The 144,179-nt window shown below is 37.5% G+C and overlaps 1 protein-coding gene across 5 annotated transcripts; it reads right to left on the bottom strand.

Moving 5' to 3' along the window:
- Nucleotides 1–32,569: 32,569 nt before the first annotated feature.
- TMLHE (trimethyllysine hydroxylase, epsilon) lies at nucleotides 32,570–100,981 on the bottom strand. 5 transcript variants are annotated; one of them, XM_033849663.2, is made up of 8 exons: nucleotides 100,831–100,981; nucleotides 80,623–80,804; nucleotides 66,465–66,641; nucleotides 65,688–65,967; nucleotides 63,967–64,086; nucleotides 60,609–60,845; nucleotides 35,914–36,079; nucleotides 32,570–35,191 (listed from the first exon to the last, which is right to left on the bottom strand). In XM_033849663.2, exons 2-8 carry the CDS (start codon nucleotides 80,801–80,803, stop codon nucleotides 35,060–35,062), a joined length of 1,293 nt encoding a protein of 430 aa, XP_033705554.1. In that variant the 5' UTR covers nucleotide 80,804; nucleotides 100,831–100,981; the 3' UTR covers nucleotides 32,570–35,059. The 5 variants fall into 5 exon arrangements, with proteins under 5 accessions (XP_033705554.1, XP_004326125.1, XP_033705556.1 ...); XM_004326077.4 differs by having other exon boundaries at nucleotides 35,941–36,079; XM_033849664.2 differs by having other exon boundaries at nucleotides 34,992–35,191; nucleotides 35,866–36,079.
- Between the last annotated feature and the right edge of the window lie 43,198 nt (nucleotides 100,982–144,179).

The raw sequence follows: 144,179 nt of genomic DNA, 5'->3' as shown, positions 1-144,179 counted from the left end.
CACACAGCAGATGAAGGAGCAAGATAAAAACCCACCAGACCTAACAAATGAAGAGGAAATAGGCAGTCTACCTGAAAAAGAATTCAGAATAATGATAGTAAAGATGATCCAAAATCTTGGAAGTAGAATAGACAAAATGCAAGAAACGTTTAACAAGGACCTAGAAGAACTAAAGATGAAACAAGCAATGATGAACAACACAATAAATGAAATTAAAAATACTCTAGATGGGATCAATAGCAGAATAACTGAGGCAGAAGAACAGATAAGTGACCTGGAAGATAAAATAGTGGGAATAACTACTGCAGAGCAGAATACAGAAAAAAGAATGAAAAGAACTGAGAACAGTCTCAGAGACCTCTGGGACAACATTAAACACACCAACATTCGAATTATAGGGGTTCCAGAAGAAGAAGAGAAAAAGAAAGGGGCTGAGAAAATATTTGAAGAGATTATAGTTGAAAAGTTCCCTAATATGGGAAAGGAAATAGTTAATCAAGTCCAGGAAGCACAGAGAGTCCCATACAGGATAAATCCAAGGAGAAATACGCCAAGACACATATTAATCAAACAGTCAAAAATTAAATACAAAGAAAACATATTAAAAGCAGCAAGGGAAAAACAACAAATAACACACAAGGGAATCCCCATAAGGTTAACAGCTGATCTTTGAGCAGAAACTCTGCAAGCCAGAAGGGAGTGGCAGGACATATTTAAAGTGATGAAGGAGAAAAACCTGCAACCAAGATTACTCTACCCAGCAAGGATCTCATTCAGATTTGATGGAGAAATTAAAACCTTTACAGACAAGCAAAAGCTGAGAGAGTTCAGCAACACCAAACCACCTTTACAACAAATGCTAAAGGAACTTCTCTAAGCAAGAAACACAAGAGAAGGAAAAGACCTATAATAACAAACCCAAAACAATTAAGAAAATGGGAATAGGAACATACATATCGATAATTACCTTAAATGTAAATGGACTAAATGCTCCCACCAAAAGACGCAGATTGGCCGAATGGATACAAAAACAAGACCCATATATTTGCTGTCTACAAGAGACCCACTTCAGACCTAGAGACACATACAGACTGAAAGTAAGGGGATGGGAAAAGATATTCCATGCAAATGGAAACCAAAAGAAAGCTGGAGTAGCAATTCTCATATCAGACAAAATAGACTTTAAAATAAAGACTATTAGAATAGACAAAGAAGGACACTACATAATGATCAAGGGATCGATCCAAGAAGAGGATATAACAATTGTAAATATTTATGCACCCAACATAGGAGCACTTCAATACATAAGGCAAATACTAACAGCCATAAAAGGGGAAATCGACAGTAACACATTCATAGTAGGGGACTTTAACACCCCACTTTCACCAATGGACAGATCATCCAAAATGAAAATAAATAAGGAAACACAAGCTTTAAATGATACATTAAACAAAATAGACTTAATTGATATTTATAGGACATTCCATCTGAAAACAACAGAATAGACATTTTTCTCAAGTGCTCGTGGAACATTCTCTAGGATAGATCATATCTTGGGTCGAAAATCAAGCCTTGGTAAATTTAAGAAAATTGAAATTGTTTCAAGTATCTTTTCCGACCACAACGCTATGAGACTAGATATCAATTACAGGAAAAGATCTGTAAAAATTACAAACACATGGAGACTAAACAATACACTACTTAATAACGAAGTGATCACTGAAGAAATCAAAGAGGAAATCAAAAAATACCTAGAAACAAATGACAATGGACACACGACAACCCAAAACCTATGGGATGCAGCAAAAGCAGTTCTAAGAGGGAAGTTTATAGCAATACAATCCTACCTTAAGAAACAGGAAACATCTCGAATAAACAACCTAACCTTGCACCTAAAGCAATTAGAGAAAGAAGAACAAAAAACCCCAAAGTTAGCAGAAGGAAAGAAATCATAAAAATCAGATCAGAAATAAATGAAAAAGAAATGAAGGAAACGATAGCAAAGATCAATAAAACTAAAAGCTGGTTCTTTGAGAAGATAAACAAAATTGATAAACCATTAGTCAGATTCATCAAGAAAAAAAGGGAGAAGACTCAAATCAATAGAACTAGAAATGAAAAAGGAGAAGTAACAACTGACACTGCAGAAATACAAAAGATCATGAGAAATTACTACAAGCAACTCTATGCCAATAAAATGGACAACCTGGAAGAAATGGACAAATTCTTAGAAATGCACAGCCTGCCAAGACTGAATCAGGAAGAAATAGAAAATATAAACAGACCAATCACAAGCACTGAAATTGAAACTGTGATTAAAAATCTTCAAACAAACAAAAGCCCAGGACCAGATGGCTTCACAGGCGAATTCTATCAAACGTTTAGAGAAGAGCTAACACCTATACTTCTCAAACTCTTCCAAAATATAGCAGAGGGAGGAACACTTCCAAACTCATTCTACGAGGCCACAACCACTCTGATACCAAAACTAGACAAAGATGTCACAAAGAAAGAAAACAACAGGCCAATATCACTGATGAACATAGATGCAAAAATCCTCAATAAAATACTAGCAAACAGAATCCAACAGCACATTAAAAGGATCATACACCATGATCAAGTGGGGTTTATTCCAGGAATGCAAGGATTCTTCAATATATGCAAATCAATCAATGTGATACACCATATTAACAAACTGAAGGAGGAAAACCATATGATCATCTCAATAGATGCAGAGAAAGCTTTCGACAAAATTCAACACCCATTTATGATAAAAACCCTCCAGAAAGTAGGCATAGAGGGAACTTTCCTCAACACAATAAAGGCCATATATGACAAACCCACAGCCAACATCGTCCTCAATACTGAAAAACTGAAAGCATTTCCACTAAGATAAGGAACAAGACAAGGTTGCCCACTCTCACCACTCTTATTCAACATAGTTTTGGAAGTTTTAGCCACAGCAATCAGAGAAGAAAAGGAAATAAAAGGAATCTAAATCAGAAAAGAAGAAGTAAAGCTGTCACTGTTTGCAGATGACATGACACTATACATAGAGAATCCTAAAGATGCTACCAGAAAACCACTAGAGCTAATCAATGAATTTGGTAAAGTAGCAGGATACAAAATTAATGCACAGAAATCTCTGGCATTCCTATACACTAATGATGAAAAATCTGAAATTGAAATCAAGAAAACACTCTCATTTACCACTGCAACAAAAAGAATAATATATCTAGGAATAAACCTACCTAAGGAGACAAAAGACCTGTATGCAGAAAATTATCACACTGATGAAAGAAATTAAAGATGATACAAATAGATGGAGGGAAATACCATGTTCTTGAATTGGAAGAATCAACATTGTGAAAATGACTCTACTACCCAAAGCAATCTACAGATTCAATGCAATCCCTATGAAACTACCAATGGCATTTTTCATAGAACTAGAACAAAAAATTTCACAATTTGTATGGAAACACAAAAGACCCCGAATAGCCAGAGCAATCTTGAGAACGAAAAATGAAGCTGGAGGAATCAGGCTCCCTGACTTCAGACTATACTACAAAGATACAATAATCAAGACAGTATGGTACTGGCACAAAAACAGAAATATAGATCAATGGAAGAGGATAGAAAGCCCAGAGATAAATCCATGCACATATGGTCACCTTATCTTTGATAAAGGAGGCAGGAATGTACACTGGAGAAAGGACAGCCTCTTCAATAAGTGGTGCTGGGAAAACTGGACAGGTACATGTAAAAGTATGAGATTAGATCACTCCCTAACACCACACATAAAAATAAGCTCAAAATGGATTAAAGATCTAAATGTAAGGCCAGAAACGATCAAACTCTTAGAGTAAAACATAGGCAGAACACTCTATGATATAAATCAGCAAGATCCTTTTTGACCCACCCCCCAGAGAATTGGAAATAAAAACAAAAATAAACAAATGGGACCTAATGAAACTTCAAGCTTTTGCACAGCAAAGGAAACCATAAACAAGACCAAAAGACAACCCTCAGAATTGGAGAAAATGTTTTCAAATGAAGCAACTGACAAAGGATTAATCTACAAAATTTACAAGCAGCTCATGCAGCTCAATAACAAAAAAAAAACAAACAGCCCAATCCAAAAGTGGGTAGAAGACCTAAATAGACATTTCTCCAAAGAAGATATACAGATTGCCAACAAACACATGAAAGAATGCTCGACATCATTAATCATTAGAGAAATGCAAATCAAAACTACAATGAGGTATCATCTCACACCAGTCAGAATGGCCATCATCAACAAATCTAGAAACAATAAATGCTGGAGAGGGTGTGGAGAAAAGGGAACCGTCTTGCACTGCTGGTGGGAATGTGAATTGGTACGGCCACTATGGAGAACAGTATGGAGGTTCCTTAAAAAACTACAAATAGAACTACCATATGACCCAGCAATCCCACTACTGGGCATATACCCTGAGAAAACCATAATTGAAAAAGAGTCATGTACCAAAATGTTCATTGCAGCTCTATTTACAATAGCCCAGAGATGGAAACAATCTAAGTGTCCATCATCGGATGAATGGATAAAGAAGATGTGACACATATATACAATGGAATATTACTCAGCCATAAAAAAAAACGAAATTGAGCTATTTGTAATGAGGTTAATGGACCTAGAGTCTGTCATACAGAGTGAAGTAAGTCAGAAAGAGAAAGACAAGTACCATATGCTAACACATATATATGGAATTTAAGGGAAAAAATGTCATGAAGAACCTAGGGGCAAGACAGGAATAAAGACACAGACCTACTAGAGCATGGACTTGAGGATATGGGGAGGGGGAAGGGTGAGCTGTGACAAAGTGAGAGAGTGGCATGGACATATATACACTACCAAGCGTAAAACAGATAGCTAGTGGGAAGCAGCCGCATAGCATAGGGAGATCAGCTCGGTGCTTTGTGACCAGCTAGAAGGGTGGGATAGGGAGGGTGGGAGGGAGGGAGACACGAGAGGGAAGAGATATGGGAACATATGTATATGTATAACTGAGTCACTCTGTTATAAAGCAGAAACTAACACACCATTGTAAAGCAATTATACTCCAATAAAGATGTAAAAAAAAGCCCGATAAGCTATTTTCCAAAGTGTTTGTACCATTTTACACTCTCACTATGTATGAGGGTTCCGGTCATTCATTTATTCTTGCCAAAATTTGATGTTGTCAGCTGGTTAGTTTCAGCCATTCTGGTGGATGTACAGTGATATCTCATGGTGGCTTTAATTTGCAATTACCTAACGACTAACGATGTTGAGCATATTTTCAATTTGCCAATAGAGAGATATTAAAATCTCCAACATAATTGTAATTTTTCTCATATCTAAATAACCATCCCAGTTTTCTTAGGCCTTCTGTTTGTATGGTACATATTTATACTTTTACTTTCAGTCTTTCTTTGTCCTCATATTTAGAAAGCGTCTCTTTTTAAATTTTTATTTTATTGTGATAACCCTTAAAATGAGATCTATCCTCAATACATTTTTACTGTACAATATATTATCATTGATTATAGATACAATGTTATACAGCAGATCTTGAACTAATTCATCTTGCTTATCTGAAACAATGCCCATTGATTAGTAACTCTCCATATCCCCCTCCCCTTAGTACTTGGCAACTACCATTGCACTCTTTGATTCTACAAATTTGACTACGTTAGATACCTTGTATAAGTGTAATCATGCCATATTTGTCTTTCTGACTGTCTTATTTCACTCAAGCTTCATCTGTATTGTTAAGGAGCATTTCTTATAGCCAGCATATAGTCATGTGTTGCTTTTATACACAGTATGATCATCATATTAGTCTGCTATGTTGCCAGAGCTGAAAGTAAGTCCTATCAATATTTTAAAGATGTGGAACCATGTTTTAGTTGGAATTCAGTTTCAAAATACTCTTTGCTCCTCTTTCCTTGGTGGCCTTTGCATAATAGGTTTCCACATGCTCATGTATTGGGAATGAGAACTCAGCATCTAATTCCCCATTCCACTTCTTGCTCCAGATATATTTCTTTTATATGTACAATGATTTATGGAATTTAAAAATCTTAATTAAACTCTTTAATGTTTAAAAAAATTAACAGTGTTTCTCCAGGCCTACTTAGGATTCCAGAGCCAAAGATAGAGATGAGGGTTCTTTGTAAAAGGCCGAGAATTTGCTTCCTTTTTTAGCAACTTTCTCAAGGTTTTCAGACCATCAGATTGGTACTGTCATATGTAAAGGCTTGGACTATCAGTCTTTCTGCTGAATACTCATTGAGTAGGGTAGATGGTCACATCTTATATTTTCCCATCTCTATCTTCTCTGATCATGTTTACTTAACGTTACAGACTATTTTTACTCAGGGATTTTCCTCAGCCCCTAATTTATATTTAACATTTTTTAGTTAATACTTTTCTTTATCATCATTTTAGACATTTTATAATGAGGAACTAATAATCTATACACATACGACCAACTTCCTAGTTTCTATTTTATAAAAAAAGATTTTCACACACAGCAATACAAACTCAAGTAATATTTGTATGGGACCCTTGAACTGGAGGTGAGTTCTTGGATATTCTTTGTGTATATGTTCCCTCTACAGGTAATGGTTTGACTTCAGCGGCTGCAGTACAACATTAGGCTATAGACAAGAATATTGCATTACATATCAAACCTACCTTATAGTACATTAAGTGGATGGGATTAAGGCAGGCAGAGAAGTACATTATTTCCCTTTTTTTGTCACTACAATATTAATTCATTTTTAATATAAATTTATTTATTTTTGGCTGCATTGGGTCTTAGTTGCTGTGTGCGGGCTTTCTCTAGTTGCTGCGAGCGGGGGTTACTCTTCGTTGTGGTGGCCTCTCATTGCGGAGCACGGGCTCTAGGCACATGGGCTTCAGTAGTTGTGGCGTGTGGGCTCAGTAGTTGTGGCTCATGGGCTCTAGAGCGCAGGCTCAGTAGTTGTGGCGCACGGGCTTAGTTGCTCCGTGGCATGTGGGATCTTCCCGGACCAGGGCTCGAACCCGTGGCCCCTGCATTGGCAGGCGGATCCTTAACCAGTGCGCCACTAGGGAAGTCACTACAATATTCTTAACTGACCTCATTTTTCTAGTGAAAGGCAAAACCATAAACTAGTTCAATGCATAATACCTACTTAGGCTCTGTTGGCCCTTCAGATGATCAGTTAAAATGAAGCATTTTGCATAACTGTGAGAAATAGTCTTTCTTTTTGCTTTTTCTTCTTATCTTTCCTTTTTTCTCTCTGGGTATGGATCTCTCTCTCTCTCTCTCTCTCTTTCTCTCTCTCTCTCTCTCTCTCTCTCTCTCTCTCACACACACACACACACACACACACACACACACACACAAGAGACAAAGAGTGGACTCTGTTTATAGACAATGAGGGTCTTTTAGAAGTTTGAGGCTAGTGATTCTGAATCCCAGTGCCATTGTGAGCTAGATGCGGGCAAGTGAGGAAACACGGCACCAAATGGCTATTCTAGGACAATTTCTGAGATGCACAGGCTTGCATTTTCGATCAGTGCTGAGTTGTCTCTATTTGGCAGTTGTGCTGGAAGCAGTCCCAGAGTTTTCAGGTGAGTTGATACTTTCTGATGTTCTCTTTTCTTTTGGTACTAGGATAGTCTCCATCCCTACCCACCACACGTTTAGTTATTACTGTTACTAGTTATTACATTTAGTTATTTTGGTATTACTCATTACTGTTGTGGAATGAGTATAGAAAACATCTGTGAGTTGATACATCCTAATATCATCTGATCAGCACCAGTGAAGAGGAAGGGAGCTGCACTGAGCCAAAGTATTCTTAGAGCACAGAGAATGAAGCTGATTTTGGAGTGAAATGTAAGGGAGAATAAGAAAATTGATGTGAGAAGATAGAAGATGAGATTTTCCTCATTATAAACCCAAGAGATGCACTTGAAAAAAACTCCACTTTCCCAAGCATTTCTTGCTGTTCTGCGGACATGAGAGTCTTGTGTTTATATGCAGAAGGAAATTGTATGCTGTCAGGGAACTGCTAAAGCAAGAAAAGGAAGTCAAGAATAACTGGCCTATGAAGTCTTCTGAGAGAGATACCAAATACCTCTTTTCTGCAGAGGTCTGAATATTATTTGGCTTTTGTGAATGTTTCAGAGTTAGGCTTCTTCCTGTTGATACTGAAACTATCCCCAGAGCCCAGGTTATAGAAAAATTACTTCAGAGAAAGAAATGGGTTCAAGATTAAATACTTTCCTGGAGAACAGAAAAATGGAGTCTTCACCAGCAGAGCAAAGTAGATCCTTAACACAATTACCTTAATGATTTAGGCCAGATGTCTTGTCAGCGGGAGACAGACTGTATCAGATTTGGAGGATTTTATGCCTATATTAACAAAATTCACTACAAATATATCTTTCCATTTGGTTTATGTAGCCACAGCTCTTGACAGCCCTTCCCTCTGCTTCCCTCCAGAGGACTCTTGGGGACATTACATAAAGTGACACTGGTGAACATCAGCCCTGGCCTAAGTGTCAGGAAAATGTATTCTTTCCTTGCTATATAGATAGGGAAACTGTGGTTGACTCTGGGGACAAGTAAGTGGAAAAGCCAAATCCACTCTTTTAAACAATATGATGATTTGTATTATTCACAGCATCACTAGAGCTTGTGAGATAACTAAATTGTTAACTGTTCTTCAGTTTATTCTGAAGCAAGATGGTGGCTCATGATTTAATGTTGGAAACTTATTGTTACTGTTATTTAGTTGAGTCAAGAGTTTAAATGCCACATTTAATGCTACTATCTTTTTAAATTTGTTTCATTTTTGAGGATTGTATTTTTGTTGTCGTTGAAAGTATAATAAGGTTCTTGTTCCAACTCTAGAAAATACGATCATAACTCAAAGCCACTAGGATCCAGAGCCAAACTCATACTCTTATTATTACCTTTTCGTAGAAGAGTAACTTCAGACAGAGAGAGATTAAGTAATTGAGGGAGAAAGGAAAGAGGAGGTCAGTGCTCAAGATCTAGTACCAAGTAGCAGATGTGAGGAGGGGGCATCAGGGTATAAATAAGAGATGAGTTGAGGGTTCTGCACCTGAGAAGTTCAGAAATTGGTCAAGAGGTAGCGAGCACAAAGGATGGAGGGTACCAGTTCACCAAAGAGGATGTGAGGAATTGAAAGCTTCTGTCTCTTCTGACTGGGGAGTTGTTTACATTTTGCAAGGACAGGATTGTTAGATTCCATGCCTGTGTGGGATTCCACCTTCTCCCCTCAGGCCCTCCCTGTTGGGTAGGTCATAGATGAACTATTTTCCATATTTTCTCAGTAAAAGGCTACATTGTACTCTGGAACAGATTTCAGGTAGGGTATGAGATTCTGTGAACTTGTATACCTTTCCCATTAAGTCATAGGCTGATACCTTTCCTATTAGATCATATATCAGAATTGGCTTTAATGACAAGTGATTCTAAGATCCCTACATTACATGATCTGATCCTCATCAGAGTATATATGTTCTGGTCATTTGAATGGGTATAGGTGTGGAGAGTGTAACAGGAAATTAAAATAAGCTAAATGTACCAATAAAAGCTGAAGATGAGTGGTTGTGCATGAATCCAAGAGCAGAAGGCAACAGTGTAAAGTCAAAAGCCTAGATTTGAGTTCTAGCTCCATAACATATTTTTTTATTTCTTATCAATTTCACCTGTTGATTCTCTCTGTATTCTGAAAGTATTTCTCATACTAGTCCTTCTTGTAATATATGTGATTTTCTGTAATGATGACTTATCTTTGCTGCTTATGTTGGTTTAATCTGTAATCATCTTCTTTCCTTACCTTCTCTCCCTAATCCATTTACTTCTTAGTTTCTTAACTTTCTTATTTGCTCCATTTTTAATTTGTGCATTCTCATGTGCATGTCTTTCATCAGCTCAGGAACGTTTTTCTTCCAGCTTTAAATTTGTTTATTTCTTCTGCTTGTTCAATAGTAGGCTATTCCTCAAAAAACATCAAATATCAACATATTAGCTTACCATTGTCTGCAAAAGATTATCTAGTTCATCTTTATCAACAATTTGATCTTATACACCAATGCATTGTTCTTGAATTATTTAAGACTCATTTTTTTCATCCATAAAGTAGATATTATGCCAACCTTATTTTATGAATCTCCTTTCCACCCAACTTTGTTCTCTCCTTGTGATGTCCTACTACTATTGTAAACAGGACTCTTTTGTGGAAAAAAAAAACTCAGAAAGTTTATTCTGTATTTTTTAGATTATTATTATTATTTTTTTGCGGTATGCGGGCCTCTCACTGCTGTGGCCTCTCCCGCCACGGAGCACAGGCTCCAGATGCACAGGCCCAGCAGCCACGGCCCACGGGCCCAGCCACTCCGCAGCACGCGGGATCCTCCTGGACCGGGGCACAAACCCGCGCCCCCCGCATCGGCAGGCGGACTCTCAACCACTGTGCCACCAGGGAAGCCCGTGTAGATTACTTTGTAAGATATGCTCTTTTTCTGAGTTAACTAGCTGCTCTTCCTTTCTCTTGTTCTTCATTAATTTTTAACTTAAACTTCACATTAGTTGCTTTTTTCTTTGTTCAATTTCAGGAAATATTGAGATTTGTCCTGATTGTCTTTAGCTAGAGTGAGTTAACTACCTTTAGTTCTGCTCTATGTCTGCTTGCATCTTAGTCTACTCTACTTTTGATATCTACAGTGATATTTTAGCTTGACTAGAATTCTAACAGTTTCACATTACTCTACACTACTGATATGACTGCTTTATCCTGGACAAAAGTCCAGGACCGAATGTCTTCACTGGAGAATTCTACCAAACATACAAAGAATTTACACCCATCCTTCTCAAACTATTCCAAAAAAATGGAAGAGTAGGGCACACTCCCAAATTCATTCTATGAAGCCACCATCATCCTGATACCAAAATCAGACAAAGACATTACCAAATAAGAAAATTACAGACAAATATCTTTGATGAATATAGATGCAAAAATCCTCAGCAAAGTATTAGCAAACTGAATCCAAGGAGATATATAAGGATCATACAACATGATCAAGTTGGATTCATTCCATGGTCACAAGGATGGTTCAACATATAGAAATCAAATAGTGTGATACACCACATTAACAAAAGAGAAGACAAAAGCCACACGATCAACTCAATAGACCCAGAAAAAGCATTTGACAAAATTCAACATCCATTCATGATAAAAAAAACTCTCACCAAAGTGGGTATAGAGGGAACATATCTCAACATAACAAAAGGCATTTATGACAACGCCACATAATACTCCATGGGGAAAAGCTGAAAGCCTTCCTGCTAAATTCAGGAATAAGACAAGGATGCCCACTCTCACCATTTCTATTCAACATAGCATTTGAAGCCTTAGACAAGCAATCAGACAAGAAGAAGAAATTAAAGTTATCCAAATTGGAAGGGAAGAAGTAAAAATGTCATTATTTGCAAATAACATGATACTGCATATAGAGAACCCTAAAGTATCCACACAAAAACTGTTAGAACTAATAAATGAATTCAACAAGGTAGCAGGATACAAGATTAATGTACAAAAATCTCTTGCATTTCTTTAATAATGAAATAGAAATAAAAAGTAAAAAAACAATTTCATTTAAAAACACGTACAGGGCTTCCCTGGTGGCACAGTGGTTGAGTCCGCCTGCCAATGCAGGGGACACGGGCTCGTGCCCCGGTCCGGGAAGATCCCACATGCCGTGGGGTAGCTGGGCCCGTGAGCCATGGCTGCTGAACCTGCGCATCCGGAGCCTGTGCTCCGCGATGGGAGAGGCCCACAACAGTGAGAGGCCGCGTACCGCAAAAACAAAACAAAACAAAACAAAAACAAAAACAAAAAAACACGTACAAGAAAATAAAATACTTAAGAATAAACCTAACCAAGGCGGTGAAAGACCTTTACACTGAGAAAGTATAAAACATTGATAAAGGAAATTGAAGATGATTCAAAGAAATGGAAATATCTCACTTGGGGTTGGGAAAACTGCTGCCACTCACACACAAAAAATGGGGCTTCTGTTAGTAAATAAAGGGAAAAATAAATACTGTGTATTTCATTAAAAGTGTCTGATGCAGGCTGATAAGACTTGAGACCATGGAATAGTATCCTGGGTTTCAAAATAGAAGAAAAGAGTAACTGCCAGAAACTACATTGTACTCTATTTTGTTCAGACTCATCTGATATTGTTTCCAGCACCTTAAGAAGTTTATTGTCAAACTAGACAGGATTCATAAGAGATTTCCACGTATGGTGAGGCGTTTGAAAACCATTTAGAAAGAAGAAAAGTTGAGAAAATTTGGTTTGTGATCCAAGAAAGTCCAAGGAAGTCACTGTGCTTAAACATCTAAGGAAGCATCACGGGAAAGCGGGTTCAGTCCTGTTCTATGTAACTCCACGTAATAGAAGTAGGATCATTAAATAGAAGTTGCAGCAGGCAGGCCAGGGTTTCAGTCAACATGCGAAAACACTTTAACAGAACTATCCAACAACCATGTTTCAAATTCCCTGTTACTAAAAGGTGTTTAAGCAGATGCCAGAGGACCAATTGCTGGGATTCTGTAAAAGATATTCAGGGACTGTGTGGCGGGCTAGCCAAGATGAAATTGGAGGTCCTTCACCCTACACAAAGTCGTTTGGGAGTTATACAGTATTTTGCTCCATTGTCTATATCTCTAAAGTTCCCTCAGGCTACCTAAAGAAAGTCCTGAAGAACCATACAGCTCATGCCTGTGAAGGAGAGAAACTGGGAATCACTTGCCCACAAAAGACATCTATCAGCATCCTTTCTGCTTTTTATGGTCGTAAAGTTCCTGGTGAAAACTTTTGTCCAACTCTGACTGGTAAGACCAGTGAAAATGCCACCTGTGTGTCAGTCACAGCTAGACAGGTAAGATCCAACTTCTCAGAAAGCAAGGGCCCCGGTAACTTTGCGTTCAAAAGGAAACCTATCTAATTTTATTTGAGAAAATAGTAGATTAGATATGTAATTACCAGGGAAATGTGAGTAAGATGGAAAAGAAAACTTAATCATAGATGGCTTGACTACAGCATTTAGATTGGAAGAGTTTTGATTTTAGTTACGTAATCTTAATTTGACCATTTCCCTTCCTCTCTCCCCTTTAATACACATAACCACGTGAAGTAGGAACTATCTTTAAATATCATTTTATAGATGAGGAAACTGACGATCAGATAGGTGAACTGATTCTCCCAAGGTTACACAGCTATTCAGTGATAGAGGTTATTGGTGACCTAGATAGAGCTGGATTAAGGTATCTATCATTTAGGAAGCTTCCTAGGAGCGCAGTATCTAATAGAAGCTAAAATATACCTGGAATCAATTGAGAACATTATAGTTCTCCCTAGAGCTAATATATAAGCAGCTTCCTGACTGACATCATTTAATCCTCATCTGCTTGAGAGAATACACTCTCCATCTTTACTTTCTTGGTAGCAATTCACTTAATCTTATTCCTGCCACCACTAACTCCACTGAAGTCACCATTGATCCTCATGAAGTTACCTTTGATGGATACTTTTATGTTTTAATCTAATGTGACTTCTTGGTGTCATTTGACATAGTCTACCATTCCACCTTTGTTTAAACACTCAGTTCCTTTGGTTCTCATGATACCATGCTCTCTTGTTTTTTTTCTCACCTTTAAGTGCTGCCTCTCTCATTCCCATTTTAACTAACCACAATAATTGTTCGGCTACCTGGTGTTTTTAACCATTTCCAGAACCAGAGAGTATTCAACTTGTCCATATATTAAAAGCTTTCATTTCTGTATAAATTAGATCTGAAAATAGCCTTTTGCTTACTTGTGCCAGGAATTCGTATCTCTATTTAACATACAAAGAAATACAATTTCACAGAGGCAATTTGTTGATAATCACATAACAAGTAAGTAACAGAGCTGTAATTCAAGGCCTTAGTGTTTATGTCTAATCCATAACTATATATACATTCTCTTCTAAGAGTTCAGTAAATAGAATGTCTAGATGTCAGGGGAAAAAGAAACATTTTATTGGAAAGTTAAAGAATTTAACTTTTTTAAATTTTGTAAAATTCATTAGTGGAAATAACACATTGATGTGAACTTTTATTCAGTAATTTCTCTCTCTTTTCCTTCCTCACAAGAAACTCCTGGATGAGTGCAAGGACCAACGCTGGTGTCAGATATCTGTGAATAGTCAAATGTTTGGACAAGATCCATGTCCTGGCACATACAAGTATCTTGTAGTATCTTATAAATGTAGACCAGGCAAGTTTCACAGCGGTATTTAAAATCAAGAGGGAATTTACCAAAAAGGATGGGACCTACATAGTTTGTGGGCTCATTTCTAAGTGCAATTTCTGTTTTCATGCTTAGCAATTTAAAAAGCACTGCATAATACCTTAAGCTGTATAACCCAGAAACACAAAATACTTCTTGGTGACAGAGGCTTACTTCTATTCTATAATTAAAGAAAGATTTGAAATTTACCTAAAAGTAAGAGCTTTAACCCTCCTCTTATTTAAAAATTTTTCATGGAATCCCAAATTTGGGTTGTAATCCTTCTGATAGCCGATTTCTACAAGTTCAGATGACTCTATTATGTATTTCTCCTCATTTTAAGGAGGCTTAAACTATCAATGCTTCAAAACAGTTTAAAAATATAAATGTTGGAATGTAATACTGAATTTGAAAGGGAATCTAAAGTATCAACCTTGTTTCCTAGTGAACTACCGAATAAAGACAGTATGTGAGAATGGGACGCTGAGGCTTCGGTGCAGAAATAAATCTGTCTTGACAATTTTCTCTGCAAATTATGGCAAATTCATGGAAGGAAAACAAGAATGTGATGTAATGAATAAAAATGGACCTGTCATAGGTATGTTGGAAATAGAAGACACACAAATCTACAACAGACTTTTCCAAATTCTCTGTTCAACATTAGTGACTTACTGAACTTTAAATAATGGACTAATATATTCCAGATCACTATGATATCCAACATATAAGCAATGTTATGAGACTAGCATTGAATATATAACATGTACATTCTCAGCTGGTTCAAAACTATATTATGAGCAAGAGTATAATCTTGATCAGCTAGCTCAGGGCCACAGAAATGTTGGTTTTGAAAGCTATGCCTTATATGTTTTGCAGAGACAGTGTGGGTGTAAGACAATGCTTAGTTTTAAAATGTGCAAACTCAGTAGCCTCTGCCTACTCCAATTTATTCTGAAGTGTATGCCATAGAAAAAATTAACATTCTTAAGAATTTAATTGGAAAGCCCAGTTACATTGACATTCTCAGTTAATAATGCAACATTGTATCACATTATTGCTGAAGTGCGCTGAAACTTTAGTATCAATAAATAGGCTCTGTGTGCAATTTCCAGTGCCATAATTTCTGTCTTTGGCCTATACTGCTCTCATTTTCAGTGATGCTGCTCTGTGATTATTGTTGCATTGTGTTGCTTCCTGGTATATTCATGGTTCTGTAGAAGGCATGTTTCTTGAACGCTTCAGGTCAAAAAGCTTTGAATAACCTTTGTTGATTTGCATAAACCTTGGCATAGTTCAGGGCAAAATCTTCATAAACCTATTCCCTATTACACAGGATTATGCACAGGATTATTTAGTTTACCTCTGGTCCAGCGATTCTCAATCAGAGGTGATTTTAACCTCTTTCCCAAAGACACTGTGTCTGGAAACATGTTTGGTTCTCACAACTGGGGGCAGTTGTTACTGACATCTAGTGGGTAGAGGTCAAGGATGCTGTTAAACATTGTACAATGCCCAAGACAGCCCCCTACAACTAAGAATTATCCAGCCCTAAAAGTCAATAGTCCCAAGGTTGAGAAACTCTGCTCTAGTGATAGAGCATAAGATACCTCTGACCTGGCTCCCTCATCTACACTTCGATTCCTTCTTCCGTAAGAGACAGAAGAAAATTAATATTTAAAAATGTTAGCCATAAGCATTTTCCGAGTCACTAGTCAGTACTAATATCTTTAATTGCTAAATACATATAGATACTGAAAATCTAAAATAATACACTGCAAACTCTATATTCAGAGCAGTAAAAAGAATTTGAGCTGGTAGGAGCTTGGAGAAAATTAGAATCTTTAAAACCCTTGGCAAACAAAAATTGTATTGCATGTTTTCAAGTACAAAAATCACAAGAGTTTCTTTCATGCATTTCGGAGGAGAGAAAACCTAAGACTAGGCACTATTTGATATTTTCCAAGAACCTGGGAGGTCCTATGGTTTTGCTTCCTAGGGAAGATAAGCCAAGATGCTGGCTTCTCTCTAAGCCAAAAGACAATTCTGGACCTGGTGGTGTGTTAAAGCCCGGCAGTATGATGTGACAGAGAAAAAAAAGCAAGATTACTCTTTCCATCCAAGAATAATGTGCATTTGTTGCTGTTGCCCAGCATCTATTTTCCCGTCCTACCAACATCCTGAATTTCCTATTAGGAAATTATTAACATCGACTATAGTCTAATGGGACAATACTATTCACTAGTCAAGGAGTGGGCATGCTAGCCAAGTCAGGCCAATCCAGTAGATATTCTTTCCATGATCATTTGTATCTCAAGTAAAGTGACAAAGAGGATAGCAGTATCCAGATTCATTTACCCCAGTGGTGATATCCTGAATAGACTGTTTTGACTGCAAGACCATCCTTTTAGTTCTGTTTCCTTGAGACCTCAAAATATTTTGCATTTAAAACAAAAAAAACACTCTCAAGCCTGCATTGCAGAAATACCTATTCTTGTTCTCCTATGCATTCTACGTCTTCTTTTCTTCCCAACTCTCAAATTATTTGTTTGTTTGAATCCTAACCAACAGAGTGCTTAGCTCCTGATGCTCTACAAAGAGTCTTGAGACAGTGCCAAAAGAGAGAAAACTGTACATTGTTTGCAGATACAGCTACTTTTGGTGAACCTTGTTTCCCAGGAGTGAAGAAACAGCTGCAAGTTTCCTACATATGTGGTAAGAAAAACAGGGTATCTCTATCACTTAATAAATTACTGTGAGAAAGCTACAGTATTATAAGTTATATTTTACAATTACAATAATAGCTAAAATCTGTATAGCACTTTTCAGCTTAAAATTTTTTTGACATCCATGTTTCTCACTTGATCATTACAATAATCCTGTGAGGTAGGTATGTATTATTCCCATTCTATAGAAAAGCAAACAGAGGTTCAGAAGGAAGAAGTAACATGTTCAAGGTTATACAGTTATTAAGTGACTTTGATTCCATACCTGTGAGATACTCAGGAGAAAATTATAAGTAAGCAGGTATATATATGCATATGGATCTGAGGGTGAGGCCAGTACTGAAGGTATTAGGAGATGTATCTTTTGGGGATGCTTAGGTACAAGCGGTAGAGGTCAACGTAAGCTGACTGAGCAGAAAAAGAGTTTATTAAAAGGGCAGTGGGTGTCTCAAAGCAGTTATTGAGAAGGATGTATAACCTGGCTCAGCTATACACCAAAGAAAAATGCCCCAAACTGTACTTTGGAACTTTCTGGTAAGAAAAATGCTTATTCCACTAAACAGCTGCTGCCACCAAAGAGAGAAAACTTATGTCTCTAGCTTCCAAGTCAATCTGGCATAGACACGTCTGATTGGGGGAGCCTAGGTCATGTTACAAATCCCTAGTTGTAAGGGAGATTGGGAAAGTCAGTATCTAGAATTTTCATCTCCTATGACAGGAGGTAGATTTTTCTCTGCACAAAAACCCATAATGTGAGTTAATATTGCAGTCACAGAAAGGGGTTAAGGCTTTGAGTAGCCAAAGCGGTTAACATAGCTATCACTCATATATCTTAAAATATGCTTACATTCTCCTTAAAAGGTTAATGATATTTATCCTACTAATATTTATAGAACGGAGAAATCTCCAAACAATAAGGTGATCTAGCATGATAACTGTTGTGTATAGTTTGAAGAGAAGAGGGGCTAGAACAAAGTCCAAAGGAATATTAGCCTTAAGATACTTGCAGAGAAAAAGAGATTTCAAAGGGGTCTAAGAAGAGGTAAGTGAAGTATGAAGAAGATGAGAAGAATGTGATGTGAAAGCATAAAGGGTGACTGATGGAAAGGAAGAAGTAATCAACTGTGCCTATAATGTTAAGAGGGACAGTGAGATGAAAACTTAGAGATAGCTCTAAGGGGATGTGAGATCAGAGAAATTTTTATTTTTGATTTAAAATATGTCAACATTTTTCTAAACTGAGAGGAAGGAGCCATTCCATACATCAAAACAATGGCCTCATCTTCTTTGGTTTTTGGCAAATCCTCATTTTGAAATTGCTTCAGTCCAAACTCTTCACTACTTTCCAGTTCAAGAGTCCTTAGTACTTAGTGTACGCTCCTTACTTCTGTGCTTTGAAATTTCATTAGTACATTTATTTCTTCCTCTGTTCTGTGACAATGCCTAGACTATTACCTGATTCAATGCTTAGAATTTATTCCATGGAAATAAATAGGTATGTTAATGCTGTCATTTAAAATTCAGGTTTAACACTAATTTAGTCTCTCACAATATATTATTTTTTTAATGGATGTCTGCCAGATATAAACTTTCTATCCATCCCCACTATGTGAACAGTAGCTGCAATTCCCATGCCAAATTTTCTACTCCTTGATGTTTTGCATTTCAGTGCCTATAATGCTGCTGCAACAAATGGACCATAGCTCACTGCACCCATTTACACTGTCTGATTATATATATGGTAAGTATCAGAAGACATTCTGCATAGTAGGACTGCCTACAAGTGAATTAGAAATGGAATAGCTAAATAGTTTTATTTAATACAAAATTTTCTTTTCTTTATCCTTTCCCCCCTTAAAAAACTTGGATCCAAACTGATCTCTTGCAGAATGGCTTCCTATAAAATATCTCTTCCATTCTGACACAGTCATGGGAATTTAATCTAGTCTAGAGTCTTAAGTGCAAAAATAAAGCCTTGTAAAAATAGAATTTAATATTTGAAATGGTGCTTTATTGTCTAACTATTGGAAATCTTGCCTAGAATGTCTGACAGTGGAGAGCTTCTTCCATACAGTAGATCCCTTCCATACAAACAATCTCTGGGACTCAGATGTTATATCATAATTAGATATTTAAATTATAGAGTTAAATTATAGAGTTAATATATAATAGCAGAGTCTAAGGTGATTAGTCCAAACTTCATTAATATTTGACTCATTCTCAAATGGCAAACGTCCTCCAAAAAGTTTTCTTTTATTTCATTTTTTGCAGATTTTTGGAGGTATAATTTACATACCATAAAATTCACCCATATTAAGCATACAATTAGTGATTTTTAGTATATGCACAGAGTTGTGTAACCATTACCACGGTCGTATTTTAGAACATTTTATTACCCCTAAAAGAAATCCTGTACCCAGTAGCAGCTTATATTGGATTCCCAAGAGACCTATTGACTCAAAAATAGTTAAGAATACTGATATATTAGCAGTCCAATGCAGTTTTCAAATGATGTCAAACGCCATAGACCTTTTTGGTGAAAGTATATGTAGAAGGGTGAATTTTTGAGCAGGTCCCTTATAGATGCTCCTAGATGACTCTGTCACTCCAACATACCCAAAGCTGGCCAACAAACTGGGGAGACAGAATAGGTTACCACTCCCTTGAGACACATTTCCCATAGGGTTGACTCACTTCCTATATGGTCGTCAGGAAAAGAAGTATCCCTGCTCCATCTCATACAAATTACTCTCACAAACATGCGTGCATCTTCATTCCTTGAGATCTCTGGCACATGGATGACAATTTTCTTTTCTGTAGTAATGAGTGAAGTGTTCTGTTTGTGACTATTAGATCAATATTATTAATTGTGTTGAGTTTTCACATCCCTCCTTTACTCCTGTAAGTTTTTAAAAAATATTTATTTATTTATTTTTATATGTATTTTTGGCTATGTTGGGTCTTCATTTCTGTGCGAGGGCTTTCTCTAGTTGCGGTGAGCAGGGGCCACTCTTCATTGCGGTGCGCAGGCCTCTCACTATCGCGGCCTCTCTTGTTGTGGAGCACAGGCTCCAGATGCACAGGCTCAGTAGTTGCGGCCCACGGGCCTAGTTGCTCCGTGGCATGTGGGATCTTCCCGGAGCAGGGCTCGAACCCGTGTCCCCTGCATTGGCAGGCAGATCCTCAACCACTGCGCCACCAGGGAAGCCCTGTAAGTTTTTGATTATGGACGTTGAGGCTATGTTATCACTTGCCTAAGATATTACATCATCCTGGTGTATTGACCTTTTATTTGTATGTAGTGACCTTTTAAGTCTTCAGTAAGTTTTATTACCCTAACGTCTATTGTGTTTGATGTTAATATAGTTGCACCAACATTTTTTGGTTTGCATTTTCCTGTTATAGCTTTAAAGTTCCTATTGCTTTCTACATTTCAGGATTGGCATATTTTCATTTTATTCTGATTTTCAAATTTATTTGCATAGAGTTGAGCAAAGTAGACTCACATAGAACTTTTAAACTTTTAATTTTGAAATAACTTCAAACATATAGAAAACTTTTAAGAATAGTACAAAGAACTCACCTAGGTTCTCCATTTAAAAATATTTTTTGTACATCATGCAGGGACTTCCCTGACAGTCCAGTGGTTAAGACTCTGGGCTTCCACTGCAGGGGGCATGAGTTCAATCCCTGGTCAGGGGACTAAGATCCCACATGCTGTGTGGCAAAAATTTTTTTTTTATCACATTTGCTTTGTTATTATATCACCTAACCATCTATCTCTGGGTATATATCCATAATACTATTTTTCTGAACACATTGAGGATATGTTGTAGATTTGATGTCCCAGTATTCTAAAGTAGTTCAGTGTATATCTTTAAAACTACAAGCATCTCTCATTCATAAGCATGGAGCAAAAACCATAACCATTAATCCATACAAAGACATACATACAAACAATTGTATATCCATAAAACCCTTGAAATCTGGGAATTAACACTGACAAAAACCACCATTTAATCCAGATACCCTTTTCAAAAATTTCCAGTTGTTTCAATAATGCTCTTTATAACTATATATTTTTTTCTGATCTAGGATTCAATACATGATCATATGTTGCATTTACGTTTCATGTTTTTAGTTTCAGTGTAGTCTCTTACAATCTGTAACAGTTCCTTGGTCTTTTCTCTCATGATCTTGACATTTTTGAAGAGGCATAGACCCACTGTTTTGTAGAATGTCCATAAGTTCAGATTTGTCTAGTGTTTCCTCATGATTAGATTCATGTTATGCACTTTTGGCAGAAATACCGTAGAAGTGATGTATTTGTCCCATTACTGATCTTTGAAAACTTGGTTAAGGTCATGGGTCCCAGTTTTCTTTACTGTAAATAAATTTTCCCTTTGTAAGTAGTACATATCTTGTAGGGGGATGCTTTATATGAATGTCTTGTTCCTCAACAAACTTTCACTCACTATCAGTCATTTTTGCCTGGAAGAATTATTATTTTGGTTGCAAAATAGTGATTTTCCAATTCTCATTTCTTCTACATTTATTAGTTGTAATTCTTTTTTTTTTGCGGTACGCGGGCCTCTCACTGTTGTGGCTCTCCCGTTGCGGAGCACAGGCTCCGGACGCGCAGGCTCAGCGGCCATGGCTCACGGGCCCAGCCGCTCCGCGGCATGTGGGACCTTCCCGGACCGGGGCACGAACCCGCGTCCCCTAGCATTGGCAGGCGAACTCTCAACCACTGCGCCACCAGGGAAGCCCAGTTGTAATTCATTTTTAAAAAGAGGTTTCCTTTCTCCTCATTTATTAAGATACTTTCATTGGTTTTTAAATGCAGTTCTAGATGTGGATTTCTTTTTATTCACCCTGATTGGCATTCATTGGAATTACTGAATCTGTGGATTTCATCAGTTCTAGAAAATGTAAGCCTTTATTACTTTATAACTTTATATATATATATAACTATATATATAATATATATTATATATAAATAATATATATTATATATATAATATATATATTTAATATATATAATATATAATTTATATATAATATATAACTTATATATATAATATATATAATATATTATATATGATATATGATATATATATTATATATATAAATTATATATATAATATATAATTTATATATATAATATATATATAACTTTATAAAGTTATAACTTTATAACTTTATAATAACTATATATTACCTCTGCTCAGTTTTCCTCTCCTCTCCCTCTAAGCCTCTGATTAATCATATAGTAAAGTTTCATACTCTATCCTTCATGTTTTTATCTCTTGTATTTATTTTTTATCTCTCTGCTGCATTCCAAATAATTTCTTCTGGTCTATCTTCCAGTGCTCTAAATTCAGCTGTATCTGATCTGCCATTAAACCTATCAGATTAATTTTAATTAAAATTATTATATTTTTATTTACAGAATTCCTTTTGGTTCTTCTTCAAATCTACTGGGTCATTTTTATGGTTTTTGCTTTATATGCATATTTTCAATCTCTTATTTACATAAAATATATTAAACAATGTTATTTTATATAGTGTTCCTGATAATTCCTTATGCTCCAAATCACTATACTGCTTCTGGATCCTTCAGGAATTAGGAGTAGGTTGGAGTATGAGAGAGGAGTAAGGAGACAAAATGGTTTTAACTGAATAGTGCTGTTGTAATATGGTATTAGTGCCCTGTAGGTGGCAGGTGCCCTAATGTTGGTTGTTTCCCTTTGGGGATCCTTTTGGGATGTTCAATACTGCACTCTTTCCGGACATAAAGATGTACTCTTTGTCTTACCTCTCATGAACCTACACAGCTTTTAAGTTTCATTAGGTCCCATTTGTTTATTTTTGTTTTTATTTCCCTTACTCTAGGAGGTGGGTCAAAAAGGATCTTGCTGTGATTTATGTCATAGAGTGTTCTGCCTATGTTTTCCTCTAAGAGTTTTATAGTGTCTGGCCTTACATTTAGGTCTTTAATCCATTTTGAGTTTATTTTTGTGTATGGTGTTAGGGAGTGTTCTAATTTCATTTTTTACATGTAGCTGTCCCGTTTTCCCAGCACCACTTATTGAAGAGGCTGTCTTTTCTGCATTGTATATTCTTGCCTCCTTTATCTAAAATGAGGTGACCATATGTGCATGGGTTTCTCTCTGGGCTTTCTATCCTGTTCCGTTGATCTATATTTCTGTTTTTGTGCCAGTACCATACTGTCTTGATTACTGTAGCTTTGTAGTATAGTCTGAAGTCAGGGAGCCTGATTCCTCCAGCTCCGTTTTTCTTTCTCAAGATTGCTTTGGTTATTTGGGGTCATTTGTATTTCCATACAACTTGTAAAATTTTTGTTCTAGTTCTGTGAAAAATGCCATTGGTAATTTGATAAAGATTGCATTGAATCTGTAGATTGCCTTGGGTAGTAGAGTCATTTTCACAATATTGATTCTTCCAATCCAAGAACATGGTATACCTCTCCATCTGTTTATGTCCTAGTCACATTCTCTGATGTCCACTCTGGCCCAACGGAAGCAATACACTTTATCTTTCAACCAAAACTTGGGCAGTGAAGGCTGCTCATCGCCAAGTGTATCTCTGCTTTGTTATTTCAAACAACTCCAGCTAGCCTCTTGATTCTGGACTTCTTTTTAAAAAGAGCCCATTACCAATTTCTGTGTCCTTCAAACTCCAGGGGATACAGATAAAGCTTGCTCCAAAATTCTCTTAAATGTTTTACCTCAGTAGTAGTACAAGGTAGGCCTGTAAACTTTTTATCTCAGCACATCCAGCAGGGATGATGTGGGGTTTGAGGTGACACATCCGTACTTTATGAGGGTAAAAATTTCCTCATGTGAAAAAGGATAGTGTATGAAAAGCACTTAACCAGGGAGGGGAAACAGCACTCCGCACACTTTCACCTGATGGAAGATGCTTCAAAGAAATTTGTGCGACCAGCCTCTTTCCACAAGCACTCTCTCATTCTTTTATATAGCCTGGAGATGGATGATTACGAGCTAGAAGTCACAAAACTGTTTCGGAGTCAGCCCTTTAGAAGTCCTGCTCAGATAAATGGTCAACTACCTCTCTTTAAGGTGGAGGTACTTGGACCTATTGTTCTCAACAGCAATTCTGTGGCAGGAAAATTCCTATTCTAGTATCCGTTTTTATAGTGTATTTTCTGAGTTTTATCATAATATATCTCATGTTTATAATAAAAAAAAGACAAAGATAAAAAGTTAGTCCAACTCTCGGTGGGAAAGAAAGGCTATCTGGTCATTTCATAAAAGATCATAATATTGTGAACATAAAACTGCTCTAAAAAGTAAAGTCCTTTAAAAACAAACAAAAGAAAAAAGATAATACTGTATATTTAATGTTATCTGCTTTTTTCCAAGTAAACTCTCAGTAGCAGTTTCCCGTCATAATAAATAAATTTTAGATATCCAAAAAGACAGCTAATTATGGGTAAAGGTCATACAAAGATAAATTCTTCTTTCTGAGTTGATAGCAAGGGGAGAACTATGTGTCTCTGGTGCACTGCGTTGCATTTAATATGGAACTGGTGTGAAATAAGCACCTTCTTTGAAGGTAGGAATAGGAAGGGTACCATTTTATTCTCTGTACTTTGAACTTTGACAAATGAAAAACGCGTATCCAACTACTATCTTTTGTTTGAGACATTAGGAGAAAACCCCACTAAACCATGCTTGGGCTCCACATTTATAAAGATTAAATAAACACGAAGGCCCAGTCCAATTCTTATTCAATGTCTCAGTCTGCTCAGGCTTCCATAAGAAAATACCATAGACTAGTTGGTTTAAACAACAGAAATTAATTTTCTCACAGATCTGGAGACTAGAAGTTTCAGATCAAGGTGCCAGCATGGTCAGTTTCTGGTGGGAACTCTCTTCCTATACTGTAGACATCTGCCTTCTCACTAGATGTCCTGAAATGGGAAAGAGAGAGAGAGAGACAGAGAGGGAGGGACAGAGAGAGACAGAGAGACAGAGACAGACACACAGAGAGAGATCCTTATGTTGTCTCTTGTTATAAGGGCACTAATCCCATCATGAGGGCCCTACCATCATAACCTTATCTAAGCTAATTTTCCAAAGGTTTCATCTCCAAATACCATCACATTGAGGTTAGGGCTTCAAAACATGAATTTGGAGGTAGCTACACAATTTAGTCTATAGCATTCAGGAATACAAAACCATCAAGAGACTAAAGAACTGGTTTGTCATTTATTCTTTGTTTGTTTTAGTATTTCTCATATCTGCCCCATTATAGAGTATTCTCAGAAGGATCTACCTTGGCTAAGCGATGAGATCAATAAATACTTGTCTCCTTGAACAACGCCCATGATCCTTATGGGTCACTGGTTTATTGTTTTCCTCACAGGCATCCCTGAGAAAATGGGCCTGTACTTCCTGTGCGGTGTCTCCGGAGGTCTTATCTTTCTATTATGCATCTTTACTCCCAAAGTGACCTTTATCCAGGACTTGAAAGAAGTTTTCTGGTGTATAAATTCCAAGTTGGGCAAGAGAAAGCTACAGGACCAAGAGGAAGAAGAAGATAACCACAACGATGACAGTTCTTCTGGCTCCTCTTTCCATCATTTTACTCACACCTATCCAGCCTCAAATAGCCTGTTTTGCCCCGAACTGACTGCAGTTTTAGAGCGTGCAGCTAAGGAAAGAAACCAAGAAAGAGATGAAATCTGGATAGCCAAAGAACCTAGTCCCTATGCCATTTACAAAGTAAAATCCGCCACAAAATAAAATGACCCAGAATGTGCTATTTACCTGAGTACCAAGTGTAAAGACAGATGATCGTATGTTTTAAATACAGAAATGCCACAAAATACTGGGTAATAGGGATGGAAAAGTATTATTGTTAATACATCAATTTTCAAAGGTCTGATTGAGACCATGAGCTTTCAGGTTACAGCAAGGCCCCATAAGCTATATGACCATACTAAATTTTTTAGAAAGGTCTACAAAAAGGAAAATAGAAATGAGGTCGTTAGTGTGAAAGTTTGTTAATAAGCAGGGGAGTAAGCCCTGGAATTTTTGGTAGATAGGGAAAGAAATGACAACATATAAGCCTAGGATACTACCTATATCAGTGAGTTCACCTGATGAAAAGATACTTTTAAGCATATATTTAGGATTTTATAAAGGCTCAGAGATGAGGTGGAACAAGCGCTTGACAAGTAGTAACAGGACACGTGAACTTCAAGAGGTCACTCAGTTTCTCCATTTTATAATCTATAAAATATACTTACAATTATGATTGTTTAGAAAATCAAATGGATTATTGTACGTAAAGGTGTTATATAAAATGTAATTTAGGGTGGCAGGAGTTACTATGTTCCAATTGTTGGCACTTTAGAATCTATCTATATTCAAAGGCAAACCAGCAAAAATACTAACCTTATGTGGTACAGTGGATTATTCATTTGTGGATTGTCAGGTGTTAAATACTGCCCATTAAATTGTCCTTTTTAAACAATTCATTCATTTAACATCTCCAAATGCTGGGTATTGGTGATATAAAAATGAATAAGACAGCCCCTGCTCTCAAGGAGTTCACAAATTAGTCAGGGGAAACTGGCTCTTAAACAGAATACGGGGGAAGCATAAGGTGCTAATGTGCAAAGGGCTGAGGTCAGGGAGAAGGCAAAATAATAAAGAATATTAATAACTAAAACACACAGGGTAAAACGAGGTGAGGCTACGATTGAATCTTGTAGGATGACTAAAAGTTTGCTAGGCACACTAGATGGTGGGAACATGGCATTCAAGGAAAAGGAAAAAGCATGTGAAAAGGCACAGAGGCAGGGGCAGGCATGGCACGTTGGGGGAACTGCAAATAATTATATATAAGATAATGTGTAGAATAGTGTGCAGTTTTTAAGGGCCACTCTGGGTTCAGTATGGAGATTCAATTAGGAACAAGGACAAGAGTGAAGGCAGGAACATGTTAGAAAGAATATTTTTAAACCTTTTAGAAATGTTTAGCTAAAATATATATAAATACATTTTAATCTGTAAACTTGTATTGATGTTGACAAATTACCCACAAAAGTTACTCCCGTAAGACAGACACACACCAGTGTATGAATGCTCACTTCTCCACATCTTAACAATGCATACTAAAAAACGAAGGGAATCTACCCCAAATATGCTTCTCACCTTCCCTCCTATAAGCCTGAATTCTTTCTATATCTTTATTTATTGTCTTTTTCACTCATGCCTGAAAGTGTGAAGCACAATTTCTTTTTAAGTCCAGCTCACAATAATTGCAAGAAGTGTGTGTTTATTTCTGCATGTTTTCTTTTTAAAAAATATTTCAGAAATACAAGAGTGTAGATGATAATATAACAAATAACAATCTACTTACCACCAAGTTTTAGCTCTAAAGCTTCACAACAATAGTTGAAGCCCCTGTGTATTCTTCCTTGATCTCATTGCCCTTTATTCCTCCAGTCCTTATTCCCCAGAGGTCATCATCACCTGAATTTGTAATTTATCATCCACACACAGATTTTTATTCTTTTGTTACATATTCATGGATTGCATAATAATATCAGAGTGCTGTTCTGCCTTTAAAAAAACTTCATATAGGGCTTCCCTGGTGGCGCAGTCGTTGAGAGTCCACCTGCTGATGCAGGGGACACGGGTTCGTGCCCCGGTCTGGGAAGATCCCACATGCCGCGGGGTGGCTGGGCCCGTGAGCCATGGCCGCTGAGCCTGCGCGTACGGAGCCTGTGCTCCGCGATGGGAGAGGCCACAGCAGTGAGAGGCCCGCGTACCGCAAAAACAAACAAACAAAAGAAACCTTCATATAATTGGTAATATGTTGTACATATCTTTGTGCAGGTTGCAGTTTTCACTTAATCTTATGTTTGGGGAATATGTCCACTTGGGTGATAATGATGATGCAAATTGTTATCAGTTGTGGCAGGATTTACTACCTGTGCAGTGATTAGAAAGATGGTGAAGTCACTAGGCTCATTATGTGTCTAGAGATGTGCTGTCAAATAGGGTAGCTATTTGGCCACATGTGGCTTTTTACATTTAAATGCAAATTGAATGAAATTGAAAATCAGTTTTTCAGTTCCACTAGCCACATTTCAAGTGTTCAAAGCCACATGTGACTAAGGGCTACCATATAGGACAGCACAAATAAGAAACCTCTCCATCATCACAGAAAGTTTCTATTATATACCAAATGGTGGGATTTCTATTATATCCCAACGTAACTCATTTGTTTCACTCCTACAAAAGACAGATGGGTCATGGAAAATGACAGCAGATCATCACAGATTTAATTCGGTGGCAATATCAATTGCAGCTGAGATTTCAGATGTGTTGTGAATTCTGGAGCAAATCGACAACCCACAAAGTTTCTTTTCTCCAGTTCCCCACGATAAGTAAAATCAGAGTAAGTCTGCATTTATAAGGAGTATTAATTTTACTGTCCATCCCTCAGGGCAATGCCAGATCCCTTGTTTTTTGTTGTGAGTTGTGATATATATATATATATATAAAATGTCTGCCATAAGGAGGGAGATTAAACTCTGTGGAAATTCTATGGAAAGTCAGGATATTACTTCTTAAGTGAGAGCAAGTTGTTGCACCTCACACTACTTATGATTAAGAAAGAGGCACAATAATTGGTGTGTCTCTTTGGATTTTGAAGACTGTGTACATTGATTTGTATCCTGCTACTTTACCAAATTCATTGATTAGCTCTAGTAGTTTTCTGGTGGCATCTTTAGGATTCTCTATGTACAGTATCATGTCATCTGCAAACAGTGACACTTTTAGTTCTTCTTTTCCGATTTGGATTAATTTCTTTTTCCAGAATCCTCTAATCTCTCCCTCTTTTCTGACTAGCTCCTTTCCTTTCAGTAAGAAACATGCTCAGGTCCACTGTCCCCTTCTGAAAATCAGTATCCTCGACTGCACGGGTCTCCTCCTCCTCATCTGCCTCACAGTGTCAAACTGTGTGCTTCACTGCAGACTAATCCAGCTGGGCCCTTTCTGGGGACACTTCAGTATCAATATCCTTAGATATTTTTCTCTTTCGTTGGTCAGATGGCCCACAGAATACTCCTCCAGCTGCCGGAATTTTAGGGTCAGAGTTGGAGAGGGCTGGGGGTTTATAGCTTTCAGCGTGCATACCTCCACTTGAGCCCTCTGTTTTCAATATGAGACTCCAGCTGTTGTTCCAGCTGTTGGGAACTCCCAGTCCAGATTGTCTCTGCTTTACCCTCTGCAGAGAATATAACACTTCAGACTTCTGTCAGGGCAGGGAAGGGCCAGACACTCAGTGCAGGCAGGCATCAACTACAGAAAGGGATTTTGAAAAGAATCTACTTCTTACTTTTCAAAAACCCTCGTTAGTTTGGTACCCACTCCCCCTTCACCTCCCCTTTCAGAGTTACCTGTTGCAACCTTTGAAGATTCTTGTGAGGAGCAAAGGGGAGTTAGTAAATCAGGTTGTTTTCTGGCTTTTCCCACGAAGGGCTTACAATTCCTAGTTTGTGGACTTCTTAGTTGTCTCTTTTCCTGCTCTTCTAATCTTTTCAAATATCGTTTTATTAGTAGTTTCAGTGGGGTTTTGGAAGGTGGTGAAGTTAGATGTGGAAGTATCATTGCAGGCATGGATGTCTCCCTGCCTGCCTCATTCACCCTACACATCTTTGTTATCAAGCCACTCTCCCTAAAACACTCCAGACTCAGCTTTTCTCATCAGGCTCTCTGATCTCTTCTATGACCTTTCTGCTCTTTCAGCTCTCAGCCCCCGGACCACCTACCCAAAACCAACTTCCTATCCATAAAGGCCATGCTTGAGGTTCAGGTGCCTTGCCAGTAGTTCTGCAATTCACGACCTGTCTACTCTCTCTGACCCTTAGCATTCCACATACTTTTCCAGCTCTGACTCCCATAACTTTGCTCTTTCTCTCCAAGTAGAATGCTGATTTCTATCAAACACAGAGGCTAACCCTGGTCTCTGCTATTTGTTCAAATACTGATATTGGTGACAATGATAAACTACTAAGTACTGAGTGTTTATTATGTGCTGCTCACTATGGGAGACACTTTATACATATGGCCTCATTTCATTCTTTACCACAGGTTTATCAGATAGACGTCATTTTTTACCCCATTTTGCAGGTTAAGAAACAGAGGCTCAAGGAGAGAAAGTGGCTTCCCAAAATTTGCCAGGCTAGTAAGAGACAGAGGCTGAATTCAAGCCAAGGTTGGTTCAAGTCCATGCTCTTCCTACAACACTATGCTGCCTCAGTCAAGGTATCAGAGAGGGAGCTAGAAAGCAGAAGGTGAGAGGACACTGAGGACCTGAATTGGAGGGAGTTAACCACCATCAATGGGGCAAAGGGTAGACCATAGATAATGATGGGGCTAATACAGAAAAGCCTTCACTGACTTCAAAGATGTGCATAGCATTGACCCTTGTGATCTTCACTTGTGCACACGATAAATTACCATGCTTATCCACCCACATAGAAAAAGTTAGAACACCACTATTAATCAATATAACACACACACACGGCTTAAGACCATGTATCACAATTGTAAGAGATGTTTGATTAGTTTTTTCGAGAAAGGAAGCTTGGATTCTGTTAATCAAGCTAAGACCTCATACTGTTTCATAGTCTGGCACAAAAACAGACACGACAGCGATGAGCCTGATCCACCAAGCAAGTGTGCAGTCATATTCTGCAAACTCAGTTTAGGGAATCAGGGAAGAATAATAGCAACATGGAAAAGATCTCCATTCAAGATACTGCAGTAGGTTCCTGCTGTGGCTAGCCTTGTGCTCCAAACACACAGCAATGACGGCAAAATATCAAAAGGTAAAATAAAAAAGGAATGGTCAACATACACACAAAAAGGATAATTGCCTCTGTGCTGAAGCAGCAGGCTTTTGCTGCACTGGAAGCAAACAATGGTGTCTAAAAGAACTATGAGCAAGATGGAAGCTCACTGCTTAAAGCAAAGAAGCAGGATGAAATTACCCACCAACCCCTGAATGTAAATCAGGAAAAAAAGAGCTACTACCAAATCTCCCAGCATCTTTGGCTCTGGTGAGCTGCAACCTTGAAGAGGTGAGGACACAGACACAGGCTGACCTCACAACTAGGAGCTGAGCCGAGCCATCAGCTGGCTCTGTGAGTGGATCTTCAATATGCCCAAGAGCTTCCTGGGGCAGTGATGTGAATAGGTCCTGTAAGGTCCTTTTTTTTTTTTTTTTTGCGGTACGGCTACTGCCGTAGCCTCTCTCGTTGCGGAGCACAGGCTCCGGACGCGCAGGCTCAGCGGCCATGGCTCACGGGCCCAGCCGCTCCACGGCATGTGGGATCTTCCCGGACCGGGGCACGAACCCGTCCTGCATCGGCAGGCGGACTTTCAACCACTGCGCCACCAGGGAAGCCCTGTAAGGTGCTTTTGATCTTAACAACTGACTGGTATTTTGCAAGATTGTGGTAAGAAGGAAATATGCTGAATAGGTTGATTGATTTCCTTCTAACATCAAGGTTCCACCTTTGAAAGAGGTAAAATTAGAGAAAGTGAAGAAAAGTTTTTAGAAAGTTGTGGGGGGGGTGTTTGTGGATGTTTGCAGAGTATTTGCAAAACAAATGTAGATATTCTCATGGTTCTTTTAAGATTCTTTGGGAAACACTGTAACAGTGGAGATGATTATTATCTATGATTGGTCAGCTAGACTGTGTAAGTATGGGAAAGGGGGGTAGGAATTAACATTTATTGAGCAATATGGCAAATTACTTTAAAGCATTGTCTCTGTGGCCGGACTGTGAAGGTTCTAATCCAAACTCTGACACTTATTTAGCTATGTGATCTTGGGTAAGCCACTTAATCTCTCATTGCCTGTATTTGTTTATTTCTAAAATGGGGATAGGGTTGCTGTGGGTATTAAAAGCACTTAGAACGGTGTCTGGCACATAGCAAGCACTATGTAAGTTAGCTATTATTATTGGTCATTATTATGTGCCACAAACATCTTAGTTAATAATCAGAAATTTGTCACAAAACCCTGTAGGGTAGGTATTTTCCTTACTGCACCCATATAAGAAAACTTAAGCGATGAGAGGCCAAACAAATGACAGAATGGCACAGCCCTTAGATGCTACTTAGCCCAAGGCCTTCATTTTAAACTGAAGAAGAGAAAACTGAAGAGCAAAATGCAGCTAGCAGCAAGAAGGAAGGAGCAACAGTCATGACCTGTGTGGGACTTTCCCAGTTTTAAAACTATAAGCTCTGCAGCCCAGGAAACCCCTCTCAGTTTGCGCACACTTGAATGCTTGGTCTCTCTAGATGAAGGCGAACAAAATTCAGCACCAGTTAACTGCCAAACACAAAAAGACATACAGAGAATGTGATATTTTCTGGTGAGTTTGTTTGAAAAGAATTCAGTAATTTATTTTCATTACAACAAATCCATATTAGGAAATGATTATGTTAGGTGCTATAACACCGTATTAGGTGCTGTGCTCTTGACTCTCTACTGATCCCATCCCACTACAGCAAAAGGTAAAAGTGACCCTACAGTGAGCTTGGTTGACACACACCCATGCTTACATTTTCAGGGACACCAGAAAGAGATGTGAAAAAGAAATCTCTCACATAGAAAGTTGTCAGTGACCATCACCAACACTCAAATAATTCCTTTTCCTCTTTCTTCCTCTGAGGAGAGTACACTGCAGGAAAGTATTGATTGAAAATTTAGGAACATGAGGATGAAATAATTAATGAATCAAGGTCCCAGAGAAGAGACAAGGTAAAGGGAGTCCTTCAGTAAGGGATAACATTGATCTGTGTCCTTATCTCTCCAGGGCCATGAATATGTTCTTTCTTTGTCATAAAGCAATGCTGACCTCAGTTATAGTGTAATTTTCAAGGCTAATTTAGGTAAAACTTCTAAAAAGGTAAATATCCTGATGAAGACTAATGAATGGTAACATATTTTAAGCGTACATAATAGTACAGAGAAAAGACGGTATGTTAAAATGTTGTTACTTTTTGTTGTTACTTTTCTATTCTAATTGCTAAAGGGTGTACTCTTTAAGACGTGAACTTAATTATCAATCCTTTGACCTAAGAGGAAAACACACTTCATGGAAGACCCCTAAAGATTCCTATATAGTACAATTAAAATGCAGAAATATTTGAGAACATATTTTGGAGCACTGGATGGGTCAATAAAATAATATATAAACTATTAAATGTGAACTAGGAACTTCCTGAAAACATCAGATTACGCTCTATTCTCTGTCAGAATACTGACTTTTCTTTGATTTGTGGCTCCTAGCCTCACTAATGATGCTTTTTTCCTCTCGTGCACACCCTAGCCTGGACTGTCTTTCATCATTTTATAGCAGTCAACGTGGTTATTGTACAGCTTCGCTTTCAACGAAAGCCAAGGGAAAATAAACCTCACACCTATCTCTCTGTCTCTCTCTATCTCTGTCTCCCTTTCCCTTTCTCTCTCTCCACATATAAAGGAAAGCCATTAAAAAAATAAAAGAAACAAGGTATTATACTTAACCCAGTCAAATCTTGGCAATTAACATGTATAATATTTTAAGATAGGGGAAAAAAAAGGAAAAAAACGATTAACAGAAATGGAGGAAAACAGATTGTATCCTAAATTCCATCAAAAGCCAAAATGCAAGTTTGGATAGTAATCTCCAGTTCTTTGGAGGCACATTATCGATTGTGATGAATTCCCTGAACAATCTTAGAGACGAACCCTCTGTACCCTCTGTTGTGTTTTGTGTGTATGCACACACGCATGTGCATGTGTGTGTGAATTACTATATGGAACCTCAGAAACGTCTAAAAACTTTCTGCAATTATCCCTCACGGAATTACAAAACTGATGGGTTTGTTTCACAGGAGCTATTGTGACTTCTTAGTTTTACTCCTCAAGAGATGACTTAGATAGAGATAACTCTTCTCACAAGATAAAACACTCTGTATTCAGTTCCCACCTTATCACTGAGCTTGTAATATGAAGCAAGTCCTACAATATCTGTAGTTCTAGGAGACCACAGAGAAAAATTTAGGGTTCCAGTTAAACTCTTTAATCCATAGGCCTATGTAAAGGACTGTCCCAAGGTATCCTCTAGCACACTGGTTCTCAAAGTGTGGTCTAAAGACACCTTTAGAGCAGTCCATGAGATCCATTTAGTGGGTCTGTGTATTAAAAACAATTTTTAATAACAACATTAAGATGATATTGCCTTTTTCACTCGAATTATCTGATGAATGTACAGAAGACTTTTCCAGAAGCTACATGACATGCGATGATGTCATCTCTCTGACAGCTGATGGATGTGTGCCTTTTTGTCCTTAAATTTTAAACATTTCTAAGTTTTAATATCTAATACAATTAGTAGCAATAGATACGACCCACATCCAAGCACTCTTTGGGGCCCTCAATAACTTTTAAGAGTGATTAGGTGTCTTAAGACCAAAAATGTTGCAAATCTCTGCCCTATTAAGACTTTGTTATTTCTAGAATGCATTTCTTTTTAACAGATCCTGTTGAAACAAATTTTTACCTAGTGACTATTATTGTTTCTCTATCAATGTGGTGATTATATTTCTGAGGCAGATTGACCACAATTACATCAAAGGGTCCAAAAACCAAATGAGTCCATGTTATAACTTGGGGAAGAAAGCTACCATACTAGATGGCTGACATTGGCTATCTCAGAAGCCTCTCTGCAAGGTTTTCCCTGTTAGAGAAAGGGGAGGCTTTTGTTTTGTGTGATGAGGTAAGGAGACAATTTGAAGTCGGTACTGACACAATATTATTCTGCTGATATGAATTCTGGTAGCCAGGTTGTCAGGTGTGTTCATAATACCAATGCTGTCAATTTTAAGCCTGAAGACCCAAGAGACGAGCAGTGTTTAATACATCATCCCTTGTTAAATAGCAGCCACAGAGCTGGCGGTAGCCAGTGAAGGATTCCCTGCCATGTAGGACGCGCCAGTTGTCTATAAATAGGACCTGTGAGTGGGAAAAAAAGAGAGAAAAAACACTCAGAACAAGGGCAGACCAAAGGAACCCTAAATCAGAAGAGATCATTTAAAATAAAAGCTTTAGGTTGTTCTCTGGTTACATTCAATGAGGTGTTTTTCTTTTGAGATTAAACAAACATTTGGAAACTAGGATGTACATAGCTCTGTAGTAGGCTAAATGGAAGTAACAAAGGTAACAGCAGGTTACAGGCCCTGAACTTTGAGGAGCTTTTATTTCTTGATTAATTATTCTCTTATCAAAGCAAACCAGATCATTGGTTTCTTTTTTTTTCTTTCTCTTTAATTGTTATTATATATGTTCTCAAAGAGTTAAACTATTTCATTATGTCTTATGCTAAGCCAGAGATATTCTTTATCCAGAGGAAATATCAAGAGCCAAAAAAAAAAAAAAAAAAAAAAAAAAGGAATCATAAAGCCAGAAGGACCCTTAGCCCATAGGGACATGAGGATGAAATAATTAATGAATCAAGGTCCCAGGGAAGAGAGAAGGTAAAGGGAGTCCTTCAACCCCCTCATCATACAAATAGAGTCACTGAGTCAGTGGGGAGAGCCTGCTTCTGGGTCATTTAGTGAGTGAGTGGTAGGACCAGGGCCAACACCCAGGACTCTTTTCTCTTTTTCCTTTGCAACATTTTGACTCACATATTCAATAAGTACTCATTCTTCACTGCTTCAGTATAACGAGCTTACTTGACATCTTTCGAGTTTGGCACCCACCCTGCCAGGCTTTAGTTTGACCCAAAACTCATTCTCAGGTTTCCTCAACTCTATTGTTAGAGTCCGGTGTGCTGTATACCAACGATGGACAACATCATAAGGTACGGTATTGATGACAGCCCGGTCATAGTTGTTGTACCTAAGGTGAAATTGTGAGAAAGAAAGATCTCCTCAAACACATGTTAAAGAAATCTGTTGCTTATTAAGCAATTTTACATAAGCTTTCCCTATACTTATTACTTGTCCCATGATGAGGTAACAATAATAATGTTCTCTCATGACTACAGGATTTTAGAGAAGAGCTCCACTGCCTGTTGACCATATTTTGTTTTCTTTTGGAAAATCTGAGGATAGGGGATAGAAGAAAGTTTTAGCTAGTTTCTACCATCTTAGAATATTATGTTTTATCTAAAGAACATTCCCTTGGCCAAATTTCATAGAAACACTGGGGAAAGATCTGAGCTTTCTCCTCACCAAGCTGAGGTTGGCAAGAGTTTGTAGTAACAAAGCTTTCTTTTTAATAGGATGACTTACAACTTTTCAGGTGTTTTCCTTCGTGGGAGAAATCCTAGCTACAGCCTAGTAGAGAGTTTACCCAGGAATCTTCACTGATTCATTCATTCAACCCTAACATTTACATGAGTACTTGCTATGTGCTAGGTGGTGTGTCAGGCATTAAAGATATAATGGTGAACACAGCAGACATGATCCCAGACTTTGGGGATTTTACATTCTATTGAGAAAGATAGATGATGAACAAGTAACAAATACATAACTAGTTACAGATGTTATGTAGGAAAAAATAGTGTTAAATGATAAAAAAAATATTGGGAAGTCTATTTCAGAAGGATTGTTGAGAGAAGGACTTTTTTTTAAAAAAGAAGTGACATTTGAGCTGGTACTTGTATGATAAGAAACCAGCAATGTGACAAGCTGAGAGAAGAGTGTTCCAGGCAGAGAACAGCAAGTACAAAGTCTTAGGGTGGAAAGTAGTTTTATGTTTGCAGACAAGTGAGAAGGCCATGTGGCTGGAGCTGAGTAACCAAGGGGAATAATGGTAAGAAGTGAAGTGGAGGAGGGTAGCCATGGGCCAGATCATGTATAGCTCTGTAGGCTATGGTAAGGACTTTGGATTTTATTCTAAGTACCGTGGGAAGCCACTGAAAAAGCTTTCCTAAGATATTGGATTTCTTTTTTACCTAAGGCAAATTAATTTTTTTTTTACTGAAGTACACTATATATACAGAAAAGTACACAGATCGTAAGCTTGATGAATTTTCATGATGTGAACACATCCATTTCACTAGCACCCAGGTCAATACATAGATAATTACCTGAACCCCAGAACATTCCCTGTCCCCCTTTCCCATATTGTCTCTCCCCTCACCCAAGGATAACTACCATCATGACTTCTGTCAGCAAAGATTAGTTTTGCTTATTTATAGAACTTTATATAAATGGAATACTGCAGTATGTACTCTTTTGTGCCTGGCTTCTTTCATTTAACATTATATTTAGGAGATTTATCATCATCGTGCTATATGGCAATAGTTCATTCATCCTTCATGTTGAATAGAATTCTATTGTGGGACTATACCACCACAATTTATTCATCCATTCTGTTGATGGACATTTGAGTCATTTCTGGTTTGTAACTATTACAAATAGTGCTGGAGGTTCTGGTCCATGATGGAAATATAGGAGGCTCCTGAACTCACCTCCTCCCATGGACACAGCAAATCTACAGTTACACAGGGAACAATTCTCTATGAAGAAATCTAGAAACTGAGCAACTCCTACACATTGGGTGAATGAGAATGTATAAGAAGGGCTGAGACAATCTTGCCATGGCCCTACCCCTGATTCAGTGACATATAATCATGTAGAAACTCACAACTCCCAGCTTCTCCCTGAGGATTGAAGGGTTTGAACCCAACATCTAGTGTCCCAACTTTTAAGACTTCCACCTGAGGGATGGGTCCCCAAAACACATAGCTTTGAAAGAAAATGGGGCTTGCAATCATGAGACCCAACAGACTATACCAAACAAAGAAACACTTCTTAATAGGTCTGTGAGGACTTATTGTGGCTATCCCCCCCCAGGCCTACCACAGAGACAGCAGACATAAACACTCATATCCCAAACTTTCCCTAAAAGAGGTCTATTTGCATACCTTAAAAGCTGCTGCCTGAGGGTCAGGCTTCTAATTTAGCACACAGCTATGGACAGACTGTGATCCTCCCTGGAGATGGGAAAGGCCAGTGGGCACCATCTTCACATTCTTCCTCTGGCCCACTCCAGGTCACCAGTGTCTCCCTGGAATGAGCTTGTATACATGTTTGGTAACCTGGTTTTTGTGACTGCTGCACAGGGGACACCCTCCTTGATCACATGGCTCTGGTAGCCAGTGGGGTTTGAGTTACAGAATCCACAGGACTGTAGCAAACAAAGAAACACTTCTTAACTGGCTATCTCTTCATGGCTTAGTGCAAAGAAGTCAAGCAGAAGCCCTCAGCTCCCAGTCTTTCCCTAAAAGAGGTCTACTTGTATACTTTAAAAACTGCTGTCTGAGGCTTCCAATCAGCCTGCATCTGTGCTGACTGAGATCCTTCCCTTTGGGACACTGACAGGTCTTGACATACCCTCGACTACTAGGAGCCACTAAAAACAAAGAAGGCACCTTAGACAATCACAAAGGTTTGAGAGACAATCAAGAGGTAGAGCTGGGCTGAACAATAAGGTTCATCTCCTACATGAGACCACTCTGTCAAAACTGAGAGAAGTGTGAAAAACCACAGAGAATCAAGGAAAATGAAGAAACAGAGGAATATGTTATAAACAAAAGAACAGCTAAAACTCCAGAAACAGACCTTAATGAAACTGAGATTAAATGATTTATCTGATAAAGAGTTCAAAATAATGGTCAAAAGATTCACACCAGGTTAAGAGAACAATGCATGACAAAGTGAGAATTTAAACAAAAAGACAGAAAATATTAAAAAAAACGTATCAAACAGAAAGCACAGAGTTTAACCCTGGGCCATTTGGGTTCACAGTTAATAGCTGAGTGTTAAGTGACCTTTAACAGATTCTGATTTTAATAACAAAATTTGATATACTTATATATTTCATTTAGTGTAGGATGTCAATGTTTACAAAACAGACATACTGTATGTAGTATTACAAACACGCTGCCTATTAAACTGTGACTTTCTCAACAACAACAACAAAAAAGAAAGCACAGAGTTGAAAAATATAGTAACTGAACTGAAAAGGTCAACGGATGGATTCAATAGCAGAATAGATAAAGTGGAAGAAAGGAACAGTGAACTCCAAGACAGGAAATTGGAATTATCCAATCAGAGGAGAAAAAAAAAAGAATTAAAAAGAGTGAAGATAGCTTTAGGGAATTATGGGACTCAATCAAGCAGACCAATATTTGCATTATAGGGGTCCCAGAATGAGAAAAGAGAAAGGGTCAGAAAGCTTATTAAAAAAAAATAATAATGGCTGAAATCTTCCCTAATCTAGAGAAAGAAACAGACATCCAAATCTAGGAATCCCAGGGATTCCCAAGAAGGTAAATCCAGAGACCCGCACTGAGACACAATATAATTAAAATGTCAAAAGTTAAAGACAGAGAGAATCTTAAAAGAAGTAAGAGAAAAACAACTTGTTACATACAAGAGAACCCTCATAAAACTATCAGTAGATTTTTCAGCAGAAACTTTTCAGGCCAGAAGGGAGTGACATGACATATTCAAAGTGCTGGAAAAAAATCCTCCAATCAAGAATACTCTACCCAGCAAAACTGTCATCCAGAATTGAAGAAGAGATACAGAGTTTTCCAGACATGCAAAAGTTAAAGGAGTTCATCACTACTAGACTGGCCTTACAAAAAATGTTAAAGGGACTTCTACAATATAAGCTGAAAAGAAAAGGTGCTAATTAGGAACAACAAAATGTATGAAAGTATAAATCTCACTGGTAAAGGTAAATACATAATTAAATTCAGAATACTCTAATGTTGTAATGGTGGTGGGTAATCACTTATAAATTCAGTATGAAGGTTAAAAGACAAAAGTAGTAAAAATGACTATAACTACAATAATTTGTTAATGGTTACACAAGGTAAAAAGATGTAAACTGTGATGTCAAAAACATAAAACACAGGGGAGAAAGTAAAAATACAGAGCTTTAGTGTGTTTGAACTTAAGTGTTAGTTTAAAATAGACTGTTATAAATATAAGATGTTTTAGATAAACCTCATGGTAACCACAAAGGAAAACCTATAATGGATACATGAGACAAGGGAAAAGAAATCTAAGCATAACACCTACAGAAAATCATCAAACCACAAAGGAAGAGACAAAGAGAAGAAGAAAGGAACAAAGGAATTACAAAATAGCCAGAAAACAAATGGCAATAATAAGATCGTATCTATGACTAATTATTTTATTTTTTAATATTTATATTTATTTATTTATTTAATTTTTGGCTGTGTTGGATCTTAGTTGCAGCATATGGGATCTTTGTTGTGGCACACGGGATCTTTTGCTGCAGTGTACAGGCTTCTCTCTAGTTGTGGCGTGCAGGTTTTCTCTCTCTAGTTGTGGTGCATGGGCTCCAGAGCATGTGGACTCTGTAGTTGTGGCATGTGGGCGTTTACTTGCCCCGTGGCATGTGGGATCTTAGTTCCCTGGCCAGGGATTGAACCGGTGTCCCCTGCATTGGAAGGTGGATTCTTTACCAGTGGACCACCAGGGAAGTCCCTATCACTAATTATTTTACATGAAATGGACTAAACTTTTCAATCAAAAGACATAGAGTGGCTGGAATGGATTGAAAAATAAGACCCATCTATATGCTGCCTACAAGAGACTCACTTCAGCTTCAAGGACATACACAGACTGAAAGTAAAGGGATGGAAAAAGATGTTGCATGCAAATGGAAACCAAAAGAAAGCAAAGGTAGCTAAACTTATATCAGACAAAATAGACTTTAAGCCAAAGACTAATTAGAGACAAAAAGATTATAATTTAATGAGGTCAATCCAAAAAGAGGATATAAGATTTGTAAATATTTATGCACTGAATTTAATAGCACCTAATACATAAAGCAAACATTAACAGACATAAAGGGAGAAATTGACAGTAACACAATAACAGTAGGGAAGTTTATCATCACCATACTTACTTCAATGGACAGATCATCCAGACAGAAAATCAATAAGGAAACAGTGGCCTTAAATGATACATTAGACCAAATGGACTTATATATATATATAAAACATTCCATCCAAAAGCAGCATAATACACATTTTTTCCAAGTGCATATGGAACATTCTCCAAGACAAATCACATGCTAGGCCACAAAACAGGTCTCAACAAATTTAAGAGGATAGAAATTATATCAAACTACTTTTCCCAATTACAATGGTGGTATGAATCTAGAAATCAATTACAAGGAGAAAACTAGAAAGTCCACAAATATGTGAAGATTAAACAACATGTTACTGAACAACCAATGGGTCAAAGAAGAAATCAAAAGAGAAATAAAAAATATCTTAAGACAAATGAAAATGGAAATATAACACACCAAAACTTATGGGATGCAGCAAAAGCAGCTCTAAGAGGGAAGTTCATGGCAATAAACACCTACACTAAGAAATAAGAAAGATCTCAAATAAACAATGTAATGTTACATCTCATGGAATAAAGCCCAAAGTTAGTAGAAGGAAGAAAATAACAAAGATCAGAGCAGAAATAAATGAAACAGAGATGAATAAGACAACAGAAAAGATCAATGAAACTAAAAGCTGTTTTTTTAAAGAAGATAAACAAAATAGACAAGACCTATAACTAGATTTACCAAGAAAAGAGAGGACTCAAATAAAATTATAAATGAAAGGGGAGATATTATAACTGATAGCACAGAAATACAAATGACAATAAGAGACTACTATGAATAATTATACATCAACAACTTGGGCAACCTAGAAGGAATGGATAAAAATTCCTAGTAGCATACAACCAACCAAGACTGAATCATGAAGAAATAGAAAATCTGAACAGACCAATTACTAGTAAGGAGATTAAATCAGTAATCAAAAACCTCCCAACAAAGAAAAGTCTATGACCTGATGGCTTCACTGGTGAATTCCACCAAATATTTAAAGACAAATTAATACCATCCTCCTCAAAATCTTCCAAAAATTTGAAGAGGAGGAACACTTCCAAACTCACTTAATGAGGCCATCATTACGCTGATACCAAAACCGATAAGGACACTATAAGAAAAGAAAACTATAGGCCAAGATCATGGATGAATATAGAAGCAAATATCTTCAAAATATATTAGCAAAGCAAATTCAACAGTCCATTAAAAGGATCATACACCATGATCAAGTGGGATTCATTCCAGGGATGCAAGAATGGTTCAACATCTATAAATTAATATGATATACCATATTAACAAAATGAAGGCTAAAAATCATGATCATCTCAATAAATGCAGAAAAAGCATTTGACAAAATCCAACATCCATTCATGATAATAACTCTTAACAAAGTGAGTACAGAGGGAATATACCTAGACATAATAAAGGCCATATATGACAAACCTACAGCCAACATCATACTCAACTCTGAAAAGCTGAAAGCATTTCCTCTAAGATCGGGAACAAGACAAGGATGCCCACTCTCACCACTTTCATTTAACATAGTACTAGAAGTCCTAGGCACAGAAATCAGACAATAAAAAGAAATAAAAGGAATGCAAATTGAAAAGGAAGAAGTAAAGCTGTCTATATTTGCAGACTATGTGATATTATATATAGAAACCCTAAAGACTACACCAAAAAACTGTTAGAATTAATAAACAAATTAAACTGCAAAATATAAAATCAACATGCAGAAATCAGTTTCATTTCTATGCCCTAACAACAAACTATCAGAAAGGGAAATTAAGATAACAATCCCATTTACAATTGTATCAAGAAGAATAAAATACCTAGGAATAAATCTAACCAAGGAGGTGAAAGATCTGCACACTGAAACCTATAAGACATTGATGAAAGAAATTGAAGATGACACAAATAAATGGAAAGATATTCCATGCTTATGGAATAATATTGTTAACATGTTCATAATACCCAAAGCAATCTACAGATCTAATGTAATCCCTATCAGGATTCCAATGGCATTTTCCAGAAAAATAGAAAAAGCAATTTTAAAATTTGTGTGGAACTACAAAAGATCCAGAATAGCGAAAACATCTTGAGAAAGAGGAACAAAGCTGGAGGCAGCAAACTTTCTGATTTCAAACTATATTACAAAGCAATCATATCAAAACAGTATGGTTTTGATACTCACATAAAACCACACACATAGACCAATGGAACAGAATTCAGAGTCCAGACATAAGCCCATGCATATATATGGTCAACTAATATTTGACAAGGGAAGCAAGAATCCTCAATGGGGAAAGAAGTTTCTTCAATAAATGGTGTTGAGAAAACTGGACAGCCACATGCAAAACAACTGAACTGGTCTCCTATCTTACACCATAAATAAATATCAATTCAGAATGGATTAAAGACTTGAATGTAAGACCTGACACCATAAAACTCCTATAAGAAAATATAGGGTGTATGCTCCTTCACATTGGTTTTGGTGATGATTTTTTGTTTTGACAAATAAAGCAAAGGTGACAAAATAAAAAATAAAGAAATGAGACTACCTCAAACTAAAAAGCTTCCTCACAGCAAAGGAAATCATCAACAAAATGAAAATGCCACTTACAGAATAGGAGAAAATATTTGCAAATCATATATCTGATACGGGGTTAATATGCAAAATATATATAGAACTCATACAACTCAATGGCAAAAAACCCCCCAAAAACAAACCCTTAAAAAGTGGGAAGAGGACTTGAATAGACATTTTTTCCAAAGACATATAAACGGACAACAGGTACATGAAAACGTGCTCAACATCAGTAATCATCAGAGAAATGCAAATCATAACCACAATGAGATATATCCTCACACCTATCAGAATGGCTATTATCAAAAAGACAAGAGATAACAATTGTTGGTGAGGATGTGGAAAAAAGGAAACCTTTGTACACTGTTGGTGGGAATGTAAATTGGTGTAGCTACTATCGAAAACAGTATGGAGGTCCCTCAAAAACTGAAGAATAGAACTACCATGTGATCCAGAAATTCCACTTTTGGTCATATATCTGAAGGAAGTGAAATCACTATCTCAAAGAGATACCTGCACCCCCATGTTAAATGTAGCATTATTTCTGATAGCCAAGACATGGAAATAACCTATGTAACCATGACAGATGAATGGATAAAGAAGATGTGGTAATACACACACACACACACACACACACACACACTGGAATATTACTCAGCCATAAAAAGAATGAAATATTGCCATTTGTGACAACATGGATGGACCTTGAGGGTATTACGCTAAGTGAAATAAGTCAGACAGAGAAAGACAAATACTGTATGATTCCACTTATATGTGGAATAAAAAAACTGAACTCATAGAAACAGAACAGATTGGTGGTTGCCAGAGATGGGGTTGTGGGGTGGGTGAAATGGGTGAAGGTGCTCAAAAGGTACAAACTCCCTGTTAAAAGATAAGGCCTAATGTACACTATGGTGACTAATTAGTTAATAAGACTGCATTGTATATTTGAAAGTTGCTAATAGAGTAGATCTTAAAAGTTCTTATCACAAGAAATAAAAAATCTGTAACTAAGTGGTAATAGATGTTAACTATCGTGGTAATCATTTCACAACATGTATATACATCAATCAACACATTATGTGTATACCTTAATCTAATACCAATGCTATATGTCAATTATAGTTCAATAAAACTGGAAAAAGAAAACAAATAGTGCTGATATGAACATTCTATTACTTGTCTTTTGGTGAATATATATATATATATATCATCTATGTCTGATATAAATTTAAGAATGGAATTGCTGGGTTATAGGGTATGTATATGCTCAGCTTTAATAGATACTGCCAAAGCTATTCTTTTTTTTTTTTTTTTTTGCGGTACGCGGGCCTCTCACTGTTGTGGCCTCTCCCGTTGCGGAGCACAGGCTCCGGACGCGCAGGCTCAGCGGCCATGGCTCACGGGCCCAGCCGCTCTGCGGCATGTGGGATCTTCCCGGATCGGGGCACGAACCCGTGTCCCCTGCATCGGCAGGTGGACTCTCAACCACTGCGCCACCAGGGAAGCCCCAAAGCTATTCTTTTAAAAGAGAAAAAACATTTAATGGTACCTTTTTTGGACATCATACAGTATTCATTAGTGTTAAATAGTACATGGCACAATCAGAGGCAATACCCTTAGTTTTCTCACATATAAAAATGAGCATAACAACATCTGCTTAGCTGACCTCATAGAGCTATTGTGAAAATCAAATGAAAGAATGCATATAATAGTCCTTCATCCCAGGCTTCAAGGAGCCATGCGCACAGGGAAAAATGGGTGAGGAAGCATAGTTTTCACCAGGGTCTTGACACTCACTGTCACTTCCAGAAGCCCTCAGTGCTGTTAGGCACTTGGCCAAATATTATTTCATTTAATCCTTTCATCACCCCAGAAGGGAAGGTGGTATTAGCCTCCTTTCACATGTGCAGCAACTGAAACTTAGGTTAAACCTGCCACAGAGTTTATAAATAGCAGAGTGGTTTTGAAATCAGGTCTCCATAATACTTTAACTCATTGTTAGTACCAGAGAGCAGAACAATGATCTAATTCTTGTGTATGCTGGTTCATAAGGTCAACTTTTTACACATCATGATTGTGATCTCTTGACTTCAAATAGAGATTTGAAGTTTGTAAGTGTTTTCATATACACAATCTCATTGACCCTCTATCTGATAACCCTGTGAGGTAAGTAGCACAGCTATTAATTATTATCTTACTTTATAGATAAGGAACATAAAGATAAGATTTGTCCAAGGTCACATGAGATCTAGTATTCACTATTTATATTATATTAGATGATGTTTTTTTCTAAGGCTGATAGCAAGAAGCAGCAGGAAAAGTTTATTACAGATTAGTAAAATGGATTTGCAATTTTTTTAATATTTAGAATAAGATGACTTCTGGACTTTTGCTCAAAGTGATGTCATTATATTATTGCAAAATTTTTCTGTTTGTTTTTTTCCTGCTTTGATATGATGCAAGAAGGCCCTGGAAGTAGAGGAAAGAAAATAAAGCAGATAGTTATCTGACAAGAATATCTAGGGAGTCCTAATGAAACTATTCCTCTTATTAGTTGACAGAAAATTAAAGATTTTCCAAGTACAGAGAGTTCAGTGATTGAATGGAAGATGCATTTGATGGGCATTGCACTCTGACAGATCACTGTTACAATCCCAGTTCAGATGTGTGACCTTAGAGAAACTATTTGATCACTTTGAGCCTCAATTTCCCCATCAGAAAACTGAGAATAATAATAACTTCCTTATATGGTTATTAGGATTATATGAAGTATTATATATTATGAACTAACACCGTGCTTGACACATAGGTGGTCAATAATGTTAGCTAAAATAAACACTAGTTAGCTATCTCAAGCCACAAGAATGAGCCCTAGAAACCATGAAAGTCTTCACAGTAAGTTATACTCAGGCTTGGAGGACAGGGTTAGACTAAGCTTTGAATAATAACGGCTGAAGAATAGGTAAGTAGTTGTACCAAAATATTTGCATTTTAATACCTCTTGCTCTAAAATGTTTTACTAAGGTTTAAAATGTGAATAGGTATTGCACCTATTATAATGTCTCATTTATAGAAGAAGCTTACTTCTATACAGAGCATGCCATATATATGTAGCTGTGCCATGCAGCTTGCAGAATCTTAGTTCCCCAACAAGGGACTGAACCCAGGCTGTGGCAGTGAAAGCGTGGAGTTCTAACCACTGAACTGCCAGGGAATGCCTAAGCACGCTATGTTTTTATTTATTAAAAAATATTGAGCACTGTGTTCTGCTTCTGATAATGGCTAAGTAAACTCCTATTACATCAACCTGTTCCTCTCATAGGTGGCAATTTAAAACTCTGGACAAAATACAAAAAACAACTATCCAAAGGTACTGTAGAGGCAGATATTGGAGGGGAGGAAAGAAACCGTACTGGGTGAGTTTCCCATTTTCATGGCATCCAGCCTGAGGGTATGCTACAGCCTTTACCATACAGGGCAGTTAAAACCCCAAAAGAAATCTCTCAGTCTTTCTGTCCTGAAGAACCAAACGACAGAGTTTGGGGAATCAACTGCCACCAGAAGGTGAAGAGGAAATCCTGGAAAGGAGAGAATCAGAGAAGAGGAGCACAAAACTTTATAAGCTCTACCCAAATATGTGGATTACCCCTGAATTTCACATGTGCAAGAGAAACTCCCAGCATTACATCTAGAGCTAAAATAATTGAAGTTTGAACTATCAAAGAACGGAGTTTGAAATCTGAGCACAATTAAATTGATTGCCTACTAAAAAAAACCCAAATCAACATTCTTTAGAGAAATATAATCTAGAGTCCTAATAACATAATATTCACATTCTTCAGAATTCAATTCAATATCATTCAATGTAACAAGGACCAGGAATGTGACCTATTATCAAAGGCAAAAGACAATCAAATAAGGTCAGCCCTTATATATCTCAGATGTTGGAATTATCAGACATTTTTTTTTTGCGGTACGCGGGCCTCTCACTGTTGTGGCCTCTCCCGTTGCGGAGCACAGGCTCCAGACCTGCAGGCTCAGTGGTCATGGCTCACGGGCCCAGCCACTCTGCGGCATGCGGGACCTCCCCGGACTGGGGCACGAACCCGTGTCCCTTGCATCGGCAGGCAGACTCCCAACCACTGCACCACCAGGGAAGCCCCAGACAACATTTTTAAAGCACCTATTTTCACTACATGCATTGAGGTAAAGAAAAATATGCTTGTAATGAAGGGATAGAAACTCTCAGCCAAAAATAAAAGAAACTATAAAAAAGAACCACATGTAAATTTTAGAACTGAATAATACAACATCTGAATTAAAACATTTACTGCACGGACTTAACAACAGAATGATGCTGACAGATAAGAGTCTGTGAATTTGAAAACTGGCTAATTTCATTTGATCTATCTGAAGAAAAGATTTAAAAACTTTTGGAAAGAAAATGAATAAAACATCAGGGACCTGTGGGACAATATCAAAAGGTCTGACATGTGTGTAACTGGAGTTCCAGAAAAAAAGAGAAAAGGGGGCAGAAAAATTTTTTGAAGAAATAATGACCAAAGTTTGGTGAAATACATAAATTTACAGATTCAAGATGCTCAGAGAATTCCCATTTGGAAGAAAATAAAGAGAACCACACCTAGGAATATCACAGACAAATTGCTGCAAACCAAACATAAAATCTTGAAAGCTCCCAGAAAAAATGTTTACATGGTGCATAAATTAAGGTATAATTCAAAACATGTATTAAAATAATCCATAAGAAGGTAGGTAAGGAGGAACAGAAAAAAAATGATCAGGCAAAAAGAAAACAAAAGACTAAAAATAATATATATATAATATATTTGGTTGATTATCAATAAGGGTGCAAAGACCATTCAATAGGGGAAAGGATATAATCTCTTCAACAACAGTGTTGGGACAACTGAACACCCACAAGGAAAAGAACAATGTTGGACCCTTAATCCACACCATAAACAAAAATTAACTAAAAAATGGATCAGAGAGCTAAATGTAAGAGCTAAAACTATAAAACTCTTTGAATAGATCACAGGCGTAAATCTTCATGACGTTAGTTTAGGCAAAGCCTTCTTAGATACAAGACAGAAAAACACAAGCAATGAAAAAATAGGTAATTTGGATATCATCAAAATTTAAAACTCTAGCACAACCAAAGAACACAGGGGAGTAAAAAGACAAGCCACATGCTGGGAGAAAAATAATTGTAAATGACATATCCAATAAGGAACTTGTAGCCAGAATATTTAAAGAACTCATAAAACTTACCAACAAGAATTCAAATGATTTACATTTCCCTGATGATTAGTGATGTTGAACATTTCCTGTGCCTGCTGGCCATCTGTATGTCTTCTTTGGAAAAATGTCTACTCAGGTACTCTGCTCATTTTTAAATTGAGTTGTTTTTTGATGTTATGTCGTATGAGCTATTTATATATTCTGGATATTAACTCTTAACAGATATATCATTTGCAAATGCCTTCTCCCATTCAGTAGGCTGCCTTTTCATTTTATTGACAGCTTCCTTTGCTATGCAAAAGCTTTTCAGTTTGATGTAGTCCAATTTGTTTATTTTTGCTTTTGTGTCCCTTCCCTGAGGAGATATATCCAAAAAAATTGCTAAGACCAATGTCAAAGAGCATATTCCCTATGTTTTCTCCTAGAAGTTTTGTGGTTTCAGGTCTTATATTTAAGTCTTTACTACATTTTGAATTTATTTTTATATATGGTGTGAAACAGTAGTCCAGTTTGATTGATTCTTTTGCATGTAGCTGTCCAGTTTTCCCAACACCATTTATTGACAAGGCTGTCTTTTCCCCATTGTATATTCTGCATCCTTTGTCATAGATTAATTGATCATAAGTGCATGGGTTTATTTCTGGGCTCTCTATTATGTTCCATGGGTCTATTTGTCTGTTCTCATGACAGTACCATACTGTTTTGATTATTGTAGCTTTGTAGTACAGTTTGAAATCAAGGAGCGTGACACCTCCAGCTTTGTTGTTCTTTCTCAAAATTGTTTTGGCTGTTCAGGGTCTTTTGTGTTTCCATACAAATTGTATAATTATAGTTCTAGTTCTGTGAAAAATGTCATTGGTATTTTGATAGGGATTGCATTGAATCTTTAGATTGCCTTGGGTAGTATGGACATTTTAACAATATTAATTCTTCTAAGCCAGGAGCATGGTATACCTTTCCATCAGTTTGTATTATCTTCAATTTCTTTCATCAGTGTCTTGTAGTTTTCTGGGTACATGTCTTTTACCTCCTTGATTAGATTTATTGTTAGGTATTTTATTCTTTTTGATGCAATTATAAATGGGATTGCTTTCTTAATTTCTCTTTTTGATTGTTCATTGTTAGTGTATAGAAACACAGAGATCACGTCACACTTATCAGAATGGCTATTATCAAAAAGATAACAAATAACAAGTGTTGGAGAGAATGTGGAAAAAAGGGAACCCTCGTGCACTGTTGGTGGGAATGTAAATTGGTACAGTCACTATGGAAAACAGTAGAAAATTTCCTCAAAAACTTAAAAATAGAACTACCATATGATCCAGCAATTCTACTCCTGGGTATGTATATGAAGAAAACAAAAACACTAAAGTGAAAAGATATGTGCACCCCTATGTTCACTGCAGCATTGTTTATAGTAGCCATGATATGAAAGCAACTTAGGCCCCATCAATAGGTGAGTGGATAAAGAAGATGTCACACACACACACACACACACATACACACACACACTGGAATATTCCTCAGCCATAAAAAAGAATGAAGATCTTGCCATTTGTGACAACATGGATGGACCTAGAGGGCATTGTCCTAAGTGAAATAAATCAGACAGAGAAAGACAAGTACCATATGATAGCACTTATATGTGGAATTTTAAAATAAAACAAATGAACAAGCAAAACAAAAGAGAAACAGAGTCAAAGATACAGAGAACAAACAGGTGGTTGCCAGACGGGAGAGGGGAAGGGGGATGAGAGAAATAGCTGAGGGGCATTAAGAAGTACAAACTTCCAGTTACAAAACAAATGAGTCATGGGTACGAAATGTAAAGTGTGGGGAGTATAATGAATAATTATGTAATAACTTTGTATGGTGAGAGATGGTAAGTAGACTTATCATGGTGATGGGTATGAAATGTATAGAAATATTGAATCACTATGTTGTGCACCAGGAACTAACATAGTGTTGTAGGTCAATTATACTTCAAAAACAAACAAACAAACAAACTCTCAGAAAAAGAGATCAGATTTGTGGTTACCAGAGGCAGAAGGTAGAGGGGGGAGGGGGAATTGGATGAAGATGATCAAAAGGTACAAACTTCCAACTGTAAGATAAAAAATTACTAGGGATGTAATGTACAACATGATAAATATAATTAACACTGTTGTATGTTATACATTAAAATTGTTAAGAGAGTAAATCCTGAGTTCTCATCACAAGGAAAAAAATATTTATTTATTTATTTAATGTTGTATCTATATGAGATGATGGATGTTCACTAAACTTATTGTTGATAATCATTTCATGATGTATGTAAGTCAAATCATTATGCTGTACACCTTAAACTTATACAGCACTGTATGTCAATTACATTTCAATGAAACTGGAAGAAAAAAAAAAAGACAAATGATACAATTTAAAAATCGACAGCAGATTTGACTAAAGAAGATGTACAAATGGCCAAGAAGCAAAATGAAAGAACAAATGAAAAGATGTTCAACATCATTAATCATCAGGGAAATGCAAATCAAAACCAGAGTGAGATACTACTTCATACCCACTAGGATGGCTATAATCAAAGACAGATAATAACAAATGCTGGTGAGGATGTAGAGAAACTGAAGGCCTCATACATTACTGGCAGGGATGTTAACTGGTGCATCCAGTGTGGAAACCAGTTTAGCAGTTCCTCAAAGGGATAAATGCAGAGTTACCATATGAACCAGCAATTACATTCTTAGAAATCTACCCAAGAGAAATGAAAAAAACATGTCTACATAAAGACTTGTATGCAAATGTTCATAGCAACATTATCTGGAATAGCCCCAAACTAGAAATAATCCAAATGTTCATTACTGTTGAATGTATAAATAAAATACGATATATATAAAGGAATACTATTCAGTAATTAAACAGATACATATTACAGCATGGATGAACTTTGAAATCATTATGCTAAGTGAGTGAAAGAGAGCTGACACAAAAGACTATGTATTAGCATATCTACTAAGATCAGGAACAAGACAAGGTTGCCCACTCTCACCACTTTTTTTTTTTTTTTTTGTGGTACACGGGCCTCTCACTGTTGTGGCCTCTCTCATTGTGGAGCACAGGCTCTGGACGCGCAGGCTCAGTGGCCATGGCTCATGGGTCCAGCTGCTCCGCGGCATGTGGGATCTTCCCAGACCGGGGCACGAACCCGTGTCCCCTGCGTCGGCAGGCGGACTCTCAACCACTGCGCCACCAGGGAAGCCCTCACCACTCTTATTCAACATAGTTTTGGAAGTTTTAGCCACAGCAATCAGAGAACAAAAGGAAATAAAAGGAATCCAAATTGGAAAAGAAGAAGTAAAGCTGTCACTGTTTGCAGATGACATGATACTATACATAGAGAATCCTAAAGATGCTACCAGAAAACTACTAGAGCTAATCAATGAATCTGGTAAAGTAGCAGGATACAAAATTAATGCACAGAGATCTCTGGCATTCCTATACACTAATGATGGAAAATCTGAAAGTGAAATCAGGAAAACACTCCCATTTACCATTGCAACAAAAAGAATAAAATATCTAGGAATAAACCTACCTAAGGAGACAAAAGACCTGTATGCAGAAAATTATAAGACACTGATGAAAGAAATTAAAGATGATACAAATAGGTGGAGAGATATACCATGTTCTTGGATTGGAAGAATCAACATTGTGAAAATGACTCTACTACCCAAAGCAATCTACAGATTCAATGCAATCCCTATCAAACTACCAATGGCATTTTTCATAGAACTAGAACTAGAACAAAAAATTTCACAATTTGTATGGAAACACAAAAGACCCCGAATAGCCAAAGCAATCTTGAGAATGAAAAACGAAGCTGGAGGAATCAGGCTCCCTGACTTCAGACTATACTACAAAGCTACAGTATCAAGACTGTATGGTACTGGCACAAAAACAGAAAGATAGATCAATGCAACAGGATAGAAAGCCCAGAGATAAACCCATGCACATATGGTCACCTTATCTTTGATAAAGGAGTTGGGAATGTACAGTGGAGAAAGGACAGCCTCTTCAATATGTGTTGCTGGGAAAACTGGACAGGTACATGTTAAAGTACGAGATTAGATCACTCCCTAACACCATACACAAAAATAAGCTCAAAATGGATTAAAGACCTAAATGTAAGGCCAGAAACTATCAAACTCTCAGAGGAAAACATATGCAGAACACTCTATGATATAAATCACAGCAAGATCCTTTTTGACCCACCTCCTCGAGAAATGGAAATAAAAACAAAAATAAACAAAAATAAACAAATGAGACCTAATGAAACTACAAAGCTTTTGCACAGCAAAGGAAACCATAAACAAGACCAAAAGACAACCCTCAGAATGGGAGAAAATATTTGCAAATGAAGCAACTGACAAAGGATTAATCTCCAAAATTTATAAGCAGCTCATGCAGCTCAATAACAAAAAACAAAACAACCCAATCCAAAAATGAGCAGAAGACCTAAATAGACATTTCTCCAAAGAAGATATACAGACTGCCAACAAACACATGAAAGAATGCTCAACATCATTAATCATTAGAGAAATGCAAATCAAAACTACAATGAGATATCATCTCACACCAGTCAGAATGGCCATCATCAAAAAATCTAGAAACAATAAATGCTGGAGAGGGTGTGGAGAAAAGGGAACACTCTTGCACTGCTGGTGGGAATGTGAATTGGTACAGCCACTATGGAGAACAGTATGGAGGTTCCTTAAAAAACTACAAATAGAACTACTGTATGACCCAGCAATACCACTACTGGGCATATACTGTGAGAAAACCATAATTCATAAAGAGTCATGTACCAAAACGTTCACTGCAGCTCTATTTACAATAGCCAGGACATGGAAGCAACCTAAGTGTCCATCATGGGATGAATGGATAAAGAAGATGTGGCACATATATACAATGGAATATTAGTCAGCCATAAAAAGAAACGAAATTGAGCTATTTGTAATGAGGTGGATGGACCTAGAGTCTGTCATACAGAGTGAAGTAAGTCAGAAAGAGAAAGACAAATACCATATGCTAACACATATATATGGAATCTAAGAAAAAAATGTCATGAAGAACCTAGGGGTAAGACAGGAATAAAGACACAGACCTACTAGAGAACGGACTTGAGGATATGGGGAAGGGGAAGGGTAAGCTGTGACAAAGTGAGAGAGTGGCATGGACATATATACACTACCAAACGGAAAATAGATAGCTAGTGGGAAGCAGCCACATAGCACAGGGAGATCGGCTCGGTGCTTTGTGACCACCTAGAGGGGTGGGATAGGGAGGGTGGGAGGGAGGGAGACGCAAGGGGGAAGGGATATGGGAACATATGTATATGTATAACTGATTCACTTTGTTACAAAGCAGAAACTAACACACCATTGTAAAGCAATTATACTCCAATAAAGATGTAATAAACAAAAAAAAGACTATGTATTATATGATTCCATTTACAGAAAATGTCTAGAATAGGCAAATCCATACAGACAGAAAGTTGATAAGTGATTGCTAGGGGCTGTGATGGACTGGGGTTGGGGTGAGGGAATGGGGGAGTCACTGCTTAATGGGCAGGAGGGAACTTTTGGGGTTGACAGAAATGTCAAAAACTGGATTGTGATGATGGTTACATGACTTTGTAAATACAATAACAATCACTGAATTAGATACTTAAAACATATTAATTTTATGGTATACAAATAACTTTTAAAATGTTTTAAAGGTTTAAAAAATGTTAATGCACTTAATATCCCAATTAAAAGAGACTGTCAGACTGGATAAAAAAGTAAGACTGAAGTACGTATATGCCATTTATTTAAACACAAAAACACAGATAAGTCAGAAAAAGAAGATAGAAAATTAAATAGCATGCAAAGTGTAAGTATAAGATTGTTGGAGTGGTTATATTAATTTCAGATAAAATAGACTTCAAAACAAAGTGAAAGAGGGACATTTTATGACAAAAGGTTGTTTCATCAGAAAGACATAAAAATCATAAATTAGTATGTGCTTAGTAACAGATACTCAAAAAACATGAAGCAAGAACTGATGGAATTAAAGGGAGAAATAGACAAAATCACCATATTATTTGGATATTTTAGTGGTGTTTTCTCAGTGGCTGACGGAATAATTAGTCAAAAAAATCAGAGAGGACACAGAGTACAAAATAACATGGTTAAAGAAAGAACACATAAGCGAAATCAGAAAATATTTCGTACTTAATTATCATGAAAATAAACATCAATATTTGTAGGATGCAGGTAAAAAGGCTTAGAGGTACAAACATAGTTTTTAACGATTGTATTAAAAAAGACTAAATGTATAATATCAATGATATAAGGTTCTACCTTGGGGGACTAGAAAAATGAGAATAAATTAAACCAAAAGTATGTAAAAGTAAAGAAATAATGAAGATAACATAAATCAATAAAATAGAAACAAACGATAGGCAGAATTAACAAAGCAATACGGTGGCTCTTGGAAAGGACGAACAACATTGGTAAACGTTTAGCTAGACTAAACCAGAAAAAAAGAGAGCTAAAATTACTAATACTAAGAATCATCATTACAGAGATGACAGACATTATATGAAAAGAATAAGAGAATATTTTGAATGACTTTATGACTGAACAATTGACAACTTAGATAAAATGTACAGATTTATTGAAAGAACCAGTAGAGGAAACAAAAATCTTACTAGCTCTATATATACATAAAAAATTGAATTTAATATCCAAAACTTTCTCATAAAATAAACTCCATTCCCAGACAGTTTGCCTAGTAAATTCTAGCAAACATTTAAGGTGGAAATAGCACTAATACCATACAAACTCTTTGGTAAACCAGAGTTTTACAAAGTCATTACAAAACAAGAAAACTGTCGACCAATATCCCTCTTGAACCTAGATGCAAAACTTCTCAACGTGATATTATTAAGCTGAAACCAGATATGTATGTATCAGTTACTAATTTATTGCTTCTCAGTTCTGAATGCATCCTTACATACAATACATGTTCTTGATTTAAGAATTTCTTTTAGCATTTTTCCTTTATAGCGAGTACAACATTAGACTTTCTCAGTAGCTGGTGTTGGAGGGACACTGCAGGAGAAAGAGGTTCTCTTGCTATTTCTGGCCCTAGCCAGGTCTCTGCTGTGTGGGTGTGAGGGCATCAGGTGGCACCAACCCTCAGGGCCCAGGACACGGTCCCTATGCCACCTTGCAGCCTCATCTTGGTGACAACCTTTCCATAGCCCTCTCAGTATAGTAAACCAGAGCTCCTGAATGACCTGCAGGAGGCCTCCTGTGTTCTGTGGGATCACATACTGAAAGTAAGTCTGAATGCCAGTGAAAGCAGGAAGACTTAAGAGCACCTAGATTGCATGCTTTCACTGGCACCTAGGCTTCCGTTGCACACTCACACCACCAGTTGCTGATTGCCGGCTCCCTTGCCTGCCTGTACTCTGGAAGGGTGGCCTATTGTTTGCTCAGCAACTCTAGACCAGCTCCTGCCTGGCTAAATCAGCAAACTTCTCTGATATCAGGTGGCTGAACCACTCTTTCTTCCAGATCTGAACCTCTTCCATGTTTATTCTTCCTTGGATACTCTGCCTCAGCCCTAGGGTACTATAATGAATTTCCTCATATCTTTTTTTTAAATTTTGTGATGCATGAAAATTATATGAATTTCAACTTTCAGTGTCTAGAAACAGAGTTTTATTGGAACATGGCCACATATATTCACTTATATGTCTATGGTGGCTTCCATACTACAATGGCAGAGTTGAGTAGTAGCAACAGAGACGTATGTGGTGCTCTCATCCTTTTGCACCACTGCTCAGCACATTACAAATTGTGGTGATACAGTTATTACTACCAGCATTTTGAATGTTATATACTGTCATTCCATAATATTTAAAACTTTTTTATTACCAGTGCATACCCATAATGTTGGAACAACAAAAGAGAAAAGTGGACTTAAGTGTCATGTGTTTAAGGCACAGAGGAGTATGGATTATTTTGTTATCAAATTAGATGGCAAAGCATTGTGTTTAAAATGCAATGACACTGTAGCTGCTCTGAAAGAATATTATATACATTAATTTCCTCATATCTCATAGTCACTCTTTTATCCTAGTTCCTAATTCTTTATATTAACTTTTCCCTGTTTAACCTACCATGTAGTATCTATCTCTTGACTGGGTCCATACACATGCACACACACACACATACATATATGTGTGTGTGTGTGTGTGTGTGTGTGTATAGTAATAAATTATGATCAAGTACAGTTTATCCTAGGAGTGCAAGGTTGGTTTAACATTTGGAAATAACTTAATGTAATTTGCCATATCCATAGAATAAAGAAGAAAAATAATATGATCGTTTCAATTGATAAATGAAGATAAAACATTTATCAAAATGTAATACCCATTTATGGTTAAAAAAACCTCTCAGCAAACTTGGAAGGGAAATTCCTTAATCTGATAGAAAACATCACTAGACCCTTACAGCTAATGTCATACATGGCAAAATAGTGAACACTTTCATCCTAAAGACGTCTGTTCTTGTCACTCTCATTTAACATAATAGTGGAGCGCTAAACAATGCAACAAGATAAGAAAAACAAATAAATAAGCATATAGATTGGAAAGGAAAGAATAAAACTGTCCCTACAACATGATTGTCTAGATAGAAAATTCCAAGAAACCTAAAAAATAAAAACTTCTCAGGACTAACGAATGACTTTAGCAGGGCTATAGAATAAAATGCTAATTTAAAGAGAAATAAATTGTTTTTATATAATGGCAGCAAACAATTGGAAAATAATATTAAAATTTTATTTTATAATACCACCAAAACATAAAAATACTTAGAAATAAAATAAACAAAAGATACACAAGATCTCTATCTTCAATAATATAAAACACTGATGAGAGAAATTAGATAAGACCAAATATATAGAAAGATCAGGTTCATGGATTGGAGGACTCAAAGCTGTTAGTTTGTCAGTTCTCACCAAAATGATCTATAGATTCAAAGCAATCTCAATCATAATCCTAACAGGCTTTTCCCTAAACATTGAAAAGCTGATTTTAAAATTTATATGAAAATATAAGGAACCTAGAACTAAGGCTGGCAAACTATGGTGTGTGGGCCAAACCCAGACTCCTGCCTGTTTTTGTAAATAATGTTTTATTGGAACTCAGCTACACCCATTCATTTACGTATTGTCTATGGCTGCTGTTGTGTTTCCACACAGTATTGAGTAGTTGCAATAGAGACCATACGGCCTACAAGGCCTAAAATACTTACTATTTGGCCCTTTACAGAAAAGTGTGTAAACCCCTGACCTAGAATATCCAAAATAATCTTGAAAAATAACAAAGTTGACAGACATATTACCTGACTTCAAGAATTACTATAAACCTGCAGTAGCCAAGACTATGTGGAACTGTCATAAAGATCCACAAATAGATAATGGAACCAAACAGAGGGTCCAGAAACAAACTCACCTTTATATGGTCATTTGATTTTTGACAGAGTTTCAAAGGTAATCCAATGGGGGAAAGGAAGGTCTTTTCAACAAGTGGTGCTATAACACCTGAGTATCCATGTGTATAAAACAGGAACTTCTACCTTTACCTCACAACATGTAAAAAATTAGTTTGAGATAGATCACTGACTTAGATGCAAAAGATAAAACCATAACACCTTTAGAAAACGGAGGAGAATATCATTATGTCATGGGGGTAGTCAAAGATTTCTTATGCAGGTCACAGATTCAATGATCATTAGGGAAAAACTGATCAACTACATTTCATTAAAATTAAAATTTTCTGCTTATCAAACATCACAGTTAAAAAATAAATAGGTAAGCCACAGACTAGAAGAAAATATTCCTAAAACATATCAGGTAAGAACTGGTAACCAGGGTATATAAAGAACCCCTACAACTCAATAATGAAAAGACAATCCAGTGAAAAAATGGGCAAAAGATCTAACTAGATACTTAGCAAAAGAAAATATATGAATGGTCAACATGCACACGGAAAGAGGCTCAACATCATCAATCGCCAAAAATGCAAATTAGAACCCCAAGGAGATACCCACCATAATGGCTAAAATTAATAAGACTGACACCGCCAAGTATTAACAAGGATGTGGAGTGGGTACAACTTTCATACACTGTTGATGTCCATGTAAAATGGAACAAGTACTTTAGTAAAAGTTCTGGCAGTTGCTAATGAAACTAAAAAGTCATCTACTCTACGATCCAGCAGTTCCATTCTTCGGTATTTATCTGAGTGAAATGAAAACACGTATCTACAAAGATACTTATACATGAACATTCATGGAAGCTTTATTCATAATAACACCAAACAGGAAACAGCTCAGGTGTTTATTCATAAAAGAATAGATCTGTTCCATGATCTGAATTTCTAGAACAGGCAAAACTAATCTATGGTGGTAAAAAATCAAAACAGGGTTTTCCTCTCAGTGTATGTGCAGGGTTGGACTGAGAAGGGGAATAAAGTTACTTTCTGTAGTGATGGTAATATTCGATATCTTGATAGGGGTTTGGGTTACATAGGTGTATGCATTTTTCAAAACTCAGCAAGTGTATATTCAATATTTATAACATCACTGTATGTATATTTTATATCAAAATTAAAGATCTGTAAACAAATATTGAACTTTAGACTTAAGGTTATAAATGTTGAAGTATATTAGGGGGACATATACTCATATCTGCAATGTACTTTCCAATGTATCAAAAATAAGATTAATTGATAGATAAACAGAGGGATAGAAAGATGGATAGATAGGTAATAAAGTAAGTATAGTAATATCTCAATGGTAGAATCTAGGTGGTAGGTATATGAGTTTTCTTGTAAATGCTTTTCAACTTTTCCGTATTATGAAAAATGTTCGTAATAAAATGTTTGGGAAAATATTGAGCACCTACTCATTGTTTTAGGCAATTGAGATATAAGAATGACTGAGGGAGAGTTTTCCAGTGGAGCTTATCCCAGGGAAGTGATTTAGTATTTATGTAGTTCCGACTACAGTCCAGGGGCAAAGACAGGGGCAACAATTTATTTTTATCTTCACAATTCAGTGTGAAGGAGAAGGCTTGAAATGAGTGGAGATGATGAGTTCAGTTTTGAATAAACTGTGCTTTATGATCCTACAAGATACTAGGTGGCAATACCTAGTAGACTATTGGATATACACAGGTCAGGAGCTTTGCATAAATCTGGGCAACAGTCAAATGTTGTTGTTATCATGCCTTTGGGTACCCTAGCTATTTGGTGACTGAGCACAATTTAATAACTGTGTTTTGTTTTTAAAATGTTTTCATTTTAAATGCTATGTGAAATATCTGTCCCCTCCAATCTAGCATTCCTTCTCTGTTGGCCTATTTATTATTCCATGGGAATTAAAATAAGAATGGAAATTGTACTAATAGAAAGCTATACAATAGTAATATTAAAATGTGACAGACATAGGATATTAGGAATTTTCATTACATTAGAAGACTAATATCTGACAAATACATTACACTGAGAGAGAGTTCTTTGGTACTCACCTGATCATATAGAGCTCTTTATTCCATGGGTAGATATTTAAGACTGGCCCTACCCCAATCATGTGGTTGTGACATTCTCCAACATTTTCAATATATTCATGCTTCAATGGCACTTTGCTGAGGAGTTCAAATTCCTCAGGTGCCTTCTGAAGTACCTGTTCTGCTGCATAGAATCCATCTACTAGCAGTGTCCTGCCACCTGTTCCTTCATGCTTAAGACAGTGAAACACTTGAATGCTAAAGAGGGGGAAAAAATTAAATTATTCTGTTCAGTGGAGAAAAGAGAATATATCAAAATTTTAGAAAAAAAATATGAAATGATTATTGACTCCACTGTGTCATTTTCTTTTCACTAAGAAATAAATCTCATTTCCCAATTGTCTTCCCTTCATAGCCAGCTGTACTTTTTTGTGCTTTGAAATATTAATGCCACTACAGGTTCCTCCTAAGCATATTTAACATGTATTGATGGCTATATGTGACAGACCCAGGGAATACCATCATGAATAAGGTATAGTCTCTGTTTTAAAGAAGGCCAGTCTACTAAGAAGAGATGAAGCAAGTAAGTACCAACAGGCACTATAATAAAGTTGTATACAAGATACAGTGGAGCCATAAACAGAGGAAATTATTGTAGTGGTGTGTTGTATAGAGAAATGTTTTTGGAGGTGGATGAGAATGGTTTTGCTTAGTCTTAAAGAATGAGCAAGAGTTGGGCTGAAATGAGATTGAGGTGAGGAGAGGGCATTCCAGGCCCAAAAAAAAAGAAAAAAAGTATGACCAAAGATATCAACGTAAAACAACGAGTTTAAACTGAGATGGGAGATGAACTGGTGGGAAGCAAGATGACAAAAAACATGGAAAACAACTTTGATAACTGAAATAGCAGAGAAAAATACTGAGGGGTTGAGCTTAGAGATGGGTTTTATAGAAAAGAGGACACAGCTAAGCAACATGACAGAGGACGAAAAACAGGCAAGTATCTAGAATGCCTGCAGGTTTTTCACCTGGACAACCTGACAAATCATGCCATCTGCCAAGAGAACACAGGCAGACGCATAATTGGATGATAAAAAGGGGGTGAGAGGGGTTGAGGAAGAGGTTCAGTTTAAGGACATGTTGAAATAGTTGAGTTATATATGGCTGAAAATTTAACAGGAAAAGGAAATGCAACTATTAATGGACTGGAAAACTAAAGTAAAAATTTCAAATTAACAAGGGGAAAATAAAATTAATAGTTATTTAGGAAAAAAGAAGAAATAAGGAAAAGTAAACAACAAAGTAAAATAAGTAATAAACATAAATAAAGATAGAAGGAATAAAATCAAGGAGAACCTAGGGTAAATACAATTAAAATGAGAAGGTCAGTTCTGGCTCTGTTGACCTTTCTGTGAAATTTCTAGGTTAGGATTACTTAGTAGCCAGTTGAAGACGTTTACCTTAGAAGAGAGGTAGATTTTGTAGTCGTCTGTAGGTGGTAGCTAAAGCCAAGAGCATGGAAGAAGAGATCATTTCAAGTAAAAAGAGGGAGAAGGAGAAAACCTTGAGAAACAACCATATTTATGACATGGACAAAGGAAAATAAGCTGGCACGGGAGACTGAGGAAAAAGGGCTACAGATATAGAAGGAGAACTAGAAAAGAAAGGATATTTAAGAAGAGGCAGTGGTAAATGGCCCCAGGGGTCAAATAAGACGAAGACTGAAAGGTACACACTGGGTATGGCAATAAGTTAGTTGCTGGTGACTTTGGAGAGATTAATCTTAATTGGGAGGGGGTGGATAAACTAGCTGACTACAGGTTTGAAGAATGAATGAGAAGTGAGAATGAAAAGACACTGAATGTAGACAATTATTTCAATAAGTTTAGCTGTGAAGGTGAGGAGTAAGGCGGGGCTGTAACTAGAAGGAGATAGAGTCAAAGGAAGTGTACAAACGTAGAGACTTAAGAAATGAGAAGCTGATAGGAAGGAGTCAATATGTATGGAAGGCTGAAGACACAGGAGAGAGAAATCCCCAAGGAGGTTGGAAAGGATGAGATCCTGAGCAAAGGTAGCTTTAGAAAGCATAAGGCATATAACGGTGATGATGACGACGACGACAATGGCTAAAATGATAATAATAATAGCTAGTATTTATTGAACGTTTATTATGTTCTAGGAAGTATGCCAAGTGCTTTAAATACATCATGTAACTTAATCCCTAAGCAATACAAATGGACAGGTTTTATTACTAGTCCCATTCTACAGATGAAGAAACTGAGGCACAGAGAGGTTAAGTTATCTTCCAAGATCACAAAGCTAACCTATGTTCCAGTTGGGATACAAATCCAGGTCTGGTTGATTCCATAGCCTGAACTCTTAACCACTCTCATTATACTGCTCATGTACTTGGTCCTTGCCATTGATTAGAAAGGGTTAAATTAAAGGCACAGACAACTGTGTATCTCTGGTAGTGGTCAGAGAGAAAAGAGCTAGTCAATATTTGAACCTCAACCCCTGTCCAACTGTTTCTCATCCCATTTCCTCATATTCTTCCTTCTGCATCCTGTAGAATGAGGATGCAGGACTTTCTGTGTATCCATAACATTGAGCAGGATGTCAAAAAGATGCTTTATTCTTCCTCCTCTGAACCAAATATTCTTAGGTTCCAAACCCTTAAAGGAAATCAATGTATCATGTCAAATAATTACTATTTCTTTTCTGTGGTGAGAAGATTTAAGATCTACTCTCTGTTAGCTACTGGTGGTAATAATATTACAGTATACGACCATATCAAATCAACACGTTGTACACCTTATATTTACACAATGTCACATGCCAATTATATCTCAATAAAGCTGCAAAAAAGTATGGTATACGTTATCTTTGACTCAATAGCTTCGGAGTCCATGTAATAAGGTTATTTTTCATTCATTCCTCCTCTCCAACTTCTTGTAAATTGGATTTAAATTCCTCTTACTACCATACCCAAAGTAGCTGTGTTTGGAAGATTGACCCCTTTGCAATATAATAACTAAATATGAAAAACTGTACAAATTCCCAAACTAATGGTTAATCAATACATTTTTGGTAAGTTATTTGTAATTACTTTGAGAAAAATGTAAATTAAACAAAATTTACATCCATTTATGTAGTAAGGTAGATTTTCAATCATTTCAAAAATTTTATTCCTATAAGTCTAAAGAAGACTGAGCTAGGGTGTTTAAAAATGATCATGTTTCTATGGAGAAAAGAAACAGTCATACAAATCAGCAGCAGCAGATATGATCTCGGTTCAAATAAAACAGAGAATGATTAAGAAACTATTCAAGACCATCACACGTAATGATCCCACTTTGGAAAATTCTAATCCACCTACCCACAGGGCTCTTGAAAATAGGTAGTGTCAGTGTGCCGATCCAGAGCTAGCTTGGTGTATGCAGTGTCACCCCTGGAGAAGTCTGAAGTGAAATACCACATCCTCCCATAGATGGTTTCTCTGTCAAATGAAGTATAGGAAACCTTTCATTCTTATCATTCAAAACTCTTTCCAATACTTTCTTTAATTATTCACAAATAACAATAGATTGTTTGGCTCCAGATTTCCATCTATAAGGTAAATATGACAGTTGAACACATCACCCGTCTAAACAATTCCTCCACTGAGTAATATTCTAGGAAGCTGGGGGGAAAAGGGTGAAAGGATAATATAGCTTGAAAGCTTAGGGAATCATCCCACTCTGTTTATGTTTCTACTTTTAATAGCTTTCACACTCAAACTTCTGTCCTGCACTCACCTTCCTCACATAGAAAAAGATGTTTTGGGGTAGCTGCTTTTAGAAGTGATTAATGTAGATCTTCACCCATCTTTTAGACATGTAGGAATAAGAAAAAGAGAAAGGATAGTCTATATTAGCAAGTATTTAGTGAGAGTTGCTGTATCACTGTTATTGTATCTCTCCTTGAGGAGAGATACAATAACATCATGGGTTTTGATTTCATAGTTATTTTCCTAGTAGGCTCAGATCTGACTAAAGGTCACTTTAATTCTTTAGCTTTCAGAGTTCATCTTATTCTCTGAGCCCTCGAAGTCCAAACAGGAAATGGTCTTCCTTTTGAACTATAACCTCTGAAGTCCTGTCAATCTATTGCTTACTAGCACAGCTTTTTTACTTGAAAGTTCCCAAACTGTGTTTGAAACTGAATGGTTCACAAATGTTAATTATGCTCTACTAGGATAGGGCAAATGACCCAGCATACTGTCTGCTACACAATGAGCTGTATCTGGCGCTTATGAAATAAAAGGAAAGTACTAATTATAACAAAGTTGGTTTACATCACATTTAATACTACAGAAGATAAATCTATATACTACCCAGAATGCAATGGAAAGAACATTGTATTTAGGATCAGGAAACCTGAGCTATCTGAATCCCAGTTCTACTGCTTACTAGCAGAGCAGTCCTGGGCAAGCCACTTAATACATTTGAGCCGTAAGAGCCTCATCAGTAGAACAGGAGATAAAATACACACTTATCAGGATTACTATAATGACCAATGAAAATAACGGATTTGAATATGCTGGTTAAATGCTATACAGTATAAGGCAGTAGTATTAACAACCAGGCTCTGAATTAAGCCTTAGGAATAACAGAAGGTCAAAAGTAGATGATCTTTAGACACCATCTTATTCAATCCTGTTACTGATCAGATAGGAAAATAGAGGCTACTGGGGCGGCGGGGGTGAGGATTGAGGGTAGGGGTGTGTGTGTTATGCAGTTGTCTATGTTTACCCAACTGCTTGATGGTAGAACTCAGACTACTATCTGGTTCTCTTTACTCAGTTAGTGCTCTTTCTAGTGTACAGTGACTAACTCCTACTTTGAGCATCACTGGGCTCGAAAAAAATACCAATGACTTTGAAGTCTTCACCATATTAAACATGTAAGTGTCTTTAGAGATTAGACATCTGGGCTTCAGATAAAGCACTATAAATGGGAATCCCGTTATTCAGGCCACAAAATATTCTGGAAAAACGAGGGTGACCATACTTGTCACTGGAAATTAATTTCTGCAGATTTCAGGAAACTAATGACTTACCTGATCAAGCTGATCCTTTCTGCCAACTTCTCTGTGTGTTCCTGAGTAGGAGGGACATTTTCTACAAAAGCAATTCCATACAGCAGAAAGTTTTGTAGAAAGTTCTTCAGTCCCTCCTTGGTTTCTAAGAAGCTCTGGAAATCTACAGATGGAACTTGGGCTTGCTGGTAGATTTCAGCATTCCATAAGATTCTAGGCTGGATGACCTTTTGTTTCTGCCCTTCATAGCTGTTTTTCACCAGCCAATCCAAATCATATCTAGTCACATGACCATCTGGCCCTTTTAAGGGAAAAATAAAAGGCATTAAAAATAATAATTATAAAGGGCTTCCCTGGTGACACAGTGGTTGACAGTCTGCCTGCCGATGCAGGGGACGTGGGTTCGTGCCCCGGTCCGGGAAGATCCCACATGCTGCGGAGCGGCTGGGCCCGTGAGCCATGGCCGCTGAGCCTGCGCGTCCGGAGCCTGTGCTCCGCGGCGGGAGAGGCCACAACGGTGAGAGGCCTGCGTACCGCAAAAAAAATAAAATAAAATAAATAATAATTATTATAAATACTGCCAACAATTTACTGGTTAAGAATGATGTCATCTGTAGATTAGAGCAATTTTATTTAAGAAGAAAAATAAAAGGTTCAAAAATAAATGCTTCCAAAGAAAGGAAAAACAAAGAGTAACTAAAAGAATACCCTGTTTTGGAAAGGGGCAAACCATTTTTTGTAAAACAATTGTCCTTTAAAAGAGTACCCCAAAGAAGACCAAGTCTCCTGTCCACTCACAAGTGAAAAAGAGTGTGGTCTCATCCAGACGAATGGTCTTTGGCTGGATACATAAATCCACACTGGCAGTGTCTAGGCTGCGCTGGTGAGTCTTAGAGTTGTAGCAAGATGCTGAGAGGCAGTGGTCTCGAAGCCAGACATAATCGAAGCGCATCACGGTGTTAGCATATTGCAGTTCTAAGGAAAAGATCACACTCTTTTATATTATTATATTATTTTACATTATTTATTTAGGAAAACTAAAAAATCAGGATCCAGAAAACTTCCTTCAAAAAGTCTTCTACCAAGAAATAAGCTGCGAGCAATGAGGGGGACACTAGCCCCTACTAGATATTAAAACATAGTACAGAACTTCTATGATTAAAACAGTGTGATGTTGGTATAGGAAAAGGCAGATAAAACAACAGAAGAGTATAAAAAGTCCAAAAATATACATGAATGCATATAGAAATTTGGTATGTAAAAAGTGGCAGGTGTAATCACTGTGGAAAATATGAATTTTTAAATAAACGGTGTTGGGACAACTGATAATCATTTGCAAAGAGATAAAATTGAGTCCATACCTCATATTGTCACTGGGTGTCCATGATAAACTCAAAACAGATCAGAGTTCTAAATTTGGAGAATGAAGCCATTCAAGTATATAAAAAGAAGACATGGATAGAGGATATAAAGGAGGTCCTTGTACCATTCTTGCAACTTTTCTGTTAGTTTGAAGATGTATCAAAATAAAAAGTTAGCAAAAAATCAAACTTTCTTATACATCAGGTTATTCATTTAGACAAGGTAAATAAAAAGGAGTTCAAATTTATAAGAGGAACAAAAACTATAAAGTGTCTGGGAAAAAATGAAAATGTGGAAGATTACTATGGAGAAATCTATAAAACTATCCTGAAAGACTTGAAGGAAACTTGAATGGAGAAATATGCTCACAGATGGGCAGATTCAATAATGAAAAGATAGGAATTCTCCCACAAATTAACACACAAAACTCCATGTACTTCCAATCCAAATCCCAGTGAAAATTTTCATGTACTGGACAGGCTAATTCCAAGAATCATACTCAGAATTAATAAAGTAACAATTTTGAGAAAGAAAAAGAAAGGCATGGAGGGGAAGTCTTACTATATATAAAAATGTATTATAAAGCTATAGTCATTTAAAAAGTATGATATTCATGCAGAATGGACTAAGAGATCAAGGGGACAGAATAGAGTCTCAAAACAGACTCAACTGTACATGAAAATATGGTATATGTTAAAGGTGGCATTTTGTAATAGTGGTGAAAAGATAGATTACTCAATAACTAGTTTTGGAAAAATGAATGTTGAAAAATTGATTCTAGAGTCACGTCAGCCTCAACAGTAAACTACTGATAGAGTAAAATATAAAAAATAAAACTATTATATGTTGACAACTTTGAGGTAGGAAAAGCCTTTCTAATATGACACAAAAAGCATAAAATATAATTTGTGTGTATGAAAATAAAAACCTTCTGTTTTGCAAACAATGCAAAAAACAAAGTTAAAAGACAAGTAACAGGAAAAATCTTTTTAACGTAAAAGGGTTAATACCCAGGATATAGAATAAATCCTTGTGATCATTAAGATAAAAACTCAATAGAAAAATGACCAAAGGATATCAATAGGAAAGTCACCAGAATTGACCAGTAAACACATGAACTCTTCTAACCTTAGTAGTAATCAGAGAAATGGGTATTAAGATATCATTTTTTATCCATCAGAGTGACAAAAATTTTAAAGTTTGATTAAAACATGTGTTTTCAAAAGATGTGGAGAAATGCATACTCTCAAACATTGGTAATGAAGACACACTGAATGGCAATCTGGAAGTTTCTATGAAAATAATAAAAAATATGTATAGTTATTGCTTGACCCAGAAATTCACCTCTCAGTACTTACCTTATAGAAACCGTCACATATGAAGAGGTATGCACAAGGATATTCATAATAGTTTTGTTTATAATAGCAAAATAATTAGAAAATAAGACTAAATGTCTGTCAGTGGGGGAAGTTGAGGAATAGCTGAATAAACTGTGGCGTATCTACAATGAGATCCTAATAAACAGTTTAAAAATGCAGTGTATCTGTACTCCTCAAATGGACTTTGTACAATGTTATCATTCTCACTTTAAGGACAGAAAACTAAAGCTCAGAGATGTTAAATAACTTTGTAAGATCATATAATCATTAGGTGGTGAACCTAGGATGTGAACTCAAGTTGTCCAACCCCAAAGTCCTATGCTAGTGTTTCTCAAAGTGTAGTCTTGGGAATCTCTGAAGGTGAGGCTTCAGGAAAGGCAGAGTAAGGAGCTTGGAAAATCCTCTGCCCCAATAACAATGATAAAACTGGACAAAATTACCAATAACAACCATTTTAGGACCTGGAAATTGACCAAAGGCTTACAACAAATTAAGAAGCATTTAGTCAAGAAAAACTATTGAACCTTGGGTAAGAACAGTGGGAATCTGTGTGTTTTAGCTTGGGGTGCTTCCACTCCCTACCCCACCCCTACCAGCTCCATCAGCAATAGTTCTACCAGGGCAGGCAAGCCAAGAAAGCCAGCAGCTTTGCTGCTGAAGGGGACTAAATTTATTTGGAGCAGAGCACATAAAAACTCCACGCCCCTGGGTGTTGAATACAATCAAGGAAGGCACACTGGTTGGGACAAGCAATAGATCCGCAGAACAGCCAGAAATCTATCAAGGGGATCAAGGGAATGAGACAGCTATAGTGGGCCTTGGAAAGCCCCCTCACATCCCCGGTGTTCGGTAAGGCTGTGCACACAATAAGGAGAGACTGGAAAGGGCCCTAGTTATCTACATGTCCCTGGAGGAATGTGAGGCACAGTGGAGACATGTGAAGAATGGCAGAAACTGAAAGCCCGGGCAGACTTAGTAACAGCCTAAACTTTGTGTGCCCCAATCCACACACACATCCATTGGCAAACGGTGGAAGCCTTACTGGCTTAAGGTTTTTAGCTTAACCTCTAACCGATTGTTAGCTGGCCACTAAACTATACCAGGGTTTCTCAAACCTTGGTACTATGGACATCTAGGGCTAGATAATTTCTTGTGCATTGTAGGATGCTTAACAGCATCCCTAGTCTCCACCCACCAGATGCTAGAAGCATCCTCCTCGCCAGTTGTGACAACTAAAAATGTTCCCAGACATTGCCAAGTGTCTCCTGTGGTGGCAAAATCCCCCCAGTTGAGGACCACTGAGTTATGCTGACCCCACTGTGATACACAGAAGCCACAGTTAAAAACAAATTACTCCACAGAAGTCAATAAACAAATAAACAAAACGCACATACAGCAACAATCCCCCTGCGAGGTCAGAAATCAGTTTCTATAAGATATAACCTAAAATGTCCAGATTTTCAACAAAAAACCCTGAGATACATATAGAAACAGAAAAGAGTGACCCATGCAGTCCATACAAACTGTCTGAGAAGAGTATTACAAGAAATCCTATTGTCTAAGGCATGCTGCCAGTAGGTAGCTTATTATCTGGGAGGAAATGCCTTTCCCTTCTAACAGCCTTGGGAGAGAAGCAGAGTGGACCACTGGGACATCACCTCCATGTACCTATAACATCTTCTAGTTATGAGTCAAAAGTTGGTGTTGAATGCTTGAAAATCCAGACACTGAAGTTAACTGAAAGAGTCTCTGATATAGCAACTGCTGATACTGTGGAATGGGGCTATTATTTGGTGGTGATCTGAAGTTGGAGTTCTTGACCTAGGATCCATGGAATGATATGTAAAACTCTGTGTGTGTGTGTGTGTGTGTGTGTGTGTGTGTGTGTGTGTGTGTGTGTGTGTGTGTGTGTGTGTGTGTGTGTGTAGTTCTGTATTTTTCTATAGAGAGGATCCATAGCTTGCAACAGAACTTCTATGAGATTCATAAACTAAAACTACTGAGAACCACTCCCTTAGAGTGACAAAAGTGATTAAGTACCACCAACCCTCATTCAGATTGGTCATTACACTGAGGTAATCCAGGGTTTTGACAAACTATAACCTTCAAGCTCTTGCACATGCAGTTCCCTCTGACCAGAACATTCATCCTTACCTTCTCACTCTTTTTCCCTTGCCTATTTCATATTTAAATATTCATGACTCTGCTCAAATCCTGCAGGCAGTCATTTATAACTCTTTAGTTTGGGCTAGGTAACTCTCCTCTTTGTTCTTATAGCACTCCATATACTGTCTAAAAGCATTTAACACACTGTCTTATAACTGTGTGTTTGTTTTTGCCATAAGACGGTGCCTTGAGGATAGGGAATGTGTCTTCTCCATCACTGCATGCTTTGCATTTATCACAACGCCTGGCTCCTGGTACTTGCTCATTCAGAAATGAGAATGATCCTGTCATCAAAACTATGAATGATCTTCTCCTGCCCTATTAGATGGGTGAGAAGTTGCCAGGCACATACTGTACAGTAGTGGAATAATTTGTACTATGGGGATGGACTCATATCTTAAAAAGCTCCAAAAAATCCCCTTTATTTTAGTCAAGTTGGTATGCTTACTGTCCTTTCCATGGCTGGAATTCATTATTACCTCTGCTCTTGCCATTTTTCTCCTTAAAATTATAGGCTCCTCTAATTAAATGACCATCTTTTCTTCAAAATCTAGCTAAAAATTAATTTAATTCAAGGAAGCTTCCTTGACTAACCCTACATTTCCTTTGAAATTAAGTAGTTGGTATGTATCAATTTAATTTGCATTTGCATATGGCATAAGCTATTTATGCTTCTTATATTTATTTACTCATTTTATGTTTTATGTTTACATTAAGGTAGGGACTATGTCTTCCATCTTTGGTTCTGTATAAAGTTGACACTGAACAAATGTTTATTAATTAGGTCTTGCCAAAATGTCAATACAGAAGAGAAACTTAGGACTCAACTCATTTCTCTTGTAACCTACATTTAATCAATCACCAAGGTTTGTTACTTCCGCCTCCTATATCACTCTGAAATCCACCTGACCTCTCCATTTCCACTTTTTTCTCCTGCCACCTTCAGCCAATCATCATCTCTAACAGCGGGCCTCTATAAAGCAATTTTTAAAATCAGAGTACTAAAATCAGATTGAACTTTGGAAAAACTGCTCTAGTTTCTAGATCATCAAGGTATCAAGGCAAGGCTGTAGTAATCCTGGTAGGATAGTTGCCTCATTGCTGCTTTGAAGCTCATGCTATCCTACGTAACTCTGAACTTCTTAATTACTCTAATCATGTATCTCCTGAGTCACTTTATTTTTAAATAAATGAAGATCAGTTTACTGTCTTTTACTGTCACCCCGTCATCATTCTTGGCAGCTTAATCATTATTAATTGTAATACCTTCATAATTTTCATTTCAAACACCCTATACTCTGACTACCTGTTGTTCCTTTTCCAGCTCAATTATTCAGGCACTCTTCACTGTAATAATCCTTCAACTACACAAAAAGCTCCAATCCATTGACCACAAGCTCCTTTTCGTTATCCATCATCTTGCCTCCTTTAATGTCTTCGATTCCCTCCTTACAGGGCCCACCTTCCATGATCCATCATTTTAATGAATTCCTTGCAAACACCCTTAACTCCCTTGCCCCCCTATCTCCCTCTGCCATGCTTCCCTGACAAAGCTCTGACCCGGATCCACTCAGGTCCACACCTCCTCTGTGCCTGCAGCCAAGCAGCTAAACATTGTTAGAGAAAAAAAAATTAAACTGTATTGGTTACTTTCATTTTAAAATCATCACCGAAATAGCAAATGAGTACTCAATGCTGCCAAACAGTCCTTGCATAATTGCTTAGTAAAACCACTTACTCAGTCTCCAAGAACAGTATTATACGTGGTCTCTTCTCTCCTCAAACTGCCAACACCACCTCTCCCTTCCCACTTTTTCAACTGATTACCTTGCTTACTCCTTCAAAGGGAATACGGAAGCCATTAGAAGACAATCTCCACAAACCCATGCTCCACATCCACCCACTTACATGCATCTGTGCCCATATATTCGGCCTTTCTTCTTGTTACTATGGTTGAAATATCTGTGCACTTAATCAAGGCCAACACTCTCACTTATGAATCAGATCCTCTCTCTTTCCTACTCAGGTACTACACTTCTGAAATTTTTCTATCCCCCTCTTTTGCATCATCAAATTTTCCCTCCTACTGGATCATTCTCATCAGCGAACATGTTGCAATGTCTTCCATCTTAAAACAATATTCCCCCTCCACTACCACTCCACCTCATTTTCCCTTTCATAGTGAAACTTATGGCTTGAGGTTTCCACTACCTCTCTGTTAATGAATTTGTTTTAAATTTTAGAATGATTTTAAGTTTACAGAAAAGTTGCAAATACAAGAGTTCCCATACAGCCATTGCCCAGTTTCCCTTATTACTAATACCATATATTAGTATGGTAAATTTGTCACAACTGATGAATGAATATTGATACATTATTTATTAATTAAATCCCATAATTTATTTGAATCTTATTAGTTTTCCCCTAATGCCTTTTTTCTGCCCCAGGATCCCATCCAAGACCCACATTACATTTAGTCATGTCTCCTTAGGCTCCTCTGGGCTGTGACTTTCCTTGTTTTTGATGACCTTGACAGTTTCGAGAGGTACTGGTCAGGCATTTTGTTAGAATGTCCCACAATTTGGGTTTATCTGATGCTTTTATCATGGTTAAAGTGGGGTTATAAGTTTTCGCGAAGATCGCCACAGGAGTGAGGTGCCCTTCTCACCATATCATATCACTGGTACATGCTATCAAAGGTAGTGTTTGCTACATTTCTCTACTTAAGTTACCCCACCCTCCTTCCATATTCTATTCTTTGGCAGCAAATCACTAAGTGCAGCCTGCATTCTAGGACTGGGGACTTGAGATCCACCTCCATAGTTGGGGGAGGAGGAATATCTACATAAATTATTTGGAATTCTTTTGTATGGGACATTTATATGTACTCTCCCTATTTATTCATGTATCAGCATGGATTCATTTATTTTATACTTTTGGTTATAATCTAATATTATATTATTTATTTTCTGGCTCAAATTCTTTCAGCTTTGGCCATTAGAAGCTCTTTTAGTTAGCTCCTGTGTCCCTTTAACATTGCCTCGTCATTTTTTTGAGCACTTCCCTACTTTCTGGGACTTCAAGATTCTCCAGGCTCATCCTGTATTTTCTCTGACCCAGCTCTAGAATAGTCCATTTTTCTAAGGAGCCCTTGGTTCCTTTTCTTGGAGCATGGTATTAGAAACCAAGATCTGGGTGTTCTCATTTCCACTGTGGTGTCATTGTTTCCAGGACCTCTCAGTGGCTAGAGCTAGGAAATATACTAATCTATGTGTAAAAACATATCTATACAGTCGACCCTTTAACAACATGGGTTTGAACTGCACAGGTCCACTTACACACAGACTTTTTTTCAATAGTACATGCTATGGTACTACACAGTCTGTGGTTGGTTGAACCCGAGAATGTGGAAATGTGGATACAGAGCAACTGTAGCAGGGAAGAGCAAAATCAGACTCCATGCTGGATCTGTTTCTTTTATTTTAACCTTTGCTCTCTGTTGTTTTTTGTTACTCTACTCACTAAAAGGATGTTGTCTATAGCTACTGGCATACATAATGGTCTACCTTGGGGAACCCTGCCCCTCTGCCTGAATGTTAAACTAAAGTGCCTTTGTTCAGCTCACAGGGAAACATCCTGACCCTGCCCACCAGTGAATGGCTGCAAGAAAGAAGAAATTAACACATCCCCTCCCCGAGGCTGGTCAAACCAGGAGATGTTTTGCAAGACTTGTGGCCTTTTTAGTTTACTTCCTCATCTCCTCCCCCTCTCTGTTCTATAAAATAAACTGGCATCCAGACCCCAATAAGATGATACTCTAGGACATTAGTGCACCATCTTCTCAGATGCCTGGCTTTCCAAATAAGTCACTGTTCCTTGCCTCAACACCTCATCTCCTGATTTATTGGCCTGTTGTGCAGCGAGCAGAGTGAGCTTGGACTCAGAGCTGTGTATACAGAGGGCAATCTACAAGTTATATGCGGATTTTTGACTGCACAGAGGGTTGGCACCCATAACTCCTGCATCGTTCAAGGGTCGACTGTAATTATTTCTGCATCTATACATCTGTATCTATATTAGGCTAAACATGAGTTTATACTGATGTCTTCAACTATAATCCAGTACCACATGACTCATTCTAGCATTTCCCCTATACTTATGGGTAACCACACTCTCCAGACCCCTAGCAACCACTGATTTGTTTACTGTCCCTATAGTTTTGCCTTCAACAGAATGTCATGTCATTCCTTCTGATTGCTGAATAGTATTCCATTGTATGGATGTACTATAGTTTGTTAATTAACCTATTGAAGGATATTTTGATAGCTTCCCACTTTTGACAATTATGAATAAGGTGGTTTTTCATGTGTGGGTTTTTGCTGTGGACATAAGTTTACAAATCAGTTGGGTAAACACCTAGGAGTGCAACTGTTGACAAGTCCATGTTTAACTTTATAAGAAACTACCAAATTTTCTTCCAGAGTGGCTATACTATTCTTGTATTATTACCAGCAATGAATACAAGTTCCTATTGCTCTGCATTCTTGTCAGCATTAAGTACTGCCAGGTTTTTTTGGATTTTAGTCATTCTAATAGGTGTATAGTAGCATCTCATTGTGGCTTTAATTTGCATTTACCTAATGAAATCATGTTGAGCATGTTTTCATATGCTTATTTGCCATACTTTTGTCCTCTGGTGAAGTGCCTGTTCAGATCTTTCTACGCTTTTAAAAATTGGGTTATTTGTTTTCTTACTGTTAAGTTTTAAGAGGTTTTTCTAAAATCTGCATACAAACCTTTTCTCAAGCATGTGGTTTGCAAATATTTTCGCCACGTCTGTGTGGCTTTTCTTTTCATTCTTTTAACAGTGTCTTTCACAGAGAAAATGTTTTGAATTTTGATAGAGTCCAATTTACCATTTTTTCCTTTATGGATTAAGCTTTTGAAGTTGCATCTAAGAACTCTTTGCTTAATCCAAGGTAACAAACATTTTCTCATACAGTTTTATAGTTTTGCATTTTACAGTTAGGCTTATGATCAACTTTGAGCTATTTTTTACACAAAGTATGAGGCAGGTGTGAACATTTTGTTTTGTTTTGCTCTTTTGCATAGGGATGTCCAACTGTTCTAACACCACCTGTTGAAAAAAACAGTCCTTTCTTTATTGAATTGACTTTGCACTTTTGTCAAAAATCTGTTTACCATATCTGTGTGGGTCTATTTCTGGGCTCTCAATTTTGTTCCACTGTTCTATGTATCTACCCTTTTGACAACACCACACTGCCTTGATTGTAGTTGATCCTTGAACAACACAGGTTTGAACTGTTTGGGTCTACTTATAAGCAGACTTTTTTCAATAGTAAATACTATAGTACTACCTGATTTGCAGTTAAATTGGTCTGTGGATGTAAAACCACATATATGAAAGAACTACGTATATACAGAGGGCTGACTGTAAATTACACTCAGATTTTTGACTGCTCAAAAAGTTGGCACCGTAACCCCGTGTTGTTTGTGTTAACTGTACTAAGGTTAATGTAAGCCCCTTGACTTAATTTTTTTCCAGAAGTGTATTGGCTATTCTGATACCTTTGTCTTTCCACATACGTTATTTATTTATTTTAAATTTTTATTTATTTTTGGCTGCGCTGGGTCTTCGTTACTGCATGCTGGCTTTTCTCTAGTTGCGGCGAGGGGGGCTACTCTTCACTGCAGTGCATGGGCTTCTCATTGCGGTGGCTTCTTTTGTTGCGGAGCACGGGTTCTAGGTGCACGGGCTCAGTAGTTGTGAGCACGGGCTTAGTTGCTCCACAGTGTGTGGGATCTTCCCGGACAAGGGCTCGAACCTGTGTCCCCTGCATTGGCAGGCAGATTCTTAACCACTGCGCTACCAGGGAAGCCCCCTCCACATACATTTCTGAATCAGTTTGTCAATATCTATAAAAAAGTCTGCTGGGATTCTTTGAGTGGGATCGCACTGAATCTATAGATCATACTGAGAATTCACATCTTAAAAATATTGGGTCTTCTAACCTATGAGCATGGAATGTCTTTCCAATTACTTGTGTTCTTTCATGTTTTTAATCAGTGCTTTGTAGTTGTCTGCACACAGATTGTGCGTGTGTGTGTGTGTGTTTATTGCCATGCATCCCCCTCCAGCCACTGCTTTCGTTGTTTACCACAAATTTTGATAAGTTGTATATTCATTTTCATTTAGTTCAATATATTTTTAACTTTCCTTGAGACTTATTTTACTTATACATTTTTTGGAAGTGTATAGCTTAATTTCCAAATATTTGGGACTTTTCTGTTATAGACTTCTAGTTTTTTCTGTTATGGTCAATGTAAATACTCTATACGTTTTTAGAGTCTTTAAAATTTTTGAGCTTTGTTTTATGGCCCAGAATGTGGTCTACCTTGATGAATGTTTCATTTAAACTTCAGAACAATGTGTACTTTACTGTTGTTGGATGGACTGTTCTATAAATATCAATTGGGTCAAGCTGGTTGACGGTGCCTGCTTAATCTATCGATTACTGAGAGAGGTATTAAAACCAACTGAAATTGTGGATTTGTTTACTTCTACTTTTATCTCTGCCAGTTTTTGCTTCATGCGTTTTGATGGTTTATTGTTAGGTGCTACATTTTTAGGATAGTTACAGGTTCTCTTGGAGAACTGAACCCTTTATTACTATGTTATGTGCCTCTTTATCCATGATAATCTTCCATGTTCTGAAGACTGCTTTGTCTGAAATTAACATAGTTACTGTTGTTTTGATTAGCATTTCATGGTGTTTCTATTTCCATCCCTTAACTTTAAATTAAAAAAATTAAATAGACTATTTTTTAGAGCAGTTTTAGGTTCACAGCAAAACTGAGACAAAGGTACAGACAGCTCCATATATCCCTTGTCCCCACATCACCCCTTAAGTTTTATCCTGAGTCTTTATATTTAAAGTTCATTTCTTGTAGACAACATATAGTAGAATTTTTTTTGATCCATTTTGACAATCTTTGCATTTTGACTGGTGTGGTTAGGCAATTTATATTTGAAGAGATTACTGATGTAGTTGACTCTAAATCTACCTTCTTGCTGTTTTCTATTTGTTGTATTTACTCCTTGTTTCTTTTTTCCTCTTTTTCTACCTTCTCTGAATTTCCTTGGTTTTTTTTTTTTTTTTTTTTTTTTTTTTTTTGCGGTATGCGGGCCTCTCACTGTTGTGGCCTCTCCCGTTGCGGAGCACAGGCTCCGGACGCGCAGGCCCAGCAGCCATGGCTCACGGGCCCAGCCGCTCCGCGGCACGTGGGATCTTCTCGGACCGGGGCACGAACCCGTGTCCCCTGCATCGGCAGGCGGACTCTCAACCACTGCGCCACCAGGGAAGCCCTTCCTTGGGTATTTTTTATGATTCCATTTTATCTCATTTCTTGACTTATTATTTATACTATTTTTTAAAACTTTTTTAGTAGTTTTCCTAATGTTTACAATGTACATTTTAAATAGTCTAAGTCCACCTTTAGATAACTCTAAAAGTGTCATCCAAAGTGGCTGTACTATTTTGCATGCCAATAGCAATGAAAAAGAGCTCTGATTCCTATTCATCCTTGGTAGAACTTGGTATTGTCAGTTCTTTTGATTTACCTTATAATAGAATATTCCTAATTTCTCCCTCCTATCCTCTGTCACATTGTTGTCATTTGTTTCACTTTTATATGTGCTATGAACACCAAATACACTGCTATTACTATTTAAATAATTAAAATTTAGTGCAATTAAGGAGAAAAGTTTATATTTTATCTTCATTCATTTAAAACACTCTTCATTTTTTAATGTAGACCCAAGTTTGTGACCTATATCATTTTTGTTCTGCCAGAAGAAATTCCTTTACAATATTTTGAGAAGTTATATGAGAAAGTCTATTTCTCTCTCACTTTTGAAGCATTGCTGGATATAGAATCCCAGGTTGGCAGTTTTTTCTCCTTTTAATACTTTAAAATTATCATGCCGTTGTGTTCTTGCTTGTATAGTTTCTCATGAGAACTCTGCTGTAATTCCTCTGTTTCTGTGTAAGTGAAGTGTTTTTCTCCCCTCTGACTGCCTTCAAGATCTGCTCTTTGTTTTTGCTCTTTTGCCTAAGTGTGGGGTTTTGTGGGGGGGGGGGTTAAAAATGGATACTAAGCTTCTCTAAGCTTCTTGGATATGTGGTTTGGTGTCTGTCACTTATTGTGGAAAGCTTTCAAAAATTATTTCTTCAAATATTTCTTCTGCTTAGTTCTTTCTTTCTTTTCTTTCTGGTATTCCATTCATGTATATGTTACAACTTTTGATATTGTTCAACACTTCCTGAATACTCTTTTTCTGTTTGTTTGTTTCCACTCTCATTTTCTCTGTGCATTTCAGTCTGGGTAATTTTTATTGATCTATCTTTATATTCACTGATTCTATCCCTTGTTGTATCTTATGAGCCCATCAAAGTCATTCCTCATTTCTGTTACTGTGCTTTTGATTTCCTTTTGATTCTTTCTTATATTTTCCATCACCCTGCTGACATTATCTATCTGGTCTTTCATTTTGTCTACCTTTTCCATTAGAATCCTTAAGATATTAAGCATAGTTATTTTAAATTTCCTGACTGGAAATTTCAACACCTGTGTCATATGTGAGTCTAGTTCTGATGGTGTTTTTTTCCTGACTGGAAATTTCAACACCTGTGTCATATGTGAGTCTAGTTCTGATGGTGTTTTGTCTCTTCAACTTGTGTTATTTCTTGCCTTTTAGCATGTTTTGTAATTTTGTTCCTGTAGTTGACAGCCAGACATGTATAGAGCAGTAGATACTGAGGTAAATAGGAATTTATGGGTGACTATATCAATCTGGCCAAGAGTTGGGCTATGTTTGACATTTACTTCTCTACGGGTACCAGAGGCTTTAAATTTCTCTAGTAATCTTGTTTTTATCCCCCCTCTTGGTCTTGGCCCTTCTTTTTGTGCTTCACCTCAGAGACAGTCTGTCTTTTGCAGCTGTAATCCACTGCTATTTTAACTGGAGGCTTATTAGTTGGTTGTAGTGGGGGGGAGGGGAATTCTCTAATCTTTGAATTAAGTCTAAGTCTTTGGAGTGCATAGTGGGCCTATGTTTTGGGAGTGTGGCCTTCATGGTTGTTTTTGTCCCCTTCCAGGGTGTTGTGAATTGAACTGCATTCCTCAAAAAGATATGCTGAAGTCTTAACTTCTAGTACATGTGAATGAGACGTTACTTGGAAATAGGGTCTTGGAAGATAACCTAGATAAGATGAAGTCATACTGGATTAGCATGGGCCCTAAATCCAACAAATGGTCCCCTTATAAGGAGAGAGAAATTTGAAGTCACAGAAGAGACACAGGGAAGATGATGGAGGCAGAGCGTGTAGTGGTGTTGCCAAATAACACCAAGGATTGCTGGCAACCGCCAGAACCCAGAAGAGGGAAGGAAGAGTTCTCTCCTAGAGTCTTCGGAGAGGACATGGCCCTGCCAACATCTTGATTTCAGACTTCCTGCTTCTAGAACTGTGAAAGAATAAATTTCTGTTGTTTGTGCCAATTAGTTTATGGTGATTTGTCACAGCAGTGCTAGGGTAAAGCTTTTTTCCCCTATGCCACCCGATACTTTCCCTGGCTATAGAATTTCCAGTCTATGTCTCTGAAACTCTCTCCCTTGTACACTGAGGCTTTTTTTCTTCTTTCTTTATTTTTTCTTAGATGAGACAGGGAGATAGAGTGGGGCTGGGGCATAGCAGACCTCCCTTTCCCTAGCTGGGATGAGATTTTCCTATTACCCTATATTAGTTTTGTCTTTCTTGCAACCTGTAAAATAATCCTGGAAATAAATGGTTAGAAGTCTTCGCAACTCCACAGAAAGTACTTTCAGTCCACATGAAAAGTATCTGTCATTGCACAACAATGTAAATATACTTCGCACTACTGAAGTGTACACTTAAAATGGTTACGATATTAAATTTTGGTTTTTCTGTCACAATTAAAAATAAAGTATCTGCCTCTACACATCTTACCAAAATGATCTTCGTGTTGCTGCCAAACACAATTCAGAGACTTGGAGGCTGTATGGTGCCAATGGATGGCTAATGGAAATAAGCTTTTGAAGCTGGGCTGTTGAAGGGCCCAACATGTGACTCGTCCCCTCAGCAGGTCCTGGAGCCTGCTTTGTAGATGGGACAACCTGCGGCACCACATCCTAGAAAATTTGACAATGAGAGTGTTAGTAACAATATAAAACAATGTTTATAAGGCTGTAGGATACTACATATCTAGCTATGTGAAAGAACAGATTTTATTATCTCAACCATAGCATTAAAGGAGAAATTCTGAACAGCTAAGGATAAGTGGTTGATAACCATTACTTCTATCTTCTCACCAGCCACTCATATTATGCATTGCAATCTTGCTTCCACCCCACTATCTAACTGAAGTGGTTCTTTAGAAAATCACTAATTTTAACCTTTCAACCACATATGGAAGGATTGCTTTTTAGGGCTTATCATTCTGGGACTCTCCACTGTGACACTATTAATCACCCTCATCCTGACTCCTTGAAACTTTCTTTTCCACTGATTATGTGTGATTGTGGGCAAGTTTCATAAACTCTCAGTGTCTCTGTTTCCTGTTTTGTAAAACGAGGATGACAATAATACTTATCCCATGGGTTTAGTGTGAGGACTAAAGTACTTAGAACTTCGTTGTCACATAGTAAGTCCTATATATGTCCTATATATGATATGCTATCATTCTAATCATCGTTATTATTGTGGTTATTATTAGGGATAAACTATATCTATTGGCAAAAGTACCTGATAAACTTGCTTGGAGTTGGTGATACCCTAAGTGTCATGTTTTCAGAAATATTAATAAAATAACTTCATTTGCATAAGATCTTAAAAGGAATTAATTCATCCTGTGGGAAAAGATGGAGAAACCCATGCCACTGCAGAAAAGCTGTATGCTGCTTGACGTGAACCTTCTCAATAACCCCTTAAGGTCACTAAACCCGCTAAAAATGCTTATTTTGAGTGGATGTATACATGTTAAGTGTGTGGTGTAAGCTAATAAATGGACTGATTGGTTTCATACACAAAGGCCATAGCTAGAGACATAATAGAATTTGCTGATGAATTAGCGAGGGTTCTGAAATAGGTTAGGAAATTGAGAGTTAAAGTCTAAGACAGAGGCTGGCAAACTATGGCCCATGCCTATTTTCATATGGCCACATACAGGTTTTACATTTTAAAGGACTGTAAATAAAAACAATAACATTGGACCAAGACCATATGTGGCCTGCAAAGTCTACAATATTTGCTATCTGGCCCTTCAGAGAAAAAAATTTCCAACCCTTAGTCTAATGCTTAATTGTTAATCAAATACTCTTCTCCATTTACAATGCCTTACTCCCCACAAAAAAAAAACATTCTTAAGCAAGTGTATTCATTCATTTCTTCATTATTTCACTTGACAAATATTACCAAGCATGTGTAAATAGGGTACTTTCTTAAGTACTAGGAATACAAATATAAATAATCAATCCCAGCCACCATTCAAGAATCTCATAATCATCTAGTATGGAAGAAAGACAACTACTACTATCTATAGTAGTTTTAAACACAGAGTACAGTGAAAAAGTGCAAAGGAGAAAGTGGTTAACTATGCCTAGGAAAACTGGGAGGACTCCATATGATCAGTGTTCTTTGTAGAAGTGCTTCATTGTTTTCTATTTACTTACAAAATAAAATTTGCTCATTGTAGAAGATGCTGGAGTAGAAGGACCCTGAACTCATCTCCTCCCAGGGGCACACCAAAATTACGACTATTTACAGAGCAGCTATCTCTGTAATATGAGAATGACCTAAACACTAGCTGAAGAGACATTCCACAACTAAAGATATAAAGGAGAAACCACAACGAGATGGGTAGGAAAAGTTGAGATGCAGTATAGTCAAGACCCATACCCCTGAGTGGGTGACCCACAAGTGGGAGGATAATTACAATTGCACAGGTTCTACCCAAGGAGTGAGGGGTCTGAGCCCCCACATCAGGCTCCCTATCCTGGTGGTCCTGCACCAGGAAGACAAGTCCCCAGAACGCTTGGCTTTGAAGGCAAGCGGGGCTTACTTTTGGGAGAGTCAGAAGGCTGTAGGAAATAGAGACTCCATCATTAAAGGGCACACACAAAATCTCACACACTCCAGGACCCAGGGCAGAGGCAGTAATTTCAAAGGAGCCTGGGTCAGACCCACCTGCTGATCTTGGAGAGAGCTTCCTGAAGAGGCAGAAGGCCACTGCAGCTCACCCTGGGGACACAGACACTGGTGGCAGCCATTTGGGGAGCTCATTCTACCATGAGGACACTGGTGCTGGCAAGGAACATTGTGGAATCCTCCCTCTAGATTATTAGCACCAGGACCTGGACCCACCCCCAGCCTGTTAGCACTAGTACTAGAGTCCGGGTCCTGATTCTGCCCACCAGTGAGGCAACACTAAGCCCAAGATCACCAGGGCCACAACCCCACTAACCAACAGGCTAACACCAGCTCCAGGACCTCCCTGGGCCACAATCCTGCCTATCAGGAGGCTGACACCAGCTTTAAGACACCATGGGCCCCTCAGCTAGCTGCCCCAGGATCCAGACCCACTCAACAGTGGGCTGACACCAGCTTTGTAATATCAGATGCCACAGTCAGCCATGTCAGGAACTGGCCCCATGCACTGGCAGGCTGATGCTTGATCTGGGACAACTGGCCCTGCAACAAGCCACACTGACTGGGCTCTGCCCACCTGTGGGCCAGCACTAGCCCTGGGATTTCCTGGGGCTCTGCAGCCAGGCCTCTTGAGACCCAGCCCCAATCTCCAGTGGCCAGCAGCCTCTGTACAAGGCAGAGCCTGATAATCAGCCAGACAGGGCCTGCCATACCTACCAGACCACTCATAGTAGCCAGCCCCCCACAACAGAAGGGCCCACACAGCCCACACAGGGGGTACCCCCAGGGCATATAACTCTGGTGACCAGAGGGGAGTGCACTGCTCGGACACATAGGATGCCTCATAAAAAAAGCCACTTCTCCAAAGTTGGGAAATGTAACAACCTACCAGATACACAGAAATAAAAATAGCAAATTAGGCAAAATGAGGCAATAGAGGAATATGTTCCAAATGAAGGAACAAGATAAAATCCCAGAAGAAGAACTAAGTGGAAATAAGCAATCTACCCAATAAAGCGTTCAGGTCACGATCATAAAGATGCTCAAAGAACTTGGGGGAAGACTGGACAAGCACAGTGAGAACTTTAACAAAGAGTTAGACAATATAAAGAGGAACCAAGCAAAGCTGAAGAATGCAATAACTGATATTAAAAAGCATACTAGAAGGAATCGACAATAGATTACATGATACAGAGGATCAGATCAGCTAACTGGAAGACAGAGTAGTGGAAATTACTTAAGCTGAAAAAAGAAAAAAGAATTAAAAAAAATGAAGACAGTTTAAGAGACCTCTGGAATAACATCAAGTGTACTAACGGGTCCCAAAAGGAGAAGAGAGAAAGGGGCAGAAAACATATTGGAAGACATAATAGCTTAAAAATTCCCTAACCTGGGAAAGGAAACAGACATCCATGTCCAGGAAGCACAGAGAGTCACAAACAAGATCAACCCAAAGAGGAACACACCAAGACACACTGTAATTAAAATGGCAAAAATTAAAGATAAAGTGGGAATATTAAGAGCAGCAAGGGTAAAGCAAAAAGTTACATACAAGGGAATTCCCATAGTTATCAACTGACTTTTCAGCAGAAACTCTGCAGGCTAGAAGGAAGTGGCACAATATATTTACAGTGATGAGAGGGAAAAAACTTCAACCAGGAATACTCTACGCATCAAGGCTCTCATTCAGTTTTGATGGAGAGATCAAGTTTTACACACAAGCAAAAGCTAAGAGGGTTCAGCACCATCAAAACAGCTTTACAAGAAATGTTAAAGGTACTTCACTAAGTGGAAAAGAAAAGGCCACCACCAGAGATATGAAAATTATGAAAGGAAAAATCTCATTGGGAAAGGCAAATATATACAGTCATGGTAGAAAAATTAACCACTTATTAAGCTAGTAGGAAGGTTAAAAGACTAGAGTAGTAAAATCATCTATAACCACAATGGATAGTTAAGGGATACATAAAACAGAAAGATGCAAAATAAGATGTCAAATAGTAAACATTGGGGGAGGAGGGTAAAGATGCAGGGTTGTTAAAATGCATTCAAACTAAAGAGATCAGTAACTTACAATAATTACATATATATATATATATATATATATATATATATATATATATATAATTTGCTATATATAAATCCCATGGTAAATACACATCAAAAAACTATAATATATACACACACAGAGAGAGAAGAGAAAGGAATCCAAATATAATGCTAAAGATAGTCATCAAATCACAAGGGGAGAGAGCAAAAGAAGAAAGGAACAACAATTAAAAAAAGACAGGGGCTTCCCTGGTGGCGCAGTGCTTGAGAGTTCGCCTGCCGAAGCAGGGGACACGGGTTCGCGCCCCGGTCCGGGAGGATCCCACATGCCGCGGAGCGGCTGGGCCCGTGAGCCATGGCCACTGAGCCTGCGCTTCTGGAGCCTGTGCTCTGCAACGGGAGTGGCCACAACGATGAGAGGCCCGCGTACCGCAAAAAAAAAAAAAAAAAAAAAGACAATCCCCAAACAATTAACAAAATAGCAATAAGTACATACCTAACAATAATTAAGTATTTATTTATGTATTTATTTATTTTTATTTTTTGGCCACACAGCATGCGGGATCTTAGTTCCCTGACCAGGGATTGAACCCACACCCCCTGCATTGGAAGCACAGAGTCTTAATCACTGGAGCACCAGGGAAGTCCCAACAATAATTACTTTAAAGGTAAATGAACTAAATGTTCCAATCAAAAGACAGAGTGGCTGGATAGATACAAAAACAAGACCCCTATTTATGCTGCTTACAAGATACTAACTTCAGATCTAAAGACACAGACAGACTGAAAGTAAAGGGATGGAAAAAAGGTATTTCGTGTAAACAGAAATGAAAAGAAAGCTGGGGTAGCGATTTTTATATCAGATAAAATAGACTTTAAAATAAAGACTGTAACAAGAGATAAAGATGGACATTACATAATGATAAAGGGATCAATCCAACAAAAAGATATAACAATTTTAAATATAAATGCACCCAACATAGGAGCACCTAAATACATAAAGCAATATTAACAAACATAAAGGGAGAAACTGACAGTAACACTATAATAGTAGGGGACTTTAACACCCTACTTACAGCAATAGACAGATCATCCAGACAGATAATCAGTAAGAAACACTGGCCTTAAATGACACATTAGACTAGATGGCCTTAATAGTGTATATAGAACATTCCATCCAAAAGTCCCAGAATACACATTCTTTTCAAGTAACATGGAATATTCTCCAGGATAGATCACATGCTAAGCCACAGAATAAATCTCAGTAAATTTAAGAAGATTGAAATCACATTGAGCATCTTTTGCAAACACAATGCTATGAGACTAGCAATCAACTACAAGAAACAAAACTGTAAAAAACACAAAACACATGGAGAACAAACAACACTGTAGTAAACAACCAAGGGTCACTGAAGAAATCAAAGAGGACATCAAAAAATATGAATATGAAAATGAAAATACAGTGGTCCAAAATCTATGGGATACAGGAAAAAAATTTCTAAGAGGGACGTTTATAGTGATTCAAACCTACCTCAGGAAACAGGAAAAATCTCAAACAACCTAATCTTACATGTAATGGAACAAGAAAAAGGAGAGCAAACAAAACCCAAAGTTGGTAGAAAAGAAATCATAAAGATCAGAAAAGAAACGAATGAAATAGAGACTAAACTACAATAGAAAAGATCAACGAAACTAGGAACTGGTTCTTAAAAAGATAAACAAAATTGATAAACCTTTAGCCAGACTCATCAAGAAGAAAAGAAGGCCCAAATAAGTAAAATCAGTAATAAAACACAAGTTAGAACCAACACCAGAGAAACAGAAAGGATCATAAGAGATTACCACAAAAAGTTATACACCAATAAAATGGACAACAGAGAAGAAATGGAAAAATTCCTAGAAATGTACAATATCTGAAGACTGAATCAAGAAGAAACAGAAAATATGAACAGACCAATGACCAGTAATGACATTAAATCAGGAATGAAAACAGCTCCCAACAAACAAAGGTCTAGGATCAGATACCTTCACAGGTAAATTCAACCAAACATTTAGAGAAGAGTTAACACCTATCCTTCTCAAATTATTCCCCAAAACTGCAGAGGAAGGAATAGCTTCCAAACTCATTCTACCAGGCCAGCATCACCCTGATACCAAACCAAAGTTATCAAAAAAAAAGAGAAAATTACAGGCCAATATCACTGATGAACATATATGCAAATTCCTCAACAAAATATTAGCAAACCAAATTCAAAAATACATTAAAAGGATCATACACCATGACCAAATGGGATTCATTCCAGGGATACAAAGATGGTTCAATAGCCACAAATTGATCAGTGTGATACACCACATTAACAAATTGAAGAGAAAAAAAAATCATATGATCATTTCAGTAGATGAAGAAAAAGCTTTTGACAAAATTCAATGTCCATTTATGATAAAAACTCTCAACAAAGTGGGTACAGAGGGAACAAACCTCAACATAATAAAGGCCATATATGACAAGCCCACAGCTAACATCACACTCAATGGTGAAAAGCTGACACCATTTCCTCTAAAATCAGGAATAAGACAAGCATGCCCACTCTCATCACTTCTACTCAATATAGTATTGGAAGTTCTAGCCAGACCACTCAGACAAGAAAATAAAATAATGGAATACAAATTGGAAAGAATGAAGTAAAACTGTCACTGTTTTCAGATGTGGTGATATTACACATGAAGATCCTAAAGATGCCACCAAACAACTACTAGAACTCATCAATTAATTTGGTAAAGTTGCAGGATATGAAATTAATATAGAGAAATCTATTGCACCTCTATACACTAACAATGAACTATCAGAAAGAGAAATTAAGAAAGTAATCCCATTCACAATCACATCAAAAGGAATAAGATACCTAGGAATAAATGTAACCAAAATGTAAAAGACATGTACTCAGAAAACTATGAGAAACCAATGAAAGAAATTGAAGATGACACAAATAGATGGAAAGATATACTGTGTTCTTGGTTTGGAAGTATTAATATTGTTTAAATGACCATACTATCTAAGGCAACCTAGCGACTCAATGCAATCCCTATCGAAACATGAGTGGTATTTTTCATAGAACTAGAAAAAGTAATTATAAAATTTTATGGAAACACAAAAAAACCCAAATAGCCAAAACAATCTTGAGAAAGAAGAATAAAGCTGGAGGTATTATGCCCCCGATTTCAAACTATACTATAATACTATGGTAATCAAAACAGTATGGTACTGACACAAAAACAGACACATAGATCAATGCAACAGAATAGAGAACTCAGAAATAAACCCACACTTATATGGGCAAGTAATCTACAACAAAGTAGGCAAGAATATACAATGGGTAAAAGACAGCCTCTTCAATAAATGATGTTGGAAAACCTGGACAGCTACATGCAAAAGAATCAAAAGTGGACTACTTTCTCACACCATTCACAAAAATAAATTCAAAATGGATTAAAGACTTAAATGTAAGACCTGAAACCAGAAAACTTCTAGAAGAAAACATAGGCAGTATGCGCTTTTACATTTGTCTTAGTAATAGTTTTTTGGATATGTCTCCCTAGGCAAGGGAAACAAAAGCAAAAATAAACAAATGGGATTACATCAAACTAAAAAGCTATTGTACAGCAAAGGAAGCTATCAGCAAAATGAAAAATTTGCCTTTTGAATGGGAAAAGATCTTTGTAAATGATATATCTGGTTAATATCCAAAATATAGAAATAATTCATAAATTCAACATTAAAAAAAGCAAATAACCCAATTAAAAATGGGCAGAGGACTTCCCTGGTGGCGCAGTGGTTGAGAGTCCGCCTGCCAATGCAGGGGACACGGGTTTGTGCCCCGGTCTGGGAAGATCACACATGCTGCGGAGCGGCTGGGCCTGTGAGCCATGGCTGCTGAGCCTGCACGTCCGGAGCCTGTGCTCTGCAACGGGAGAGGCCACAACAGTGAGAGGCCCGCATACCACAAAACAAAAACAAAAACAAAAACAAAAACAAAACAAAAAAAATGGGCAGAGGACCTGAATAGACATTTTCCCAAAGAAGACATACAGATGACCAACAGGCACATGAAAAGATGCTCAATATCACTAATCATCAAGAAAATGCAAGTCAAAAACCACAATGAAATACTACTTCACACCTGTCAGTATGGCTATTATCAAAAAGCTAACAAATAACAAGTGTTGGTGAGGATGTGGAGAAAAAGGAACCCTCGTGCACTGTTGGTGGGAACGTAAATTGGTGCAGCCACTATAGAAAACAGTATAAAGTTTCCTCAAAAAATAAAAAACTGAACTACCATGTGATCCAGCAATTTCACTCCTGGGTATTTATATGAAGAAAATGAAAACACTAAACTGAAAAGATATATGCACCCCTATGTTCATTGCAGCATTATTTACAGTAGTCATGATATGGAAGCACCCTAGATCCCATCAATATATGAGTGGAAAAAGAAGATGTTACACCCCCACACACACAGACAGACTGGAATATTAGTCAGCCTTAAAAAAGAATGAAATCTTGCCATTTGTGAAAACATAGATAGACCTAGAGGGTATTATGCTAAGTAAAATACATAAGACAGAGAAAGACAAATTGTATATGATCTCACTTATATGTGGAATCTAAAAACCAAAACAAATTAACAAACATAATAAACCAGAAACAGAGTCATAGATACAGAAAACAAACAGGTGTTTGCCAGAAGGGAGAGCAGTGGAGGGAGGAAAGAAATAGATTAGGGAGATTAAGAGGTACAAATATCCAGTTGCAAAATAAATGAGTCACCGGTATGAAATGTACAGTGTGGGGAATATAGTTATAGCTATGTAATATCTTTGTATGGTGACAGATGGTAAGTAGAGTTACCCGGGTGATCATTTTAAAATGTATAGAAATATCAAATCACTATGCTGTGTAACAGGAACTAACACAGTGTTGTAGGTCAATTATACTTCAAAAGCAAACACAAACAAATAAATTCATAGAAAAAGAGATCAGACCAGAGGCGGGGAGTGGAGGGAGAGGGAATTGGATGAACAGATCAAAAGGTACAAAATTCCAGTTATACGATAAATAAATACTAGGGATGTAATGTACAACATGATAAATATAATTAACACTACTGAATGTTATACACTAAAGGTGTTAAGAGAGTAAATCCTAAGAGTTCTCATCATAAGGAAAAAATTCTTTTTCCTTTTTTTTAATTTTGTATCTATTGAGATGGTGGATGTTCACTAAACTTATTGTGGTAATCATTTCATGATGTAAGACAAATCATCATGTTGTACACCTTTAACTTATATAGTGCTGTATGTCAATTATATCTCAATAAAACTAGAAGAAAAAACCACTTCCTCACTGTAAAAAGAAAAAAATAATCTAAACAACTGAGAAATATATAAAATAAAAAGTCAAAGCCTCCTTCCCTCATTATTTGCCATTCCCATTCCTTCAAGGAAACTCATCAACAATCAACAGTTCGGAGAACCAACCTCAAGATCACATACAGCTGAAATCTCCACAACTGTCACACATACATACAGAAATACATTTTTTTTTTTTTTTGGTGAACATAGTTTTCGGATCACTTGGTAAATGCCAAAGAGTGCTATTGATGTTTTACTTAACATTACTAGAATCTGAAACTGTCATCCAAAGTAGCTGTACTATTTTGCATTCCACCAGCAATGAATGAGAGCTCCCATCCTTCTGCATCCTTGCTAGAACTTGGTATTGTCAGTTTTTTGGATTTAGCCATTAATAGATTTAGCAACTAATAGGTGTGCAGTAATATCTCATTGTTGTTTTAATTTGCATCTCCCTAATTATGAATGATGTGCATATTTTCATATTCTTAATTGCCACCTATATATCTTCCTTGGTCAAGTGTCTGTTCAAAGATCTTTTACCCACTGTACAGTTTTTTAAGCAAGTTTTTTTTAGAGCAGGTTTAGGTTCACAGAAAAATTGAGGGAAAGATATAGAGATTTCTCATACACCTCCTGCCCCTACACATGCATAATCCCCACCATTATCAGTATCCTCCACCACAGAGTGATACATTTGTTACAAGTGATGAACCTACATCAACACATCATTATCACCCAAAGTCCATAATTTATATTAGCTTTCACGCTGGGTGTTCTACATTCTATGGGTTTGGGCAAATGTATAATGACATGTGTCCTTTATAATAACACACAGAGTATTTTCATTGTCTTAAAAATCCTCTGTGCTCTGACTATTCACCTCTCCCCCACCATGAGTTTTGCTATGCAATATTTTCATTTTTCAGCCAATTAACATATTTTCTAATTTCCATTGTGATTTTTAAAATTTGACCTACAGGTTATTTAAAAGTAAACATATTTTAGAGGGATTTTCTATTTTTATTATTGTTTTCTAACTTTATTTCATTGTGGCAAAATAACCCCTCAGTGCAACTGTAATTTGTTGCTGTATGGCCTAGCATATCATCTATTTTTCTGTGTGCAGAAAAGAATATATATTCTGTAGTTGTTACATAAGGTCATCTGTATATGTCTGTCAATTAGGTTGTTTGTTAATATTATTGTTCAACTGTTCTATATACTTATTGGTTTTATTTGTCTTATGATCTGTTAGTTATTGAGGGATATGTATTAATATCTCTGATTATGACTGCATTTATTTACTGGACATCTGTCAATTTTTGCTTTGTATATTTGGGCTGCACACAAATTAGAACAATAATTTTATCTTCTTGGTGGATGGCCTCTCTTATCATCACAAAATATGTCTTATGTCTAGTAAAGAAACCTGCCATAAAGTCTTGTTTTATATTATCATATCTAAATCAGGTTTCTTTGGGGGGGTAGTGTTTGTGGTGTATATTTATTCCACCCTTTTGTCTCTTATAAACAGCATATATGTAGTTAGATTTTGTTTTTCAACCTCATGATTTGTCATTTAATTAATGTGTGAAGTCAAATATTTGCTTTCTATTTGTCTTACCTGTTTTGTTTCCTTTCTCTCTTGCTTTGTTTTACACTGATTAGGTAATTTGTATCATTCCATTTCCTCCTTTGTTTACTTGTTAGTTATACATTCTTTTACTGTTTTTTTAAAAACAGTTATTCTAGGGATTTTAACACATATCTTTGATTTTTAAAATTATAATGCAAATTAAAGAATTTATATTAACTCTATCTTCCTTCTTCAACTGCTGTTGTGTATTTTAATTATACACACACACAAACACACACACATACATCCCACAGGGACATTCAGACCTACCCACATATTTAACCTCTCCATTGCATCCATTTTATATCTCCAAGCTTTCATTTGGGATCATTTTACTTCAGCTTAAAGATCCTAAATATTTCCTTTGGTGTTTGGTGGAAGGTTTCGTAAGTTGGGACCATCTGAAAGCATCTGTCTTACTTTCATTTTGAAGGCTATTTTCATTGGATATAGAATTTTTGATTGGCAGTTAGTTTCTCCAGCATTTTGAAGACATTGTTCCATTATGTTCACATTGTTTCTGTTGAGAAGTTAAAGCCAATCTAATTGCTACTCCTTGTAAGGTAATACATCTTTTTTCTCTAACTGCTTTTAAGATTGTTTCTTTTTCTTTATTTTTTATCAGTCTTTATTAAAATACATCTAGATGAGGTTTTCTTTATTCTGCTCTGAGTTATAGCACTTTTTAAATCTGTGGCTTCATGCATGATTAGGTTATGTATATGGCACAACTGACATTAAGAAAGGGACAGGATCTTTGGTTGGTCTGACCTAATCCAGCAATCCCTTAAAAGGGACAGGGATCTTTCTGGTGAAAGAGACTTGAAGCAGCAGAGGAATCTGCTGTCAAAGAGATTCTCTACTGGCTTTGAAGATGGAGAGGACTATGTGGCTGATATGCAGCAAGGAAACAGCAACCTCAGTCCTACAGCCACATGGAACTGAATTCAGCCAACAATCTGAATGAGGGTGGATGTGAATTCTTAGCCAAAGCCTCCAGAAAAGAATACAGCCTACCCAACACACCAATTTCAGCCTTTAATACACTGACCAGAGAACCCAGTAATGCCATGCCTGGTCTTCTGACACACAGAACTATGAGATAATAAATGGATGTTTGTTTAAGTACTAAGTTTGTGGTAACTTGGTATGCAGCGATAGCAAAATAACACAATACTTTGTTACTTTTGGAAAACTCTTAGTTATCATCTCTTCAAATATTGTTTCTGTACCATTCTCTCTCTCCTCTCCTAGGACTCCTATTACAAATATATCAGATATTTACATGTACTAGGTGCCAGGCATTGTTATAAGTGCCAACCCACTGCATTATATCTCTATTTGCTACCATCCCAGTCCAGGCCCACCATTATTTCTCACTCAAAGACTGCAAAAGCCTCCCAACTGATCTATCCATACATACATTTGCCCTCCCTTCAAATCGTTTTGCACACTGTAGGAATAGTGAATTTAAAAAATATATTAGTGTGTCATTCTTTTTGAATGGATCCCTAGGGCCTTCAGGGTGAAGTCCAATTTACTTATCATGTTATGTAATGCCTCCCATTACCTGATCCTGAGCTACCTCTCAGCCTCACTTCCTGTTATTTACCTCCTTGTACTTCATTGTTTATAGCTTCCCAGACCCACTATACCTTCCTAATTCTGAGAAACTCATGTTCATGCTTTTTGTTCCCTCAAACTGGAAGCCGTTCCTACTCTGTCTTTTATACATCTTTCAAGAATCAGTGGAGATATCATCTAAGAATTCTTCCTTAAGGTCACAGAATGAACTAGTAGCTTCCTTTTGTTCTCTCATTATAGTCTGTTGATGCCTCTGTTTTTTTTTATGTCTTTCCCACCGGTAATACGTGGACACATCTCAATGCGAAGACCTCTGGGTCATTCATTTTTGTACCCTAACATCTAGCATGGTTCCTAGTACTTAGGAGAATTTCATAAATGTTTGTGGACACTGGATTGAATTACTTTTCTTCTAGCTTCATAACCTCTTTAAATCTGGTAAGATGTCTGCTCTAAATCTTCAGTCAAGTAAGTTATAAAAATATTGATGATGTCAAGCCAAAGGTAGGGTTTGCAACAGGCCATCTAAAACTCTTCCTTTGCTTATGGTCTGCTATCAGCACTCTTTTAGTATGGTAATTTAACTAATTAATACATAATTGTATTAATTATATAGCCCATCAACATGGATTCATAATTCTTGTTCACAAGGGTGTCATAAAAGACTTGTTAAAATCTTGCTGAAGTTTCATTCATTCATTCATTCAATGTACATGTTATATCTGTCTTATTTCCATAAACATCTCTAATAATCAGAAATAAAAATTAGATTTGTGTGGAACGTCTTTGTTTGTTGATAACACTGTGTAATTTTCTAAGTACTCACTTACTTGAAAATCTGTTCTAGAAGCTAACCCAGGACATATTTAGCTTATTGATTAGTAGACTGAACACTCTTCCTCCCTTTCCTTTGTTAGAAGTGGTAATATACTTATATAAATCCAGTGTTAAAGTACCTGTCCTTATTCTCCTTAATTCTTTCGATCATTGAGAACAGTTTAACAATATCAAGTTATAACTTATCCATCCCAGGACACATGTACTTTTTCTTTCTGAGAACGTAGTTAAAATTGTTCTTGTTGTCTTTGCAAATATGTATTTATACAAGCCTGAGGTAATTTGGGGGCTTATCCTTCCAAATACTAATCCCTTAGGCAAGTGCCACCTGTTATATTCATCCTTCTTTTCCATCTCTTATATATTATTCTTAAAAAAATAGCAACTATTAGGTCATTGTAAAACTTCCCTTGCAACCCCATAGCTTCCCTCATTTCTCCTTTAATAGAATAATTTGCTGTTTCATAGTCAAAATGATGTTTTTGAGAGCTTCCCAACCTTTAAAGTCTAAAGCCATCTTAATGTAAATTAAAGTCCAACAAGTATCAATCATAATAACAGAAACTTTTGGAGAACAGCCATAGCTAGAAATTCTAGTCAGAATAAGCAATTACATAATAGGTCAATCTGAATCTTTTCATGGTTATTACTAAGGAAGAAGCATTACCCCCTAAAAGGCTTAAAGCCAAGAGTCCATTTAGCTCCTGTCAATTTTTCCTTCCAAATGTCTCTCAGATTTGTCCTTCTCTTTCCATTCCTATAGGTGCCTTCATCACCTCATACCTGGACTACTGCCATAGACTAGATGGTTTCCTTGCCTCCATTCCATCCATATTCCAATCCCTTTTCCATACTATTGCCAGATTAATCTTCTTAAAACACTTTCATCATGTCACTCTCCTGCCTGAGACCTAGCTCAAATGTCACCTTTGTAAAATCTTCCCAACTCCCCTAGGAAGAGTTAGTAGCTGCCTACCCAGTGTTTCACAGCTCTTTGTGCACTTACAACATACATAATAATTGCCTGTTTAATTAGTTTTCTCTTCCCATTTGCTGAAAGCTCCTTGAGGGCAGACAGAAGGATTGAGTCATCTCTTTACAATGGCTTCACATAATTGGCCCCACCTATCTTGCCCACTGCCTCAGGGCCTTCACATATGTTGTTTCCTTTGCCTACCATATTCTCCCTCTCATTCTTCCTGCACAATTCATTTAACAAGTATTTATTCAGTGTCAACTATGTGCCAGGAACTATTTTAGGCACTTGGAATTTATCAGTGAACAAAACAGACAAAAATGTCTGCTTTCATGGAGCTTATCCTCTAGCGGAAGGAGGTAGACAAAGATAAACATAATAAATGAGTAAATTATATAGTATATTAGAAGGCAATAAAAGCTATATGGCAGGATAAAGGGATGTGCTGGAGGTAGTAGGACATTTAAACAGGGTGATCAGGGTAGACTTTATTGAGCAAAATGACATTTGAACAAAAAGGGAATTATTCATGAAGATATCTGATGTAAAGTAGGCCAATACGAAAGCTCTAAGCTGAGATTATCTGTCATATCTGTGTCTGTGTTTAACTAGTGCAATAATATATTGGATTACATGAGTTAAGAGAATGCTCCTTTACATCAGGGCCTCAAAAGTAAATGTCCACAGGGGCCAGGCAAGTAACATAAATAGGTAAAGTATAAGAGACAATAGGGGATTGTGGTGAGAGCAGTGAACTGAAGAATGCCTGATCTGTCCAAAACTCCTAGCCACCACTCAGCTCTAGCTAATTATTGCCAGACAGTCCGAATGCTGCCAGATTTGAGAGGAGCCAGAAATGCATATTATGTAAGAAATCCCCCAATTTGTAATGTTGACAACTGAATTAGTTCGGGTCCTCTGAGAAGGAGATGCCATGACAGGAAGAGATGTACAAGTGGTTTATCAGGGGAAACATATGTGAAAGAAAATGGAGACAGGGTCTGAAAAGACTGGGACAGCTGTTGGGCCATGATGTAGGTCTAATCCCTGGGGAGGAGGGTAAATGCAAATCAAAACCACAAAGAGATACCACCTCACATCTGTCATAATGGCTATTATTAAAAACACAACAAATAACAAGTGTTGGTTAGGATGTGGAGAAAAGGGAACACTTGTGCACTGCTGGTGGGAATGTAAATTGGTGCAGTCACTCTGGAAAACAGTATGGAGGTTCCTTTAAAAATTAAAAATAGAACTACCATATGATCTAGCAATTTCACTTCTGGGTATATACCCTAAAAAGCGAAAGTACTAATTTGAAAAGATATGTGCGCCCCTGTGTTCAATGCAGCATTGCTTACAATAGCCAAGATATGTAAGCAACCTAAGTGTTCACTGATAGATGAATGCATAAAGAGATGTGGTATACACACATACATACACACACATACACACACACACACACACACACACACACACACACACACAGGAATAATGTTCAGGCATAAAAAAAGAATGAAATCTTGCCTTTTTCAACAACATGGATGGACCTAGAGGTTATTATGCTGAGTTAAATAAGTCAAACAGAGAAAGAGAAATACCATGTGATTTCAGTTCTATGTGGAATCTAAAAAACAAAACAAATGAATAAACCTAACAAAACAGAAACAGGCTCATAGACACAGAGAACAAACTGGTGGTTGCCAGAGGGGAGAGAGGTAAGGGCGGATGAGAGAAACAGGTAAGAGAGATTAAGAGGTACAAACTTCTAGTTACAAAATAAATGAATTGTGTGGATTTAATGCACACATAGGGAATATAGTAAGTAACATTAAAATATCTTTGTATGGTGATAGGTGGTAACTAGATTTATCATGGTGATCATTTTGTAATGTATAGAACTATCAAATCACCATACTGTACACCTGGAAGTAACATAGTGTTGTAGGTCAATTATACTTCAATTAAAAAAAAAGTCAAAATGGATTAGACATAAATGTAAGATAAAACTATAAAACTTGCAGAAGAAAATATAGGAGAAAATCTTCATGACCTTGGATTAAGCAAAGTGTTCTTAACCATAAAGTAGAATTTACAAAAGAAAAATGATAAATTGAACTTAATAAAAATTCAAAACCTTTGTCTTTCAAAAGACACAACTAAAAAATGAAAAGATAAGTCACAGACTGGAAAACATATTTCCAAATCATATACCTGATAAAGGATCTGTATCTTAAATATATAAAGAATTCTTACATCTTAATAATAGGAAGGGAAAAAACCTTATTGAAAAATGGGCAAAATATTTAATAGACTTTTCTCCAAAGAACATATACAAATGGACAAGAAACAGATGAAAAGATGTTCAATATCATTACGATTAGGGAAATGCAAATCAAATTCCAAATGAGATATTACTTCACACCCACAAGGGCAGCTATAAATTTTTTAAAAGGAAAAATAACAAACATTGGTGAGGATGTGGAGAAATTAGAACTTTTATACACTGCTGCTGGTGCATGTAAATGTAATCAATATAAAATGGTGCAGCCCCTTTGGAAAATACTTTGGCAAAAGACTAGACATACAGTTACTACATAAGCCAGCACTTCCACTCCTAGGTACCCACCCAAGAGAATCGAAAACATACGCGCATCCAAAACCTTGTGCGTAAATGGCAACACCAGCCTTATTCCCAATAGCCAAATACCAGCCTTATTCCCAATAATAGCCAAAAGGTGGAGATAACCCAAGTGTCCATAAACAAAAGGTGGTATATACATATAGTATATGCCATTATTCGGCCATCAAAAGTAATGAAGTACTGATTCGCACTACAACATGGATGAAACTTGAAAACGTCACACTAAGTAAAAGAAGCAAGTCACAAAAGACTGCACACTGCGCGATTCCACTTATATGAAATGTCCAGAATAGGCAAATCCATAGAGACGAGCAGCAGATTAGTGGTTCCCAGGGGCTGGGGTGGTAATGGGGACTAAGTGCACATGGGCAAGAGAGAGGTGCCATTGAGGTGATGGAAATATCTAATATTGGATTATAGTGATGGTTGCACCACTCGATGAATTTACTAAAAATCCCTGAATGTACACGTAAAATGAGTCAAATTTATGGTGTGTAAATTATATCTCGATACAAAATTTTAAAAACACTTTGGGAAGTAGAGAAAATAAAGTTTGTGTCAGTTGACACAACTTATTAGGGGTCATACAGAGCTCACTGGGCTGTTGTATGTTGTTGATGTTGTCGTTGTTGCCGTGGTTATGGTGGTTTTCCCATGAGGGCTGAGGGTCAAGCAGGGATTTGGGTCTTCTACAATAAAAATGTTAAAAATTAACAGAAAAAGAATGTTGCTGGGTTGAAATTCTGAGTAGCAGTGGGGGCAAAGAGAAGTGGATGGGTTTAAAAAAATATTCACGATGCAGAAGTGACAAGGTTTTGTACTGATTAGATATTGGGAATGGGGAAGAGTGAGGATGCCTCAGACTTAACATGCTTCAAGTTGAATCCCTGTTGTCCTCTCAAACTTACTGTCCTCCTGTGCTGCTAATCTCAGTGAGTGGATCAGCATCCTGGCACAGAGTAAGCATTCATTGATTGTCTTTGGAGTGAAAGAATGAATGAACAGAGTAAAAATATGGCCAACGCATCCACCAGGTCCTGCCAAACAGCCAGTCCTATACTCACCCACAAGGTCAGCTCAGCAGATGTCTATCAGAATTCCCCTCTCACTCTATTGACCACTTGGGAAATCAACAGGTCCCACACCTTGAAGAACACTCACATTCATACCGGTGGCCACTCCTTGCCTAAACCCTGCAGCTGTGGCAGAGACCAGGTTTTGCCCAAAGCCTCTCACCCTGTGAATTCTTTACACGTGGGCAATGGCAGGTACATGTACAGCCCATATAAGCATGAGGGACGTTTGGTGTTGTCGAAAGAGGGTCACAATGGTGCCCAACTGGTGAGTCTATGTTCACTTTGGCTCCAAGCAGAAAGAGACGTTTCCCATCCGAGGGGGTTTATTGATCCAGGGCCCACCGCTCCACCCACCCCCCATCCTGGCAGGCAGAAAACACAGCTGCCAGAAACACTGCAGACAGTGAGTGATCAATTCGGATATTTTCCTGCTGTTCCCAGGGTTGACAAGCAGAGATACAGAACCGCTTGTGATTCCTGATACAGATACCAAAACCAGGAAGTGATCCCTCCCAGTCCACCCTTCCCAGAAACAGAGGATGAGGTGGGACACGCAAAAGACGCCCCCAGACTCAACCGACAAATTGAAAATTCCCTTCATCATACTGGTTATGAGATAAAGTATAACCTCTTTAAGTATCGTTATACATAAGCACATTTACCTCTCATGGTTGTGAAGATTACAGCGTTTTGCATAATATATGGTTGCCGTTATCATTATCACCAGTTCCTTAATGAGGAAGAATCAGAATGACAGCACAATGTCCTTCCATAGTGTTTCTAATTCTTTGCCTTTATAGTTAAGTTAATGTAAAATAAAGTGTAATTTTTACTACAGTGTTTCCTGAAAGTGCAATACCAAGCTAAGAGGCAACCCTAAAAGACTGCTGTATGGGAAGGGAATGTGGAAGTATTCCCACACATGGGAGCTCAAGTTTGTCTTTCAGTGCTTGAGTATATAGTTAAGTCACCAAGTCATTTATGATTAGACTTTCGTCAGGCAGTGTACTATGCTCATTCAACCCATAAGGTTTTGGACAATCATCTGTCCTCTGGTTAAAATCTTTAATGGTAAGGCATTCAGAAGAGCATTCTTGAGTTAACATTCAACCAAGGCATTGAATGAATGTTGTTTCCAGTTTTCAGGGCAGTCAGTAAAGTAAGAAAGCCTAAATAGGCTTTTCAGAGTTGTTTTCAGAACAGAGAAAGAGCTGCCTTGCCTCGCTTCCCCAATGCCCTGCCCCGCTACTCCTGACTCTTGCTAGGTTTCCTGCTCAGGAGGGGCAGAGAAAGGGTAAAATCTGGGCAGAAAACATTACCAAGAAAGAAAGTCAGCGCTGCAAGCTCTTGCAGACAGCCGAGTTCCACCTTCCACTGCACTGCCCAGCAAAGTGAAGCAGGGAGAGGGTAGGGACTCGCCGAAAGCTAGACACAGTCAATGACAGGCCCAGGACGGGGAAGTCCGATCGAGTTTGAGACAATGTACTCTGGGCGTCAGTCCCAGCGCAAGGTTGCTCCAGCTCTTCCAGCTCTTCCCAAGCACTAGGCCCAGCTGACCCCGCGCTGATCTCCGGGCGGGCTGTGTTTCGCGCAGCTGGCACAAACCGTGACGAGAGCCCTGCGGCAAGGCACAAGTGGCCTTCTCCTCTGCCAGGGTAAATAAAGGTGAGTACCAACGCCCCGAGGCCGAGCAGCCGCCTCTCGCTGCGCCAGGCCTGAAAGCCAGAGGCTGGGCAAACCTACTCACCGCACCCACCCAGAACACCCCTTCGCCGATCCACAGGGCGGAACCCACCTGTGCCGGAGGTCGCGACTCCCAAATCAGCAAAGCGGGAGGAACTGCAAGCAAAGAGAACCTCGGAAGGCAGCCCTGCGCCCGCCTTTTGCTTTTTGCCCTGAAACTGTCGGCTCCGCGCTCCCCTCCCCCAGCGCGCTCGGACCCAGCGCCTAGCCTGGAGGCCCCGCCCCGCTCCTTCCGGCCATGCAGGGTGGGGGCCTCGCGCGCCTGGGACCAAGCGGGCTGCGGAGCGTGCTAGAGCCGCTGATGCAACAGCGCTGAGCTGGGCCGCGCTGGTTGATTGCCTTCATTTAGCAGATTTGGAACCACAGGCGCAGACAGGAGGATAGATAGACCTATGAAAGTATGCGTGTAAAACCTAGGTCGCCTTGCTTGCCGTTTCAGGACTCCTCCCAGTACGCTCCTATTTATGGTGGTTTATCGAGGGTCGCTGGAGCTTAAATTCTTCCAGTATCCCTCCACCACTTTCTTGAACTTAAATCGCATACCACTCCACTGCTGGACTCCCACCAATTTACTTGAGCACCTTGAATCCAAGGTCCAGGTACAGTGTTAAGTACATTGAGCGCGAGAATGGAACGAGCCGTTAAGAATTCATATCTTATGCACGTACAAATTGAAGAACAGTACATATTACAAAGAAGGACAAAAAATTCACTGAAATAGTATGTGCAATGGAAATTCAGGGCAAAGGGAAAAAATTGAGAGCAACAACACATAACAAATGTAATGTATAGACATTGAAAATGGGAAAGTGAGCAGTATTGTAGTTATTGGAGATTCAAATTGTTACTCAAACGGGTAATAATAAAGGAAAGATTTGTAGAAGTCAGCATCAACAAAAGAAAAAAAAACCCTTCGTACTTTTACCCTGGAATTCTTGCTGCCAGACGCTTTACCCCTATTCGTCTATTTGGAAAATTGATCCTTTTTCGTGGGTCCAATATGACAAATGTATCCAGCACGGGCCTCAAGTATACCACTTATCGTTTTGGATTATAATTTCTCTCTTTGCATGCCTGTGTCCCCCAATGAGCACGTACCTTCTTGAGAGCAGAAAATTCATATTTTTCAAATTTATATTCCAAGTCCCTAGCCCAGACCTAACAAATATTGTGTTTAGAATTGTGTAAACCAGTGAGTAGAAAGAAAAAAGGCTATAGCTAGGATGTGAATTAATATACAGAGGAATAACTGAATAAAGTGAGATGATAGACTCAGACTGGTACTCATTCAGGCAGCAAACATTAATGAGTGTCTACCGAACCCCAGGTGCAGTATTAAGCACTGGGTGTAAAATGGTAAAAAAAAAAAAAAACAAAGCAAAACAAAACGGAACAGATAGCGTTCATGCCCTTATCGAGTTTAAGAACAAATAGGAATTGGCCAAGCAACAGGAAAAGGAACATCCCAGATGGAGGGTATGGTATGACCATACCCTACCGGTATGGTCAAAGGTTCTGTAGTAGGAAAGAACATGACAGTAGCAATTAGAGTGATAAGATCAGTAAAGGTAAGGTGAAATCAACAGACAGAAAGTACTCAGAAAGAGGCAAGAGGTTGATAGATAAAGCCTGTTTAAGAGTCAGAAAAAGAAGCCAGTTGCCTTAATAATAGTAACCAACATTTATTAAATTTGTGCTATATGCCAAATGCTGAGCTAAGTGTTTTATAACAAACACTTAAGATAAATATTACTGTTATCCCTGATTTAAGGATAAGGAAACTGGGGCACAGAGAAGTTAAGCAATTTCACCAGGATCACACAGTAGTTAAGTGTCAGGGCTGAGATTCAAACCTAGGTGATCTGGCTCCAGATTGGAGGGCAAGAACTGTAATAAAAAATACAAGTAAAAACTACAAAGAATTCTTTCACAAAATATGTTCATTGTTCTCAGATATTTGGCATCTATCAGAAACAATACTAAGAGCTTCAAGAAACAATATCCTGGACCCAAATATTAATGCTCTAGACTTAAGACTTTGGCACAGACGTTGGTTGGTATTGGCAGTGGTGGTGGTGCCTTTGGTAGGTGATGCCATTAAGCAGCAATGATCTTAACATCAGGCATCAGCAGCAAGCCAGAGCACAGGAAGTAGAAAACAGTTGACATGAGTGCTCTTTTCTGGAGCACATATGAACTCTTGGGCAAAGGACTTCAATTCTTTAACCCTCAATTTCCTAATTCACAAATGAGCATAATAATAGTATCTATATTACAGGTTTGTGGTGATGAAATGAGACAATATGTGTAAAGTACCTGGCCATATCTGACACACAGTAAATGCTCTATGAGTATTAGGTGCTATGATGGTGATGCATTTTAGTGACTGGAGGGGAGGCATGACCAACCAGGGAAGGTGTGGTTCAGGTACAGTTTGGGGAAGGTGATATGGCATATCAGAAAAATATTGAATAGGTAGTGAAACAAAAGTTTATTTCCTCCTCTTTGCATCAATTAAATCATTCCCTCTCTGTTATAATTGCTTACTTGTTGGTTTCCCTTATTATGATTTGTGTGTGTTTGTGTGAAGAAGCTAACATAGTGTCTAGGACAGAGTGGGAACTTAAAGAACATTTGTTGAATGAATGAGTTAATGTGTGAGTAAAAAGCAATAGGTATAAATGTGCTACAAAATAAGACAAGAAAAAAACCAATGATATTATCTGGGTCCTTTTATGTTTTAGCCACTCTGGCCTAACCTTCCTTTATGTTACTGAAGTCACCAGGCTTGTTCCTGCTCTGATTCCAAAAATATAATCTGCTCATTTATTTGTCTCCACTTGTACTGCTAATACTTAAGGCCAAGTGTTGGCAATTTTTTTTAGAAAAAGGTCAGGCAGTAAATATTTTAGGCTTTGTGGGGCACATGCAGTCTGTCTGCCACTATTCAAATCCATGTTCATTGAGCAAAAGTAGTCACAGACAATATTTAGATGATGAGTGTGGATATGTTCTAATTAAACTTTATTTACAGAAAACAGACAGGAGGCAGAATTAGGCCTGTGGGCTCTAATTTGACAATCCCTGCTCTAGACTAAATTACCACCATCTCTTGCATGGGCCATTGTATAAGAAAGATATGTGGGAGCCACGGTCTCTGGCCAACATCTACATCTTGGTTTTATCAGCATCTTAGTGAAACTTTCATGCTTTCTAATCCTGTTCGTAACCTTAAGAGTTGTTGAAAAGTGATTCAAAGTGTGTATTGTAATTTTGAATTTTTATTCGTCAAAATGGTCTTTAAAAGAACCAACTACTAGTGATCTTTGAAAGGTTAAAAAATAAAGAAAAGAAAGAAAGAAAATGAACATTCATAATAAAAGTAACTTTCATTATGTAACTAAAAGTGACTTTAGCCAGAAAATAAATATTCTGTACACAGTGCAATGTTGAATTTGGCTGACGCTTTGGTCTATGACAACAGTTCTACTATACACTCTATACAGAAACAAATAAGTGCTAAAACTTTTCAGAAGAAATCGTCTAGGCCATGCAAAATTTCCCTCATCTACTGATGGATAAAAATTTGGTAAAACCTGAAAAGTGTATTAATTTTGTATATGAGGATATAAACAGGATATGGACATTTCTGACTCTCAAGGGAAATATGATTCAGCACAAATTTAGTAGCCTGTACAATGTTTACACTGAAGAGGCATTTCATTAGTTTAAATTGACAAAAACCTTCCTGAAACTAACTTAAGTGAAAGAGAAATTTATGGAAAGGTAATGGGGTGTCTCACAAAATCCTAGGAGTGGAGCAATCAGAACTTGGAAAGAACAAGGTACAGTTAAGCCTCAAGAATGGTCAAAACCAAGGATTCAAATGCCATCAAGACTCTATCATTCTTTAATCTCTATTCTTCCTCATACATTTATTTGTGAGCTCTCTCCCTCTCTCTTCCTCTCTCTTTCTCTCCCTTTCTCTCCCTCTCTCCCCCTCCCTCCAAATCTTTTGTTTCTTAGGTCCATGCAACAGGAAATATGATTACTGACACCTTCCTAAATTTTCATCTTACGGCTTCAACCACTGGAGAACACTATGCCAGGCTGGACCATCTGCAGAGCAAGTTGGCATCTAGAGATTTATTGTGGGTAATGATTAGGAGGATAAAGAGGAAGAGCAGGAGTGGGCAGGGGGAGACTTCAGGCCACAACACAGGTCTGGCGCTTGTTAAAGGACAGGAAATGAAGGAGGAATGGGTAGGAAGTGCCTGCGATTGCAGTGCAACTCTGCGGAAGTAACAGCCAGTCCAACTGGGGAATCCAGAGCAAAGGTTGCTAATTAGATGAATCCCGCATTGGACAGAAATGGCCCTAGTATCACTCCTGTGCTCAGAAAATGGCTGGAGATGCTGGGGTGGGAATGGCCTTGGATCAAATGATGCAAAAATATCCTAATAGTGTTACAGTTGGAGGCTGTTGGGTGACTACATTCCTCACAGTAGGTTTCTTCTTGAAAGAAAATCTGCAAGGCACCTCCAGGGCTGCCACAGACACTGTGGTCCCACATCCATAAATCTGAGGGAGGGATGTTCATCAGCCAAGTTTAAGTCTGGTGCCTATGCAGAACCAATCATCAACTGTAGCTGAGTGAGTGATGTCACATTATATTAAAGGACAGTTTTCAAGAGTGAGCAATCATCCCAGTTTGGCTAGGACTGAGAGATTCCCTGGGACGTGAGACTTCGCTAAAACGAGGATGGCTGGTTATCCCAGAGGTGCCCATCTTAATAGGGATGGGAGGGGCACTGAAGACCATCCTATAGGTTGTATACTGTATAAACCATTGCATTTTACTGCATTTTATGGAGGAAATTCTACATTATAATGCTTTTACTGGATTACAAGAATTTATGAAAGTCTAAGAATTAATCCTTTGAAAATGCCAAAGGTGTCATACTTTATTTCATATCATGCTCAGTCTCCTGTGCATTTATACATGCTTCCTCCATCTAGAAAGCTTCTCTCACTGAAACCTCTCTCCCTTTACCCCTCATACCACCGTTAGAAATGCCTCTTGCCCATTGCTTTGCTTTCTATAAGGAAGGATTCCTCTAAATGAAGATTAAATCACGTAATGAATGCTAAGCACCTATGTAGAGCGTAGCATAAAGTGGTGGCTTGCATCAGTCACAGCTCTTAGTTGCATGCAAAAAAAGCTGAGTCTGGATGATTTAAGCAGGAAAAACGTTTAATAAACCTGTACTGTGAATGGCACTAGCCTAGCACTCCTGCTGTTACAAAAAACTGTTAAACTGCATAAGATATGTAAGGAAGCTGTTTACAGTTATTGTACAATACTCAGCACAGTGACTGTGATCCACAGAAAGGAAACTCACAGTGTAAGCCCTCAGAATCATGTGAGCTCTTTGCCTGTTGACAATTTCCTGACCCCAACACGGAGAGCTGGGATTCCCAGCTGAGTTTGGCAGTCTCACTGAGCTCAGGAGGCAAGGCTGTGCAGATGTTGGAATGAGCGAACATATGTCTTGGGGCTCTCAGCAAATCTTTTTTTTTTTTTTTTTTTTTTGCCGTACGTGGGCCTCTCACTGCTGTGGCCTCTCCCGTTGCGGAGCATAGGCTCCGGACGCGCAGGCTCAGCGGCCATGGCTCACGGGCCCAGCCGCTCCGCGGCACGTGGGATCCTCCCGGATCGGGGCACGAACCCGTGTCCCCTGCATCGGCAGGCGGACTCTCAACCACTGCGCCACCAGGGAAGCCCAGCAAATCTTTAAAAAGAGTGAAAAGGTCATAGAACTTATTGTTCTTGGTTCCAAGACTTACTGTAAAGCTACACTTATCAAAACAGTGTGATACTGGAGTAAGAAATGACAAATAAATCAGTGGAAAAAATTAGAATCCAGTAATAGACCTACACATGTATCATTACTTATTTATTTTATTTTTGGTTTGTTCAGTCATTCACCCATCAAAGAACATTTGGGCTGTTTCCAGTATTTTTGTGAATAAAGCTTCTATGAACATCCATGTACAGGTGTCTGTGTGCACACAAGTTTTAACTTTTCTGGACTAAATGCCTATGAATACAATTACTGGATTATATGCTAGTTACATGTTTAATATTTTAAGAAACTACCAAACAGTTTTCCAGAGTGGCTATGCCATTTTACATTCCCACCAGCAATGTATGAGAGATCCAGTTTCTGTGCACCCTTTCCAACATTTTGTGTTGTCAATATTTTTTATTTCAGCTGTTCTGATAGGTCTATAGTAATATTTCACTGTGGTTTTAATTTGCATTCCCTGCTGATTAATGATGGTGAACAAATTTTCATATGCTTATCAGCTACCTGTATATCATCTTCAGTGAAATGTGTCTTCATGTATTATTTTGCCCAGTTTTTGCTTGGATTATTTCTTATGGTTGAGTTTTGAGAGCTCTTTATGTATTTAAGATACTAATCCTTTGTTGGATATGTGGTTTTTTTCTCTTTCTCTGTTGCTTCTCTTTTCTTTCATCCTCCTAAGTATTCCATACAGTAAAAGTTCTGAATTTTGATCAGGTCCAATTTATCAATGTTTCTTTTATTGCCTATGCTTTAGGTGTTGAGTCTAAGGACTCTTTGCCCAAACCTATATCCCAAATAACTTTCTCAGTTTTTTCTAAAAGTTTTATAGTTTTGTGTTCTGTATTTAAGTCCACAATCCATTTTGAGTGATCCTTTGTAAAGTGTGAGACTTAGGTTGAGGTTTATACTTTTGCCTCTGGGTGTCCAGTTGCTCCAGGACAATTGCTTGAAAGGTTATCCCTACTCCATTGAATTGATTTTGCACCTTTGTCAAAAATTATTTGGATATATTTATTTGCGTGGGTCTATGTTTGACTTTTTTAAAAATAAATAAATTTATTTATTTATTTTTGGCTGCATTGGGTCTTTGTTGCTGTGCACAGGCTTTGTCTAGTTGCAGCGAGCAGGGGCTACTCTTTTGTTGTGGTACATGAGCTTCTCATTGTGGTGGCTTCTCTTGTTGTGGTGTGTGGGCTCTAGGCATGTGGGCTCAGTAGTTGTGGCTCATGGGCTCTAGAGTGCAGGCTCAGTAGTTGTGGTGCATGGGCTTAGTTGCTCCGTGGCATATGGGATCTTCCAAGACCAGGGCTTGAACCCATGTCCCCTGCATTGGCAGGCAGATTCTCAACCATTGCACCACCAGGGAAGCCCTATTTTTGACTTTTTAATTCAGTTCCATTTATCTAGGTGTCTGTCCTTCTGCCAATACCACACTGCCTTGATTACTTCAGTTACTTTTATCTAAAGTCACCAATGCCATTAAATAGGAAAGGAAGTCTCATAAACCATTGAATATTGAAGAAAATGAAGCTCAAACTTTACCTCATACCACACACAAAATTTAATTTAGGATGAATCATAGACATAAACATAAATGCTAAAACTATGAAGCTGAAAGAAGAAAACATGGGACAATATCTTCATGATCTTGGTTTAGGATGATAGAAAACAGAAAAAATCATTAACTATAAAAGAAAATTGATAAGTTGAACTTCATCAACATTAAAAACTTCTGTAATCAATGACATTGTTATAAAAATGAAAATGTAAACCATGGACTGGAAGAGAAAATAGAAAAATCATTAACCATAAAAGAAAATTGATAACTTGAACTTCATCAACATTAAAAACTTCTGCAGTCAAAGACATTGTTATAAACATGAAAATGTAAACCATGGACTGGAAGAGAAAATAGAAAAATCATTAACCATAAAAGAAAATTGATAAGTTGAACTTCATCAACATTAAAAACTTCTGCAATCAAAGACATTGTTATAAAAATGAAAATGTAAACCATGGACTGGAAGAGAAAATAGTCACAATACATATACCTTCCAAAGGTTAGGTATCTAGAATACATAAAGAACTCTTTGAAAGATAAAGCACAAACAAGCCCAATTAGAAATAAACAAAAGACTTCAATGTGTACTTAACAAAAGAAGATACATGAATGACCAATAAACACAAGAAAATATGCTCAATATCATTTACTCTTTAGATGAAGAGGAAAAATCACAAAGACAAAACACTTCACACCAATACAAATATATAAAATTTAAAAGAGTGATACCATCAAATGTTGGTGAGAATGTGGAGAAATTTGAATTCTCTTACCTTGTTGATGGCAAAATAAACTGGCACAATTGCTTTGGAAAATTATTTAGTAGATTCTTCTAAAGTTAAAAATACACTTTCCCTATGACTCAGTAATCCCACTTCTAGTTATTTACCTGAGAGAAATGAGAATACAAGTTCATAGAGCATTTTGTACACAAATGTTTATAGCAGCTTTATTTGTAATAACTCCAAACTGTAAATAATCCAAATGTCCATCAATAGGCAAATGTATAAACAAACTGTACATCCATAAAATGGAATACTACTCACCATAAAAAAGAAATAAATTACAAGTGACAAACATGGATCAATCTCCAAGACATTATGCCTTGCTTCTATTTTTAAATAAACTACTTATTTTGGAACAATTTTACATTTACAGAAAAATTGCAGACTGCAGAAATTTCCCATATAACCACTACCCAACTTCCCCTCATGTTAACATCTTACAAAGCCACGGTACATTTGTCAAAACTGAGAAAAAGCTATCAATTAAATGCCAACTATTTGTATTTCAAAAAGAAACATTATGCTGAGCTAATGAAGCTAGACACAAAAGAATACATACTATGACTCAATTTATAGGGAATTCTAGAAAATACAGAACTAAGGTACGGTGATTGAAAGCAGAATAATGATTGCCTGGGGCAGAGAGAATGTGGGTTTACTGAAAAGAGGAATGAGGGAATCCTTTGGAGTGATGGTAATGTTCTATATCTTGATTGGGATGTTGGTTAACACAGTGTATACATTTGTCAAAACTCACTGACCTGTACAGTTAAGATTTGTATATTTAACTGTGTATAAATTATAATTGATAAAAATTAAGTTGGAAGAAAGGATATTTAGTAGCTGACAGAATCGCTGTAAGGCATGGAGAATCAGGTAGAGAGCTAAGTTTCCAAGTTCAACAACCAAGAATTCACTGCACAACTGGTGTGGTGAGGAAACCACTATTCATACCACTGCTACTTCTGCATTACTGTAGTCACTTCTATGCTGGAAACTCAATCTGGCAACTATTATGGCTGCTCACAGAGAGAGCATGAAAGAACCACTAAATTTTCTGATCGAACTCTGTCACAATCATTATGGTCAGTTTACTTATTCTCTTTACGTGATTCTAAACAGTTTTAAACCATTGTTTTAGAAGACGTATTCCATGCATGTCCTGTATTATAAATGACTTTAAATCCATTTTGGATTTACACCAAGAAATGCATAAAACAATGAAAAAGTATATTTTAGTCACCTCATCATATTAATTTTTCTCTTATTAGCTATTTCTTTCTAGTCTTACTGCTGGTGAGGCAAATCCTCTGGGCTCTGGAGTCTGACACATCTAAGTTTTTATCCTGGTCCCCTTGCATTGTCCACCCTAACCCTTATTTGCACCCACTCTACCACTTCCCCACTTCCATGAGTCTCCTTTTCCTTAAATTAAACATTCCCTGTGGTTCAACTATTTCTCATAAATTGTATCTTTGGGAGTCTGGAGGCCGAGTTCCCAAATGATGTCCTCTCCACTAAGGGAGTCAGGATGATATCAGCCAACGTCCCTTCCTTCCAGTATGGTCAAAGATCTATTTGGGCTTCACAGGGTACTACCAGTAGTGCTGGGCCTAAATTCTTCAGTATGACTGACCTCCTGGGCAAGAGACTCAGGGTCTCTGGGACTCCAGAGCCTCCCAAGGCATTCAGCGTGCTCCTCATCTACACCCCATCGTACCCCACAACAGCTATACATCTAATAGAGGGACTTCTGCAGCAGAGCTGTACAAGAGACCCCTGCACTGCCCCTACTCTGCCTATATTTTTACTACAAACTCTCAGCAGCCAAAGGCCACCCCCAAAGTACAGGCTGGGTGATAGCTAGCCTCTCCAGAGTATAGGGGCACCCCCTCCAGCTTTGAGGCAGTTTTTATTTTTAAAAAGTTTTTATTAATGGAAAATTTCAAATCTATATCAAAGTAGAGAGAATGGCATAATGATCCCCATATACATATCACCCGGCCTCAACTAGTCAATTCATGGCAAGTTGTGTTTCATCTAGATTGTTTTGAAGCAAGTCCCTTATATTTTATCATTTCATTAGTAAATCTTTCACTTTGTAGTTATAAAAGGACTTTTTAAAATTTGACAGAACCATAATACCTTTATCACACCAAACAGTATTTCCTTAATATCATCAAATATTCAGTTGGTATCCTAATTTCCAACTGTCTCATACATGTGGTAAATGTTTTCTCTTTTTCAGTTTGTTTGACTCAGACCCCAGTAAGGTCCAGAAATTGAAACTGGTAAGTTTATTTTTTAAATCTCTTTGAATACAGATTTCTACTTTATCTCTCTGTTTTACTTTTTCTTGCCGTTTGTTTGTTGAAGGAGTGTTTATCTGTAGTTTCCCAGAGTCTTAATTTTGCGGATTATTTATGGGCATGTTTTTAAATAGATTTACTGAGATATAATTCACATACCATACAATTCACACATTTAAAGTGTACAATTCAGTCCCTTTTACTATATTCACAGAATTGTGTATTCGTCATCACAATCAAGTTTAGAACATTTTCATCACGTTCCAAAGAAACCCTGCATGCCTCAGCCATGATCTTCCACTGCCCCTGCCACTGGCAACCACTAATTTACTTTCTATCTATATAGATTTGCCTGTTCTGAACATTTCATGTAAATTGAATCATACAATGTGTGTTCCTTTGTGACTGGATTCTTTCACTCAGCCTAATATTTTCAAGTTCGATTCATGTTGTAGCATGTGTCAACACTTCATTTCTTTATATGACTGAATAATAGTCTATTGCATGAATACACTACATTTTGTTTATCCATTTATCAGTTGATGGACAATTTTATTGTTTCCGCTTTTTGGCTTTTGTGAATAATGCTGCTATGGACATGTGTGTACAAGTTTTTGTGTGGAATTATGTTCTCATTTATCTAATAGTAGAGTGGCAGGGTCATATGGTAACACCGTTTAACCATTTGAGTAACTGCCAGACTGTTTTCCACAACAGCTGCAACATTTTATATTCTCACTAGCAGTGTATGAGGGTTCCAATTTGTCTGCATCTGTGCCAACGCCTGGGTTTTTTTTTTAAATTGTTGTTTGTTTGTTTGTCTTTAATTATAACCATCCTAGTGTTAAGTGGTATCATATTGTGGTTTGGGTTTACAGGTCCCTACGGACTAATGATTTTGAAATATTTTATGTGCTTATTGGCCATTTGTATATCTTCTTTTGAGAAATTTCTATTCACATCCTTTGTCCATTTTGAAATTGGGTTATTTGTCATTTTATTATTGAGTTGTAAGAATACTTTACACATTCTGGATACAAGACCTTAGAAGGTATATGATTTGCAAAAATATTCTCCCATTCTATGAGTAGTCTTTTCACTGTCTTTTTTTAATTTAAATTTTCTTTTATATTGGAATATAGTTGATTTACAATGTTGCATTAGTTTTAGGTGTACATAAAAGTGATTCAGTTATGTATATATCCATTCTTTTTCAGATTATTTTCCCATATAGGTATTACAGAATACTGAGTAGAGTTCCCTGTGCTATACAGTAGGCCCTTGTTGATTATCTATTTTACATATAGAAGTGTGTACATGTCAATCCCAAACTCCTAATTTATCCCTCACTGCCACGTTTCTCCTTTGGTAATCATAAGTTTGTTTTCTATGTCTGTGAGTCTGTTTCTGTTTTGTAAATAAGTTCATTTGTATCATGTTTTTTTAAGATTCCACATATAAGTGATATCATATGATATTTCTCTTTCTCTGTCAGACTTCACTTAGTATGATAAGTTCTAAGTCCATCCATGTTGCTGCAAATGGCATTATTTCATTATTTTTAATGGCTGAGTAATATTCCACTATATATATGTACCACATCTTCTTTATTCCTGCCTCTGGTGTTGGACATTTAGGTTGCTTCCAAGTCTTGGCTATTGTAAATAGTGCTGCAATGAACATTGGGGTGCATGTATCCTTTTTAAAAAATATAAATTTATTTATTTATTTATTTAATTTTGGCTGCGTTGGGTCTTTTTTTTTTTACATCTTTATTGGCCTATAATTGCTTTACAATGGTGTGTTAGTTTCTGCTTTGTAACAAAGTGAATCAGTTATACATATACATATGTTCCCATATCTCTTCCCTCTTGCGTCTCCCTCCCGCCCACCCTTCCTATCCCACCCCTCTAGGTGGTCACAAAGCACCGAGCTGATCTCCCTGTGCTATGCGGCTGCTTCCCACTAGCTATCTATTTTCCGTTTGGTAGTGTATATATGTCCATGCCACTCTCTCACTTTGTCCCAGCTTACCCTTCCCCCTCCCCGTATCCCCAAGTCCATTCTCTAGTAGGTCTGTGTCTTTATTCCCGTCTTACCCCTAGGTTCTTCATAACATATATTTTTCATAGATTCCATATATATGTGTTAGCATACAGTATTTGTCTTTCTCTTTCTGACTTACTTCACTCTGTATGACAGACTCTATGTCCATCCACCTCACTACAAATAACTCGATTTCATTTAGTTTTATGGCTGAGTAATATTCATTGTATATATTGCCACATCTTCTTTATCCATTCATCCGATGATGGGCACTTAGGTTGTTTCCATCTCCGGGCTATTGTAAATAGAGCTGCAATGGACATTTTGGTACATGACTCTTTTTCAATTATGGTTTCCTCAGGGTATATGCCCAGTAGTTGCATTGCTCAGTCATATGGTAGTTCTATGTGTAGTTTTTCAAGGAACCTCCATACTCTTCTCCATAGTGGCTGTACCAATTCACATTCCCACCAGCACTGCAAGAGGGTTCCCTTTTCTCCACACCCTCTCCAGCATTTATTGTTTCTAGATTTTTTGATGATGGCCATTCTGACTGGTGTGAGATGATATCTCATTGTAGTTTTGATTTGCATTTCTCGCATGATTAATGACGTTGAGCATTCTTTCATGTGTTTGTTGGCAGTCTGTATATCTTCTTTGGAGAAATGTCTATTTAGGTCTTCTGTCCATTTTTGGTTTGGGTTGTTTGTTTTTTTGTTATTGAGCTGCATGAGCTGCTTATAAATTTTGGAGATTAATCCTTTGTCACTTGCTTCATTTGCAAATATTTTCTCCCATTCTGAGGGTTGTCTTTTTGTCCTGTTTATGGTATCCTTTGCTGTGCAAAAGCTTTTAAGTTTCATTAGGTCCCATTTGTTTATTTTTGTTTTTATTTCCATTTCTCTAGGAGGTGGGTCAAAAAGGATCTTGCTGTGATTTATGTCACAGAGTGTTCTGCCTGTTTTCCTCTAAGAATTTGATAGTTTCTGCCCTTACATTTAGGTCTTTAATCCGTTTTGAGCTTATTTTTGTGTATGGTGTTAGGGAGTGTTGTAATCTCATACTTTTACATGTACCTGTCCAGTTTTCCCAGCACCACTTATTGAAGAGGCTGTCCTCTCTCCACTGTACATTCCTGCCTCCTTTATGAAAGATAAGGTGACCATATGTGCGTCGGTTTATCTCTGGGCTTTTTATCCTGTTCCATTGATCTATCTTTCTGTTTTTGTGCCAGTACCATACTGTCTTGATTACTGTAGCTTTGTAGTATAGTCTGAAGTCAGGGAGGCTGATTCCTCCAGCTGCGTTTTTCATTCTCAAGATTGCTTTGGCTATTCGGGGTCTTTTGTGTTTCCATACAAATTGTGAAATTTTTTGTTCAAGTTCTGTGAAAAATGCCATTGGTAGTTTGATAGGGATTCCATTGAATCGGTAGATTGCTCTGCGTAATATAGTCATTTTCCCAATGTTGATTCTTCCAATCCAAGAACATGGTATATCTCTCCACCTATTTGTATCATATTTAATTTCTTTCATCAGTGTCTTATAATTTTCTGCATACAGGTCTTTTGTCTCCTTAGGTAGGTTTATTCCTAGATATTTTATTCTTTTCGTTGCAGTGGTAAATGGGTGTGTTTTCTCAATTTCACTTTCAGATTTTTCATCACTAGTGTATAGGAATGCCAGAGATTTCTGTGCATTAATTTTGTATCCTGCTACTTTACCAAATTCATTGATTAGCTCTAGTAGTTTTCTGGTAGCATCTTTAGGATTCTCTAAGTATAATACCATGTCATCTGCAAACAGTGACAGCTTTACTTCTTTTCCCATTTGGATTCCTTTTATTTCCTTTTCTTCTCTGATTGCTGTGGCTAAAACTTCCAAAGCTATGTTGAATAAGAGTGGTGAGAGTGGGCAACCTTGTCTTGTTTCTGATCTTAGTGAAAATGCTTTCAGTTTTCCACCATTGAGGATGATGTGGCTGTGGGTTTGTCATATATGACCTTTATTATGTTGAGGAAAGTTCCCTTTATGCCTACTTTCTGCAGGGTTTTTGTCATAAATGGGGGTTGAATTTTGTCAAAAGCTTTCTCTGCATCTGTTGAGATGATCGTATGGTTTTTCTCCTTCAATTTGTTAGTATGGTGTATCACATTGATTGATTTGCATATATTGAAGAATCCTTGCATTCCTGGAATAAACCCCACTTGATCATGGTGTATAATCCTTTTAATGTGCTGTTGGATTCTGTTTGCTAGTATTTTGTTGAGGATTTTTGCATCTATGTCCATCAGTGATATTGGCCTATAGTTTTCTTTCTTTGTGACATCTTTGTCTGGTTTTGGTGTCAGGGTGATGGTGGCCTTGTAGAATGAGTTTGGGAGTGTTCCTCCTTCTGTATATTTTGGAAGAGTTTGAGAAGGGTGGGTGTTAGCTCTTCTCTAATTGTTTGATAGAATTCGCCTGTGAAGCCATCTAGTCCTGGGGTTTTGTTTGTTTGAAGATTTTTAATCACAGTTTCAATTTCAGTGCGTGTGATTGGTCTGTTCATATTTTCTATTTCTTCGTGATTCAGTCTTGGCAGGCTGTGCATTTCTAAGAATTTGTCCATTTCTTCCAGGTTGTCCATTTTATTGGCATAGAGTTGCTTGTAGTAATCTCTCATGATCTTTTGTATTTCTGCAGTGTCAGTTGTTTCTTCTCCTTTTTCATTTCTAATTCTATTGTTTTGATTCTTCTCCCTTTTTTTCTTGATGAGTCTGGCTAATGGTTTATCAATTTTGTTTATCTTCTCAAAGAACCAGCTTTTAGTTTCACTGATCTTTGCTATCGTTTCCTTCATTTCTTTTTCATTTATTTCTGATCTGATCTTTATGATTTCTTTCCTTCTGCTAACTTTGGGGTTTTTTGTTCTTCTTTCTCTAATTGCTTTAGGTGCAAGGTTAGGTTTTTTATTCGAGATGTTTCCTGTTTCTTAAGGTAGGATTGTATTGCTATAAACTTCCCTCTTAGAACTGCCTTTGCTGCATCCCATAGGTTTTGGGTCGTCATGTCTCCATTGTCTTTTGTTTCTAGGTATTTTTTTAATTTCCTCTTTGATTTCTTCAGTGATCACTTCGTTATTAAGTAGTGTATTGTTTAGTCTCCATGTGTTTGTATTTTTTACAGATCTTTTCCTGTAATTGATATCTAATCTCATAGCGTTGTGGTCGGAAAAGATACTTGATACAATTTCAATTATCTTAAATTTACCAAGGCTTGATTTTTGACCCAAGATATGATCTATCCTGGAGAATACTCCATGGGCACTTGAGAAAAATGTGTATTCTGTTGTTTTTGGATGGAATGTCCTATATATATCAATTAAGTCCATCTTGTTTAATGTATCATTTAAAGCTTATGTTTCCTTATTTATTTTCATTTTGGATGATCTGTCCATTGGTGAAAGTGGGGTGTTAAAGTCCCCTACTATGAATGTGTTACTGCTGATTTCTCCTGTTATGGCTGTTAGTATTTGCCTTATGTATTGAGGTGATCCTATGTTGGGTGCATAAATATTTACAATTGTTATATCTTCTTCTTGGATTGATCCCTTCATCATTATGTCTTTGTCTCTTCTATTAGTGTTTATTTTAAATTCTATTTTGTCTAAATGTCTATTTTGTCTAATATGAGAATTGTTACTCCAGCTTTCTTTTGGTTTCCAGTTGCATGGAATATCTTTCTCCATCCCTTTACTTTCAGTCTGTATGTGTCTCTAGGTCTGAAGTGGGTCTCTTGTAGACAGCATATATGTGGGTCGTGTTTTTGTATCCATTCCGCCAGCCTGTGTCTTTTGGTGGGAGTATTTAGTCCATTTACATTTAAGGTAATTATCAATATGTATGTTCCTATTCCCATTTTCTTAATTGTTATGGGTTTGTTATTGTAGGTGTTTTCCTTGTCTTGTGTTTCTTGCCTAGAGAAGTTCCTTTAGCATTTGTTGTAAAGCTGGTTTGGTGGAGCTGAACTCTCTCAGCTTTTGCTTGTCTGTAAAGGTTTTAATTTCTCCATCAAATCTGAATGAGATCCTTGCTGGGTAGAGTAATCTTGGTTGCAGGTTTTTCTCCTTCATCACTTTAAATATGTCCTGCCAGTCCCTTCTGGCTTGCAGAGTTTCTGCTGAATGATCAGCTGTTAACCTTATGGGGATTCCCTTGTGTGTTTTTTGTTGTTTTTCCCTTGCTGCTTTAAATATGTTTTCTTTATATTTAATTTTTGACAGTTTGATTAATATGTGTTTGGTGTATTTCTCCTTGGATTTATACTGTATGGGACTCTCTGTGCTTCCTGGACTTGAATAACTATTTCCTTTCCCATATTAGGGAAGTTTTCAACTATAATCTCTTCAAATATTTTCTCAGCCCCTTTCTTTTTCTCTTCTTCTTCTGGAACCCGTATAATTTGACTGTTGGTGCGTTTAATATTGTCCCAGGGGTCTCTGAGACTGTCCTCAGTTCTTTTCATTCTTTTTTGTTTATTCTGCTCTGCAGTAGTTATTCCCACTATTTTATCTTCCAGGTCACTTATCCGTTCTTCTGCCTCAGTTATTCTGCTATTGATCCTATCTAGAGTATTTTTAATTTCATTTATTGTGATGTTCATCATTGTTTGTTTCATCTTTAGTTCTTCTAGGTCCTTGTTAAACGTTTCTTGCATTTTGTCTATTCTACTTCCAAGATTTTGGATCATCTTTACTATCATTATTCTGAATTCTTTTCCAGGTAGACTGCCTCCTCTTCATTTGTTAGGTCTGGTGGGTTTTTATCTTGCTCCTTCATCTGCTGTGTTTTTCTGTCTTCTCATTTTGCTTCTCTTACTGTGTTTGGGGTCTCCTTTTTGCAGGCTGCAGGTTCGTAGTTCCCGTTGTTTTTGGTGTCTGTCCCTAGTGGCTAAGGTTGTTTCAGTGCATTGTGTAGGCTTCCTGGTGGAGGGGACTAGTGCCTGTGTTCTGGTGGATGAGGCTGGATCTTGTCTTTCTGGTGGGCAGGTTCACGTCTGGTGGTGTTTTGGGGTGTCTTGGACTTATGATTTTAGGCGGCCTCTGTGCTAATGGGTGAGGTTGTGTTCCTGTCTTGCTAGTTGTTTGGCATAGGGTGTCCAGCACTGTAGCTTGCTGGTCGTTGAGTGAAGCTGGGTGCTGGTGTTGAGATGGAGATCTCTGGGAGATTTTCACCATTTGATATTATGTGGAGCTGGGAGGTCTCTTGTGGACCAGTGTCCTGAAGTTGGCTCTCCCACCTCAGAGGCACAGCACTGACTCCTGGCTGTAGCACAAGAAGCCTTTCATCCACACGGCTCAGAATGAAAGGGAGAAAAATTAGAAAGAAAGAAAGACAGAAAGCAGATAAAATAAAATAAAGTTATTAAAATAAAAAATAATTATTAAGAAGAAAAAAATTTAAAAAGAAAAAAACAAAACAAAACAAAAAGGATGGATAGAACCCTAGGAGAAATTGCGAAAGCAAAGGTATACAGACAAAATCTCACACAGAAGCATACACATACACCCTCACAAAAAGAGGAAAAAATAATAAATCTTGCTCTCAAAGTCCACCTCCTCAGTTTGGGATGATTCTTTGTCTATTCATGTATTCCACAGATGCAGGGTCCATCAAGTTGATTGTGTAGCTTTAATCCACTGCTTCTGAGGCTGCTGGGAGAGATTTCCCTTTCTCTTCTTTGTTCGCACAGCTCCCAGGGGCTCAGCTTTGGATTTGGCCCCGCCTCTGTGTGTAGGTCAGCGGAGGGCGTCTGTTCTTCGCTCAGAGAGGACGGAGTTAAAGGAGCAGCTGACTCGGGTACTCTGGCTCACTCAGGCCAGGGGAGGGAGGGGTGCGGATGCGGGGCGAGCCTGCGGGGCAGAGGCCGGCGTGACGTTGCACCAGCCTGAGCCGCTCTGTGCGTTCTCCCGGGGAATTTGTTCCTGGATCACGGGACCCTGGCGATGGTGGGTTTTACAGGCTCCCTGGAAGGGAAGTGTGGATAGTGACCTGTGCTCACACACAGGCTTCTTGGTGGCGGCAGCAGCAGCCTTAGCGTCTCATGCACGTCTCTGGGGTCCGCGCTGATAGCCACGGCTCGCGCCCGTCTCTGGAGCTCCTTTAAGCAGCGCTCTTAATCCCCTATCCTCGTGCACCAGGAAACAAAGAGGCAAGAAAATGTCTCTTGCCTCTTCGGCAGGTCCATACTTTTCCCGGACTCCCTCCCAACCAGCCGTGGCGCACTAACCCCTTCAGGCTGTGTTCACACTGCCAACCCCAGTCCTCTCCCTGCATTCCGACCGAAGCCCGAGCCTCAGCTCCCAGCCCCGCCTGCCCTGGCAGGTGAGAAGACAAGCCTCTCAGGCTGGTGAGTGCCAGTCGGCACTGATCCTCTGTGCGGGAATCTCTCCGCTTTGCCCTCCGCACCCCTGTTGCTGCGCTCTCCTCCATGGCTCTGAAGCTCCCCCCTCTGCCACCCGCCGTCTCCGCCCGCGAAGGGGCTTCCTAGTGTGTGGAAACTTTTCCTCCTTCACAGCTCCCTCCCACTGGTGCAGGTGCCTTCCCTATTCTTTTGTCTCTGTTTATTCTTTTTTCTTTTGCCCTACCCAGGTATGTGGGGAGTTTCTTGCCTTGTTGAAGGTCTGAGGTCTTCTGCCAGCGTTCAGTGGGTGTTCTATAGGAGCAGTTCCATGTGTAGATGTATTTCCGATGTATCTGTGGGGAGGAAGGTGATCTCCACATCTTACTCTTCCGCCATCTTCCCTCTCTCTTCCTCATTGTAGTCTACTTTTTGTTTTGATCTTTATGATTTCTTTCCTTCTACTAACTTTGGGTTTTGTTTGTTCCTCTTTCTGTAGTTGCTTTAGGTGTAAGGTTAGGTTGTTTATTTGAGATTTTTCTTGTTTCCTGAGGTAAGATTGTATTTCTATAAACTTCCCTCTTAGAACTGCTTTTGCTGCATCCCATAGGTTTTGGATTGTTATGATTTTGTTGTCATTTGTCTCTAGGTAATTTTTTATTTTCTCTTTGAGTTCTTCAGTGATCCATTGGTTGTTTGGTAACATATTATTTAGGCTCCACGTGTTTGTGATTTTTAGTTTTGTTTTCTGGCAACTGAGTTCTAATCTCATAACGTTGTGATTGGAAAAGGTGCTTGGTATGATTTCAATTTTCTTAAATTTACTGAGGCTTGCTTTGTGGCCCAGCATGTGATCTATCCTGGAGAATGTTCCATGTGCACTTGAGAAGAATGTGTATTCTGCTGCTTTCAGATGGAATGTTCTATAAACATCAGTTAAGTCAATCTGCTTTAATGTGTCATTTTAGGCCTGTGTTTCCTTATTTATCTTCTGCCTGAATGATCTGTCCATTGATGTAAGTGGGATGTTAAAGTTTCCCACTATTATTGTGTTACTGTCGATTTCTCTTTATATGGCTGTTAGCATTTGCCTTATATTTTGAGGTGCTCCTATGTTAGGTGCATATATTTTTACAATTTTTATATCAACTTCTTGGTTTGATCCTTTGATCATTATGTAATGTCCTTCTTTGTCTCTTGTAACAGTCTTTATTTTAACGTCTATTTTGTCTGATATGAGTATTGCTATTCCTGCTTTCTTTTGATTTCCATTTTCATGGAATACCTTTTTCCATCTCCTAACTTTCAGTCTGTATGTTCCCCTAGATTTGAAGTGGATCTCTTGTAGAGAGCATATATACAGGTCTTATTTTGTATCAATTCAGCCCATCTATGTCATTTGGTTGGAGCATTTAAACCATTTACATTTAAGGTAATTATCGATATGTACATTCTTACTGTCATTTTGTTAATTGCTTTGGATTTGTTTTTGTAGATCTTTTTTCTTCCCATCCTCTTTTATTTTCTTCCCTTGTGTTTTGATCTATATTTAGTGTTGTGTTTGGATTGCTTTTCTTTTTTGTGTGTATCTATTGTAGGCTTTGGTTTGTGCTTCCCCTGAGGTTTTGATCTAGCCGTCTGTATATATACAAGATGGTTTTCAGTTGCTGGTCTCTTAATTTCTAATGCATTTCCAATATCCTGCATTTGTACTCTCCTCTTCTCCTGATTGCCAGTTTTGATATCATATTTGTGTGTGGATGATTTCCTACTTTTACCGTATGTTTGCCTTTACTGGTGAGCTTTCCCATTGGTAATTTTCTTGTTTCTAGTTCTATCCTTTTCTTTTCCCCCTAGAGAAGTTTCTTTACCATTTGTTGTAAAGCTGATTTGATGGTGCTGTATTCTGTATTAGCTTTTGCTTGTCTGTAAAGCTTTTGCTTTCTCCATCAAATCTCAATGAGAGTCCTGCTGGGTAGAGAATTCTTGCTTGTAGTTTTTCCCCTTTCATCACTTGAAATATATCATGCCACTCTCTTCTGGCCTGCAGAGTTTCTGTTGAAAAAACAGATGACATCCTTATGGGGATTCCCTTGTATATTATATGTTGCTTTTCCCTTGTTCCTTTTAATAGTTTCTCTTTGTCTTTAACTTTTGTCAATTTGATTAATATGTGTCTTGGCATGTTCCTCCTTGGGTTTAACCTCTATGGGACTCTCAGCACTTCTGGAACTTGAGTGAGTGTTTTCTTTCCCATGTTAGGGATGTTTTCAGCTACAATCTCTTCTCAGCCTTTCTCTCTCTCTTATCCTTCTGGGACCCTTATAATGTGAATGTTGGTACATTTAATGTTGTCCCAGAGGTCTCTGAGACTGTCCTTATTTCTTTTCATTCTTTTTTCTTTATTCTATTCCCTGGCAGTGATTTCCACCACTGTCTTCTAGCTCACTTATTCATTCTTCTGGCTCATTTATTCTGCTGTTGATTCCTTCCAGTGTATTCTTCATTTCAGTTATTGTATTGTTCATCTCTGTTTGTTCTTTACATCTTCTAGCTCTTTGTTAATCATTTCTTGTATCTTCTTGGTCTGTGCCTCCACTCTTTTTTTGAGATCTTGGATCATCTTTACTATCATTACGCTGAATTCTTTTTCAGGTAGATTGCCTATCTCCACCTCCACTTCACTTAATTGCTCTTCTGGGTTTTTTATCTTGTTCCTTCGTCTGGACCATATTTCTCTGCCTTCTCATTTTGTCTAACTTTTTGTGTTTGTGGTCTCCTTTTCCACTGGCTGTAGGGTCATAGTGCCTCTTGCTTTTGGTGTCTGCCCCTGGTGGGTGAGTTTGGTCCAGGGGCTTGTGCAGGTTTCCTGATGGGAGGGACTGGTGCCTGCTCACTGATGGGTGGAGCTGGGTCTTGTTCCTCTGGTGGGCAGGGCTGTGTCAGGTGGTATGCTTAGAGGTAGCTGTGAGCTCAGTATGACTTTAGGCAGCCAGTCTGCTGATAGGTGGGTCTGTGTTCCCACCCTGCTGATTGGCCTGAGGCATCCCAGCACTGGAGCCTGCAGGCTGTTGGGTGAGGCCAGGTCTCGGTGCCAAAATGGTGACCTCCAGGAGTGCTCATGCCAATGAATATTCCACGAGGCCTCTGCCACCAGTGTTTTTGCCCTCACAGTGAGCCACAGCCGACCACTGTCTCCCCAGGAAACCCTCCAAGACCTGCTGGTAGGTCTAGCCCAGGCTCCTATGGAGTCACTGCTTTGTGCTGGGTACCAGTTCATGTGAAAACTTTTGTGTGCCCTCTAAGAGTGAGGTCTCTGTTTCTCCCAGTCCTGTGGATCTCCTGCACTCAGACCCCACTGGCCTTCAAAGCCAAATGCTCTGGGGGCCCCTCTTCCTAATGCCAGATCCTCAGGCTTGGGAGCCTGATGTGGGGCTCAGAACTCTCACTCCTGTGGAAGAACCTCTGTGATATAATTATTTTCCAGTTTGTGGGTTGCCCACCCAGTGGGTATGGGATTTGATTACATTGCAGAAATGCCCCTCTTACCATCTCATTGGGGCTTCTTCTTTGTCTTTGGATGTAAAAATATCTTTTTTGGTAGGTTCCAGTCTTTTTTGTCAATGGTTGTTCAGCAGTTACTTGTGATTTTGGTGTTTTCATGAGAGAGGGTGAGCTCAAGTCCTTCTACTCTGCCATCTTGTCATGAATTGAGGGTCTGGTTTTAGTTTGGATGCTTGATGCCTCTTTTCTCAGCTTGTGCTGGCCATTATCCCCTTGATATGGGGTGTGCAGGTGTGGCGGCCTGTGCATGCTCCTGGGATGGTGGGAGCAGTGATTGGCACCTGGCCCCAGGTCTCTTAGCAGATGTGGCAGCCCATACACTCCCGTGACAGCAAGGGCAGCGATTGGTGCCTGCTCCCATGTCTCTTAGAAGCAGAGGCAGCCTGCATACTCCTGGGACAACAGGGGCAGCACTTGGCACCTGCTTGCAGGACTCTTATTGGTGTTAGCAGCCCAGGCCTGCCTCTGGAGCCTAGGATGGCAGTGGCAACTTGCACCTGCCCCTGGAGCTCATGTAGGCAGTTTCCTGTTGCCTGAGAGCACACACAGTGAAAGTTTCACTGTCTTGATGGTATCCTTTGAAGCACAAACATGTTTAAATTTGATGATGTCCAGCTTATCTACTTTTTTATTTTGCTACTTGTGCTTTTGGTGTTATATCTAAGAAACCATTGCCTCAACCAAAGTCAAGAAGTTTTATACCTGTCTTCTTCTAAGATTTTTTTATAGTTTCAGCTCTTACATTTAGTTCTTTTATGCATTTTGAGTTAATTTTTGTATATGGTGTAATGTAGGGGTTCAAATTAATTCTTTTGTGTCTGTTTTTAATGTTCTGTTTTTAAGCCAAAAATTATCACATAAGCAAGTGCTCCCTCAGTTCAGTTTTCTCATCCCAATGTGACATGAGATATCATTAACATTTGTTAAGGAGCTTAAGCTTCATGATCATTCTACTCCAAAGATCTTTCATCAGAAGCCAGAAATGGCATCTCTGACTTTTTAAAAATATTGTTTAGCTCTTTTTTTGGGTTTACTCTTTTTTTAAAAAATTGATTTATTTTTTATTGAAGTATAATTTGCTTATAACATTATATTAGTTTCAGGTGTATACAGTAATGATTCTATATTTATATATGTTGCAAAATGATCATCATAATGTTTAGTTAACATCCATCACCACACATAGTTAAAACATTTTTCTTGTGATGAGAAGTTTTAAGATTTACTCTCTTATCAACTTTCAAATATTTGATACAGTATTATTAACTACAGTCACCATGTTATACATTACATCCCCAAGATTTATTTATTTTATAACTAGAAATTTGTACCTTTTGACCCCCTTCACCCATTTAACCCACCCTGCACCTCTGGCAGCCACCAATCTGTTCTCTGTATATTTGAGCTCAGTTTTAGTTTTTGTTTTAGATTCCACATATAAGTGAGATCATATGGTATTTGTCTTTCTCTAAGTTATTTCACTTAGCAAACTGCCCTCAAGGTCCATCCATGTTGTCACAAATGGCAAGATTTCATTTTTTTATGGCTGAATAATATTCCATTGTATACCATTATCCATTCATCTATCAATGGACACTTAGGTTGTTTCCATGTCTTGGCTATTGTAAATAATGATGTATTGAACATGGAGGTGTATATATCTTTTCAAATTAGTGTTCTTGTTTTCTTTGTATACATACCTAGAAGTGGAATTGCTGGATCATATGGTAGTTCTATTCCTAATTTTTTGAAGAAACTCCATACTGTTTTCCACAGTGGTTGCACCAATTTACATTCCCAGCAATAGTGTACAAGGGTTCCCTTTTCTCCACACCTTCTCCAGCATTTATTTGTAGACTTTTTGATGATAGCCATTCTGACTGGTGTGAGGTGGTACCTCATTGTGGTTTTTATTTGCTTAAAAACATTTTAAATTTGAATGTGACACAAATACAGAAAAGTAAAGATATTATAAGTATACAAGTCAGTGATATGCACAAAATGAACACATCTGTGTAGCCACAAATTAGGTCAATAAATAGAACATTGCCAGGACCCCAGGAGCCTTCTTCAGGATAACCAATATTCTGACTTATCAGTATAAATTAGTTTTGACGGTTTTTGAAATTTATATAAATGAAATCTTATTTAGTTAGTTAGTTACTTATAGTTCTACCTTCATCCCTAAATATTAACTTTATGAGATTCATCCTTAATATTGTGTATAGCACCAGCTCATTCATCCTCATTACTGTATAGAATTTCATTGTGTAACTATACCACAATTTATCCATCAATTCTACTGTTGATGAGCATTAAGGTTATTTCCAGTTTGGGGATGTAATGTGTAGTACTGCTATGAACATGTCTGGTACATGTCTTTTGTAGCACATGTGCATGCATTTCTGTTAGGTACATATCTAGGAATACAATTGCTGGGTCATAGAATATGCATATGGTCAGCTTTAGTAGATACTGTCAAATTGTTTTCCAAAGTTGCTTTTCAAGAGGATCTCCATTTTCCTCAAGACCTACTCCCCTACTGTTTTTTGCCACTAGACTCATCACTAGAATCAAGATCTCACCATGTTTCTGGTGGGCAAGTATAAAGTCAGGCTCAAGAGGAAATAGTTTCTATGTGATCAAAATTTAAAGATTTTTTAATATTTGTTGTATTGCCATAAACCTGAGGGAATATGTACTGGAATGGATTCTAAGGGCGTTTTACCAAGAAAGATGGAATCTAACACCATATCAGGCCAAATTCGTTGATATAGGTATACTTACCAAAGATTCTGGATTTAATGCATTTGCTTCTGCAGAAGGAAGTAGCTCTAACAGCTTAACTGGCTAGTTGACTAAAATTTGGACTGAATGGTGGCCTACATTTAATGAGATTGTGAGGCTAGAACTTCCATGACATAATGTAGAGGAAAGGCTCTAAAGGCTTAAGGGGATAAGAATGATGGAGTGAATTTATGAAATGCAATTTCTACACTCACCATTGCCACTACCACTACCACCACCCATATATACACTCTGTACCTCATGATGGCACAGAGAACATTCCCTTCTCTAAGGCTTTGAGAAATATACTAGTAAGAGGAGCACTGGTGTATTAGGCAACTAGGGCTATTTAACAAACCACCCTAAAACTTAGAAGCTTAAAAAAACACACTTATTTAAATCACAAGTTCATGGATTGACTGAGTAGTTAGATCTAACTAACAAGAAAACTCCAGATCTGATAGAAACTTGACTTGAATCACTAAAATGGAAATTCATGACTTCTAAGAGCCCAGTTCAAAGACCTAAGAAGTTCACAGAGACAGAGCTCTGTGACTGAAGGAGAGGCTAGGTCCCTTGAGGAAAGACCCTTCAGCATTGCCATAAATACATACTGTAAATATTTTTCCCAAACCTTCTACAAAGGGACCTGTAGCCATTCACCATGGTGACAACACTGAGGAAAAAAATATTCAGGCCTTTTGGGGGAAAACTAGACACTCTCTCTGAGTCAATGTTAATTTCTGAGGACCCAAATCATCAGTCTGATCCATAAGTCTAAAAGTGGGCTTATGGTGGTAAAATGGTAAGTGGCATTTTGACCTATGTTTGAATAACAGTGGCTAAATACGTAAGATAACCCTCTCTCTCAACTTATTCCACCCCTCCCCCAGTTCTTGAATATATAGAGAGTAGACATATTCAGACAGTGGCAGAATATCTACATTTGCTCTCTGATCTATGAAATAAGAGCTATTATTGCAGGAGGAACCAAGTATAAGCCTCAGAAACTTCCTGTTTGTACACAGATAGTAAACCAAAAGCAAAAGTTAATGCTTGTGGAAACTGTAGGAATTAGTGACACCATCACAGACTTAAAAGAAGGAGGGTGTTGATACCTATCATATCCTCGTTTAATTCCCCTGTTTGGGCTGTGCAGATACAGGATGCAGCTTGGAGAATGACTGTGGACTCTTGTAAACTTCACCAGATGGTGACAGCTGCTTTCCAGATGTCCTGTATTTACTAGAGCTAATCAATACATCCCCTGACCCCTGGTATGAAGCTATTGACCTGGAGAATGCTTTTTCTTTCTGTAAGTTTGCAAGGATCACAAGAATCAGTTTAGTGTTACCTGAAAGGGCCAACAGTACACCTTCATAATCTGGCCTCATGGCTACATCAACTCTACTACTCTGTGCCATAATATACAAATATGATGACTATCTTGAGTTCCATAAAATATTATGCTAGTCTTCTACATTGATGGCATTACAATGATTGTACCAGATGAGGGGAAAGTAGTACACTAACTAGAGAATTGGAAACAAACCTCATAAAAATTGAGAACCCATTGAATGGTCTTGACACCTTCATAGAAAATCTATTACACATGAAAGTTTGAGTTCATTCTTCAACTTCCAATTCCATTTCATTGATTTATAGATTCCATTGTGTATGCTTATGCCGGTACCACAAAGTTTTGGTTGCTATGGAGCTATGGTCTGAATGTTTGTATTGCTCTAAAAGTCCTCTGTTGAAATCCTAACCCCCAAGATGATGGTATTAGGAGGTGGGGCATCTGTGAGGCTACAGTGGAAAGATGGCCATCTATGAACCAGGAAGTGTCATGATCTTGGACTTCCCAGCCTCAAGAACTGTGAGAAATAAATGTTTATCGTTCATAAGGCACCCAGTCTATATTTTGTTATAGCAGCCCAAAAGAACTAAGACATGTAGATTTGAAGTAAATTTTGAAATAAGGAAGTGTAAGTACTCTTATTTTGTTCTTCATTTTCAAAATCGTTTTGAATATTCAGATTCCATTACAATTCTGTATGAATTTTGGGGTTCGTATTTCCATTTCTTCAGAAAAGGCCGCTGGGACATTGATGGAGGTTGCACTGAATCTGTAGATTGATTTGTGGAGTGTTGCTATTTGAACAATACTAAGTATTCCAATCCATGAACACAGGTGTTTTTCCATTTATTTAGGTCTTCTTTAATGCTAACTTTAGGTGTAGTTTGCTCTTCTTTTTCTAGCTCATTAAGGTGAAAATAATTAATTTGAGATTTTTATTCTTTTTTAATGTAGGCATTTAAAGCTTTAAGTTTCCCTGAGCACTGCTTTTGCTGCATCCTATAGGTTTTGGTATATTGTATTTTTGTTTTCATTCATCACAAAGTATCTTCTAATTTCTTTTTTGATTTCATCTTTGACTCATTTGTTGTTTAAGAATGTGTTGTATAATGTTGACATATTTGTGAGTTTTCCAATTTTCCTCCTGTTATTAATTTCTAGTTTCATTTCATTGTGGTCAGAGGAGATACTTTGTATGATTTCAACCTTTTAAAATTTATTGAGACTTATTTTGTGGCTTTACCTATGGTCTATTGTGGATAATGTTCACGTGTACATCAAAAGAGTGTATATTCTACTCTTGCTGTGTGAAGTGTCCTATACTGTCTGTTAAGTCTTGTTGGTTTATAGTGTTGTTCAAGTCCTCTATTTCCTTAATGATCTCCTGTCTATTTGTTCTATCCGTTATTGAAAGTAGGATTTGTATTTCCCTAATTATTAGTGATGTTGAGCATCATTTCATATACCTGTTGGCCATTTGTATATGTTCATTGGAGAAATGCCTGGCCAGAGATTCTGGGGACCTCTCAAACTTTTATGCTATTTCAAAATGCTGTTCTTGTTCTCAGTGGCCCCAAGCATCTTGACTATGACACGTTCCATTAGCACTCTTAGACAGGCAAGACAGAAACCAGTGCCTTATGCAGCCCCCAGAAAAAAATCAAAATGTTGGATATATGGTCCAGTCCTTTACTTTTCTCCACAGGGAGAAGCTGGGAGCTGGAGATTTTTCACTTTCACTGAGCTAGGGAGTAGGGCTATGGTTTATGCTATCTTGCTAGTTCAAACCACAGTTTTTGTTCTTAATGGATCCCAGGTGACTAGAGTATTCTGGGTCCCATCAGCACTCTAAGGCAGGTGAGACAGAAGCCAATGCCTCAATCAACCCCCAGAAAAATCAGAATATTGGTTATATGGCCTAGTCCTTTCATCCCCAGGCATAAGCTGGGAGTTGGGGGTGTTCCTTCAATCATATGGCACTGTGGTGTTAGTAGTGCTTATGTTGAGAGGGTGTTGCACATATTCCTACTGGGTTTATTGTGGCTGGTTTCACATCACCAGGGACACAGGGGCCTCTCAACTAGTTTCTGGATTTCTCACAAAGGGAATTGTTCTGTGTATTGTGTTGAATTGGTGTTTCTGTGGGAAGAATGGAGGATCCAGGGCTTCCTATTGTGCCATCTTGCTGATATCATTCCCCCTCTTTGTCTTGAAACAATTTTTAACTTGAAGTCTGCACTTCAAATATTCTGATGCTTTATTGGTTAATTGCATACATGTTTAGGACTGTTATATCTCCGTGGAGAATTGACCTCTTATCATTATATAATGTCCTTCTTTATCCCTGATATTTTTCCTTATTCTCAGGTCCACTTTGTCTGAAATTAATATAGCCACTCCAATTTTTAAAATTTAGAATTGGCATGGAATTTCTTAACTTTTAACCTATTTGAGTGTATATATTTTAAATCAGTTTCTTGTCAACAACATATTGTTGGGATCTTTTTAAAAAATTCATACAATCTTTTTTTTTTTAATTGGTGTATTTAGGCCATTTATATTGAAAGTGACTATTGATACTTTCAGACTACTATCTACCATTTTTGGTAACTTTACTATTTGTTACACTTATTATTTGTTTTTATTCCCCTGTTTTTCTGCCTTCTCTGGTTTTAATTATTTTATATGATTTCATTTTATCTTCTTTCTTAGCATTTCAATTATTCTTCTTTTTAAGTTTTCTTTAGTGATTGCCCTAGAGTTTGTGATATACATTTTTTTAACTAATCTGAGTTCACCTCTAAATAACACTAAACTGCTTCACATGTAGTGCATAAATCTTCTAACAGAGTATTCCTAATTCCTTCCTCTAATCCCCTATAATTTTTCTTTCAATCATTAAGCCTTTTTATATGCTATAATCACTCAACACATTGCTACTTTTATTACTTTAAAATAATTATCTTTTAGAACAATTAAGAATAATAAAACTTTAAAAATTAATTCTACCTTTACTCTTTTTCTGGTGATCTTCTCTTCTCAATGGAGATTCAAGTTCCTGACAGATATTATTTTCCTTCTTCCTGAAGAACTTCTTTTAATATTAATTGCAGGGCATATCTGTTGGTGATGAATTTCCTCAGTTTTTGTTTTTCTGAGAAAGTCTTGTTTTTCTAAAGGTAGGGTGTTTTCTCCCTTCTCTGGCTTCTTGAATATGATATATTCTTGATGTTCTCTGAGCTTCCTGGATCTGTGGTTTGATGTTTGTCAATAAGTTTTTTAAATTCTAAGGCATCATTACCTCAAATATTTTATCAGCTTCTTTGTTTCTTTCTGTTAACCAATTAAGTGCGTGTTACACCTCTTGAAATTGCCCCATAGTTCGTATATGTTTTATTCTAAGTTTTCATTAATTCTTTTTTCTCCTTGCATTTCAGTTTGGGAGGTTTTCTTGACCTATCTTTACATTCACTGATTCTCTCCTTGGCCATGTCCAGTCTACTGATGAGCCCATTAAAGATATTCTTCATTTCTGTTATAGTGCCTGTGATGCTAGCATTTCCTTTTGATTCTTTCATAGAGTTTCTGTCCTCTGCTTCCATTACCCATCTATCTGTTCTTGAATAGTGTCTACTTTTCCCATTAGAGTCCTTACCATATTAATCATGTTTTTTAATTCTAAAATCTTTGTTGTATCTGAGTCTGGCTCTGATGCTTATTTTGTATCATCAGGCTCTGTTTATTCTTGCCTTTTAGCTTGCCTTATATTTTTATGTTGAAAGCCAGGCATGATATATTGGGTAATAGTACTGAGATAAATAGGCCTTTGGTGTGAGATTTTGTTTTAATCTTGCTAGAAGTTGGACTGTGTTTAATATTTGCAGTAGCTGTAGATGTCAAAGTCTTCAAATTCCTCTAGTGTTCTTGATTTTTTTCTCATTTTGTCTTTGGTATGCCCTAAGAACTACTCATCAGGTAGAGTCTGCATCTTGCAGATTTTTCATCTGTAATCCCTCTTATTATAATATATAGAGAGTTATTTCAGAAAAAGGGCTCCAGAAGAAACCTGCTCAGAGAAAGCTGCAAAAGTTGTGTTGTTGGAAAACTACTCTCTATAAATGAGATGGCTGAACAATGGGAAGGTGTGAGCCAAAGATTTTATAAGTTAACTTTCAGATATAAATACAAGCTATAATGAGCATGCAATAACTCAGGAAATATTATTCCCATGATACTTTCTAAGAGATTTAATAGAAAAAAAGCTTTAGATACCAAGAAATCATACCAAGGAGTAGTTTGGCATATATTCGATGGTGAGCAGTAATTATATTTACCTGTAAAGCTAAGAATAAGTGATGAAGATGGAATGACAAAATAGAGGCAAATATTATATAGTCTGAAATATGTGTATAATACAAATAACAAAAATGGGTATAGAAGGAGGACAACTTCATAGATATTAACTAGGAGTAAAAAGGTATAGGCTTAAATTAGAAGCTGGGTCAGAAGGAGGGGAGAGGCAAAAAGAGAGTACTAGCAAATTTTATTATGATTCATGAAGGGAATCAATAGACAGTATCTTTAAAAGGAAGATAAAAGTATTATATGAAGATATTAGTATAAAATAATGGTTCTTCAAGTGTGGTACTGGACCAGTAGATCCATATCACTTAGAAAGTTGATAGAAATGCAAATTCTCACGTCCTACCCCAGACCTGTTGAATCAGAACTCTGGAGTTGGGACCCAGCAATTTGTGTTGTAACAGCTCTCTAGGGGATTCTGATATATGCTACAGTTTGAAAACCACTGGAATAAAGATATCATTAGAACAAAAATGAAACCTTTTTAAATAGCAAAAGATACACCAAAAAGTAAAGTGAAATATTTTATGTGCATAAAACACTCACATACACACATGTATTCATATGCCAAAATTGAGAACCTCCCTTCCCGAAGGTACTTTTATAATAGCAACAAAAATTACAAGGTATATTAAAATAAATCCTATAAAAGGTGTAATACTTTTAGGAAGAAAATTATAAAACTTTGATTAAAAATCTTTTAAAAGACCTAAGTGAATATAGAGTTACACTATGTTCATGAGGGGAAGATTCGTTGTCATAAACATAGTTATTTTTTTCAAATTATTCTACATATTAAGTGAAAATATAATCAAGATATCAATAGGATTTTATTCTTACAGAACTTGACATGCTGATACTAAAATTTATATTATAATTCATGTAGAAGAAAAATAGATAAGAATGATCATGAAAATTTTGAAGAATAAGCATAAAGAAATTGTACTACTGGATAGCAAAATTTACTACAAATCCATAATAATCAAAATGTAGTATTAAGGCACACATGAATAGACAAATAATAGATGGAGAAAAATAATGAACTCATAAACAGAACCAAGTATAAATGTAATCTTATTATCTGATACATAGAGAACAGCAAGTCAGCAGGTGAAACGATTGACTTTCCAATAAATGGCATTAGGATAATGGGCTCTCTTTATGGAAACAGATAAATTTAGATCAATACCTCACACCATTCACAGACATTTAAGAATTTAATTTCTGGGACTTCCCGGGTGGTGGTCCAGTGGGTAAGAATCCATGCTCCCAATGCAGGGGGCCCAGGTTCGATCCCTCATTGGGGAACTACATCCTAAATGCATGCCACAACTATGAGTTCGCATGCTGCAACTGAGTCCACATGCTGCAACTAAGAGTCTGCATGCCTCAGCTGTGTCCACATGCTGCAACTAAAGATCCTGCATGCCACAACTAAACATGCCACGGTAAAGATCCCATGTGTCACAACTAAGAACCAGCACAGCCTTAATTAATTAATTTTAAAAAAGAATTTAATTTCTGATGAGTTAAACCCTAAGAAAACCCTAAGTAAGAGCACATATATATATAGTTAAAGTGAATGAACTAGATCTATTTTTTAAAATATATATAAATCTTAAAAGCATAAAGTTGAGTGAAAAAAGTAAGTTTCAAAAGGTTGTATAATATGAAACCATTTATATATACAGTTGTATATATACATTATATATTAATCATATCACAATATTGTATATGTATATACCTATACACACAGTAAGGAAAAAGAGAAAAATAGAATATCTTTTTGATATCTAGGTAGGGAAGGAATTATTTAATAAGACATAAAAATAAACCAGAAGACATAAGACATAAAAATATAAATCATAAAGGGAAAGACTGATAAATTTAGTTATATTAAAATTTAAAATATCTCAGTATAAACAAAGATAAAGGCAAGTTACAGACTGCCATAAAATATTTACAACCTCATATCTGACAAAGTTTTAAAATTATGAATATATATAGAATTTCTAAAAACCAAAAAGAAGGACAAACAACCAAACCAAAAATATGCACACAATATGAGGCAGCAACTACCAGAGGAAGAATCCTGAATGACTGGTAAACATATTAAAAGAAAATCAATCTCACTAGTATACAGGGAAATGCAACACAATGATCTATTATTTCATATTCACTGGATTGGCAAAATTTAGTCTGATAACACTAAGTATTGATGAGAATAAGGAGAACTTTTAATTGCTGGTAATTATAAATTGGTATTCCTGCTTTGGAAATAATTAGGCAATATATAGTAAAGTTGAAGATGTATATACCCTATAGAAAATTGTACATATGCATAAAGATATATGGTAAAGAATGTTCATTGCAAACTATTTGTATAGGAAAAGATTGGAATGTACTTAACTACCCCTCATTAGAGAAGTGGATAAATAAACCATGGTTCATTTATTCACAGAATGCTTTGAAGCAAAGTGAATGAACTAGATCTATGTATACCAATATAGATAAGAAATAGACGAGTGTTTATTTGTTTGTTGTTTTCTTCAAAAGGGAGAGAAATGAAAATGCTTACTGATGAGAAGGAGCCAATTCAAGGTAGAGTTGAAGATACAGGACAAATAGTTGATAATGTTGGGTTCCTAAAATGGTAAGTTTGAATGGGATTTAAAGCATAGAGGAAGAGACTGCCTTAATTAGGAGGAGAAAAACTCCTGTATTATAATAAGTTAAAAGGAAGTGTAGGGTTGGTGGCAAGAAAATGAGGGAACTCCTATCTGCTGGTTTTTGTTATCCCAGTAAGGTAGGAAGTAACTTTGTCTGCTGGGAGGATGGTGGTGATGATGGTGGTGGGTGTGTGTATTAGTTCTGTTCATCAAGAGATACCATTAGTAGAAGGGAAAGGAGATCCACAGAGTAGGAGAAGATAATTGCAGTACATATATATGATAAAGGGCTTGTATTCAGAATACCTTAAGGACTCTTACAAATCAATTAAAAACAATACCCCAATTAAAATGTGCAAAAGCCCTGATCAGACATGTCTCAAAAGAAGATATCCAAATAACAAATAAGCATATAAAAAGATACTTAACATAATCACATATCAAGAAATGCACACGAAACCTACAATGTGTCTGCTGCTCATCCACCAGAATGGCTTAAACAGCAGATAATACCAAGTGTTAACAGGTTGTTGAACAATTGGAATCTTATACATTGCTGGTGAGAATGTAAACTGGAATAACTTCTTTAAAAAATATTTGACAGTATCTACTAAAGCTGAAAGTATGAATAAATACTTAGAGATTTCACTCCAAAATACATATCCAACAGAAAGAAATTGTGCATGTTCACCCAAAGATATGTATATGACTGATCAGAAAATCATCATTTGTAATAGCCCCAAACTGGAAACAACCCAGAAGTTCATCAATAGTACAACGAATAAAACATTTATTTGAATACCATTACAAACTATTGACACATATGAATGAATCTTAAAAATAGTTTGCTGAGCAAAAGATCCAGACAAAAAAGAGTACATTATTCCATTTATATAAATTTTTTAGAAAAGGCAAATCTAATCTATAATAATAAAAAGTCAGAATAGGGGTTTCCTCCTGGGAAGGGAGAAATGGAAGACAGAATCAGAAAGGACTAGAGGGGCATTGAAGAAACAAAGATGGCGGAGTAGAAGGACGTGCTCTCACTCCCTCTTGCAAGAACACCAGAATCACAACTAGCTGCTGGACAATCATCGACAGGAAGACACTGGAACTCACCAAAAAAGATACCCCACATCCAAAGACAAAGGAGAAGCCACAATGAGATGGTAGGAGGGGTGCAATCACAGTAAAATCAAATCCCATAACTGGTGGGTGGGTGACTCACAGACTGGTGAACACATACGACAGAAGTCCACCCACTGGAGTGAAGGTTCTGAGCCCCACGTGAGGCTTCCCAATCTGGGGATCCAACAACGGGAGGAGGAATCCTGAGAGAATCAGACTTTGAAGCCTAGTGGGAATTGATTACAGGACTTTGACAAGACTGGGGGAAACAGAGACTCCATTCTTGGAGGGCACACACAAAGTAGTGTGTGCATCAGGACCCAGGGGAAGGAGAAGTGACCCCGGGGGAGACTGAACCAGACCTACCTGCTAGTGTTGGACGGTCCCCTGCAGAGGTGGGGTGGGGGGGTGGCTCTGTTTCACCGTGGGGACAAAGACACCGGAAACAGAAGTTCTGGGAAGTGCTCCTTGGTGTGAGCCCTACCAGAGTCTGTCAATAGCCCCACCAAAGAGCCCAGGTAGACTCCAGTGTCAGGTTGCCTCAGGCCAAACAACCAACAGGGAGGAAACCCAGTCCCACCCATCAACAGTCAGGTGGATTAAAGTTTTACTGAGCTCTGCCCACCAGAGCAAGAGTCAGCTCTACCCACCACCAGTCCCTCCCATCAAGCCTCTTAGATAGCCTCATCCACCAGAGGGCAGAAGCAAGAAGAATTACAATCCTGCAGCCCGTGGAACAAAAACCACATTCACAGAAGGATAGACAAGATGAAAAGGCAGAGGGCTATATGCCAGATGAAGGAACAAGATAAAACCCCAGAAAAACAACTAAATGAAGTGGAGATAGGCAACCTTCCAGAAAAAGAATTCCAAATAATGATAGTGAAGATGATCCAGGACTTCGGAAAAAGAATGGAGGAAAACATCGAGAAGATGCAAGAAATGTTTAAAAAAGACCTAGAAGAATTAAAGAACAAACAGACAGAGATGAACAATACAATAACTGAAATGAAAAATACACTAGAAGGAATCAATAGCAGAATAACTGAGGCAGAAGAACGGATAAGTGACCTGGAAGACAGAATGGTGGAATTCACTGCTGCAGAACAGACAAAAGAAAAAAGAATGAAAAGAAATGAAAACAACCTAAGAGACATCTGGGACAACATTAAACACAACAACAATTGCATTATAGGGGTCCCAGAAGGAGAAGAGAGAAAGGACCAGAGAAAATATTTGAAGAGATTATAGTCGAAAACTTCCCTAACATGGGAAAGGAAATAGCCACCCAAGTCCAGGAAGCGCAGCGAGTCCCATGCAGGATAAACCCAAGGAGAAACACACTGAGTCACGTAGTAATCAAATTGGCAAAAATTAAAGACAAAGAAAAATTATTGAAAGCAACAAGGGAAAAATGACAAATAACATACAAGGGAACTCCCATAAGGTTAACAGCTGATTTCTCAGCAGAAACTCTGCAGGCCAGAAGGGAGTGGCATGATATATTTAAAGTGATGAAAGGGAAGAACCTACAACCAAGATTACTCTACCCGGCAAGGATCTCATTCAGATTCAATGGAGAAATCAAAAGCTTTACAGACAAGCAAAAGCTAAGCGAATTCAGCACCACCAAACCAGCTCTACAACAAATGCTAAAGGAAGTTCTCTAAGTGGGAAACACAAGAGAAGAAAAGGACCTACAAAAACAAACTGAAAACAATTAAGAAAATGGTCCATACATATCGATAATTACCTTAAATGTGAATGGATTAAATGCTCCAACCAAAACACACAGGCTTGCTGAATGGATACAAAAACAAGACCCATATATATGCTGTCTACAAGAGACCCACTTCAAACCTAGGGACACATACAGACTGAAAGTGAGGGGATGGAAAAAGATATTCCATGCAAATGGAAATCAAAAGAAAGCTGGAGTAGCTATACGCATATCAGATAAAATAGACTTTCAAATAAACAATGTTACAAGAGACAAGGGAGGACACTACATAATGATCAAGGGATCAATCCAAGAAGAAGATATAACAATTATAAATATATATGCACACAAAATAGGAGCACCTCAATACATAAGGCAACTGCTAACAGCTATAGAAGAGGAAATCGACAGTAACACAATAATAGTGGGGGACTTTAACACCTCACTTACACCAATGGACAGATCATCCAAAATGAAAATAAATAAGGAAACACAAGCTTTAAATGACACAATAGCCCAGATAGATTTAATTGATATTTATAGGACGTTCCATCCAAAAACAGCAGATTACACTTTCTTCTCAAGTGTGCATGGAACATTCTCCAGGGTAGATCACATCTTGGGTCACAAATCAAGCCTCAGTAAATTTAAGAAAACTGAAATCATATCAAGCATCTATTCTGACCACAACACTATGAGATTAGAAATCAATTACAGGGAAAAACCGTAAAAAACATGAACACATGGAGGCTAAACAATTTGTTACTAAATAACCAAGAGATCACTGAAGAAATCAAAGAGGAAATCAGAAAATACCTAGAGACAAATGACAATGAAAACACGACGATCCAAAACCTATGGGATGCAGCAAAAGCAATTCTAAGAGGGAAGTTTATAGCCATACAAGCCTACCTCAAGAAACAAGAAAAATCTCAAGTAAACAATCCAACCTTACACCTAAAGGATCTAGAGAAAGGAGAACAAAAAAACCCCAAAGTTAGCAGAAGGAAAGAAATCATAAAGATCAGAGCAGAGATAAATGAAATAGAAACAAAGAAAACAATAGCAAAGATCAATAAAACTAAAAGCTGATTCTTTGAGAAGATAAACAGTATTGATAAACCATTAGCCAGACTCATCAAGAAAAAGAGGGAGAGGACTCAAATCAATAAAATTAGAAATGAAAAAGGAGAAGTTACAAGAGACACTGCAGAAATACAAAGCATCCTAAGAGACTACTACAAGCAACTCTATGCCAATAAAATGGACAACCTGGAAGAAATGGACAAATTCTTAGAAAGGTATAACCTTCCAAGACTGAACCAGGAAGAAACAGAAAATATGAACAGACCAATCACAAGTAATGAAATTGAAACTGTGATTAAAAATCTTCCAACAAACACAAGTCCAGGACCAGACGGCTCCACAGGTGAATTCTATCAAACATTTAGAGAAGAACTAACACCCATCCTTCTCAAACTCTTCCAAAAAATTGCAGAGGAAGGAACACTCCCAAACTCATTCTATGAGGCCACCATCACCCTGATACAAAAACCAGACAAAGATACTACAAAAAAAGAAAATTACAGACCAATATCACTGATGAATATAGATGCAAAAATCCCCAACAAAATACTAGCAAACAGAATCCAACAGCACATTAAAAGATCATACACCACGATCAAGTGGGATTTATCCTAGGGATGCAAGGATTCTTCAATATATGCAAATCAATCAGTATGATATACCATATCAACAAATTGAAGAATAAAAACCATATGATCATCTCAATAGATGCAGAAAAAGCTTTTGACAAAATTCAACACCCATTTATGATAAAAATTGTCCAGAAAGTGGGCATAGAGGGATCCTACCTCAACATAATAAAGGCCATATACGACAAACCCACAGCAAACATCATTCTCAGTGGTGAAAAACTGAAAGCATTTCCTCTAAGATCAGGAACGAGACAAGGATGTCCACTCTCACCACTATTATTCAACATAATTTTGGAAGTCCTAGCCATGGCAATCAGAGGAGAAAAAGAAATAAAAGGATTACAAATTGGAAAACAAGAAATAAAACTGTCACTGTTTGCAGATGACATGATCCTATACATAGAGAATCCTAAAGATGCCACCAGAAAACTACTAGAGCTAATCAATGAATTTGGTAAAGTTGCAGGATACAAATTAATGCACAGAAATCTCTTGCATTCCTATTCACTAATGATGAAAAATCTGAAAGAGAAATTAAGGAAACACTCCCATTTACCACTGCAACAAAAAGAATAAAATACCTAGGAATAAGCCTACCTAGGGAGACAAATGACCTGTATGCAGAAAACTATAAGACACTGATGAAAGAAATTAAAGATGATACCAACAGATGGAGAGATATACCATGTTCTTGGATTGGAAGAATCAATATTGTGAAAATGACTCTACTACCCAAAGCAATCTACAGATTAAATGCAATCCCTATCAAATTCCCAGTGGCATTTTTTACAGAACTAGAACAAAAAATCTTAAAATTTGTATGGAGACACAAAAGACCCCGAATAGCCAAAGCAGTCTTGAGGGAAAAAAAAAGGAGCTGGAGGAATCAGACTCCCTGACTTCAGACTATACTACAAAGCTACAGTAATCAAGGCAATATGGTACTGGCATAAAAACAGAAACATAGATCAATGGAACAAGATAGAAAGCCCAGAGATAAACCCACGCACCTATGGTCAACTAGTCTATGACAAAGGAGGCAAGGATAAACAATGGAGAAAAGACAGTCTCTTCAATAAGTGGTGGTGGGAAACTGGACAGCTACATGTAAAAGAATGAAATTAGAACACTCCCTAACACCATACACAAAAATAAACTCAAAAGGGATTTGAGACCTAAATGTAAGACTGGACACTATAAAACTCTTAGAGGAAAATATAGGAAGAACACTCTTTGACATAAATCACAGCAAGATCTTTTTTGATCCACCTCCTAGAGTAATGGAAATAAAAACAAAAATAAACAAATGGGACCTAAGGAAACTTCAAAGCTTTTGCACAGCAAAGGAAACCATAAACAAGACGAAAGACAACCCTCAGAATGGGAGAAAATATTTGCAAATGAATTAACGGACAAAGGATTAATCTCTAAAATGTATAAACATCACATGCAGCTCAATATTAAAGAAACAAACAACCGAATCCAAAAATGGGCAGAAGATCTAAATAGACATTTCTCCAAAGAAGACATACAGATGGCCAAGAAGCACATGAAAAGTTGCTCAACATCACTAATTATTAGAGAAATGCAAATCGAAACTACAATGAGGTATCACCTCACACCTGTTAGAATGGCCATCATCAAAAAATCTACAAACAATAAATGCTGGAGAGGGTGTGGAGAAAAGGGAACCCTCTTGCACAGTTGGTGGGAATGTAAATTGATACAGCCACTATGGAGAACAGTATGGAGGTTCCTTAAAAAACTAAAAATAGAATTACCATATGATCCAGCAATCCCGCTACTGGGCATATACTCAGAGAAAACCATAATTCAAAAAGACACATGCACCCCAATATTCATTGCAGCACTATTTACAATAGCCAGGTCATGGAAGCAACCTAAATGCCCATCGACAGATGAATGGATAAAGAAGTTGTGGTGCATATATACAATGGAATATTACTCAGCCATAAAAAGGAAAGAAATTGAGTCATTTGTTGAGACGTGGATGGATCTAGAGACTGTCATACAGAGTGAAGTAAGTCAGAAAGAGAAAAACAAATATCGTATATTAATGCATGTATGTGGAACCTAGAAAATTGGTACAGATGAACTGGTTTGCAGGGCAGAAGTTGAGACACAGATGTAGAGAACAAACGTATGGACACCAAGGGGGCAAAACCGTGGTGCGTGGGGATGGTGGTGTACTGAATTGGGGTATTTGGATTGACACGTGTCCACTGATGTGCATAAAATTGATGACTAATAAGAACCTGCAGTATAAACAAACAAAAAAACAAACAAAAAGAAAGGACTAGAGGGAACTTTCTTGAGTGCTAGATATGTTCTATACCTTTATCTTTATAGGGGTTACACAGGCATATATACATATGTGTAATTTTATTTAGTAGTACACTTAAAATTATTGCTTTTTATGTATTTCATGTATGTTATATCTTAATAAAAAAATTTAAGTTCCTGTGGCAATTCTTATATTACATTTCTCCTCTGTCCTTTGTTTTCAGTCTCTTCTTTAAACCATGAAAGTCAACACTATCCTGGGACTTTCAGAGTAACTACCTCTCTTTGGGGCCCATATTATCCCTGTGTCTTCTTTGTTTTATTGCTGATCCTCTTCTTTCTCTTTTGCTTAGGCCCATCTTATGTACCAGCTCTAGGATATTCTATTTTTGCCCTCTTCCGTGTTCCATGATTTAGGATTGTCCATGTTATAAAGGTCCAAGGGCACAGGGGTACTTATGGAGGATTTGTTCTTTAAGTGTCTTTCAAATATAAAAAGTAGGCCATCATAGACAGTGAGCTATTAGTAACCCTAATGCAACACTGGCCCCATTCCAATGATTTGCTTTTGGAGATAAACAACCTAGGTCAGACAAATAATAAAGGGATTCTTTCTGGGTTTTAAGTACCCATTGAATAATTTCTAACATGTCTCTAAATAATCATCAATGGCTTTTATAGAGTTACCTTTAAGTTAATTTGCTTTGCCCTCTTTTCTCATCCTTCCTCTATCCTTATACTTCTAGTCCTTCACATCATTTTACCCATTTTAAACACTTATACTGTTATATTCCTCAGTCATCTTCCACAAAGCCTTTTAAAATTTATCCCTGGACCTCTCACCCTCCACATTCTAAACATTGAACTATTTAAGATGTGGAATATGTATAAGTCAAAGTATTCTCCCTGTATTATTACCTGTATCTTAAGAAACTGACCTTAAGCTCACACCCTCCAGAAAGATGAATGGGAAGCATATTTATAATATGCTTTATATAATATATAATATATAAATATATAATTTATACATAATATATAAAGCATATTTATAATCCCTATGCTGATACATTATTTGCTAATCACAACACAGACCACAGTACTGTTTCAATTAATGGCTAAATATGTTTAGCATTACAAAAATTTTCCTAAATTAAAATCCACAGAAAATACCTTAAATCTACAATGACTACCTAGACATTCCTCAGTAAACTCCATCGCAGTGTGAACGCAAATGTATAGAAGGAGACACCCCATGCTTGCATGCTCAGTCGATCGAGTTATCATACACACCAAGTTAGTGAAAAAGGTAAAATAGTGTAGTGTAGAAAGCACTTGACCTGTGAGTTAGGCAGAGTAGGGATTATTTTTTCTATTTCACGAATTAGGCCCAGATTGGCAAAAGGACTTGTTCAAGGTCACAAAAGGCAGAATCAGAGCTGGAACCTTTCTTTTGCTATGTTCCTTTCATATTACCATACTGGCCTTTTAAAGCCGTTTAGGGGTCAGATCCACTGATCATCCTCAAACAAGAGTTCCCTGAGGAAAGCTGTACCAATTACTAGTCCATGATCTTTCCTTATCCTCAGAAGTGAACTCATAGCAAACTTTTCCTTTCATATAACACAGTTGGCACACTCTATGCCATTTACCTCCATCTACCTCCTGAACCTCTGTATTCCTACCTTCTGAGGCTTTGGAAGGTGCTGAGATAATCTGCTGGGGTGTGATACTTTATTTTAGAGATAATGAGGAAGCTGGGGGCTTGGGAATGTCGAACTAGGAGACATAGAGGAATGATGGGCTGGGAAGAGGAAGACAGTTACTTATTTTAAATGGTTTTTATTCTAGGCTGCTCATGATTTAAACAGTAATATTTTAGCCTGATAACGTTTTTGTTAATCATGCTCTCCCCTGAGTCATTCTGATCCCTGAGGCAAGGAGCCAGTTTTCTTCTGCAGAAAGGTTATTGCTTCTCTTAATGTTCTGAGAGAACATTAAGAGAAGGGGGATGGGGATATCTTGAGGGTTGGTATTTGAGCTTGGTGAGGAAGCAGGAAGAGCATGCCAAGGGCTAGGACAAATCATTCTCCGTTTTCTTATGGGTGTCATTCCAAGTCTTAGCAATTATCCAACAATTTCATTCAAACATTTGTTTTGAGCATATATCCATAGTGTTCCTATCCATCTGCCTATCTCTATCTATCTATCTATCTATCTATCTGTCTATCTAACAGTCATCTATCTATCTATCTATCTACCTATCTATCTATCTATCTATCTATCTATCTATCTATCTATCTATCTATCCGTACTGTGCTCTGTTAGATACCAGAATGCAAATATGAAAGTTCAAGACAGTTTCTGCCCTTAAGGACCTCATGTCATGAGCAAAAAACATGGCTATGAGCATAATGTGCTTTCAAACTACTACATGTATATAACTCTGTTTTCTTCTTTGCTCACTAAATATGAAGTCGATTTGAAAAGATGTTGGTATTGCTCCTGTGAAAAGAATTTGTTGGTTTTAGTAAATTCTGCCTGGTATTCTCAAAAGGGGACATTGCAGTGGGAGAGGTTTCTGGCTGAAGTTTGTCAGAAGTGCTGCCAAAGTGTGAAATCAGCCAAGGTTTCTTTGGTGCCCTTCCAACCTCCCTGACTACTGGCTCTCAAATCTCCAGTGCCTTAAAACTGTCCCCCACCTTTCCAAGCCCTCTTCCTATTGCATCTCACCCAGATCTGCCTTACTTGGGAAGTTCCTGCTTGGAGTTTTTCTATTTAGTCTTTTGCTGGTGAAAATGTATCTATACTCTTTTTCAGAAGACTGTGGACTTGGA

This window comes from Tursiops truncatus, chromosome X, assembly GCF_011762595.2.
Source record: "Tursiops truncatus isolate mTurTru1 chromosome X, mTurTru1.mat.Y, whole genome shotgun sequence".
NCBI classification, from domain to species: Eukaryota; Metazoa; Chordata; class Mammalia; order Artiodactyla; family Delphinidae; genus Tursiops; species Tursiops truncatus.
Note: the sequence above shows the minus strand (reverse complement) of the source record. Positions and strands in the feature narration are given on the sequence as shown.

Coding starts and splice junctions, on each gene's coding strand:
- TMLHE (XM_033849663.2), bottom strand. CDS start 80,803: ATGTGGTGCCGCAGGTTGTCCCATCTACAAAGCAGGCTCCAGGACCTG. Junction 65,968..66,464: donor GACCACACTCTTTTTCACTT/GTGAGTGGACAG, acceptor TTCCCTTAAAAG/GGCCAGATGGTCATGTGACT. Junction 35,192..35,913: donor CCAAACTCGAAAGATGTCAA/GTAAGCTCGTTA, acceptor TCCCACTCACAG/GTCCTATTTATAGACAACTG.